This window comes from Cololabis saira, chromosome 1, assembly GCF_033807715.1.
Source record: "Cololabis saira isolate AMF1-May2022 chromosome 1, fColSai1.1, whole genome shotgun sequence".
Classification (NCBI taxonomy): Eukaryota; Metazoa; Chordata; class Actinopteri; order Beloniformes; family Belonidae; genus Cololabis; species Cololabis saira.
Genome location: NC_084587.1, coordinates 37,242,661 through 37,364,989, shown reverse-complemented (window position 1 = coordinate 37,364,989; position 122,329 = coordinate 37,242,661). Strand labels below are relative to the sequence as shown.

The 122,329-nt window shown below is 40.6% G+C and overlaps 7 protein-coding genes across 8 annotated transcripts in view; 4 read left to right on the top strand and 3 right to left on the bottom strand.

Moving 5' to 3' along the window:
• Positions 1–81, top strand: part of LOC133452768 (erythroblast NAD(P)(+)--arginine ADP-ribosyltransferase-like) — a 5,753-nt gene extending 5,672 nt beyond the window's left edge. Inside the window, exon 3 of the mRNA XM_061732382.1 lies at positions 1–81. This exon is cut by the window's left edge and continues 2,262 nt beyond it. The gene's annotated coding sequence lies outside the window, so the exon portion shown is untranslated.
• A 1,549-nt stretch (positions 82–1,630) lies between these two features.
• Positions 1,631–20,605, bottom strand: LOC133429234 (von Willebrand factor A domain-containing protein 7-like). Its single transcript, XM_061716656.1, has 17 exons — positions 20,578–20,605; positions 19,063–19,259; positions 15,211–15,418; positions 14,477–14,562; positions 14,295–14,388; positions 13,958–14,081; positions 11,426–11,595; positions 11,212–11,324; positions 10,870–10,986; positions 10,533–10,736; positions 10,311–10,446; positions 10,064–10,216; positions 9,867–9,959; positions 7,591–7,700; positions 6,928–7,092; positions 6,011–6,334; positions 1,631–2,422 (listed from the first exon to the last, which is right to left on the bottom strand). Exons 1-17 carry the CDS (start codon positions 20,600–20,602, stop codon positions 1,943–1,945), a joined length of 2,799 nt encoding a protein of 932 aa, XP_061572640.1. The 5' UTR covers positions 20,603–20,605; the 3' UTR covers positions 1,631–1,942.
• A 6,959-nt stretch (positions 20,606–27,564) lies between these two features.
• On the bottom strand, positions 27,565–41,876 carry LOC133452753 (uncharacterized). 2 transcript variants are annotated; one of them, XM_061732371.1, is made up of 6 exons: positions 41,131–41,876; positions 31,473–31,683; positions 30,950–31,164; positions 30,655–30,840; positions 30,487–30,577; positions 27,565–28,831 (listed from the first exon to the last, which is right to left on the bottom strand). In XM_061732371.1, the coding sequence occupies exons 1-5, from the start codon at positions 41,860–41,862 to the stop codon at positions 30,557–30,559; spliced, it is 1,365 nt and encodes a 454-aa protein (XP_061588355.1). In that variant the 5' UTR covers positions 41,863–41,876; the 3' UTR covers positions 27,565–28,831; positions 30,487–30,556. The 2 variants fall into 2 exon arrangements, with proteins under 2 accessions (XP_061588355.1, XP_061588346.1); XM_061732362.1 differs by having other exon boundaries at positions 30,491–30,577.
• On the top strand, positions 36,950–40,340 carry LOC133449220 (uncharacterized). Its single transcript, XM_061728356.1, has 9 exons — positions 36,950–37,421; positions 37,543–37,874; positions 38,011–38,095; positions 38,184–38,318; positions 38,415–38,572; positions 38,696–38,804; positions 39,081–39,324; positions 39,440–39,596; positions 39,702–40,340. The coding sequence occupies exons 1-9, from the start codon at positions 37,202–37,204 to the stop codon at positions 39,978–39,980; spliced, it is 1,719 nt and encodes a 572-aa protein (XP_061584340.1). The 5' UTR covers positions 36,950–37,201; the 3' UTR covers positions 39,981–40,340.
• Positions 41,877–47,630: 5,754 nt separating the features above from the next.
• LOC133452744 (erythroblast NAD(P)(+)--arginine ADP-ribosyltransferase-like) lies at positions 47,631–48,926 on the top strand. The gene is made up of 2 exons (XM_061732350.1): positions 47,631–47,690; positions 48,120–48,926. The coding sequence occupies exon 2, from the start codon at positions 48,141–48,143 to the stop codon at positions 48,855–48,857; it is 717 nt and encodes a 238-aa protein (XP_061588334.1). The 5' UTR covers positions 47,631–47,690; positions 48,120–48,140; the 3' UTR covers positions 48,858–48,926.
• A 9,359-nt stretch (positions 48,927–58,285) lies between these two features.
• Positions 58,286–63,545, bottom strand: ftr84 (finTRIM family, member 84). Its single transcript, XM_061722155.1, has 7 exons — positions 62,818–63,545; positions 61,910–62,005; positions 61,539–61,772; positions 61,115–61,271; positions 60,976–61,032; positions 60,835–60,888; positions 58,286–60,685 (listed from the first exon to the last, which is right to left on the bottom strand). Exons 1-7 carry the CDS (start codon positions 63,385–63,387, stop codon positions 60,141–60,143), a joined length of 1,713 nt encoding a protein of 570 aa, XP_061578139.1. The 5' UTR covers positions 63,388–63,545; the 3' UTR covers positions 58,286–60,140.
• Positions 63,546–69,093: 5,548 nt separating this feature from the next.
• Positions 69,094–75,125, top strand: tppp2 (tubulin polymerization-promoting protein family member 2). The gene is made up of 4 exons (XM_061732337.1): positions 69,094–69,265; positions 70,229–70,420; positions 71,234–71,387; positions 73,596–75,125. The coding sequence occupies exons 2-4, from the start codon at positions 70,230–70,232 to the stop codon at positions 73,785–73,787; spliced, it is 537 nt and encodes a 178-aa protein (XP_061588321.1). The 5' UTR covers positions 69,094–69,265; position 70,229; the 3' UTR covers positions 73,788–75,125.
• Positions 75,126–122,329: the final 47,204 nt, after the last annotated feature.

The following is a 122,329-nucleotide window of genomic DNA, read 5'->3' as shown; positions in this document are numbered from 1 at the left end:
ACCTTGCGTTGAATTGTGCTATACAAATAAAGTTGCCTTGCCTTCTATGCTCCGGGTGTCTGGAACAAACTCCCAGAAAGCCTCAGATCAGCTGAAACACTCCAGGATGAAGACACCTGTTCTCCTCTGCATTTGAATAAAGTTCCACATCTGAACTGGCACTGTTAATCTTGAGTTCTTTCTTTTTGTTTAAACTGTAAATGATGCTTTTTAGTTATACTATGTGATGTTTTAGTGTCTCTGTACAGCACTTTGAATCAACTTGTTGTTGAATTGTGCTGTACAAATAAATCAGCCGTTGTTTTTATCCATGCCCTGCAACAGGTCTTACAATTTACCATTTACCATTTGTATGAAACACCCAGTTATTCCCATGATTCTCAACTGGTGGCTGACAGACCCGTTTTCAGTGTGTTGTGGGCCTTTGCCTCAGACTCCAAGCACTCTTTGGGAGTACTTCTCAGTTGTTGCACCTTATTTCAAGTATGTGCATTAATGCGCTGTTAATTCTGCACATTCTGAGGTTCCAGCTGCATCATGTTTTCATTAAAAAAAGTTCAAAAGTTCAAAAATGTCCTTGACCTGAGTCATGTCTTGTCATTTAGGAGTGACAGTGGGTCCTGAAGCTGGACCAGATGAAAACCACTGAGTTATTTAACTTCTTTCATAATAAAAACTGGAATTCACAAAATAAGTCAATCTGTCACAGTAACAGCAACAGCATCATAAAACACTGCTAAACACCAAGCCACCATGCTGCCCGAGCCTTAATGCTAATCTGTTATATTGAGTTTATGCCAAAAGATAAAGTCTCTAGGCTACTCGTAATCCAAACAAAACACAAAACAGAGCTAAATGTCTGTTTTGGATTAAGCTGCCAACCCAACATCCAGACAATCAACCAGGACGTCAAGGTGACATTAGCAGTTATAAGCATTGTTACTTTGATTTACTCAAGAATGAATATGGGCATCTTATTGATTGATCTTATTGATTCATGTGGACGTTAATTGGAGGAAAAAGTATTTGGACAAAGAGTCGTAAATATAATGATACATTTTGATACTTGGATGAAAACCCTTTGCATTAGTGTCTGGCTCAAGTCTGGCATCTATGGTTTCACATCACCAGTTTCTGAGCGTCCTCCCTGAAGGTGCGTTTCCAGGCCCTTTTCTTGGTGTGTTTGAGTCATTATCCATCTTCACTGTGAAGCACTGTCCTATACATTTTGAAACATTTGTATAATCTTAAACACATCTGAATTCAGTAGTTACATCATCAATAAACACCAGTGAAGCTGTTTCATTAACAGGCTAACATTTTCATGCCCCTTCATGGAAACTTCTTGAATGTTACCAGTGGCTTTTCATTTTGTAAACTCTTTTTTTTTTTTTTTTACCATAATTAGAACTGCTTTAACGTTAAAGTAATTAAAGACTTTGTATATACCAAATACAGGCTGCTGAGTGAATAAAAGCAGACGGAGAGGAAGCCTGGCTGCTTGTAGTAGTAAATCAGGAGTAGTAAATCACAACATGAAATACAAAAATATATTCTTCATGACGCCAGACTTCATACAGCAATAATTTATTCTTAATGCCAAGTCTTCACTCAGGAAATCACAAGTCAATCAAAAAACATCCCTTTAATTTGAACACCCTTTATATTCCGCGATCTTTCCTTCATTTTTCACCCAGAGGTCGTTTAACAAGACGAACATTTAATGTAGAAAAACATTACTTTTGGTAAGAAGAAAGAGCTCGTAAAAGTGACACCAGTAAATTTGTGCATGAACATTAGCTCCAGTTATATACAGTATATTTGCAAATGTAGACACCAGGATTCAATATAGAGGGAAAAAAAAACCAAAGATAAAAACATGCAGTATAACATTTCTATCTTGGAATCCTTTTTAATTTTTTATTTCTCCACAGTTCCAGGTTTACATTTTAATTAAGCTCATGAAGACAGAAACTATGACACTGATAAAAGCAGCATGATCTGAGCTCAACTTGCGCCCCCTACTGCAAACTGTTGCAGCTGTAGTGGCAGGAACTGACTGCTGCGCGGGCTGCTGCTGCGTGGGCTGCTGCGCTGTGCTGGACGGCCCTGCCTGCCTGGCCTGTCCTGCACATTTCCTCACGTTCCCTACTCTATCAACAGCAGCCAGCTCCACATTCTGTGAAAAGCAGGAAGCCCTGTAGGTGACGACTGTGATGTTTTCGCCACCAGGTCCGAGTTGTGTGCTTGTATTCAGCGTACCATTACCTTGACGAATGGTGACCCTTTCAATGCCAGTTCCATTGATGCCATCAGTGAGGTTAGCAACAAACTCCCACTGGGAGGAAGCACGGAGTGACGAAGAGGAGGGACAGATATCTGATGTGACTTCCTGACACATTGGGCGGTTCGTATCTGTAACCTGGAAAGACCGGAAAATGCAGCGTGGTTTTACAGTGATCGGGTATAATGAAAGCTCAAAACAAACATGGAAAAAAAAGTGCACGCTTTATGAGTGCAGTTATAATAAACACACACACACACACACACACACACACACACACACACACACACACACACACACACACACACACACACACACACACACACACACACATTTTTTTTAATTTTTTTTATGTCACCATAACAGGCCATCATGATTTGCATATTCAAAGTCTAAATAAAAAGTGTGTCTATTATATAAAAAAATTACCAAGTAATAAAAAAAGTATTGCTTTGCATAAATGCTTTGAGATCCCTTTGCAATACATACACTTTAAGTTTGATTTACAAATCAATAAACACTTACACAAAAACATCACCATTTGACAGTTGATCATTAAATATAATGTTCCATTTATATCTAAATAATTCTTACATACCTACCGTTTACATTCCACTGACCATTCTGCAAGATATTTGCTCATGTTCTGATGTCATGAAAATGAATCAAACTTTTTATAGAAGCTTACAGACACATCAATGAGTCATCTCCAGCACCAGACAGAAATCTAAGCTCTTGGGGAGTATTAACCAGAACCATGGTGGAATTTTTCATTGTGATGTCGATGATACGCAGCTGTGTTCATCTATGCAGCCAGAAAGAGAACAGTTATCCAAACTTTAGGCACGTCGTAACGACATTAAGGCCTGTATGTCCACAAACTATTGGCTTTTAAATTTCTGATAAAATGGAGGATGACATTTTTGGTCCCAAAACACCTTAAAAAGGGGTTAAATTGTATTGTGATGGCCTCCAGTACTACTGTGCAAATCCATGGAGTTATATTTGATCAGAATTCATAGTTTAAACTAGGGATGCCCCGATACCGATACTGGTATCAGCATCGGGCCGATACTGCCCTCATATACTCGTACTCGTACTCGCAAAAATTCTCTGATACCACACACCGATACTTCATTGTTGTTGTAGTTACTGGTTAGCGCCGCTATGGGTAGATGTTGAGCCGCCCCGCGGCTCCCCGGGTCAGTCTGCAGCCTGGCTGAGCAGCAACTCTGTGGCTGTTCCATGTTTCAGTAAATTCTATCTTCCTCAATTATACAAACTGGACGGTTGAGTATTACCCTTACTCACAGGGAACTTTATTAAACACTCCACGTAACTCACAGTACAACATAAACAATCCCATTGTTACATTCCGGTTAGCCGCGTTAGCCGGTTAGCCGCGGCGACAGCCCGCAGTCTGTCTTGCTTCTGTCGTCGTCCCTTATTTTGAAATATGTCCACCCTGCTGACATCCCGCTTACATTAATTGTCGCTATCTTGCCTGAAACGGTACTGCCAGCCCCACTCTAACCGGACTGTAAGAATGGTATAGTTTATGTTCTTCTTATTCTTCTCTGTTTTGTTGGCGGATCGCAACCAACTTTAAGGTGCATACCGCCACCTACTGTACAAGAGTGTGTAACATCATTTCATTTAGCCTGTTTTTTAAATCATATTTGATTGTTTATGTTGTTTCACACGGGCACCTTCAGGTGAAGCACCGCACATGCTCAGTTGATGTACCTGCGATGAGACTAAAGCGCGGAGGAAAGACCGGCCGGCTGAGTTTTGTTTAAAATTGAATTTCTGTTGCAAATAAAACCAGTCTTCCAATTCATTGCATTTTTCATTGCATTTTTAGCCTAGTTATTTTTGTGGTAGAAGTATCGGATCGGTACTCGGTATCGGCGAGTACACCAATTAAAATACTCGTACTCGTACTCAGTGTGAATAAAATGGTATCGGGGCTAGTTTAAACTGCATATTAATCAAGTTTGTAAGACAACGTTTTTCCATCTCTGTAATATCCCAAAGATTAGGAACATCCTCACCTGGAGTGATGCTGAAAAACTAATTTACGCGTTTGTATCTTCTAGGCTAGATTACTGTAATGTATTATTAGCAGGACATCTAATTCATTCTCTGAATATCCTCCAGCTGATCCAAAATGCAGCAGCGTGAGTGCTGACAGGAATCAGCAAGAGAGACCACGTCTCTCCAGTGTTAGCTTCGCTCCATTGGCTCTCCGAAAATTTTGAATTGCATATTAATTCCCTTATGGCCAAGCTCTGATCTACATGACCTGATAGTCCCTTATATACAGTTGTAGTGCCTAGACCATCCAAATTTGTAGGACGGGTCTTCTGCTATCAGCCACCGTCACTATGGAACCAACTTCCAGTTTGGGTTAAGGAGTCTGACACCACCTCCACCTTTAAAACCAAACTTAAAACATTTATGTTTAGTAAAGCCTGTAGTTAGTGTAAACTCTAGTCTGCTAGGGCCAGTAGTCATAGCTGCAGCAACAGGACAAGACTAGAGGAGCTGGTCTGAAACAGAGCTTGGTTGTGGATATGATTCTATAGGCCCACGCTGCAGGGGGACTCCAACATGACTGGTGCTCACACTTTTTCTCTCCCCTCTTTTCCTCTTCATTTGTTTTCTTCCTTCAGCTCACCGTACAAGAAGTACCCTATAAGCATAATTGCAGTCCATTGTTCTTGTAGTTTGTTGTGCTGGTCTTCTTCCTCTTTTTCTCTTCTGTGCATGTTTGTAGGTCAGAGCTTCAGAAGCTGCATGCTGGTAAACACCTCAGTGTTTACCTCCATCTGTCTATATTGATGTCTGTAGGATATCTACTAACATGCTGACCTGCAGCCCCACACTCTGACCACCTCAGTGTTTCCTGCCTTCACCTGAATCTATATTTGTATCTATGTAATATTGGCAATACATTTGTGCCTCTCCTCTCTTTTTCCTATCTCCCTCCTCTTTTCTTCCTCGACCTTGCTGGCCTTCGGCAGCAGGTTCTCTCCTTCCTTTCCACTGTTTGGCTTTATAGTTTTTCACCCACTGGGAGAGTTTTCACCTGCCATTATTTTTTTTTTTACATTTTCTCAGGGAGTCATGTTCTGGGTGTCTGAAAAAGGCCTAGAGACAATTTGTATTGTAATAAACGCTATATATATATTAAAAAAAAAAAAAAAAAAATATATATATATATGTATCGGATCGGTACTCGGTATCGGCGAGTACACCAATTAAAATACTCGTACTCGTACTCAGTGTGAAATCGGGGCATCCCTAGTTTAAACAGCATATTAATCAAGTTTGTAAGACACTTTCCACGTTGGTCAGAGTGTGGGGCTGCAGGTCAGCATGTTAGTAGACATCAAGAAAGATGGAGGTAAACACTGAGGTGTTTACCAGCATGCAGCTTCTGAAGCTCTGACCTACAAACATGCACAGAAGAGAACCAGATATATATATATATATATATATATATATATATATATATATATATATATATATATATATATGTATATAAAAAATTTAATTGAACTGAATAGTGCCAACACCACAACAACTTCAAGACGCTTGATTACAACAGAGGACGTTACATAGTCCAAGCAGCATAGCGATTTACCAGTGTTGAATGTAACCTAGTGTGAAAACAGCCGTTATCTGAAATTTCACCAAAACGGCTTTGTCTGTTTTTCTTACCTTGGCAGGAACAGAAAACCTGAAGACAGCGAAGTTGATGTCATCGGAGGCTGCATCTTCTACTTCAATGGTAAGCGTCACATCCGTTCCTGGTGCAGCGCTGGCTGGAACTGTTAAGGTTACTGTGCCGTTAGCTTTACCCTCACTGCCTGCTGCCATGGTGATGCTGCTCGGGGAAGTGGAATTATATCCGCAGTCGTTTCGTGCTCGAACAGTTAAAGGACCAGCTGCAGAGGCCCTTCCAACCCCGTTGGTGGTTGTTGCAACCGTGAAAGGGATGGAGATGGTGGAACCAGGCTCTATATCTGTAGTATTGACATCTGCCTAGAATTATTAAAAACACATTTTTTTTTAAGTAAATTTTGACAAATTACATTCAAAACATGAAGGGAAAGGTATTCTCATTAGGGTGGGGGGTGGGGGGGCTCCCGTTACTTGGTCAGTAATTTTGATGTCAAACCCAGTGCACTTAAGCGCACTTCAATACTGTCATTTAACATAATTAATCATTGTATTCACAAATGCAAGTTGGTTACACTTTAAAGGTATGGAAAAGACCAATATCTTTTCAGTTAATCGTTAAAACATAAAAAAAAACTTCATTTCTATGTATGTATGTATGTATGTACTATATATATATAAATACATACATATTTAAAAAATGCATGCTTTATGAGTGCAGTGGTTGTTATAATAGACACACGCACGCACGCACGCACGCACGCACGCACGCACGCACGCACACACACACACACACAGGTGGATGTGCTGAACTGTGTGGTAGTGAAGTGAATGAGAAATATGTATCTTGCAAAATTTAAACTACGAATTGACCAAAGTACAGATGTTGCAAATGTTTTCTTCATAGAGAAAACAATGCGTCACTGAGACGGAGTGTACAGTGTGACTATTCTTACAGTCAAAGTGATGTTGGAGGTCTTGATCCGAGTGGGGGCCTGCCTCTGGAAGCTGCTTGGTGTGGACATGGATGGGGAGTTGCTGGTCTCTCCTTTCAGGACAAGTACAAAATCACCTGCTGGGACTCCACTAAATGTAAACAGGTAACGATCGCCTCCGTTGGACTGTGTAGGACAAGAACGAGACTGATGTATTGACTGAAAAAAACTATGAAAAAATGATTCTAACAAAATATAAATTCAGCACAATCCTGGAAAACATGTTAACATTTTCCTTCTCTGGATATGAAAATATCATGTGCAAGTTGTATATATACACACATTAGCCTTATGCATTCTACCTGCATGTCTTATTTTCTGGTGAAAATCAACACATTACATAGGGTTGTGCAAACATTCAAAGCATCTACAACCCGAGCCTAATAAGGCCTATTTTGTGAGCTCAACCAAAATGTTTAAGGGTAAGTGATTCTACAGGATTTCTAACCTTTCTAACCAGTATGATGAAAACATAACCAGACTTCAAACACAGTTCTCTCTCCATAACTATCTTAAAGAAACCAGCTATGTTTGCCTGTGTGTAAAACCTTAAAGTGCAATGTAAAAAAGTATACATAAATTATGTGCTGGCATAAAAGTTTATCAAACGCAAATGAGACATGCCTGCAATGATCCATCGACCTCTGTTGATCCCGAGCTGTCTAGAAGAGTGACATCGGTGATATTAACTGTTTCACTTTCTGTCACACAGATCAAGAGGCTGAAATTACCACCTGAAGGGGAGAACAAGAGCAGAAATATCATGATGAGTATCATGTCTACATCTTTTTATGTGAACATAATATACATATCTAAAGAAGTAGTTTGATGATTGTGGATGTTTGGAGAGCCAGGATGGAGATCCAGGATGAAGTTGAGTAGCTTTTCCATTATGGGAGAATAAGTGGAGGTGGTGGAGGACAGTGGGGAGAACAAGTATTTGATACACTGCCGATTTTGCAGGTTTTCCCACTTGCAAAGCATGTAGAAGTCTGTAATTTTTATCATTGGTACTCTTCAACTGTGAGTGACAGAATCTAAAAAAAAAAATCCACATTGTATGATTTTTAAGTAATTAATTTGCATTTTATTGCATGACATAAGTATTTGATACATCAGAAAAACAGAACTTAATATTTGGTACAGAAACCTTTGTTTGCAATTACAGAGATCAGACGTTTCCTGTAGTTCTTGACCAGGTTTGCACACACTGCAGCAGGGATTTTGGCCCACTCCTCCATACAGATCTTCTCCAGATCCTTCAGGTTTCGGGGCTGTCGCTGGGCAATACGGACTTTCAGCTCCCTCCAAAGATTTTCTATTGGGTTCAGGTCTGGAGACTGGCTAGGCCACTCCAGGACCTTGAAATGCTTCTTACGGAGCCACTGCTTAGTTGCCCTGGCTGTGTGTTTCGGGTCGTTGTCATGCTGGAAGACCCAGCCACGACCCATCTTCAATGCTCTTACTGAGGGAAGGAGGTTGTTGGCCAAGATCTCGCGATACATGGCCCCATCCATCCTCCCCTCAATACGGTGAAGTCGTCCTGTCCCCTTTGCAGAAAAGCATCCCCAAAGAATGATGTTTCCACCTCCATGCTTCACGGTTGGGATGGTGTTCTTGGGGTTGTACTCATCCTTCTTCTTCCTCCAAACACGGCGAATGGAGTTTAGACCAAAAAGCTCTATTTTAGTCTCATCAGACCACATGACCTTCTCCCATTCCTCCTCTGGATCATCCAGATGGTCATTGGCAAACTTCAGACGGGCCTTGACATGCACTGGCTTGAGCAGGGGGACCTTGCGTGCGCTGCAGGATTTTAATCCATGACGGCGTAGTGTGTTACTAATGGTTTTCTTTGAGACTGTGGTCCCAGCTCTCTTCAGGTCATTGACCAGGTCCTGCCGTGTAGTTCTGGGCTGATCCCTCACCTTCCTCATGATCATTGATGCCCCACCAGGTGAGATTTTGCATGGAGCCCCAGACCGAGGGAGATTGACCGTCATCTTGAACTTCTTCCATTTTCTAATAATTGCGCCAACAGTTGTTGTCTTCTCACCAAGCTGCTTGCCTATTGTCCTGTAGCCCATCCCAGCCTTGTGCAGGTCTACAATTTTATCCCTGATGTCCTTACACAGCTCTCTGGTCTTGGCCATTGTGGAGAGGTTGGAGTTTGTTTGATTGAGTGTGTGAACAGGTGTCTTTTATACAGGTAACGAGTTCAAACAGGTGCAGTTAATACAGGTAATGAGTGGAGAACAGGAGGGCTTCTTAAAGAAGAACTAACAGGTCTGTGAGAGCCGGAAGTCTTACTGGTTGACAGGTGATCAAATACTTATGTCATGCAATAAAATGCAAATTAATTACTTAAAAATCATACAATGTGATTTTCTGGATTTTTTTTAGATTCTGTCACTCACAGTTGAAGAGTACCTATGATAAAAATTACAGACTTTTACATGCTTTTCAAGTGGGAAAACCTGCAAAATCGGCAGTGTATCAAATACTTGTTCTCCCCACTGTACATCTTAAAGAAGCTTTGGTCCTTCAGCTTTTGCAGCAAGATGTTGTATATCTTCCATAGGTCTGCTCTAGAAAGTGCAATCACTTCTTCAGTCATATGTTGGGGTAGCAGCCTCAGAGCCAGGGACGTAAAGAAACTGAACAAACTGATAAAGAAGGCTGGCTCTGTTGTGGGCTTCTTTCTGGAGACCCTCCCTGCCTGCAGCAATAAACGTCTACAACGACTCTGAAGAGATTAAATGTTGCAGTAGTCAGGATTTTATGTGCTTTCAGGTATACATAAGTATTTTGAATTGAATTGACTTGAATAATGAATAAAGAGACGAGTAATTCAATGAAAAGAATGAGAATGAAGCTGACAGTTATAAGAGCGGTCTCACCTGAAAGAGGGCGTCCCTCCTTTAGACGAAGGTCTTTATGGCCTCCTTCAAGTGCTTCCACAAGAGTATGAATGAAGTTCACTAAACTCTGACCTGAGACAACATAAAATGATGAAGGGCAAACGTAGAGAGAAGTAAAAAAATGATAATTGATATAAACAAATACTCAGTTGTTAAATGTGTTTAATATTACTGACCTATGACCTTAACAGAGTAAGGATTGTTGGAGTTAACGCTGATTTGCCATATTCCTGTGTTATTGTCTGTGTTGAGGCTTAAACGAAACAAGTTTCCTACTGTCGTGAGGGACGCCAAAGGACCACTGGCCTGGGTGGAACTCTGAGAAACACCTGGGAGGATAGAAAAACATTGCTGTCATCTGCTAACACAAACCTTTCTAAAGATCTGTTCTATGGGTGTTGAAGGAGGGAGTGAAGATAAGACCTTTGGAGCTCGTCAGAGTGAAGGTGAGAGATGAGGCTCCAGTGATGTAGGTAGTTACGTTCGTTAATGAGCCATCAAGGGCAAAAGTAAAATGATCAGGTCTTCCAGGATCTCTGATCTCCTGACAAACTGTCACCTGAGAGAGAGAGGACGGAATACTTTAGTTTGTACTCATACAGTATCATCTTAAGCTAGATAGGATTTTGGTGTTCAATGTCCTACCACAGCACCGGCTAATGAGTCCTCTATAATGCTTGTGGCGTGAGGTAGGTCTGACTTAGTGACCTCAATTGCTTGTCCTCCAGAGAGTTGAGCAAGGTCACGATACAGCTGGGCGTCCGATTGACTGATCACACGTGGAAACACGCTTTGAGAGCTTCTGCGGCGCCGGCGACTCGGTAGGACGTCTGTCAACATGAAAGTAACCTAAAGCATTGAAGGAAAAATAAATAAATGAGGTCGTATATGAATTGGACACATGATACAAACACGTAGGTTCTTATTAATTAATTTAATGTGTTGAAATAAGATGCAAAAAGATTTAGAAGTCAACTTGTACCACAGATTTGGTGCTCTCAATAAGAGCAGTGATGGTGTTTTTCAAGTCGGCATCTTTCGCTGGCGCATCGGTGAAGACGAAAATCTCAGATGAGGGTGGGGCTGCTGTCAAAGCAAGCTGTTAATGATATACAAAAAAAAAGGACAAATAATTATCATTAAAAAAATAATCAAGAACTAAATCTAAGAAAGCTTGAAGATAAAGTGACATGTCTAGCCATTTAGTGCAAGCAGTATGACAAGATGAGAAGTGGGAAAATAATTGCATTCTATAGCAAGTCTAAGTGGAGTAATGAAATAATAGAAACTACATGTTGATGTCAGTTTTCAGTTGTATCAACACCTGCAGTCCAGACAAACACATCTCTGGTAGGTCTCCTCCCCCTTTTGCAGACAACTTGTTGATTTGATCTTTAAAGACCTTTGCATTGGTAGTCGTAATCACTGGTCCAAAATCTGCACAGTCAATGCATAACTTTCATTAATCACAATAACAGCTTTGATTGATTTGTAAACAAGAATAATTAATATCATTATGATAAAAATTAATGATTTACCTGGGTCATTGAAAGGCACCAATATGTAAGCAGAGGGTTTCTGTTGGGTCCCCCTTTTGCTGTCGATGATGGCAAAGGAAACCCTCTTAGCTTCAGCGATATCGTCGCGCATACTGCCTGTGGTGTCAATGACGAAACACAGCGCAGATGACTGCGAGACACCCATCAATCTGTACAAGTAAGAGGGGAGGGGAGAAAACCTGATTACTTTATCTTTTAACCATCTTTACTTTGACTGATTTCAAATAACAATGTTGCTGTGTAGACCACACTTCATGAAAAGCAGTGCATTGAACATGTTTGTGTCTTGCATGATATAAGATTTATACTTTTGTGTGGCAGCTGTTTTTTTTTTCTTCCCAAAAACCTTCCCTCTTTCTGATCTACCTTTTCCTGCTCTGCCCAGCTGGCCTTCGGCAGGAGGGTCCCCCCTTATGATCCAGGTCCTGCTCAAGGTTTCTTCCCTCCTAAAGGGGAGTTTTCCTTGCCACTGTTTGGTGGTTTTTCTCCCACTAAAGGGAATTTTTAACTGCATTATTTATGTAATAATGGCCTGGGGGTCATGTTCTGGGTCTCTGGAAAGTGCCTAGATTGTAATAGATGCTATAAAAATAAAATTGAATTTAGTAGTAAATCCAGCATCTTCTTCTTTTCCTTTCCCCTCCCTTCAGTCACCACAGCAAGTCATCCTCTTCGTCTGCATCCTCTTCTCCCACACCAACCAAACTCATGTCTTCCTTCACTACACCCGTATGTCTCCTCTTTGGTCTTCCTCTAGGCCTCCTGGCAGTTCCCACTTTATCATCCCTTTCCCAATAATTCAGTTAAATTCAATTTTGCTGATATAGCAATACATATTTGTGTCTCTAGGTGCTTTCCAGAGACCCAGCACATGACCCCAGAGCAATAAACTCCCTACCCCTTCTCTGTACATGACCAAACCATCATGGCCTCTATGACTTTGGGCCAATCCTAATACACCCCCTACTTTCTACCACTAGCCCTCACTCACTACCACTAGCCCTAAAAATGAAGCCACAAGGCGTAGGGCCCTTGTAATCTTCCCTTGGGATTGGGACACCACTTGCTACGTCACTGCGTGGTTTACGTTCGGGTACGTAAGCGACTGCGTAGTTACGTTTGCACATACGTCACACCAGATCAGGAAGCTGAGAGCTAAAAGCAAGCTAAAAGATGTTTTAATTTCCACTGTAGCGCTGTTAATATGCCACTTTATTAAGTTTTAATATTTTTTCAGGCGTAAAAGTAAACGTTAAGATCCCCAACCTGGGCTCAGTTTATCCAAATAACGCCTGTTAAGAAATTTTCTCCGTGTTTTCGGAGATGAGAAGAGCCGCCGACGATTTATGGTTCCGCGTTAAATCGACGCAGAGCCTACGGCGACACGCACGTACGGCGCGCATCGCTGCGTAACCTACGCCGTAGGCTCTGCGTTGGTGTTACGGAGAACCATAAATCAGCCTTTATTCTGGCGAGATCTGAAGATACAATGTAACCAAGACCAAGCAAGTGATTATCAACATTCACTGAGTGAATATTATGAAAGTAAAATATATATTTCTCGTTAGAAATGTAATCAAAATTTTTATGCAGAAACTAACTCAAAATATTGATTTTATTCATTAAAAATTAGAAATGTCCGCCATGTTTTTTTTGTTTGATTCAGTCTGCAAATGATGACGTAAACCATTCTGGGAAATTTTTCTGGCCCTCCGTCGCGAAGTCAGCATCTGAAATCCCTCACTCTGAAGGGCTAGATTCATACCCACTACCCCTCGATATGCACTCTACCCCTAGATGCAAAGAGGAATTGGGACACCACTACCCTCACAGGAACGCGCAAAATTAAGGGCCAGTCCCAATACACCCCCTAGCCCTACTTTTCAGCCCTATAAAACATCTAACATGTACCACCCCTCTGATGTAGTAATTCTTGTCACTCCCAAAGAGAACATCAACACTTTCATTTCTGCTACCTCTAGTTCTGCCTCCTGTCCTTTCCTTAGCGCTACTGTCTCCAAACCATACAGCATCGCTGGTCCCACCACTGTCTTGTAGACCTTTCTTTTCTTTCTTGTTGATACAATGAATTAGGATCCTAAACTGAACAAGAGTTTTAATGAGCTACGCTGCACGAGCCCTATTGCATTTGTCCTGATTGTTTCTATTTTTTCCTTTACCCATATGCATGGTTTTGCAACAAAATATAGAAAAACGCATTAACATGACTCTTCATAATATGTAAGGTGTACCAAAAAAACATAGAAGATTGGTTCCCCCATCCTTGTGCTATTTACAGTAAATGTTAGCCAAATGTTTGATCAAACCCCAGAAAATGATTGAATATCATCATACTGTTTCTCTCTATCCCTCTTTAAAAAGAAAAAAAAAATACCTGTACATATTTGGCTGTTTTCAACAATTTAAACTTGAATGTACAAGATGCCCTTTTGAACGTTATTTCACACATTCTGCCTTGATTCTTCTCGTATTTTTTATTATTTTTTTTACCGTAGAAAGCTGTTGTCTCCTACAGCTACTCTGATGTCCTCCAGTAGCTCCATGGTAGCCAGCTCAGCCAGCTCAGCCAGGTCAGCTGCTTTGTGATGCAGAAGGTGTTGATGTTTAAATTGTTCTGCATGAAAATGTTACTTAATTTGGATTATACATTGTTGTCCTTTTTGTGTTATTGTTTTTGTGCATTTTTATGTTGATGTGTGTGAAGTCATGCAGAGCAAGAATTTTTCGTTGGAAAGGTGACAGGACAGTTGGCAATGTTCCATCAGTATCACTGATACTGAAACACATACCATTGGTGTAACCAAGCAGAACTTAAGGACTGCCCTACCTGCCAGGTTTGTAAGAGGCTGGTCTGGTTGGATTAGCGTGCTGTATGGAGCATTGTTTGTGAGCTCCACCCAGTTACTGTGGCTGTAAAAGTCCTAAATAAAAGAATGAACACATAAATATCACAATCTCTTTAACCACCCCCCAAAATAAAAATGGTTACAAAGCAATTATCAGTATCACCTGCAGGGTGTGACAGATCCTTCCTAGAGTCAACCTCCCGTTGACAAAGTCTTCCCTTCTCACAGCGGCCTTCACAGCAAGCACACCTCATCATCAGAACACAACAGTTAGGTTGTTCCGAACTTGATATTAAAAAAAAAAAATATATATATATATATAATTTTTTTCCCCAAACTGGCAGAAAATCTAATCTGTATTATCAAAGTCAGCTCGGCAGCAGGCTACAACCCTTAGCTACAACCATGACAGCGTTGTATTTATTTGGCATTAATTTGCTCCAAAATTAGACGATTAATTCAAAATTACCGACTTCCTGTTCGGTTTCGGCCATGGCGCCAGGAGACTTTTCTTTAAATTGCGACATGATACAGGTGTGTACCGATTTTTCTGCATGTACGTCAAACCGTATTGTGGGGCTTGAGGCACAAAGTTTTCTAGGGGGCGCTGTTGAGCCATTAGGCCACGCCCATTAATGCAAACCATTAAATATCAAATTTTTCACCAGGCCTGGCTTGCGTGCAAAATTTGGTGACTTTTGGGGCACGTTTAGAGGGGCAAAAATTTTAATTTAAATAAAAAAAAAAATTCCTACAGATACAATCACTAGTAAAGTGATTTAAAACCCCATTTTTACAATGGAAGTGGACGGGAGAGATGACAATTTTTTTCCAACCTAGCAACAGGGGCGGGGCTGGACAAAGACCTCATGCTTTCTGCCCTTTTTTGATGTTTACCTGCTGTGATGATATCCCGTCCTGCTTGGAAGGTTTCACTATTAAAGTGGTGTTCCTCACTTTGTTCAAACATAACATTCACATTTGCATTGCTCAGACACATACTGCAAATGGAGATTTGGAACCTGTGCGTGGAAACGAGAGATGTGGCCGTGCCTGGAGAAAAACAGGCCCTTTGCACTTTAGCAGCTGACAAACTCTCGTTAATCTGGAGAGAAAGAAAAACAACTTTAATTTAAACACTTCACAGTGATGTTTTTCTCAGGTATTTGTAAATATATAGAAATGGGCAGCTAATTATATGTGTATGTATACATGTGTATATGTATGTGTATGTGTAGGTATGTATGGGTGTTTTTGCGTATGTATAAGTATATATATATATATATATATATATATATATATATATATATATATATATATATATATATATATATATATATATATATATATATATATATACTGTGCGTGTGCGTGTGCGTGTGTGTGTGTGTGTGTGTGTGTGTGAATATGTGTGTGAATATGTGTGTAAGTAGATATAGAGCAGGTGCAGTTAATAGCAACCCAGTCTCACAGGAAAACGTGGTACAGGCTACGTTGGTCCACATTGCAAAACGTGGCCAATGTTACGATTTGCCCTCCTAAAACGTGAGATGTGAACGCGTTCCGTGGCCCATTCATTTTAATAGGTTTCGTTAGGTTTCGTTTCTGTCACGTGACTTTCAAGTTTTCGGCTGTGGAGGAAAAATGAAATTGCTGCCATATTTTAAGATAGTTTCGCCATGAAAAGCAGGTTTTATCATATTCATAGCAAGAAATATATTTCGGTTATTTTACCCTCATTTAATGGATCTTATTGACGGAAATGTATGAACCATGTGCTTGTTTTACTTCCTTTGAGTAATAAAACCACCAATTCTCTTGCATGGCCCCGTTATTAAAATATATGCCAGGCCCAGTGCTTAATTTGTAAAGTGGGAGGTCCCGGAGCTCAGACGATGAGTGGCTCCGGTGCGAGAGAAAAAAAACACACACACACACACACACACACACACACACACACACACACACACTGTTGAACTGTCCGTTTTGACGTTAACAGCGATTTTCACAATATCTGCAACATTTCTTAAAGGCAGAAACACCACTGTATCCTTGTTAATCACACAACATTAGTGGGTTAATTTCCTGCACATCAATTTTCATGTTTTTCCCTTCCCTGATTGTGAGAAAGAAAGAGTTGTTTTAAGCTGAGAGCACCATGCCAGCCAATCAGAATCCTGGAAAAACATCAACAAATGACACGTGTAACTTCCAGGCTGATTTATGGTTCCGCGTTACACCAACGCAGAGCCTACGGCGGGAGTGATACTAGTAGCTGATTGGCCGATATGTGATCGTCATCATCATCATCATCATCATCATCATCATCATCATCATCATCATCATCATCATCACCTTCATCATCATCACCTTGATCACCTTCATCATCACCATCATCACCACCATCATCATCATCACCTTGATCACCTTCATCATCATCATCATCACCTTGATCACCTTCATCATCACCATCACCTCATCACCACCATAACCATCATCATCACCTTCATCATCATGATCACCATCACCTTCATCATCATCTTCATCATCATCATCACCATCACCATCATCATCATCATCACCATCATAATCATAATCATCATCATCATCATCATCCTCATCATCATCACCTTCATCATCTTCATCATCACCATCACCTTCATCATCATCATCACCATCACCTTCATCATCACCATCATCTTCATCATCATCATCACCTTCATCACCACCATCACCTTCATCATCATCATCATCATCATCACCATCATCATCATCGTCATCATCACCATCATAATCATAATCATCATCACCTTCATCATCATCACCACCATCACCTTCATCATCATCATCATCACCACCATCATCATCACCACCATCACCTTCATCATCATCATCGTCATCACCTTCATCATCATCGTCATCACCACCATAATCATCATCATCACCTTCATCATCATCATCACCATCACCTTCATCATCATCACCATCATCATCATCACCATCACCTTCACCTTCATCATCATCATCATCATCACCTTCATCATCATCACCTTCATCATCATCATCATCATCATCACCTTCACCACCATCATCATCACCACCACCATCATCATCATCATCATCGTCATCATCATCACCTTCATCATCATCGTCATCGTCATCACCACCATAATCATCATCATCACCTTCATCATCATCATCCTCATCATCACCACCATCATCATCATAATCATCATCATCATCATCCTCATCATCACCACCATCATCATCATAATCATCATCATCATCATCATCATCATCATCATCATCATCACCACCATAATCATCATCATCACCTTCATCATCATCATCATCACCATCATCATCATCACCATCACCTTCACCTTCATCATCATCATCATCATCACCATCACCTTCATCATCATCACCTTCATCATCATCATCATCACCTTCACCACCATCATCATCACCACCACCATCATCATCATCATCATCGTCATCATCATCACCTTCATCATCATCGTCATCGTCATCACCACCATAATCATCATCATCACCTTCATCATCATCATCCTCATCATCACCACCATCATCATCATCATCATAATCATCATCATCATCATCATCATCATCATCATCACCACCATAATCATCATCATCACCTTCATCATCATCATCATCACCATCACCATCGTCGTCGTCGTCGTCGTCGTCGTCGTCGTCGTCGTCGTCGTCGTCGTCGTCGTCGTCGTCGTCGTCGTCGTCGTCATCATCAGTCAAGTCAAATTGCACGCGCGAGGTCCCGTTCATCGCTGCTTGCAGCTTTAATTTATATTTATATTTATATATAACTATTTTAACATTTCTAAACACAAAAACACGAAAGTGTCCTTGATAATTCAATAATACAATAGGTTCATGTTAAGGACATCCGTTTTAATTAGTTCTCCTTTGATTATGAGATGTTATTAATGCTCAGTAGGCACAGGAGGTTTGTTATGTATTGTTATGAGGCCTATTTCGTGTCTATTTTTGAACAGTTTACTTTGAGCTAGGAGGCTGAAATTCTAGACTCTGTATCAGGAGGTGACTGTCATCCACTGTGCCGAGGTCCAGACCCATGGGACCTTCGGAAGTGCCAAAGGTCACCGTGTGCGGTGCCTTTTTCGGGCCTTTTTTGTGTGTTTTTTGAATAATTCACTAACGCTTTGAGCTGGCAGACTGATTTTTGACTATGTTGCTATGCAGAAGGCCCTTTGCTAGGATCTTCTGGTCCCGTGGCTGTACGACTTCCACAGAGCTAGTTGGCATTGCAGAGGGTTCACAGAGTTGAGACTTGGCAAGCCCAATCTAAGCCCCATATGGAGGCCACAGGTCGAGTTTTACTTGGTTTGGTCAAATATTGTGGCAACGTTGTCCGTTCGAATGTTGGAAAAGGTGACGTTTCAAAGCCCCGCCCATCGAAAAGTACAGGTCTGATCTGCACCAAACTAGTTTACACTTCTTCCTACTCCTTTTTGCACATGTAAATTAAGATATCAAGTGTTAAAGGATGAAATTATTTTTGTTGTTTTGTTTTCTTCTCTTCTCTTGAATTGTTGTTTTTTACATGTACAAAATTAATCAAATCAAATAAAAAAAAAATATTTATATAAGTTATCATTATTCATTTTAACTCTTATTTAACCAGATTTAACCATATAAGTCACATATTTTAATGAATTACTATTTCCTGTTTTTCTAACTCACCATCAGAGTGAAGTCCCGTCCCTCAGAAGCAGCTATGTCTCTGCAGACCTCAGCCGTCTTCCGGAGGATCGCCCTCTGTGTAATGTCACAGTGGGTGCTGGAGTTCCCAGCAGATGAAAAGGTTGGGTTGAAGCTGTCTGTGAGATCTGACATCACTGCCACGAGCAAGAACAGGATTGTCCGTGTGGCAGTCATGACTGAAAATTAAAAAAAGAAAAAAATTGGATGAATGTGGTCGTTTAATCAGGGAACAGAAAGAACAGAAAACAATGCAGCTAAACACAGAAGTTACTGTGAACTTCTGTGAACCAGTTTGACCAAGCAATGGTGCCAAGTGGAAACACCTGAGGAAGAAGGAGAGACTAAATTCCAAACACTGCCCAGAAAGAGGAGACACGCTGCTGGATGAAAGTTTAAATGAAACATTAAATACAGTACAACTTTATGAGATTGTTACAAAATATGAAATAGATTTGACTTGCTTGAGAAGAGTTAAAGTTGGCATAGACATAATATGTTCTGCTGCGTTAAATTAAATCCACCTGACAACTGTATGATTAAACTTTTGCTATTTATTTATGCTACTGTTATTTTTTCCTATCGTCAGATCAGAGATTAATCTACCCTTTTTCATTTAATTTGCTGATTCCTTTTTGCTGATGTGCAATCTGACAGGTGAGTCACGTCTCCTTTTAAGATCAGCTGATAAATGGCATCTTGTGATTCTGATGAAGGCGAAAGGACTCGCCGATTGTCAGGTATTTAAAAAAAAAAAATATTCTTGTCCAACAAAAAGAATCAGCTAATTAAATTGTAAAGCCATGGACAAAATGAACTTTATTAAATCAATAATCTACCCTATTACAAAGATGGTAAGCAGAAAATCTCAGCAGGTCAATTATAACAGTTTTGGCTATTATCCTTACCTTTTGAACTGCTAGAGGTAATCAATAATCTTGGAAACTGTAAATCTGGTCAGTTCTTTATAAAAGTGCTCACTTGATTAATGTCTCAATTTACCTTAAATTCGTTAAAAATGTTATTAGTCATATTCACATGGATTTACCCACTACCTACCTATAAAACAAGGTCAATATAATGTTTAACTTTAATGGGATTAACTGAAGAAATAAAAAAAATAAAAAATGTTTTTCATTATATATGTTTTTCATATATATAATATATAAATGAAAAACATTTTATTTTTTTTATTTCTTCAGTTAATCCCATTAACTGATTTACATGTAAATGATTTAAAAATTTTTTTTCATATATATATATATATATATATATATATATATATATATATATATATATATATATATATATATATATATATATATATATATATATATATATATATATATATATATATATATATATATATATATAAATGAAAAACATTTTTTTATTTTTTTATTTCTTCAGTTATAAGTTAAACATTATATTGACCTCGAACAGAAACAATTGCAGATATTACAATAGATGTTCATATGTCATATTATTCACTCTTACCTCCTAGCTGTCCAGTGTCAAGCATCAAGATTTAAAGTCTGGTAGGTTATGGCTTGTATGTGGCTTATGTTCTGTCTTATCTGATGGATGTGTGTGTGTGTGTGTGTGTGCGCTTGCTCATTCATTCCTCCTGTTTCCTCGATTGAGCAATCAACATGAAAGAAGATATGGAGCACAGTACATGAACTGTGTTTCTATAGTGTTCTTAGTTGTTGTGCTTTAAAAGGAAAGCGGGTATGAGGGTGCTTTGTCATTCTGATTGCAGGAATGGTGATAAATTTAATCAGAATCAAGAGCTGGGGCTTTTTAGTTTGGAAAGGAATGAGACGCCTAGCCTGGACCTTTCACTGTTATTACTTACTTATTTATATTACTATTATTCAAAACTGCCAACACATCTGTAAAATGAGAAATGTCAACACATCACAGGGTATCTTGTTTCCTGTCAAGCTACATATCTATTTACAAATCACAGGAGAGGTAACGAGCATCTCGAAAAAATAAAAATCATAACAGACTTTAATTCTGCAGCAAATACAAAAACTGCACCACACAAGTCGGGTTTAAAGTTATTCTCTCTAATGAAGCACATTTCCAGCTATTGTGAATTCTTCAAATCGTGCCATTGGTCATGGTAAGGAAACTATAAAGATATTAACACCATTAAAAACATGTCATCAGACCTGAGAGACGACGATAACAGTTAGAAATTGAGATCAACTCAGGATACTAACACAGCAGTAATGGATCTCCATCAGTTAGAACATTTAAATTCAACATGCCAGTGTGTGAACTGCAGAAATATCAAAGAGGAGTCACTGAATAATGACGCTTCCTTGAATGGAATTTTCCATTAAAAGGTTTATGGAGCTCATAAAATTCTTACAAACACTCTTCAGTATCCATTAGCAGAAATTAGTATACTTTTATTCTATTAAGTATGCTTGAGTGTAAGCATAGGTATAGCAAGTATACTATGCAGGGCCCCCCTGACCAAATTGGGGCCCGAAGTGAAATGTTATTTGGAGACGCCCCGCCCCACACCTTCACACCTCTCCCCATCCCAAATGTATCATAGGTAGAAAATGATAGTATAACAACATGCCATTTAACTTGACAACCTTTATCAATAATAGAAAATGTGCTGTAGTATATATACAAAGTATACAGTCAAATAAAATGAAAAAAAAAAATCAACCTGAAATAAATAAATAAATAAATAAATATTAAATTAAAACCTTAAAACTGAAATAAACAAATCCGAGTCACAAATAGCCATCATCATACTCAACAAAAGAAAGTTACTTCCACCACCTCAATCCCCCACAAAAAACTGAAAGACATAAATGGATATAAAACTAAAGCCAATACATAATATATTGGCTAAAATGTATAGCTTATATACAGTACTCGAGTTGTAAAAAAAAAAATCAGGGGGGATGGTGGATTTTATCATATGGGGACAGATAATTTGTGCTAATTACAAATAATATATATTATAAATAATAGCACTGACCAAAACACCTGCAGGAATACTGCAGGAATGACATAGCAGCAGTTAAATGCAGCCTTCTAAGCTTTAAATATCCACTGGGCTTACATCAAATACATCAAAACACAAAAATAAAAAACTATTTTCTGAACTTATCAATATGCCTCTGTCCTTCACAGGATAAGTAAAATGGATCACTGCAAAAACTCAAAATCTTAACAAGAATATTTGTCTTATTTCTAGTTAAAATGTTTCATTTTAGTAAAAAAAAATCTCATTACACTTAAAACAAGACTCATCACTGGAAAAAACAACTATTTCACCTGTTTCAAGTAGATTTTCACTTAAAATTAGAAAAATCTGCCAGTGGAACAAGATTTTTTTGCTTGTAACGAGAAGATAAATCTTGTCCCACTGGCAGATCTTTCTACTTATTTCAAGTGAAAATTTACTCAAAACAGGTGAAAATTGTCAAATAAGTTATTTTTCTGCTGTTATTTTTCTGGTGATGACTCTAAATGTTGAAATAGCAGTAAAACCATATTCATTGATGAAATGACATAAGGGATGGAAAGGGGGGATGGAAGTTTTACAGGGGGGATGATTGGGACCGTTTTTATTTCAGGGGGGGATGCCATCCCCCCTCAACTCCAGTACTGCTTATATATGACCAACTGGTCATTTTACCAACCGAGGTGAAGCCATATGGCATTAACAAGGCGTTCAATAAATGTTCATCAGGGCGTCTGGAAAAACACAACTCTCCAGTCCGGACAGAGACTGGAGACAGATTCCTATCTAATGAGTAGCAGCTTAGGTATTTGGTACTATTGTTCTTCTTATTATCAACATTGCATTACTCCATAAACTGTATATTTAGTGAGCATACTATTTGTTTATTTAAGTATATGGCGAAGGGGTGGGATTAGATAAATGTAGTCTTCTCCCCGCCCACCTTTAGAACAAGGATACGGTGTTTCTTTGAATTTTCCTTGGTTTATTCTCTTGTTGTCCTTATGTTCAAATAAACTTTCAACTCAATCAAGAAAAAATCTATGGCGGGAGGCAGCAGGGCAGTGACATTTCATGTTCACGTCACCTGTGTTATTGTGTGAGTGAAATGTAAACCACCGATGTATTCTTGGTCAGCATGCTTTTTGATCACATTTAAAGTCTGACCAAAGATAATCTTGTATCTAAAACTGAAACACGTTGAATAAAGTAAAAGAAAAAAAGGACTTTGTATTTCTTATTCTTTATGCACTTTTTTCAGAAGAGGGTATTGATATAGTGAGTCAAAAAAAATCTGGTATATATATATATATATATATATATATATATATATATATATATATATATATATATATATTTGTTTCTTTTTAACCTCACGCAAAATTAATTGGTCAACTTTCGATTAAGCAATATTTAAGCAAGAAATATTTTAATAAATTGACTTCTGACTACCTTAAACCAATTTCAGTACTCACAAGAATATATCACCAGAAGAGCGGTTGGTGTTACAATTTATACACCTTTTTGATTGTAATTGACAATTTTTCAACTTCTTTCACATAAGAATGAAATATAAACTTAACTATCATCATGATAGCATCAGCAATGCCAAAGGAATTAAAAAAAAAAAAAACAATAAACAACAACCTTCAAAATATTTTTTTATGTTCATCATTTAACAAGTCAACTCTTTAAAATGCAAGTTAAACCTTCCATAAGGGGGAAAAAAAAGAAACAAACAAAAATCCTCATTAGAGCCTTTTTGATGGTCACGTGGTCTGATATCCTGGTTGTGCCACCACATATGGTCAAGGTCAAAGGTCCGGGTCAGATTGATTTATCTAGCACATTCGAAAACTACAAAGGCTGTCCAACATGTTTTGCAGTAAAAAATCAAACAATAAATAATGCATACAAAGACAAATAAGGAAAAACAATAAATATATTAAGTGACAAGGCATCAATGTTCGAACTGAAAGCCAGCGAGTAGAGATGGGTCTTGATTAATACTTTCAACAGAACCTGTTTTTGATTTTGACAAAGTGGGCAAGCACACCGGGACACTCTGTATAAGGCCCCAGGAGCAGAAGAAAAAGGAAAAAACAACTATAATTTTCCCCAACCTGTTTTCCAGAAAAACACAAATTCCCTTGTCAAGTTAGAGGAGGGGGCTCCCCCGCATCAGTGTAATACTGAGAAGGTTTTGTGTGTCCTTGGTGAATCAGTGGCTGTAAGATCCGATTCTAAGAGCCGACTCCCATCGGATAGAGCTGAACCTTCAGCCGCTTTGCTGAGAGTCAGGCAAGGCTGAGACTTGTTTATGTGAGCACACAATACAACAGGGCTCTCAAGTTTTGAATTTGGGGACGGGGGTCTCCCTCTCTGAGTTTCCATTCGACCCAGCTTCTTCAGAAAGAACAAATTTGAATATATAAAATGTTTTATTTATTCTATAACAAAGCAAAACACTGTAATGGCTATTGTCCAGTGTACAAAATACCCATCCATATTCGGGGGGGTCCCTAACTCGCGTATTTATTTATTTTTTAAACAATAAACAATAAACCAATACAATCAGCCTACTATAGCCTATGACAAATACACGCACACTTTTAACCATTAAACTAACAGGAGGCAAAATTGTGCATTACAATGCAGAATGTTATTTACAAATTAAATCCGATAATTAAAATAAATACAATACATTAATTGGCACCACACTGGTGCACTTAATTAATAAATGCCAGGTATAGGACACTGGCGCACGACCAGTGCATTGTAGAAACGAATAAACAAATAAAATAGGCTAATATACAGTATTTTTTTAGATAAATAAAAAAAAATACAATGAAAATTGTGCATTCAAATAACAGTAATAACAACAAATGCCACTATCGGAGACGTGCAATCAGTGCACTTAAACAGATCATCAGACTGCACAATGATGACTGATTATTTAAAGGAGCCGTCCGTAAGAAATGGCCAAAACTGGTACTGCAGTCACTTTCAAAATATTGTTGAGCGGCGTGTACCATTCCCCCTCCTCCCCCCGACCAGAGGTTGCCAGGTAGGCTGCAGAATGCAGCAGGAACGTAGGCTGCCATGGCTGCGATAATTAGAGCCGAGCTGGCAACCCGGATGCCGAAACAATACTGACTTGGTGATTGGGAGATAGGTGGAGGGTGGAGCTTCAGAAACAATACTGACTTGGTGATTGGGAGATAGGTGGAGGGTGGAGCTTCAGAAACAATACTGACTTGGTGATTGGGAGATAGGTGGAGGGTGGAGCTTCAGAAACAATACTGACTTGGTGATTGGGAGATAGGTGGAGGGTGGAGCTTCAGGCCAAAACAAAAAATGACAACATAAACATCAGTTGAGGGCTGCAACTCCTCTTTTTAAACTGGAATATCCTGGCTTGAATGCTGTTGTCAGTGACATAAGTATTTGAAATGAACATGATTTTTAAATGTCTGTTGACATATCGGCGTCATTTTAATATTCGTTTTATTATTGCTCTTACATACAGCTCCTTTAATGTTATGTAACCATCCAGGAAATTATGTTTTAACACAGCTGTGTGGACACATTCTCAAATTCCACTCATAACAGGTCATCACGCAAAATTAAAAAAAAAAACATGATGGCTCTCAACAGGTGGGTTCACGCAGTTTACACATCCACAAATCACACTCATAACAGTCCATAACGCAAAATAATAACAATAATTAAAAAAAAACATTAGCTCTCAGTTGGGTTCAGGCCATATTAAGCAGGCTGGTCTCTTACCTTAAGTTAAAATAGACCAAATGTGCCTTTTCTCGACTTCTATAGCTTTCCGTCCTGGTTTCCAGGAAGAAGAGAGGCGATGTCCTGCTTTAATCCAGTTTCTGACAAATGGAACCGGGTGGAATTTGTCCAGAGGAGGTCCGTTCAGGTCCACAAACAGGAGTGCAGACAGGCTTTCTTCGCACAACCTGTTGCGCGCCTGGCTGTCTGTGTTGTTAACTGCGGAAAAGCCTCGTTCGCACTCAGCTGAAGTGGTGTTTTTCCCGGTGCAGTGCCCTGTAATTTCCAAACTCGAAACTGCTCCGCACATGGCTAATTTGCATACATAAAGTTGCAGGACTTGTTAAAGGACTTGTTGGGGCGGCAGTAGCTCAAGTGGTAGAGCGGGTCGTCCAATGATCAGAAGGTCGGCGGTTCGAATCCCGCTCTGTCCCAGTTTGCTGTCGTAGTGTCCTTGGGCAAGACACCTTACCCTGCTTGCCCCGTGTGAATGTGTTTGAATGTCTATGAATGTTGGTTGTGGTCGGAGGGGCCGTTAGGCGCGATATGGCAGCCACGCTTCCGTCAGTCTGCCCCAGGGCAGCTGTGGCTACAGATGTAGCTACCACCACCGGAGAGAATGTGTATGAATGAATAATGATTTCTGTAAAGCGCTCTGGGTGCCTAGAAGGGCGCTATATAAATCCAAGTCATTATTAAACCAATACAAGTTTTGAATTGTGAATACTTGATATGCTGATCTCTTAAACATATTTAATTGACCATTAGTGACAATCAAATTATCATATTATATTATATAGCCTAATTTATTTAATTTTTTGATAACATTGAGACCCCCCCCCTAAATTTGGCTTTTGAGTCCTTCAGGGGGGCTCAAGGGTTAACCGAACCCACCCGTATTTCGCACTCTGCTATTGTCTCTTCACAATATTCATGCTACTGTATATCAAATAATTTGTCTTAGAGTTGAATAATAAGAAAAAATAACAACAAAACCAAACGGGCCCCTTGAACAGCAGTAATCTCATTCTGCTCTAAACAAACAAACAAAAATTTTAAGAAAGAAAACACATTTAGCCTCAAATGGGCCCCTTGAACGGTGGTGGTTATTCTGTCCCTGAGTGTGTGTGTGTGTGTGTGTGTGTGTGTGTGTGTGTGTGTGTGTGTGTGTGTGTGTGTGTTGTAACTTCCTGGAGCGCTTGAAGCTGAAACTCACCTGGCAACAAAAGATTGTTTTTTCTGATTGGCTGATCGGTAACTCCAGACTCCAGACAGCTGCTCTCAGCTGAGAGCTCAGAGTTAGGAAATGTCCACTATTGTACTGTACAGTGTACATGAATGGTAGTCCCAGCAGAAGTCGCTAAGCAGAGTTGTCTTAAAGTTCTGCAGTTCCTTTCTAATGGATACTTAAAGGATTAGGCTCTTTACACCCTGGTACAAATATCAATGTATGCTATTTGAAGTGATTAGAAGTGGATGCTATTTGTACCCTGGTGTATCAATGTGTGCTATTTACACCCGGGTGCAAGTACTGATGCGTAGGCTATTTACACCCTGCTACCAATATCAATGTATGCTATTTGCACCCATGTATTATTAGAGAAAAAATTGTAAAAAAAATATTTATAAAAAAAGAAAATCCATCAGCTCAACAGTGATTGACAGGTATTCACACCACTTTTGATAAACTTCATTTAATCTCTTCAAAATATCTTACAATGACATAAGAACAAAAATTGTTCATACAAAAGCGTGAGAGCAGACGTTTGCCTGGCTCTATTGTTTGACATGGTTCCAATTTTAGATTTAAGCATAACCTTCACTTGACACAGGACACTTTTTGTGTTAAGTGTAGGCCAGATTCAGGACCGCCATACTGCATATAACAATCCTGCATCACTATCTCCCAGAACTGATATGTCTGTCACTGAGCTTATAAACTTGTTACAGGAGGAACGTAACAAATACGTTATCACTTAATGGTAGGGATTCTTCTAATTGATCTGTTGGTCATCAGTGCACCTTTGCACCAAGAAAGGTCTCTTCCATTACAAGCAATCCAAAAAGAACAGCACAGATGTCTTCCTCATTCACCAACTGACATACTTAAGATCCTTTGGATTAGTATGTAGCATACATAGCTATAGTTTGTAAGGACAGTAATGGAAGAGACCTTTGTTGTTATGTTACAGTATGTTTGTTTTGTTACCTTTGTAACATTGTTCTTTTTCCTCCGTCTCATGGGTCAATAAGAAGATTTGCCACAGAGTGAATTCTCACGTTATATATTCCTATTAGGGATATCAACAGTTAACCGTCAGTTGACTGCCAAGGATATTTTTGACCGGTTGAGCCTCTCGGTCTATGGGTTAATTTAACCTCCTTATGCCTAAACCTAACCAACCCAACAAAGGCAACTGACAAATTTTAATAACTGCTCAGTGAGTGACATGTCTGTGTTCAAGGAGATGAAAAAATACAACCATGACATGTGGCCTGGGTGAAGGCTGTGTACAGTGTTGAGCTTTGATTGATGTCCCAGAATTCAAAAGAATTTCCAACCAGCCCAGTACCAGACAGAAAAGACGAATTTCAGGAATAAGGCAAATCTCAATCACATGGGGAGGGGAACTAAAAACTATTACAGCTAAGGGGGAATTAAAGGACATCCAGTAGATAAATGCAGTTATCACACTGAATCCAGCCTCACAGAGCTCCGCCATATGATGCAGAACGTAGTTAACTGTAGCAGGAATAAATAGGAAAACAACAACACAAAGTGCTTTGAGTGAAATTCACTGAATTCCTCACTCTTTTTACTCATTCAGGGCTCTTGTCCAAATGGATTTGGAGATGTTGTCCTGCTGCTATTAAGCGGTCCTCAAGGTACCTTCTGATGCTGTTCACCTGTCTTTGAGTCACAACATCTGGTTTGGCGTCCCTGACCAAAGCTTCAGCATTCTGAAAAGAATACAAATATCAGAATGAAAACAAGTGAAAAAGGTCTACAAACAAGATTGTTATGCTTGAAAACAACAGCTCTAGTCTTATTGATTTAATTATAGACAACAAAACAAGAAAATGGTATGGATGCAAAAACCTCTAGACCTGGGGTAACAGGGCCTTCTCAGTTGGTGAACCTCCCCCCTAAAATACCCTTCCCTATGACATTAGACTATCAATCACCCAATCACCTTTGAAGCAGGCTCTCAAAGTACTATAGACATTTAAATACCGTATTTTCACGACCATTCAGCGCACCGTGTGGAAAGGTGCACCCTCAGTTTTGTGTGTAATTTTTGGATTTAAAACACACATACGGCGCACCGTCCCAAAAGGCGCCATCTACAGACACGGAGCGCGCACACACACACGCCGGAAAAAACACGCGCCGCAAAACACACGCGCCGCAAAACACACCCGCGCGCTACAGAACACGCACACAGGCACACAAGTGTGCTTATTTAAAAATAGAGCGGGAGCAAAACTTAGTTTGATTGTATTTTATTTCAGTTGTTACATTAATCAAACCCTTCAAAGTCCTCATCCTCTGTTTCTGCATTAAAGAGCTCTGCTAATTCAGCTGTGCCAGTCCAAATTCCCTCGCTGTCAGAGTCACTTTCCGTGCCGTGCGGCGCCTCGGAATGCCGGCTTTTGCAAAAGCCCGAACAACAGTCCCAGCAGACACGTTAGCCCACGCATGATGTGTGAAAAGAACCACCGGGTCGCCGTACATAGACCTGCCTCAGCCACTCGATCATCTCTTCATCCAGCCAGCCCTTTTCATTTGCCTTTATAATGACTCCGGCTGGAAAAGTCTCTTTAGGCAAAGTTTTTCTTTTAAAAATCACCATAGGCGGCCGTTTCTGTCCATCAGCGTGGCAGGCAAGCACAACAGTAAATGATGACTTTTCATACCCCGTTGTGCGGATCCCCACCGTGCTGTTCCCGTCCTCTCCGTCGCGCTAGCCTACAGCGTAGGGTACGGCGGCGACGCGCACCCCCGTCCTCTCCACCGTGTGATTAATCGGGATGTCGAACGTGAGCGGCACCTCGTCCATGTTGGTTATGTGGCTGCGCTGGATGCGTTTGTCCGTGATGTGTCGGCTGCAGAATGAGTGGAAGCTCTCCATCTTTTCCATATAATCCGCCGGGCGCTGCTGCTGCGCTGGCATCGTGAAGCGATAGCGAAAGCACCAAGACAGACCTCCATGAAAATGTTCAATTTTCATTTCTTCCGCCAGCGCTACTGCTTTCAGTCGAATGGTGGCCGTTGAAACGCTCCTTCCACCCGCTCTGTGCTTCACACCCCCTCCTTCCCCCTTTAACGTCTGTGGATGGTCTCTATCACGTCCGCAACTCACGGGTGCTTCACCCGCCCCCTTCTCCCTTTACCGTTCTCATGTTGGCCGTCCGCCTTACATTACCGTAATACAGGTAATAGAAACGGCGCAACGTTTCATTGGGCACATTCTTTAAAAAAAAATAAAAAATGTATGTGCGCCTAATGGTCGCGAAAATACGATAATGTGTATTTTTATTGTCCTCAATGTAATAATGATAATAATAATAATACAATAATAATTTACTGTATGTGAACCTTTTCAAAGTCTTACTTGCCATCAAAGTAAATACCCCACAGCTTGAACCATCAGTTTGAATTGTTGTGGGTCCCCGCACACCTCATTACGCTGTGTCATGAAATTTCTATTAAAAAAAGTAAAATATTAGTACCTGAATTTTCATGTACATTTTTAAAGTCAACTACGTTAAATACTTCATACCTCCAGTGATTCAGGAACTATGTCTGCCTGGTGAGACTGAGCAGGGACATGGACAATCTGATCTGCATCTGTGAGGTTATTTTGCTTGGCCTTTTTCACTTGCTGCCGTATATTGTGTAAATCTTTTAATGTCATTTGCTTTCCAAATCTGTCATTAACAAACCCTTTCAAGGTGGCTGCACTGACCTGGAAATGTCAAATTAAAAGAATTAGTGACAAGGGCATGAACTTATAGAAACACGTTCTACACCTTAACCTACATCTTAACCTAATTTCACATTAATATGATACCTACCTTCAACTCTAGCAGTTTCTCAATTTCTTGCCTTTCCTGTGCATTTGGACGTCTGTTCTGGGCATATTTCTGGAACAGCTGAGCAGATACGGGATGATTATGTTCTTCCACCACTTTGGAAACAACAAGCTTGTTCACTGTTCTGTCATACCGAATCTTAATGATCACAGGGCACCCCATCCGCAAACTATGTTGGAAAGGTCTTTCATGATTGCCTGCAACAACATGAGAATGTGGTTTAGTTATAACTGATCAATAAGAGATTTTTTTCTAAACTAAAACATTTTTATATCACACAAGGATTCAGCATTGCACATAAAAGGCCCATCAATAGTGTAAGTGTAGCTAGATACATGGCAAAAAGAAGAAAGAAGGACCGAAGAAAGAGAGAGAGAAGCTGCTTCGATGGTTAGATAGGCATAGATTTCCTCTAGCCGATGTTGAAAGAGACAGACAGACAGACAGACAGACACTGTGCAAAGAAAATATAAGAGTCACACATGCATAATTTGATCTCACTAACTTTGGTATGTTCTCCTAGCACCATAGTGGACACAGGATAAAGTCAATCTGGAGTACTTGATTGTACTAAGGAGAGTTTCATCCTGAATCTTTTCAGATCTCTCCTTATGAACCGGATGATATCCCTCTTCACTCCATCCTTTCAGTACTTTGCTGAAGTGATCAAAGCTGTCAAAAGACTGTCCAGGGTACATTTTCCTCAGGTGTTGTTCCTTTAAGGAGAAACACATTGTTTATCACCACACGCAAATGCCATTTGCTAAATTTTCTTAAATGATGAAAATGATTTGCCATACAAACATTTCTCAGGGCCTTTTTTGGAGTACCAACAAGCAAAGAGACACTAGGTCTAAATTCATGAAACGTGAGCAGAACGAATTTGTGTGTAAACCGTTCACAATAGCTCCGATCTTTTCGTAGCTACTAACAAAATCTACACATGCTGCTGACCACACGTAGTGCTTGTGTAAATCTAAGAATGCACATAAATAATGCTTGTCAGTTTTGGAAATTACAATTTTAATTCATATTGCGCCCTGTTATGTACAAAATATGCAGATGTCTTTGAAACACGTGATATAAAAAAACATTTTATTAAAAATATTACATATTTATTTAAATTAGTTGGCAGTTTTAAGATCCAGATTAGGTCCTGAATGGTATAATAAAACTAATGCCAGAGGTATATAAACTTTCCCTTTGGTGCACAACGGCAGGTAGAAGTGATGCAGGAATTCGGTGCATTTGCAAACATGCCAGGTGTCATCGGTGCCATTGAGTGCACACAAGGCTCCATCTGGTGCATTTACTTACATAAACCGGAAAAACTTTCATTCCGTGAATGTGCAACTGATCTGTGATGCAAAGTGTGTGTTGTTAAACGTTGTGGCACGGTGGGCTGGTGGGACGCATGACGCATTCATCCTGATGGCTGATGGCTTGAGGTGAAGGACACACTCTCAAACTCACTCTTGTTGTAATGCTTATGTGTGTTCCTGGCTGTACTTCTATTGTGTGTACCAGTTTAACTATGTTTAGGTCAAGGCATGCTCTCAGACCCAAGACAGGGGGGGCGTTTTTAACATCTGGTATGTCAAAAAATAACATGGCTGTTTCTTCTCTGTATCTGCATGTTAGTTTGCAAGCTCCTTTAACTTTAAGCCTCTATCCTCTGTATCCTGATATAGTACTGGTTGCAGGGCCTGGCACTACACTTCCAAACATTTTGTGGAACATGTCTGCTGGTATCACATTAGCTTGGGCACCTGTTTCAGCTTTAAACTTTACTTTGTGCCTTGCTTTGCCTATTTCTACTTCTGCAAATGCCTGTTCTCTGGCTGTGTTTGCGTGTAGTCTTGTTATAGTATCAATATATACAGCTCAGGCGCTGACTGCTCTGTGCAGTCCCAGACAGCGTGCACCTTGTTGAGCCGCATTTTGTAATAACGGTGCATTTTGTAATAAACGTCCAAAATGTAATAACTTTCTCATTTCATTTTGTAATAAAGCCACATTTTGTAATAAACTGCTGCATTTTGTAATAAACTACCCCAACGCATTTTATAATAAATTTTGCCGCATTATGTAATAAGTTATTACATTTTGAGAAGATTATTACAAAATGCACTTGCAACTTTTTTATTCTCTAGAAAATGTGATAACATGGTGTGTTCCGCCCTCTGGCGTTTTTGTTTTAGTTCCTAGCCGGACCCGTTTTAGTGACGGACCAAAATAACGGCAACAGCTGGCAGTTAGGAAGTCTAACTAACGGGTCTAACCAGCCCCCGGGTCTCCCACTCAGAAGGCGCGCCGATTTCTTCCAGTGTCCAGCCGCGGTACTGCAACCAAAAATCCCATGCGGCCCAGAAAGCTTTTTTCCCATAGACCGCAATAGTAAAAGAGAAGCCTCTAAAACTGTTCACAGGACACCTCCAGCTGTAATCACCGGCAATTACTAATCTTTGTATTCTATATTTTTAAGTCATGGACTTTATATCTGTCAAAAATGTTTTATAACGGCCAGAAAAGTAAAAGAAAAGTCTCTTTCTGGGCGTGACGTCACGGCTGACGTCACAGCCGTGTCCGTGCATTCCACGGATGTTTATATTAATATATATTATGTAATTATATTATATTAATACATTAATAATATATGTAATACTATACATGTAATAATATACATTAATTAAGATATTATATTAATACATATTATATTAATACTCGCGTCATTGCCCCGGGGCATGATGGGAGGCCCCAGAGCATCATGGGAGGTGACTCAACTGCGCATGCTCTATGGGCCCGTGTAGGCGGAAGTAAACCCGGAAGTCAGAGATTTTTTCGGTTTATGCGCTGTGTCACTACCTGATGTGAGTCCGCTACCCGATTTGAGTCACGCATGCGCAGTCGCGTCCAACATGTGCATTTCAGTGGAGAAGTAGTGTTGTCATTACCCAATTATTGATTAAAATGAGCGACTTTAATGTTTTCCATCATCTCCATGCCTACATGGAATCCGGAAAGTTTCATCCTAGTTTGGGAAAAGCTGACAAATGGAAGATTACTCGTTCTATGAGTAATTACATCTTGAAAGGTAATTTGGCTCATGCTTAGCTGTGCTTGCTAAAAATAATATAAATATTTTTTGCTAAAAATAATATAAAGATTTTTTGCATCAATACCCTTACAAAGCTCTCAAGTCTCACGCATTGAGCGTGAGACACACGCATTTCAACCAGTTCACACGCTCACACGCCACACCTGATATTTCTCACGCTGAGAAGTCATAAAGCCGAGCGCACAGAAATTAATACTGAACGGGCAGGGCGGAGGAGGATTTCTCTGCTGAGTTTACAGCGGTCCCGCGTCAGCGACCTACCAGCCAATCAGAAAATAGTATGTCTTGTTGCTGGGCAGTTTTTTTTTCCCGCTGCGCGCTTGTTCCGTGGATGCGCGTGCACGCACAGGTTGCAGACGAGTTGGAAAAGCAAAGCAAGGTAAATGGTAGGTAACTACTTCATTTATTATCATTCACTAGGTTAGTCATTGGCAAACTGTAAGTCTTCACTTATTGTATGTCCTAATGTTGGTTTTATTAATTCAGCGGCGGTTTTGTAGTCTGGCCTTCACTGATGCTTCGTTTATTGAGCAAAAAAAGAATAGGGGAAGCTAGTGCACCTGTTTTGTATGGAAATCTAATAATGCAAATCAAATTAAAATGAGTCACACTACCAAATAAACCACAATTTATGTGTGTTCTATTCGAAATAAATCCAAAAGTTGAGTTCATAAAGTAACTTTCTTTGCATTCATTTGATTCCCAATCAACATACACTGGTAAGAGTTGCTTTACATTGTTAATATGGTCTTAAAAACTGTTGTGAAATGCAAAATAATAAAATTTTATACATGCAAATATGTGATTAATTACTGAAATTCAGCCATTAATCACGATTAAAGAAAAATTCATCACTTGACAGCCCTAGAAAAAAGTAATCATGTATTCTTCCAATCCTCATATGTGAGTTTGTCTACCCAAATAGCCCACAATAACGTTATTTGAGCTTGGAGAGTAGCTCTCCCCTATTCTAAGCCAGTGCTTTCTCCACAAACCATAAGGAAACAGAGCTACATGTCTGTGGATTAAGCCACAGCCACACAGTCAACTAAATGTAAAGTAAATAAACAGGTGCTTATACTTGTTCTAATGCAAGCCGGCAATATGTATAAACTCAGATAAGTCTAACAATAGGTAAACTAAAGTATTATTAAAGACACCATATTTTTTTATTATTTTGATAATAGTTAGGCCTTCAGAGAAGGTCTAGACGGCCCTGACGGTCCGCCACTGGATTATAGTTTTAGTCTGAAGAGTAAAGAGTAAACGATGAACAGAAAGTGTGCCTATTTTTTACTGTTTGCCTTTGTCTATTTCAAAGATGTCAGGGAAGAAGCAAAAGAGCATTCTTGCATTCTGGGCAGCAAAGAGTCAGCCCCCTAAAAAGGTTGCCAGGTCAGAGGAGATGGTGGAAGAGACAATGGAGAAGACGGAAAGGGAGACTGTAGGGGAGATGGTGACAGCGGAGACTACAGAGGAGGAGAGAGTGGAGAAGACAGTTGAGGAGACAGAGGAGGAGAGAGTGGAGGAGACGGCGGAGGAGACAGCAGAGGAGACAGCAGAGGAGACAGCAGAAATGGTGAAAAAGCGGCCATTAAAGGTGACCTATTATGAAAAACACGTTTTTTCTTGTTTTAACATATATAAAGTGGTCTCCCCTCACTTGTCAGGGGAGACAAAATACCATGAATTTCTGCAAGCTCTAGTCCCCAGTGTCACGTGGCCTTTTTTTGAGCCATTCTGAATCTGCGCCTAGGGTGACGTCACCATAGGCGCTCATTTCCATAGGTTCAGCCTCCGCTGCTGAAACCACGCCCACAACCAGCTCTCTGGCTCTGGCTGGAGCGGTCCATCCTTCAGCCAGTCGGACGCGGCGCCGCAGCGCCGCGGATCCAGGTTAAATCATGCAGGTTCCCGGGTGATTTGGGAGCTGGGTCCTCGGGGGTCTGTCCCAGGTCGGACCAGCTTCACCCTTCGAGATTTTCAGCGAAATCTGTCGGTTTGATCCCCGATAACGGGCGATGCGCCGCGGATGCGCTCCGGAGCCGATCTGTGCGCCCGCCGTGGAGTTGCGGCGCCCGTCGCGCAGCATCCGCCGGACAGATCCGGCTGAAATTCCGCTGGTCGGTCCCCGGGAGTCCCTGCTACCAGTCCAGGCGGGTTCCTGTGGTCCCGGCCGGTGGGAACCGGTCATATTTCCCGGTTAAAGCCGCGGTGATGCGCGCTGATCCAGCAGCGCTGCTCCCGGGCGCCTGGCTTGGCTCCGCGGCCAGCGTTCAGACTCCGCCGGGCAGATCCGGCTTAAATAGTGCATAAATGTTATTTATATACAACTCATATTTTATTTTTTTAACAATAAAGTTGCCATTTGTGAAAATTCAGTGTTGTATTTATTTACAGGCTCGGGCTGTTCTGGCGGAGCAGGTTTATTCTCCTCCCCTGTTACACGTCATTCAGGGAGCCAATCAGCACAGAGCCTCATTATCATACCCCCCCTTCCCTTAGAATGAGGCGCAGAAAAAGAGGTTAGAAGCGGTAAAACTAGTGACAGGGCCCACAGGCTGGATTTATGATTTATGTAGAAAAAACAAGCTTTAGATTGTTTTTAAGACATTCAAGGCCTGTTTAAAATACACATTAAATGCCATAATAGGTCTCCTTTAAGTGGAGCTGCCACCTATAGGTGCTCTTTTAAAAGTGAGTGGTCAGCAAAATGGCCATTCATCACCGTAGGCACCACCAGCTCCTACTACTGGTGCTCTGTCTGCAGACAGGAAAACTCCTGTGCCCATCAAGGTGTAACAGACGTGCACAGACATATTAAAAGCAAAGGACATCAGGCTAAAGAGCAGGCTATCCAGTCCACAAGTGGCATTACTACTTTTTTTGCCCCAGCTTCTGTGTGTGGCATAACAGCACAAGAGGCCAAGGTACATATGAAAAGTAAAAAGCTTGTGATAACGTTTGTTTGCATTTTGCGTAACATTGTAGGTTATTATAATAATAAAAAAGTAACAAAACACTTAATACTGCATGGAATGTTTATATGATTTGGTGCTTAAATTCATCCCTTTCTGTTGCAGACAAGGAGAGCTGAAGTAAAAGTGGCTGTGGCAATGGTGCAGCATAATGTACCATTTGCTGTCTCTGACCATTTCAGCCCATTATTAAAGGAGTGCTTCAGAGATTCCACCACAGCACAAAATTTCAAATGTGCCAGCACGAAAACAACGTGCATAATAAATGAAGCAGTGGCACCTCATTTTAGGAACAAATTGGTCATGAAGATGAGGGACAATCCATTCACCTTGATCACTGATGGGTCAAATGATACAGGTATTGTTTTGATAGCCATTGTATACATTTGTTTGTTTTCCACACCTTCCAGTACCTATTTCTTCACAGAACATTTCAGTGTGGTGTGTAATCTTGTAAAACATGTAACTCATCATTGCAGGACAAGAGAAGATGAACCCGCTCACTGTGCGAGTTTTTGACAGTGATTCTGGAAAAGTTGTCCATAGATTTTTGGATATGTGCACAACAAGTGGGCGTAGCTGTGGCACAGCGGAAGTAATCTTCCAAAAAATGAACGAGGTCTTACAGAAACACGCCATACCTTGGGGAAATTGTGTTAGCTTATCAATTGACAACGCACCTGTGAATACAGGAGCAAGAAATTCCATTGCATCCAGGATTCTGAATGAAAATGCCAACACATACATCCATGGGTGCCCCTGCCACATTATCCACAATACCGCCAAAAAAGCTGGACTGAGGTTTTTGGAAGTAAGTTTGATCATGTATGCTTTCAGTGACCTATCAGTTGAGCTTAATCCCAGGTTAAATAGTTTGTTAAGCTGTGGTGTAATGAATCTGTGATGTGATTGAATGTAATGTCATTATAAAACATCATGTATTGCAGGTGACTGGATTTGATCCAGAGGATCTGGCTGTGGATGTTGGATACTGGTTTAAGGGTAGCACCAACCGTAAGGGTTACCTGTCAGGTTTGTGATTTAAACAGCACCAGTGTAGTACAAATGACATGAAGACTTTCATTAGACTGAAATTTAGGATGTTACATTCTTGTCAAAGAATTCTGTGAGTTCCATGGAAGCGAGTACATGGAAATACTTCAACACATTTCCATTCGTTGGCTGAGCCTGGAGAGGTGTTTGACTCGCCTTCTGCAGCAGTATGAGCCACTCACCAGCTACTTCAAGTCATTAAGTAAGCTGCATATTTCACTGACACAAATGCAAGATTACTACAAGACTGAAATGTAAACATATTTGGTATGCACAACCTATACTTTTGTATTTACAGATGAGAAACAACCAAGGTTTAGAAGGCTGGTGGGTGCATTTTCTAACCCATTAACAGAGGTGTACCTCCTCTTCTACCAAGCAACATTGCCACCCTTCTCCACCTTAAACCTCCTACTCCAGAGAGAGAAGTCCTCAATCTTCCTTCTACATGAAGAGGTAAAATGGAAGGGTTGAGCTATGCTTCTGCAAATAATGTTCTGTACTTGGTCATTTTTTCATTTGCTCATACATATTGTTCAAATGTCATTTGAAAATCTTTTCTGAATTACAACTTTGTAGATGACAAAGTTAATCCGCAAGTTGTGTGCAAAGTTTCTGAAGCTAGCAGCACTGCAGAACCAAGGAGTTCATGACATCCAATACAAGGACCCATCAAACCAACTGCCAGGTAATATTCCCAAGTTTCTCATAGGCAGATACTCATACAATGTCCACCCACTGACCACAAATAGACTGTTTGTGAGAGGACTGCTCATTCAGTTATATGAGACTGATGTCCCTGATGTCATGGGATATAAATGTACGAGGGTTATGCAAATTAGCAGTTGTGGTTGTTCTTGGTTGCTAATGAACTCTGTTAAGGAAACGTATAGAAAACAACTATTATTGTGAACTTACCTGTTCCTAAGTGTAAAGTCTCTTGTTTACTCTATTTCTCTGGTAGGAGAAAAGCTGAACATTGGCTTCATTACTCGAGCTACCCTCAACAGGCTCCTTGATGCGGGAGACATTACCCCACAGCAGGTGGAGAGGTTCCAGCAGGCTGCGCTGGCATTTCTGTTAAGGGCTGTGGAGTATGCCATGAATAAGCTACCCCTGAGAGAGACCCTGCTCAAACATGCTAAGTTTGTTGATGTCCAGCAGAGGACAGAGTGTGGAGTGGAAGATGCTCTGTACTTTGTTGAAAGGTAAGGGTTTCACATTTTGAATAGATTGTGAAGTTTGATGATCACATCTGAAAAACAAACCTTGTTGTTTCTCCTACTGTAGCTTTATCAATTCCGTACACATTGTGTTCTTTAGGTTTCCTGAACTGCTTCCATTCCACGGACCCCAAGAGCACGATCAGCTCAGTGAGGAGTTCCTGGACTATCAACTGATGGACATCCCTATGCCCCAAGACCCAGCCACGTTTGACACTGAGGCTTTCTGGGGGAATATGTCATCACTGAAGAACAGGGTAAGAAATATTCTGCACCATCTGACATACACATTTACTTTATCAACTTTATAAATGCAAATATTTAAGAGTGTAATAAAGCCTCCTTGGTACATTTTTTCAAAGGTGACTGGTTTGAGCAGATTTGGACGGCTGTCTGAGATTGCCAAACTGGTGTTAGTGCTTCCACACTCCAATGCAGATGCGGAGAGAGTGTTCTCCATGGTGGGACTGAACAAAACCAAAACAAGGAACAGTTTGGCCCTGGATGGAACGCTCTCATCCATCATGACTGTGAAAATGGCTGGCCTTGAGCCACAGTGCTTTAAATGGGAGCCCCCTAGCTCTGTCATCAAGGCATCAAAATCTGCTGCAAACACTTACAACACAAAACACCATTCATAAACTGAAATCCACACACACACACACACACACACACACACACACACAAATGTTGAGCACTGCTGTTGTGAAAAGTGTCTTACTTATTATCCATTTGTTGTTGGGTTTTTTTCTTAAATGTATTAATAAAACAATTTATTTTATTTAGCTGGATTTGTCTTATTGGATTAACCCATTCTTTTCATTTTTATTTATGCTGGTCAATTATAAAACAGTATGTAAACTTGAACTGGTTTTTAAGTAGCAAAAATAATTGGGAGTCTAGATTGGGCCGAGGGGCCGCTGCGGCCAAAACACACAGAATTTCAAATCGCACCAGCCCTAATAGATGTAATCTCACTCCAAACTTTTCATGAAACTTGAGAGCCCTGCCCTTATATAGCATAACATTCCCTGTTGTTGGACGCGACTGCGCATGTGTGACTCAAATTGGGTAGCGACTCACATCAGGTAGTGACACGCTGGCTGAGCAGAATGCATTGAAATGAATGGGCGGCCATTTTTGACGCCCCATCCAGTTTTATAATACATCCATGGGTCTAACGGGTCTGCTTCATAACAGCGCTGGTGAAATCTTTGTCTTCTTACTATTCTGCCCTCGCTATGTTCTGAATAACTAGACAGATAGTCAACAGCCAAGAAAAGATTGTAATTGAAGAATTAAGAAATAAAACTGAGGAAAGCAACATGGTGCATTATGTAATAACAATTCTAAAGCATAGTTTATTTGTTTGTTATTGGCCTATATAATTCCAAACTTCAAATAGGCAACTAAAGTTATATTTGGAGTATTATACATAGATTTATTGGGCTACATAGCTCTAAGGGAAATTGCATAAAAAACAACAAAAGTCAGTCTTATGTGTATAAATTAATTGTTAAACAAACAACAATAATAGGTATTATTACATAATGCACCATGTTATTACATTTCCTAGAAAATAAAAAAGTTGCAAGTGCATTTTATAATAATCTTCTCAAAATGCAATAACAAAATGTATTACAAAATGAGGCAGTTTATTACAAAATGAGATGAAAAAGTTATTACATTTTGGACTTTATTACAAAATGCACCGTTATTACAAAATACGGCTCAACACACCTTATTGGGCTTCTATTTTTCCTGTCTCTGTGGTGTTTGTGACCTACAAACCTTAGCAAAGTGGTTAGATTTCTTGCATTTGTTGCATTGTCGTCCTTTAGCTGGCCAGTCGTGTGTGCGGCAGAGCCCTCGCCCTGCAGCACCCTCTCTGCACCCAAGGGTGCTGTCACCCTCCGTCCCGGGGGTCGGTTTGCTTGTTTGCTCTGGTTTCATTGTCCTGCTCTCTGCATGCACAGACTGATCAGCCATATTAGGCTCGAGTTGCAGCTGTGACAGCTCATGTGAGCGTGCAATCTCCACAGCTTTCTCCAGCGTGAGGTCTGGGCCGTGGCAAAGCAGCTGTTCACGAACTCTCGGTGAATGTATGGCAAAAACAACGCGGTCTCTGATCATCTCCTCGCTATTGGGGTAGTTGCAGTCTTTCACCAGCAGCCTTAGCTCACTCACAAACTGGTCAAAACTCTCATTTTGCCCTTGTGTCTTTTCGTGAAACTTATATCGTGCAAGAATGGGGTTTGCCTTGGGCGTCACATGAGCCTCAAACCTGTCATAATAAGTCCTGAGGAGTTTCCTCTGCTCCGCTGTCAGAGTCCATGTGTTGAACACGTCGCGGCCTTTCTCACCGACCCAAAGTAGGAAATAACTGCACTTTTCCTCCTCCTTTTTAGCCTGCAGGGGACCGGAAAACATCAGCTCAACATGCTGGCGAAACTTTCTCCAGGTATCGGGAAGGTTGGAAGACTCCCAGTCCATCCGTGGCGGGGAGACGCCAGGACTCTCCATCTTCACCGTTAATGTTCTGACACCATGAATAGAGGGGGGGCATGACGTCACTTCCGCCCTGGACCACGCCCCCTTACTCGCACTGAGTGGCAAAAACCATAGACATGATAAATTATTATATTATGTCTATGGCAAAAACAGCTGTCAGGGAAACTGACTGAAATTATTCAATCAAAAAATATATTTTCAATTAAAAAAAAATTCACTTCAATCAAAAAAAAAATTTCAATCAAAGAAAAAAAGTGTTTGAATGCAAAAATATATTTTAGGCTCAAAAAAATGCATTTGAACACTGTTTTTCTTTGATTGGAAATGTTTTCTTTGATAGAAGTGACGTTTTTTTGTTTGAATCAACGTTTTTGATTTAAGTAGTGTTTTTTTGTGTTTGGGCCATATTATGGGTAGGACATTTGTGTCTTTATCATTTAATCAAAAAAGAAGTTGCTTAAAAAAGAAAAAAATACTTTCAATGAAAAAAAATTACTTCAATAAAAAAGTAAAAAGTGTTTGAATGCAAAAAAAATATTTGAGAACCAAAAAATTGCATTTGAACACTTTTTTTTGGATTGAAAATATTTTTTTTTGATTTGAAGTGAACCCGTGATATCTTAAAAACTAAAGCAGCACAAACGAAATGTCTTTCTGCACAAACCTGCACAAACGATTGAGAATATTTTTACTGAGTTTTGCACGGGGTGGGGGACCAGCTTCACGCAGGTCTTGCTGGGGACCATAACTTGCTTGTCAGAAAGACGTCGTTGGTAGACACTCAAACATGTCTGACCCTGGTCTGACCAATGGGGAAGCATATTTGGGGAAGGATATTTGTGTCAAAATGATTCAATAATAAAAAAAAAGACTTCAACATTTTTTTCACTTCAATCAAAAAAAAAATCACTTCAAATCGGAATAAAATATTTTAAATTAAAAAAAAATTGTTCAAATGCAATTTCTTGGGTCTCAAATATTTTTTTTCATTTAAACACTTTTTTTCTTTGATTGAAATTTTTTTTTTTTATTGAAGTGATTTTCTTTTATTGAAAATATGTTTTCTTTTTGAAGCAACTTCTTTTTGATTAAAAGATAAAGACACAAATGTCCCATAATATGGCCCAAACACAAAAAAACACTACTTCAATCAAGAAAGTTGCTTCAAACAAAAAAAACTTCACTTCTATCAAAGAAAACATTTCCAATAAGAAAAAACAGTGTTCAAATGCATTTTTTTGAGTCTCAAATATTTCTTTGCATTCAAACACTTTTTTTCTCAGATTATAATATTTTTTTGATTGAAGTGAATTTTTTGAAAATTGAAAATATATTTTTTGATTGAAGCAATCTTTGTTTTGATTGAATAATTAAGACACAAATCTACCTCCATACATACATCCTGGCGGTCATCAAGGGACGGAATAGAACAGCGGATTATCGACTTAAAGGGGACCTATTATGAAAAACAAGTTTTTTCTTGCTTTAACATATATAAAGTGGTCTCAGCCTGCCAACTCAGAGAAGGAGGAAAGCAACCAAATTCTGGAGTGTCTGTACAGCCCCCCGGATGAGCCATCCAGTCTGAGTTGGCTTCTACGAGCCGTTCAGATTCTGCTCCCTTTCGTTACGTAACGACGGGCGCGATTTACAGTACATCGGTTGGCCTCTGATGCGTGAAACCACGCCCACAACTAGCTCCGCCGACCGGAGCATCTGCCATTTTTTCGTAGCGTTGTATCACGTCATTCAGGCAGCCAATCAGCACAGAGCCTCATTATCATAGCCTCCCCACCCACTCAGAATCCCGCATAGATAATGAGGTTAGAGAATGGGAAGATAAAGACACGGCTCAGAGGCTGAATTTCTAATTTATTTAGCAAAAAAAATCAAAAGCTTGTTTTTAAGACATTCAAGGCCTGTTTAAAATAGGTATTAGATGCCATAATAGGTCCCCTTTAAATTAAAGGCAGTTGGACTTGACAGTGACCCGTACAGTTACCCGAAGAACCAGTGGTCCATGGACGTTAATATTTGGCCACGAATCAAATTTCCTGATATTTATATGTACTTAATTTCTACGCCGGGGAAATACACAAAACAAAGCTTGAAGGAACACAAAAGTCTTGATGCTTGGTTCTACTTCAAGGCATCCTTAATCTACTTCTGGTAGCTTTGCTCTGACCCTTGGGCAACGCATTTGTTTACATATGTCAACAGGGTGTGAATAGCTCAGCTGGTGGGGGCTTGCTATTTGTACCCTGGTGCAAATAGTCACACACATAAGAGCAAAAATTGTTCATACAAAAGTGTGAGAGCAGACGTTTGCCTGGCTCTATTGTTTGACATCATCGTTGCATCTGAAATGCCACACTAAACAGTATATAATCAAAAAGTATACTTAAATTCGGCACACTTTTGAATAAATATCAGTAGTATGCATTCATTTGGACGTACTACTCAGAGCCACACGGCACTTCCTGCCGTTGGGAGGGGGAGTTGTTACCATGGTAACAACTCCTGTCACAGCAGCAGTAGCAGCGCACCGCTCCGCTCTTTCCCGTTTATCCAGGCCCAAACAAGATGACATTATACAATATTATTATATATGAATATTATAATATTAATATTATATAATAATATTATTATACTTAATATTATATTTATGACACATACGTATCTGTGCAGCAACCAAACACTGCTGCATTGCATTGTGGGAAGTTTCTGCTTAGCTAGTGTCCATCAATCCATACTAATACATTTCTCTGGAATGAGTATGGATAGTGCATACTATTGTGTACGTACTAATGTTTCGGACGCACTAAAAAATCTCACATACTGTTTTTGCTACTCATTAGGGTGGAAGTATGGAATTTCAGACGCTATGATGGTTCCAATTTTAGAGTGCTGCACATACGCATGGGCAAAGCATCTGTTTTCCAATGTCAACAGGCTGTGAATAGCTCAGCTGTTCCCTGGTGCAAATAGTCACTCCATACTTTTTAAAAGAGCAAACAAGAACGGGTTTCCTGACTCTTATTTCACACAAACACTCTACCTTGGGGTCGTTTGTAAGATGTGCTGTTGGAATTACTGTGCGGTTAAAAGTTAATTTCTCAGCGTAAGGAATGCCATGTGTGGCGTGAGAGCTTGTGAATTTATTGAAATGAGTGAGTCTCACTCAATGCTAATAAAGCCGACATTTATTCCGATACATTTTTTAGATTTTGTGAAATTGTGAAAAAAAGAAAAAAGGATCATAAATAAATAATTGCACATCGGCATACCAACTTGAATGTTACTAGTTCTGACAATGGGTTTATGCTGTTGGTGGTGGGGGCTGTGAAGGGGTGTGTTCATCTGTGGCTAAAACAATCCAGGATCACCACTGGCTTTGAATGTACTGTCCCCTTCCTGACCTGGCTGGAATCAGGGGGCTGCGGTGATACATCTGGTTAGCATAAAACAGAGAGCCTAAACACCCGAGCAACTAACTGCAGGATTTATTCTGCTTTAACAAATATTCACAAACAACATTACATTTCTGAGGTGTCTTCCAAACTCCATTTATATTTCACAGTCCTTTCTCATGACTTTTGATCACTGCATTTTACTGCAGTTGTTAACATGGATGTTAAAGTTTCCCACAATCACTAAACACTTGTAAAACTCAAGACACTGCAAGATTTATTCTCCAGTGTCTGCCTCCAGTGACTCAAGTGTACTACCTGAACGCACTGCACCCTCCAGTGGCAACTTTGAGTAACACACGTGTTATATAGTACTCATTAAAATGTATTTCATCCTGCTTTTTAGACACAGTAAAGGAATAATAACATAATGAAAAAAACACAGGGAGGAGTCGCTTTTAACTTTTTTTTAACTTGCTTAATTAACCCATGAACTGTGTGAACATCAACGTTACTTTTAACTATTTATACTCCTTTACATGTTTTAAACCCTTTTATTGTTTACTGTTTTTAACCCCAAAGCAAATATTTGAATATTGAGATGCTTTAAAGATCTACAAAAGCCTCCAGATCCTCCTGTGACCCTGAACAAAATGAAGCAAGGTTGGAAATTGTTCAATTTTTAATAACTTACCAGCACTATGAGAGTACTCCTTAAATAAAATGTTCTCCAGTTTCATCTTTTCCATCTGAATGACTTAACTGTGTTTGTATTTTCACAAGCTTGCTACCAAACAGGTTTTACTGTATCAACACAAGTAGAAACTTGTGTAAACATACATATGGAGCGCAGCTTTCATTTACAAATGACATATACAAACAGCATACAGTCAGTTTCAAACAAACAAAAAGAAGGAATTAGTATAAATAAAAAATAAAAAATATAAGACTGACGGAAAAGGTCTTGTTTGAGTCAACCGGCTGACACAGTGTCCCATGTGAATTGAAGACTCGGTTAACCTGGATGTTATGCAACAAAGAATATTTAGACTGACATGGTAGAGCAATATTTTTATGACCGCCACACAAAGGTAGCAGACTGAGCAAAAATTAAAGGTTTGTAGTTATGGCTTCTCCCTATGTTTTTAGCAACAAAGCTAAACTTGTCAAAGTTGCACAACTTGCAAGTGAACAGAGATTTCAAACATTGGCTTCTGACGCAACATTAAAATATTTACATAGTCTGGAGATGACATTTATACAGGGATGAATACAAACCCTTAGCAAAAAGCAGTTTAGTGTACTACAAGGATACTTATTTTATACTAAAACTGAGGCAGTATACTTGAAGTTGACTTTTTATATACTATATTTCATATTGGCTACTTAAGAATAGTGTAGTGGACTTGGTTTGGTAGGTGTGTCTGTTGCCATGGCGACTCACCTGAGATGTGCTGTGGTTGCTGTGAGAGACTCTAAATAAAATCTACAACTGTTGTTCTAGCCAGACTAACTGCTTGCAAGACAGAAGACACCTGTGATTAATCAATCCATCAATGAATGAATGAATGAATAAATCAATCAATCGATCGATCGATCAATCAATCAATCAATCAATCAATCAATCAATCAATCAATCAATCAATCAATCAATCAATCAATCAATCAATCAATCAATCAATCAATCAATCAATCAATCAATCAATCAATCAATCAATCAATCAATCAATCAATCAATCAATCAATCAATCAATCAATCAATCAATCAATCAATCAATCAATCAATCAATCAATCAATCAATCAATCAATCAATCAACCAATCAATCAATCAATCAATCAATCAATCAATCAATCAATCAATCAATCAATCAATCAATCAATCAATCAATCAATCAACTTTATATTAAAAACCACAGGGGTAGCCAAAGTGCTGTACATTATGACAAAAGTAGGTTAAAAAAAACAAGTTAAAAAAGACATAAAAATAAAAACAGATTTACAGCAGGTGCTGTGATTCTAACTAGAACTAACGAATGTGTTCGGTCAGTTTAAGCAATTCAAAATACAACAAAAGATCTTAAGGCACTGTCAACGACTTCAAATCAAGTGAATCATTTTATAAAACCAGCATGTCACCACATGTGCATGAATTTACATTAGGTTGAGGTTGGAGTTTGAGGTGACTGTGTACCTCACAATAAATAAAACAGACCTTATACTTTGTAAAGTTGTACAAATCTAACAAAATAAACACTGAGTGTCAGTACATGTAGTAGAATCATGACAGGACGTGACCTCGGCCTGTAAGCAGCCGCCAGCATGTCTGTGAACTCCCTCCCTGATTGCTATAAGTTACAGCTGGTTCAAGGTAACCAGCAATAGCAGTCCTCTCTGAAGTTGACGCCACCGAGTAGGAGTTCTGAACTCTGGTAAATGTATAACAAGTTATGATTTCCTCCATTTCCAGGTTTAAAACAGGCACGGAGCAACAGATGACTGTTTAAATTCAGAGGTAGTGAAAATGTGAAGGGGCTGAAACCGATTTGCTACTGAATCAAACTGAGTGTGTGTGAAATCTACGTTCCAGAAATGTGGAATCAAATGAGATGATAATTTGTGCCAGAAAAGCTTAAGTGTGTTTATTGTGCTGAAACAGATGTTTTGTGTGCTGTTTGGAAGATGGCTACAGCGGTGATTAGGGCAGCTGTGTTCCTGATGCTTGGGGTCTTTGCTGGGACTGAAAAGGTAACGAGTAATAATGAGATGAGAGGTTTAGTTTAATTTAACTCTGTGTGGATATCTGTAGGTTATGCAAGTGTTTATTTCCCCATCTAACCCATTATGCATGTTTCTTTCAGCAGAATGTCATCCCACTGGATATGGCTCCAAACTCTGTCGACGACATGTATGCTGGCTGTAAAGACAAGATGGAGCAAAAGGTGAAGACTGAGTTTCTGCTGAATGAAAGGAACAAGAACAAAAATTACTCTCTGGCCTGGAATGAGGCAGAAAAGTATTACAACAAGAAATGGAACCGTAAACATGGAAAGAAACAGTTTGGCACCTTGGGAAAGGAACAGATCATGGCCATCTACATGTACACCCTTGACAAACCTGCAATCTATGCTGAGTTCAACGAAGCGGTTCGAACACAGAGATCCCAGTACAAGAGCACATTTGGGTATCATACACTGCACTTTTTCCTCTCAAGTGCCCTCCAAGCTCTCAACTCTCTCAAACCTCAAGCGCAAAGATGCATCACAGGATTCCGCAGAGTCAACAAGTACTTCAGCCAAGATGTTCTCAACAAGGAGGTTCGCTTTGGCTCGTTTACCTCCAGCTCAATGGGTTGGTACCCTCGTCCTGACAAATTTGGTGATAAAACCTGCTATGAGATTTACACATGCTTCGGAGCAGACATTTCTCTGTACTCCAAGCTTGGCGAGTCGGAGAGAGAAGTCTTGATTCCCCCTTATGAGGTCTTTAAAGTCACAAAGTTGGAACGGCAATCTGAGAAGAAAAACCTCAAATGTGACTTTGTTTATAAAGTGAAGAGCACACGAACTCTGTCCAACTCAAATTGTGCATTTTTCTGAATTCTTGTCACTTGATGCTGTCTTATGCTGATGAACAGATTAATTCTCTGTTCTATTAAACATAAAGTATGTCTGCCCCCCCCCGATGTTTTAGCAACATTAACCTGTTTGCCTCAATGAAATTTAGTTAGTTTGTGTGTTTTGAATTTAAGTCTAACTAAAGATGCTCCTGGATGTTGAGCTAAAATGACTTTTGAAAGGAACTATACAAATAAATGCAAGTGAGTATTTTCTGAATATTTCTTTTCCGAGGTCAACATTAAGACTTTCAGTTAATCTGAAATACATACATATATTAAACAATAGTTGGTGTTTAAGAAAAAGTGCATCTATAAAATACTTATGGCAACCTTCAGTGAAATATGTGTGCCATTTAAATCCCAGATGTAGTGGGTGGAGATACACCAGCTTTATATTTGTTTAATTATTCAACTCAGAAGTGCAAAAACGAAATGGGATGCACGCTGGAGATGCAAAATAAAGGTAACATTGCCATCTACTGGCAAGGGAGATGCACAAGAAGTATTCTGTGTGTGACATTAAAATTACACAAAATATTACTTCCGACTAGATTGGGTTAATTTAATTCTGTAACCACTAGCATTATATTAGCATGTTGCAGGTGCAGTCTTCCAATGTTTAAATCTATGGTTGTGTCAAAGTAGGCTATTTGGACAATGACAGCAATTTTATGAATTTTCTTCAATACACCAGAGTGTTTTGAAATAAGATGAGGAATGTATATCCTTTTTGTTACTTTAAAATGAGAGGTTTTACACAAAATGACATCACTTCAGAATTATGGATTTTTAAAGGGAAATGCCTCCATTCTTGGGGACTTAAGTTATGTACCTGTAAATATATCCATAATTCCTAATACTTTGCAAAAGTGTTTTCCAGTCAATAAGTTCATGAAGATTTTTTTTGGTACCTGAAAATCCTGCTCTATTGCAGTGTTTTTCAAACTTTTTAGAGGAACAGCACATTTCTTGGAAAATAAAACTCCCATGACCCAAAAATATGCTTAGTCACTTCCACCTCTTGCACTATTTAAGACACTATAGTCTTAAATTATTTAATTCCTCTGCTAATCACTAAAGTTTAGGCATATGCACTCAATGGCAAATTATTTGTAGAAATGAAATAATATAAATCAAAATACTATTTTTATTTTTTAACAGGCTTCTTTCAAACCTTCTTAAGGAGCCTGTGAAAGAAAAACACGTTTCCCAGAGTTGCTCTTAGCTTAAGAATCTCTTTCATTAAGAAGGAAATGAAAGATGCTGCTGACCCAGTCTTTACAACCATCTTAGTGAACAATGACTCACAGATCCAGGCGCGTCAGGCAAATCAATATTACACCAAGCAATGAGATATTAAAACAATACAACCCGCACAAATTTTGATCTATTTTATACTTTAGATTTATGTGTTCCTGTATATGTTTTATGCATTACGTACAAATAAAACGATCAAACGATCATCATGACTATCATTTATCATAATTTTGTCTGCACACATCCCACATCTGCGTGCACATATGAGATAATGTACCACACTCAAAAATGCTTCAGGGCACATCAAAAACACATCCACCCTCCAAACCTGCCACATTTAACACATCAGGCAACTGACAGGTGTAATTGAGTTCAGCTGGAACCTCATTAAGGGAGACTTCATCCACTGCTCTATATAAAGGTGTTGCAAAATCACACGTGTGAGATACCATGGCTGCTATACAGCATATTCTCGCCGAAAATCAACCGCGTCGCTGTGCGCGAAGCAGAACGGTTTATATGAACGCATTTGTGCGTCAGCACTTCAATCCCCTGGACGTGCTGTCGGACCGGGCTGTCCAGATGAGGTACCGGCTTCCACGGGCTGAGATACAACGCCTCATCACGTTGGTGTCTCCACATATCCGGAGGGCAACCCGGTGCAATTTCTCCCTGAGCCCGGAGGTCCAATTACTGGCTGCACTGCGTTTTTACGCAGTGAGCTTCCTGGAGGTGGTGGGGGACGGCACCGGACTGAGCAAGGCGTCGGTGTCACGGAGTGCGGCAGCCGTGACACCGACCCTCCTGCGCCATGCCCGAGCGTACATCAAGATGCCCAGCACAAGGGAGGACATCCGCCAGGTCCACCAAGGATTCCACGCCATGGCTGGGATCCCCCGGGTGATTGGTGTTGAGGAGCAGCGCTGCGTGTCTCCACACACCCGCAAATACAACCTTGATGAATGCAAGATTCTGCTTCATAGTGAAAAAGGTCAAGCAGCTAAATAAACTTCAGAATATTTTTTTGAGGTGAAGGATTCTGTTTTACTAGTCAGGAGGATACAATGTGGTCCTATATGCTGATCGGTAAGTTAATTTGTCCTTCCATCTTTCACATTTAATAAAAACAATACATTTCTTCATTATTCTCTCACCAAGACTACTTCTTATTTAGTTGCAGTCTTGTTTTCATCATGAAAAAGGGTCATTAAAGTATATTTATCATCTTAGTTTTTCATTATAACACATAACGCACAGGCAGCAGGGAATTAGTGCGTTAGGTAGCAGTGCTGCGTGTGAAAATGTGCTGATAGTGATCGGTGATCGATTTGCCTGGCATCGATTGATATGGTTTCAGAACAGCTCCTCCAAAGAGCTTCTAAAAGAGCAAAACTAAAGAGCGGTCCTGAGAACGGTGTTAAGAAGTCATCTGGGAAACACCCGTATCTTAGGGTCCCTTCTTAGTTGAAACCTTCTTTGGAACCTTCTTAAATCCTTAAGAGAGGTCGGATCTGGGAAACCCGGCCAATATACGTGACTGTCAGTTATTTCATGACTTTCATTATTACATTTCGTTAGTAGTCCATGTCATCAAAAAAGCATGACAAGTAAAGTTTTGTCATCAGTTTATTTTAACAAGTCAGCTGTCTTAACAACAAAAATAACATCATTCATATTCAAAGCCTATGAATAGAGCAAGAAGGTTTCTGGTTTGAATCCCAGCTGGGTCTTTCTGCCTGGACTTTGTATGTTCTCCTGGAGTCTGCTCGGGTTTTCTCTTTCCAGCTCCAGCTTTCTCTCCAGCTTCCCCTCACAGTCCAAACATGTGCATGTTCAGCTGATTGGTGTTTCTCAAGTGTCAAGTTGGAGTGTGTTTGGTTGTTTTTCCACCTCTCTACGTATAGAAAATGTCTTTCAAAGACAAAAAGTACTATTTTGTCAGAGTTATAAATTATAGAATTTTAAATAAGCAAAGATGAATGTTGGATGGTCATATAAGATGTGATGTCTGCATGTTTGATTTGCATCATCTGCACAATCTGCAAATGTATCACGCAAATAATCCTCAAATACATGCCGTCTCATAGTCGTGTGTTAGCGCGCATTCAAATCACGATGTAAAGCACTGTCCACACTGTTAGTGCATTGAAATTAGGTGATTAAGTTCAAAATATCAAGTGGATCCTTCATCATCTAAAGATTAAAACAAAGATATATTATATTCAATAATGACAATTTACCTAAAAGAAGAAGAAAGCTAACAATCAAATGTAGCAATGAAATAATTCAGACTCCTGTTTGAGTTACACTTCTAGTAGTTTAAGCCAATTAAGAATGTTGACTTACACTGTAGCAGTTATAACCCCATGGAAAAGGAACAACGTGTCAAAACTGTACAAACACATTAGAGACTTTTTATGCAGGGGAACTTTCTATTCCTCCAGAGGTAGAGGAGTGGCTGTGTAAATCCACTAATTAAAGCTAAGCTCATGGACATATTCATGATTCCAGTATAATGTATTGGTTTCAAGCAACATTGAAGCGGAATAGTAGCTACATATAATAAAAAACTAATGCCCATTGAAATCATAACCAGCATAATTATTTTAAAGGCCTTTCTCTTCATTTTGTTGCTCTTCTTCCTCTCCGGGGCTTTTGCTCCAGGTCCTGGGCGTTTAAGAGCAATAACAACCGCAAGGCAGCAGAAGAGCATTACAAAAAAGAACAACAGAATTTGGATAAAATATCCATAAAGATACAGAGGCTGTGAGTAAGTGTGCTTACAATAGAAACAGGAGGCCAAGGTTATCAGCGCGGCAACAGAACAAATGGGCACTTTGTACCTCAGGTGTTTGTACCGCAGAAAAAACACAGGGTGGACAACCCCAAAATAACACTCAACACAGATGCAGCACTGCAAGAGAGGGCGGTGCGTCAAAATTAAACCCATTGAAAAGATAAATACTTCAAAAAGAAGCAATATTTCTGTTCTCATGTAAAGAGCATAGAAAATGACACACAAAGAGGAAATAAGTTCAGACATAGCCAGGTTCAAAGAAAAGAAGTCTGACGCCAACGTCCCACTGGCTCCTCTTAAAATTAACCACAAGACATAACTATTCAAGGGTAGACTCAGGATGCTGTTCAGTGACATGGAGACCACAGTTAAAAGCATGCTATGGTGTGCAGCAATACCAGGCAGGCTTGACAGATTGTGCGCTGCATTGCTCATTTTGTGACTGAAATGAAGACGACAGTTATCCAAATCTGAAATGTGGAGTTGAAAAAAGTCAGGAAAGCACTGGAAATGTATATAAATTATATAATAATAAAATATATAATAAAATATATAAGTTACACCTTGATTCCGAAGCACAATCCAAGATACTAACCTGTTACAAAAGAACGGAGCTCATCTAAATAAGCAGTGGGGGGAAGATTTGAGTCGTTGAGCAGAAGGTCTTGCTGCCTCTTCTGAGAAGAGAACGAACAGGAGTGGTGGAATAATTCACACGTTTCTCTGTTGTCCAGCCTCTCATGCATCCCATCAAATATTCATCATCTCACTGTTTGTTCAAAGAGGCTGTTGTGGTATACCTCACTCTACAAACAGAGAGTTTACCAAGTGAACACATTAAATAAAGATTGAATTTTTGGAGTGAATTTTCACGTTTTTATATGACTGTCATAATTTCAATACTTAATTCACTCTTAATTTTATAACTCATAATATTAATTAAGTCATTGTTTTATTATAAGTGCATAATTAACTGAGAAGACGCTTTAAAAATCCAAACAGGATTTCCACTACAGGTTTCCACTACATCATATGTTGTGTGTAATAAATACCTTAAGAACAAATAAATGCAAAATGCAACCTTAGTCTAATGATATTTATACTGGAAGTTATACATATACACAATGGCATTGATTGAAGCAGTAGAAATATCCTGCTTCTAAATGTTTCCGCTTGTTGAATAATTGTTGTACTTGTGACGGTGTAAATCAGTAGTGTCCTATGAAACCTCTGGAAGGCTAAACAGTGACCCAGTGACATCCCAGATTATTTAATTAATCAGGCCAAAATGCTACAAGCTAACTTAAAGGAGCATGAGGCAGGATTGAGGCAGGATTTATGAAAAAAATTCGTATACGTTTTAAGTTTTCTAGTAATAATGTCAGATGAAGCATCCCAAACCAAAATGAATGAGCCCTCTAGCGTATCTCTCCGCTGCCTTGAACAGGCTGTGTGCTGCAAAATGTTCCCGCGCTGGGCTGCGGATGTGACGTCAAATGACGCTGCATGCGCGTTCTCCCCGTTCCCCCGTGCCGGCTTCACTGTTGGCTGCAGTACCCCTGACGGCCGTCGTGGTGAAGGGTGGCGCTATAGAGTCTCATTTCTTAAAAGGAGCCTCATGCTCTTTTAAAGGGTGGCTCAACTGGAAGAGCTGGATGGTGTGACTGTCACCAGGGCATCAATGAGCTGGAGCCGCTGTCTGCTGGTGAGCCGGGTAGCAGTAGGCGAGGTAGCTGCTGCCTGCTGCTTAGCATAGTCCGCTGACCCTTCAATACCTTATCAGTGTTGGTCTGTTAGTACAACTGATAGTACAACGAAAATGTGATATTTGAAATAAGAATCATTATATACTGTTAAGTCTTTATTCACAATTCAGAAGTCAAGCCAAGAGACTGCTAAGCAGTAATTGATCATAGGTATTGACTGACCATAGTGCAAAAAATGTGTGGCTTTATATAATTTTACCTGTTGAGGTTACATTCACCCACCATACTCTTGTCTTGGATGTCAAATCTAGCTATGGACACTAAAATAGTTTTTTGAACTAGACTGTTAAAGGAGCATGAGGCCGGATTGAGGCAGGATTTATGAAAAAAATTCATATACATTTTAAGTTTTCTAGTAATAATGTAAGATGAAGCGTTCCAAACCAAAAAGAATGAGCCCTCTAGCGTATCTCTCCTTTGCCTTGAACAGGCTGTGTGCTGCAAAATGTGCTGCAATTCCGGGCCGGCTGCAAACATGGACAATTTTACATGGGGATCAAAGGAGATCGACTCCCTAGTGGTAAGTTGATGAACTGCAGTTTATTTTACTTCCACTTGACAGTTCCTAAAACTAAATGTTTTCCTCAGACCTTGAAAAAAAAGGCTAGGTGGTGCAGCTTATTCTTGTCTACAAAGCACTGAATGGTCTTGGACCAAAATACATGCTTGATCTGTTAGTTCCTATGAAGCTCCCAGACCCCTGAGGTTCATCTGGATCTGGTTTGTTGTGGTTCCCAAGAACCAGAACCAAGCAAGGAGAGGCAGTTCAGTTATTCTGCTCCTCACCGGTGGAACAAACTTCCTGTAGACCTGAGGTCTGCTCCAACTGTCAGCTCCTTTAAATCAGGCCTAAAAACATTACTGTTTACTGAAGCGTATTCTTAAATTAAATACTTACCTGCTGTACTCTACTGCCCTTTAACAACTTGTGCTTTTTATTATTTTTTCCTCTTTTCTTATCATTTTATTTAATTTTATTTGTTATTTACTGCTTAATTGTGTCTTGCTGCTTTGAATGTTGATGTAAAGCACTTTAAATTACCTTGTGTTGAATTGTGCTATACAAATAAACTTGCCTTGCCTTGTTGTCTGATTGATTCCTGAAAGTTTAAATATAGGCCACTCGCTTTTTCCAGCTACGTGGTACATATGTAAAGCAGTTTTATCTCGTGTTGATCATTTGTCTCTCAAATTATGTGGTCAGATAGAAGAGAAATATTTGCCTTCGTATCAGTCCCGGTGAACGCTGCTGCGAATAACTAAAATATGCCATGAAAAGAAAACATCAGATAGATTTATAAAAGTTAAGATTAGTATCGGGTCTTGCCAAAAGAGACAAGAACAGTTTCCTGAAAATCATTGCATGGAAATGGTTCAGGTTTTTCACTTCTTCATACAAGAAAATGAATCATCCTTTGATGATAAAATCAACTTTTATTCACTGTATACTAGAGATATAGCTACTGGTACTCAGAATTCTGTACTAATACATTACATGTAATCTGAAAAATAAAACGTTTCGTCATAAATATTTCAAAACAGAAATGTGTTATAGGACAGTTACATGCTTTGGAGGAGCCATCATGGAAGAAGCCGCTGTGCTGCATGTACCGGCAGCAGGCTGAACAAAGCCGGTGCCAGAAGTCAGGATCTACCACACAAACAAAATCCCCTGTGAAGGCTTCGGAAAGACGGATAAACGGGTGATGGCTTAACAACTGAACCTTGTGATAGTTGATGAAGATCTAGAAGTAAGAAGTGGTGACAGATGTACCAATCCCAAGCAATAGTGAAGCGTGGTGCAAAAGGAAACTGTCGTCCACTGCACATTTAATTTAAAGTTTTTTATTTGGTCTTTAAAGAGCAAATACATATATTGTACTGACCATTACAGTTCGCTACAAAAACGGTAACTTTTCCACTCGAGTGCATACTCTTCCCCTCTGGAGTCTTTACGCCAGACTTCTCTTGTCCCTCCACGCACCGTGTAGCGACTGCACCCACTGCTGCTGAGACTCAGACATGGCGCACTGCCGGACAAAACTACATTTTGAAACAAATAAACAGAACCTCTTACTTTAAAGGTATTGTTACATGAAAAACACATTTTTCTTGATTTTCTGTGTTTTGTTGGGTGTCTTGACATCAATTACACCCAAAAAACAACGAACTTTTAACATTCAGTGTATTGTGTGCTTTCTGGGATTTTCCGCATAACTGTGCAAAAACGTCGCACCTGGTTTGGTGGCGGGCCGTGACGTCAGGGCCCGCTAAATCACCGCCACCCCTCCACCCAGCTCCCTGCCTCCTCTCCAGCGCACCATAAAGGCTGATTTATGGTTCCGCGTTACACCAACGCAGAGCCTTCGGCGTAGGGTTACGCGGCGACGCGCACCGTACTCTGCGTCGATTTAACGCGGAACCATAAATCAGGCTTAACACGGAGCTGTTTAGAGCCTCTTCTGTTCTAATCACCGGAGGAAAACTGCTAAGAAGACCCGCGGCCACTGACTGGACTTAAGATAAGGGGACACTGCTGCTTGCATGCCTTTATTTTTATGATTGTTTGCTGTGGACTGTCTGCTTCGCCCTGCTGCTTTTCCGTGCATGCTTCGCCTGTCGCTCCCGGCTTAACTCTCCGACGCCGCTGTGAGCGTATTGCTCGCGGGGAGCTGCGGTCCCGGTCCTCTGGTCCCGGTTGGACTTCATCCCCGGGCTGTAGTCGCCCTGTCTGGGCTGTGTGTCAGTGTTTGTGGTTTGGTGTGCGCGCGTGTGTGTGGAGACGCCGGCAGAAGTGTGTAGCGGTTGGTTGGAGGAGGTTTGGAGGAGGAGCGGGGCAATGATTGACAGGAAAGGGGGAAAAGGACCCGTTTTTCACGGCGCAAAAAAACACTGTAATAAAAAGCCAGGAATGGAGTACTAGAGTGAAGTTTTTCTTGTTACACTCTTTTAGACACATTTGAGGGATATTGGCCAAGACTTTTAATAGTGTTAAAAGCATGTTAAAAATGATGTCACAATACCTTTAACAGAAAAATCCCAGAAAACATCACCTGAACTGGACCTGAGCTGCTCCAAACAAAGTGCAAATGAAACATGCAAATAACATAAATGTAGGCATATCCTCCCACTGATGACTCTGTGTGCCACAATAGCAATGTTATAAAGAAGGAACACAAGAACCTTATAAACATGTTGAAAGAGGAAGTAGAAAAGATGTGAAAAGTGAAGGAAATACTGGTGCCAGAGGTAAAAGGAGCACTCAGGGCTCCCCATCTGGGAGAGTGGCATAAACTGGTTCCTGGAACAACATCGGAGATCTTTGTTCAGAGGAGCACCTTCCTAGAAGGAGCTGCTGAGATTCTCCTAGCTCCTAGGCCTTCAGCAGAATATCAAGCTTGAAGAGGGCAGAATCATTTAAGAAAGCAGACATTGACAAGGAACTTACACTGTCTTTTAAGCCATAAATGTTTCAAACTTAATGTCACAACATTGTAACAAAAGAGACACTTGTCAGTCATATTACACAAAAGACATTTATTGTATTACTGTACTGCATGAACCAAAAATTAAATTGAACCCAGCATCTCGATGTTGATTACGGTTTTTATTATGGATCTACTGGAAGAATATAAACAGTTGCACTTTCATTCATACAACTAGCTTTATTGTAAAGAAAGTGTCAGCTTAAAAAAAACAACATGAGCATAGAGTGAGTAAGAGTTAGGCAGAATACACCATAATGCACTGAAACCTTATCATTGGTTTAATCATTTTAAGTTATTTCTATCTTTAATTTCTGCTTTTAGAAGCTTTACTTTTTAATGCATTTTAAAAATCTTTTCATGTAAAGCATGTTGAGGTGTCTTGTATGTGGAATGTGCTATATGAATAACATGCATTGCCTTCCCTTGCCAAAGTCAGAGGTACTTTACAAAGTAAGGGCTATGTAAATGGTTAAATTACTACTACAATCAGTAGGTTTACATGCACTAACGGAAAGTGGAATTGTTGCCTTAATCCGATCGATTTTGAATTTCTAAAAGCCAAGTATACACCTTAGCCGGGCCAAACTGGAGCTCTTGAGATCGAGCTATTAGAGCCACATAATGTGTCCTAATCCGAATTATTTAGGCATGTATATGGAACCCATGCTTAGCCGAACTACTGACTGCACCGAGGCTCCCCCTTCCGGAAGTTGGAATAATAACAGTCATGACATCACGACAACACGTAACAGAAGAAGAAGAGGGAGACCTTGCATCCATCTTACATGCACCATGATCAGGCTTAGTATGTACAAAATTTACAGAGCTGCTGCATCATTAGCTTCCATTTTTTCGCATGCTGTTGTCCTCCTTCGTGCTTGTTTACTAATTGTACCGAAAAAATGCCAGCATGAAAGCATGAATGAAAGCGTGAAAGTGTGGCGCCACCTAGTGTCGCGGAGTCGAACGCACTTCACTCAATAGTTAATTTGTCTTCTCACGCATGTATACTTGGATTTCTCTGAACCTCCAATTTCATCCTTAGATAGATTGATACCAATAGCTTAATTTAGATGTGCATGTAAACGCACTGAGTGACTCATTATCAGGATATCGTAATACTTTTTTTTCAACCTCCCCCCTTTTTTTTCCCACTTTTTTCCTTTTTTCAATACTCGGTGTAGAGTTCCTTCTTATGTAAAGCCCAGCACCGACCGAAACTGAGAAAATTCTCTAAAAAATAAATATTTTCCAGTTGAATTGGAAGATTCATTAAACATCTGTGGTCTTCTAGGTAATAATCCTTGAGAATTTGATGGAGTCGCTCCTCACGCTAGCGTGGAGCTATTCCTTTTAATAACAAAGTTGAAACATGCACAAGAACAACACTTGAATTAAAATCATATTTCATGATTGGCTGAAAGTATTTACTTCAAAGGAGCTTGAGGCCGGATTGTGGCAAGATTTATGAAAAAAATCCGTATACATTTTAAATTTTCTAGTAATAATGTCAGATGAAGCGTTCCAAACCCAAAAGAATGAGCCCTCTAGTGTATCTCTCCTTTGCCTTGAACAGGCTGTGTGCTGCAAAATGTGCTGCAATTTGGTCCCGAATTTCCCGCGCTGGGCTGCGGATGTGACGTGACGCTGCATGCACGTTCTCCCCGTTCTCTCGTGCCGGCTTCACTGTTGGCTGCAGTACCCCCAACGGCCGTCGTGGTGAAGGGTGGCGCTAGAGAGTCTCATTTCTTAAAAGGAGCCTCAAGCTCCTTTAACATTGTATGTTAGACTACGAAAAAAAGTTGATGAAATGAGTCAAAATAAACAATATTTGTTCTGATAAATCATTATATATGAAGAAAAATTGTTCATATTCATTCCTTTAACCCATGAACTGTGTGCCAATGATCAAAGTGTGTGAGTTGTGTATCAAACTGGGTTATTGTCTTGTTTTCTTAAGAGTAAGGCATGGTGTTCTGCCTCAGCTGACAGAGGCTTACTGAGGAGCCAACACCAAAACCAGCATACAATGGCTCCGTGAACTGAGCCTTGAATCTGTGTATGAGCTGCATTGCTTCTGACGCAGAATAAAAGCTTATAGTGTTGCCGGCAAAGTCCAAGTACACGCCTATGCGCGTTGTCCTGGGAGCCTCGGGGAGGTCTACGTCCACCGTGTTGTGCCAGGCCGAGTAGCCTGATTCCGAGCAGAGGACGCTCCACGACTTGTCATTGTAGCCGAGTAGGCTGCGTGAGTTCTTGCCCTTGCGGCTGATACTCTTGTAGGCCACCCCTACGGAGAACTCCCCGCTCCACTCTGCCTCCCAGTAAAATCTGAACCCAGACAGAGGCTCCTTGCACAGCACTTGGGAGAAGCCATCAAAGCGCTCTGGATGATCCGGGTAAAACTGGATCGTCTTCTTCCGCGTGACCCTCTGATTCCCGTCAGACAAGACCAGCTCTTTGTAGGCTGTGTTTGGATCAAAGGACATCTTGCTGGAATCTGAGTGAAACATCCATAAAATTATTTTTTTTTTTTTCAGTAATGGTATTGAGTAGATTTGTAATTACTGAAAAGGGCTTTTTTGATGTTGTAAAATGAAGAAAAAGATACAGTTTGTTGTAGTGGACTGAAATTAGAACTTAACTCACATCTCAAGAAGTCTGCTCTAGTTCTTGGCTCCTGAAAATCCTTCCTGGAGGGGACTGCTCGGACATAAAAACATGGGCATTATTGTCTGGTAAAAAATATGTTTATAACATAAAGTAATGATACAGTTGATAAACACTCACCTTTGAGCCGTTTGTCTCCATTTCTTGGCAAAAGTATGTAGACAGGAGTTTCACTAACTGTAACGATGTTAAGCATTCAGTTGGCCTCTCAGTGGATCATTTTTAGGTATGTACATTTTTATTACGCACTTAAACATACCTGTTTTGGAGATTTTGCTCAGTTCCTTTTTGCAGATGTCGTCCAGATTTTCTTTCATATCTGTGGCTGTTTTGCTTATCTCTCCAAAGGAGAACTGAGGGTTGATGAGCACTTTGGGTACCATGGCTTCAGGTGGGACACAGAGGGTTGGAAAATTCTGTTCAAACACCAATCGAAAACATTTGGTCAAATATAGTAGTAACATAAAGTCAAGTTAATTATTTTGAAAAAATAATTCATGATGTCTTTCTCAAAATCAAGCTGTACAATATACACAAAAATTTTAACCAAAAGTAATCACAGATTTGACGGGAATCATATGAAAAAACTTGTATATGTTGAATGTGATATAAATTCTTTCGCCTAAATAAAAAAAAAGGTGCATGGGACAGAATTATTGCAGTCCTGTGTGATCCTTGAGCACCTGCAGAAAGTGAATGTTGTCCTCCGTCTCAAGGATCTGTCTTAGCTCGGCGTCCCGCCGCTGCAGCTCCATTATCTCCTGCTCCAGGCGCTCTACGTAGCCCTCAGCCTGTGACATTGCTGCTTGCATGTTGGCCATTATCATCTGACTGATTTCAGCTTTCCAGCGCTCAACTGCCTGAAGCATTTCATGGAACGTCTTATCGCTTTCTGTTTGCGCTCGGTGTGCAGCATTCTGGAAAGTAAAAGTCAGACTGTCAAGAGCGTTTAAACATGACAGAATCAGTACGGATCCTTTTTATAAGATACCAAACAGACCATGTCCCATTAAACCCAACCATGCAGTAGAAAGCAGGTTTTGTCAGATCTTACTTTCAGTACGTCTACATTGTGCTTGAGTTCCTGCAGCTCCTTCATCCTCTCTGAAATGATGTGCTGGACCTCAGACTGTGTGACCACCAGCACTTTCTGATAGAAAAGCATAAAGAAGAGTTATGCATTTAGTTTCCATCAATATTCTGCGCGGGATACTCCCGAAGTTAGTAAGATACTAAAAAGAAAAAAGCTAAAAATGAATTAATTCCCTCCTGTAGCCACCACAATGTAAAGAAGATAAGAAGATAATTAGTAGAAAACGATATAGAGATCCAACAAATCCATTATTACTTCAGTTAAATTTGTTGAAATTTCATGAACTAGTAGACCATAGTATTCTGCAAATTATGTTTAAAGCTCATAAAAAAACTTTACCAATCAACATTCAGAAAAGATTTGAAAAAAGAAAAAGCAAGTATAACTTAAAAGGAACAGAGATTTTTATAAAACCAAGATGCAGGACAAAATTGATGGAAGGTTTTGTTTCTGTGAAAGGAATCAATTTATGGAACAATCTGAACAAAGAAAACAAAGAATCCAAATCAAACATTACATTCAAAAGAACAATTAAAACCTGTATGTTAAGGAAATATAACAAAAAATGTTGAGTTTGATTGACATACCCGTAGGCGGTGGTAATTTTATTTCATGTTATTTTAATTTTATTTTAGTTGTTTTTATTCACTTCGTTTTTTTTTATTTTATTATTATTAATTTATGTTATTTGTGAAAGGGGCAGATCAGATAAGATTCTTCTTCTTTCTGCTCCCTTTTCATTCATAAGTTAGGAACATTTGTATTTGTGTTTGTATTAAATTGTTTTGTTTTTTGAATGAAATAAAGAATAAAATGAAAATGAAATGAAATGAAGAAGCGTATCCCTCATGTGCAAACAGGAGACTCACTTGTTTCTCAATGCGCTCTTCTTCAGCGGAGGTAATGTTGTGGCTGCGGTGTTCCCTAACTGTACACAACACGCAGATGCACATCTGGTCAGAGCGACAGAACAGCTCCAGGCCTTTCTCGTGTTGGGGGCAGATCTTCCTGTCCAGGTGCCCCGTCTCATCCACAAGCTTGTGCCTCTTGAACGTAGATGACTCATAATGAGGCTTGACGTGAGTTTCACAGTAGTAAGCCAAGCACATAAGACAAGACTTGACGGCCTTGTTGCGACGGCCGACGCAGAAATCACAGTAGGAGTCGCGGTGCATATAGGGAAAGGGAGTGAGCTCTGGAAGCTGGCGCGGCTGATGCTGAACATCTGGCAGGTTACGTCTCAGGACTGGCCGTGGCGTGAAGGTTGCACGGCACTGAGGGCAGCTGTACACACCCATGTGGTCAAATTGATCCCAGTAGATTTTGATACACTCAAGGCAGTAAATGTCGCCGCAGGGAATGGTCACCGGGTCTCTCAGCGCATCCATACACAGTGGACAGAAAGACTCTGGTGGGGAAGGGAAGCTAGAATCAGCCATGACGTCGAATGAAGCAAAAATGGGAAATAAATAATTGCCTTTAAGTTTGCGAAGTCCAATATTCCTGATCGAATTCCACCAAATAATAATAATAACTCAAGTGCTGCCAGTCCAAGAAATCCAAGTATATGTTCATACAGGATGCCCTCGGATCGTACTGCTGCTTTATTTGCCTGCACAATGCTGTTTTATGCTGACATTTAAAGGTAAGGCTTTGTTTCTACTGTAATCAGAAAGGTGTTGTCTTCCCACATAACCTGTTTTCCAGAGTCTGAGTGAAAGCACAGAGGTTTTGCATCCATGATGGAATGTGCTTATGAGGTGGAAAAAAGGTGGATTCAAGGTCAAGTCACCAGAAAAATAAATAATTGCAGTATATATATCAGGAGGAAAAATGGGGTGCTTTGTCAAATGTGATGATCGGCGTTAACAGACAACATACGTAAGTATTTTTAAGTATCAGCATGCATTTCACACAGCTCTATTAAATTCATTTATGTCTGATAATAAAGAAAAGATTAATGCTGTAAAAAGTGCAAAAGCTGAAGGATGTATTGATTTTGATGTCTGCTCTTTTTAATTTACAAACTAGATTTCTTCATATATGATGTCAGCAAAAAATACTTTTTTAACTATCATTTCATGAAATGCAGGATACAGCATCAAATCTTTCCTCCTCAACTATTAATTATTGGAGATTAAGTGACTGCACTTGTGACTTGAAGACGGATTCCTTCTCACCTCTGAGCTTTCCAGGTGAGCGAGCGTTGGGTTTCATGGTGGTGTTTCATGGTGGTGCTTCATGTCAAAACAGCCCGCTATCTTTGTTATGTGAACAAAACTCAGACCATGTAGATTCCCACAGAAGTATAGCAGACCGCCTGAAAGCAATACAAGGTCAAGAAGGGATAAAAAAAGAATTGTTTTTAATGATAAAATTAATATTTCACTTTATCTTGCACAATAAAAATGTAGTAATTGTGAAATTTCTGAGAAAGGAAAATAAACCCTGTCACAGAAAAATTATGGAGGTACATTGATTGCTGAAGACCAAAATAAACTAACACACAGCGGCAATAAAAAAATAGTGAATCCCTTAGAACGGTGTCTCTGGGAGGGGGGCGAAACTTTTTATTTGCGAATGAGTCATTCATAAGACATTGTTAGGAATAATTTATGAATGCCTTGAATATTTTTTGTGTTTTTTATACACTGGTGACAAACACAGGAAATGATTTCATTCCTTATTATATCATTACTCAACATTTAATCTACTCCGACAGGTTGTTAAAGGAAAAATGTTAAAAAATGTTGGTCTCATATTAAAAGAGACATTTTTCAGAAATATTTGTATGTCCTTTTATGTCCTTTTGTGCGTATTTTATACATTGGTGACATTGGAGAAAAACAAAGTCATATGTATACAGAGTAAACCAAAGAGAAATGTATAAAAAAAAAACATAATTAATGTTAATTTTTTTAAATTAAAGACTATTTTGGTGCTGGTACATACGGGTCGGGGGGCCTGGCTGGTCTTAGACACAAGTAGGGGGGCTCCAAGGAAAAAAGGTTGGGAACCGCTGCCTTAGAATATATGATTTTGTGTGTTAAATGTCCCAAGATTGTGATGTGATCATTAGCTAAATCACAATCACACAAAACGAAATTTAAACTGATAACATACTGTAGATAAGTAGAATTTCTCATTTCTTTATCAAATACACATATTAAACATCTACAGTACCTATTGGAGGAAAAAGGAAGTGAACCCTCAGAGAAAAGAACTCTTTGAACTGCTTTTTTGGTAGTAGTAACTTCAGGCTTACACTTTTTCTGCACAACGTTCAGGAGATTTTACTTTATTTCATTTCATTCCTCTTGAAAGAATTGCTACTGCTCAGAAATGTTTGTTGCAAGTGTGGTGGGAACGACTCTCCTGAGGTCGTCCCAGCACGTCTCTGTGGGGTTGAAGGTCTGGGTTCTGATCAGTCCTTTTCTGGAATCAACCTGCTGCATATTTCTTTTGATGCTCATGGGGTCATTGCACTGCTGCATCACTTTGCTTCACTTCTGCTATCGTGGGATAGCCATCCCTCCATCCTCCGATCAGTATCTTTGTCTACATGGTGTTCTGCTCTGGGCTCCTTAAGCTCCTCAAGCCCAACTGTTCGCATAGGTTCTGCTTTACCTCTGTGACTTCTTTGTTGTGCCTTTTGAATCATCTTTGCTGGGTGTTCACATCGACAAAGAGTAGCCACAGTACTAAACTGTCTCAATTTATGGATCGTTTTTTCCAAATGCGGACTGATGGATGCCAGAGTACTTTGTCAAATATTAATCTACATCCCTTTTCAGTCTTACGCAGCTAAGGTAAACTTGATTGTGTGTCTTTGCGTGAGCCATTGTTGACATCAGTAGATGCATCATATGAATAGCAAACTTGTGAAATTACAATTCTATTTGTGTTATCAGTTTAAGCATCTGCTGTGTGTCTGTTACTGTGCGTGAGATAATGATTAGATCACAGTTTAAGCACCTGCTGTCGGCAAGTTTTAATGATCAATTTGGATATTTTCCTCAGATCCGATTTTTTTGTTTGGCTGTTCAATTCAATTTCAATTCAATTTTATTTATATAGCATCTAATACAACAGAGTTGTCTCTAGACGCTTTCCAGAGACCCATACCCAGAACATGACCCCCGAGCAGTTATTACATAAACAATGGCAGGTAAAAACTCCCCTAGTGGGAGAAAAACCTTAAGCCAAACAGTGGCAAGGTTCACATTACCTTTTCATATGTGGCCTACTGTATATCAGACTCGTAAACTGTTTGCGGTTTAGAACTGACCTGCATGGGCAGAAGAAGGTGAATTGGGGCTGCGGGGCCGTTCTCGTATCGCTTTCATACAGTGTCTTGATAATTTGCAATTTAAGGCTGAGCCTACCGTTAGTTTTTAAACTGTAAAAAGTAAGGGGAAAATAAACATGATTTCGAAAAGACGGGGGGGGGGAACTCACGGTTGCGCCGGGGAACTCACGGCGTTCCGCGCAGCAACGGCGTGCTGCCACTCACTCGCTTTATTTTATACTATTTATTTTTCTTTTACTGTGACCACAAAACAATGTGGCTTTCCTGTCCTCCTCCTCATCAACAACATCTAGATCTCAGATCTCAGTGAAATTCAGTGGCACGGTGGCTCGACACGTTCATTCATTCATTCATTCTGAAGCCAAACAGGTTGCAGGAAGCCACTGCGCATGCTCAGCAGGCTCATTCATATGCAAAATGATTCCATTTTTGGTAGAAAGTGGGCGTGTAGAGGGCGGGATACCAGGCGGATTCACGTGCGCAGCCTTCCAGCTGGACTGTGATTTAAAGAGAACCTTACGTGGAAGTCTGCGTGCACGCGGTTTTATAGATCCGGATTTTTTTTTGCGCCCGCCATTTTCGGCTTTTGAGCGTACGTGCACTTTTAGTATGACTCCTACGCAGTCCATTTTAAATGAGGCCCCTGGTCACTATGGTCCCCGATTGTGGAACAGCCTCCCGGAGAACCTCAGGGCCGCAGAGACTGTTGATGTTTTTAAAAAGAGGCTCAAGACCCATCTCTTTAATCAGGCTTTTAACTGACTAATTTAACTCTTTTAAATTTCTTATGCTCACCCTTATTTTTATTGGATCTTACTGCTCTGTTTTATATTTAGTTTATCCTTTTTTATCATATTTTATTTTTGTTTAATCTCATGTTTTATCTAAATGTTTTAGTCGTTATTTATGGTCTATTTTATACATTCTACTGTCTTATTCTTTTAGTTTTTAATGTCTTGCTTTCTAGACATACTTTTAGGATTTTATGTTATGTTATACTCTTTTAAACTCCTTTAGTGTATTTTATCCTGCTTTCTTGTAGCTTTTATCTCCAGTGTTTCCTCATGGGGAGCCTCCATGCTGGGAGTGACTCTGGCCTGCAGGGGGTCGTCCTGGGGGTGGTTCTGGCCTGGATGGTTGTGGAGCTCTGCACCACGGCTTCACCGCTGTGGTGGTGACTCCTCTATTGCCGCTTTTGCACTAGGACTTACTTGGCCCGACTCGGCTCGGCACGGCTTTACACGGTTCCACTGTGTGTTTTCGCACTGCCAGGGGAGAAGCGGGCAGGTTTGGGTGAAGCTGCTGTGACGTACTCGATTGCGCAACACCTTTGTTCATGTCAGCGCTGATCAGAAATCGGCTGGAGCCGGAGCGGCTGAGAGTAAAACAGCCCGTCTACATCGCTTTTTTAATTTTTTCTCGACAGCCACCAGGTTTATGAACATCTGCACCTCAGAGTTGGATCACCAAACAGACGTTTTGTGCTTTATAATAAAATCGCCGCGAGCCGCGGGTCGCCTCGCTCTGACTCCCGCTTCCTGATTCAAACGTCTGACGGCCCCGCCCCCCGACCAATCAGAGGCGCGGAGGGTGGTGACGTCCCCGCCCCCCGACCAATCAGTGGCGAGGAGGGTGGTGACCTCAGAAATAGTCCCTTCTCAGCCCGCTAAGAACCTGGCTGAAATGGTTACAGAAAAAAGTACCGACTTGGAGCGGCTTTACCGTCTCAGCCCTAGTGCGAAAGCGCAAAACGGGGCCATAGCGGGTAGAACCGGGGAGAAGTGAGACTAATGCAAAAGCGCCATATCCGTCCGGGCCGGGATGGTCTCTGTGGGCCCCCCCCCCTTGTAGCTGCGGGCTATGAGACCTCCTGGCCTGGACGGCTCCCTGTTACCATTTCCTCACCTGGATCCTCTGTGCCTAGCCATGTCTGCACCGTGTGTCTGTGTGTATAACCTCAATTGTAAGTCAATTGTAGTGTGCTTGTGTCTGCGGGGAGGGGGAGGGGGGCAGGGCATTAATACGTTTTATGTTAAGCACTTTGTGTTGCATTATTTGTATGAGAAGTGCTATATAAATAAAGTTTGATTTGATTTGATTTGATTTGACTTGAACCCCAGAAGATCAGGTTTGGGCCACTTTTGCCTGCAGTCTGAACAGGCCCTTACTGTGCATTAAATCATATTTAGATCACAGTTTATAGCAAATAAATGCAGAAAACAGGACAAATTGAGGGTATTGAAATGCTTTATCATGCTGCTTTAGTTCTTCATGGCCAGATTCTGTTAGAGGCTGTTAATGTCATGCAGCATGAAATTTTCAGTTTTAATTATGTGAAGCAGAGAGGCAAAGTAAAATTTCCTGTAATGTGTGAAGTCCATGTCATCAGTGCTATTTGTCCTATAAAGAACTGCTGTCATTTTTAACAAAACAAGGGGGCTCTTGTAACAATGACAGTTGGTGGATGGTTGAGAGCGAACAAGAGGATGGTTGAGAGATGGATAATGGCATGAAAGATAGCCTTGACTTGAGTTTTGGAGAGGGGGAAAAGAGTGTTTCTGTAAAGAAAGTAGTGAAAAAAGAACAACCTTTGTTTGTGTCCAACATGTCCCCAAAACAGATGAAGGATAAATGAATGGAACAAAATTAATAGTACAGAGAGGCGAATGTAATTATATGTCAAAAAACATGATGAATCCCTCTAAAGCAGCGAGTCTGCAGAGAGAGAGTGAGGTAATGAGGCAGAGCAGACACACGAGGGGCCGAGGACCCATGATGTCATTGACTGTGCTAGTCGGTACTTTCTCCCTCCTCCCCTCTCATCCCCTTCTCTCCCCTCTTGCCTCTCTGCATCTCTCCATCTTTTTCATCTCTCTAAAAAAAGACTGGGCGTGGCAGGAAGCGGGAGAGCCAAAGGACAGAAAGGAACACAGAAGAGGGAGAAGTCAGGCAGCTCCTAAAGGCTTTTCCTGAACATTTCCAGAGCATCCTTCTGATTACGATAGCAGGTACGTCTTATGTTCTGCAGATTTGATCACAGCGGTTGTGTAGACTGGCTCCTTGCAGTAGTGGCAGAGGGACGGACAGTAGAAATTCTTTTAACAGCAGAAAACAAGGTTGAGGGGTGATTGCTTTATTGTATGTTTTCACTCATTTGAGGAATATAGGCATGTATTTTCAGAACTTGGGTATTAGATTTTTTTTTAAAGACTTTTAGCATTATTTCTTAAATGCAATGCTCAGTATACGCTTTGTTTTTCTATTTCTCTGTCACTGCTTTTTTAGTGAATGGTTCTCTCAGTGGCTTCACAAATATACGAAAACTAATAAAATTAAGATTTATAGCGGAGCCATATTAATCACCTGATGAGATATTTTGAAATGAGTGTCCACCTTAACCCAGTGACATCTTTAAATGCTATTGTGTGATACCTGGGCTTACCAAATGTTTCGTATAATTAAACTGATAATGTAAGTGATGGACAGATATGTGTGTACCCTGTGAATGAGAGAGGCTGAGTAAAAAGGAACAAGAGAAATTGAAAGTACTCTGCTCCATCAGAGACTGAGGACCAGATCAGCCATTTGGAAATTGAAGTTGATTGAATGAAATTGCCTTCGCTAACACTTAACTTAATGATGGATGTATCCGGATTCTTCTTTGAAAGTGGGAGCGAAAGTTGGCTGGCCATTATTGCAGTCATTGCTTGGCAGCCGCGCAGTCAATTTACTAATGGCATCATTCTGGCTTTGAATGAAGTCAGTAATCTCACAAATTAAAAAAGAAAAGTAAATCACAAGCTGTCTTTACAAGAAGAGACAATCAAATGGATATTAGTCTACTTCTGCTCTACTGCTCTAAAATATGTGTATCTAATACAGGCTATGTACAGCTACTCATACATGATTGTTCAACTGTGGGTTTAGCATTCAATTTTCTGCTAACCTGGAGTTTTATGTGCCTTTACTAGCATGGCTGAGGGCTCTGTGTCGATCGCAGAGGTGGAGAGCTCCTTCCAGAAGTTTGCCATCCACGGAGATACCAAAGCCAGAGGGAAGGAACTAAACGGCAAGAACTTTGCAAAGCTCTGCAAAGATTGTCACATCACTGACGGCAAGAATGTCACCACCACGGATGTTGACATTGTTTTCAGTAAAGTCAAGTAAGATTTTTTTCCCCAGGATTTCTCTTCTACAAGATCCAAATCCCGGTAGTTGGATAGTTTTTTAAAAAGATGCAAAAAAAAAAAAAAAAACTAAAATCTGCATATTGCGATTGTCTTCAATAGTTAATTGCACTGTATTAAAAAAAGAACAAAACAATACTATGAATGCAAAATTAGATTCCAGCAACACTCACAAGACGTGAGGCGACATTTTTATGTATTGCCACCCAAGAAGGCCAATACTCACTATCTATCTAAATGTAAACCTTTTGCGATTTTTGCTGATAAAAGCTTGGCTGGTCTTCCAAATCCTTGGCACTTCAAATGCAACATCTGTTTTCCCCAAAAGTACAAAATGTAGACTCATCTGATTGCAGAGGAAGTGTCCACTGCTTTCTGTCTCCATTTCAGATCAACCATGAGAACCCTGAGGTGATTTTCTATGTTGAGGTTTTAATTCTTCATTCTTCTTCAGAGCGTAGCATTTTGATCATATTGGCATGAGTTTAATTGTGATGAGATTGTACCAAAGGCAGACACAGGTTCAGTAGTAATGTTGTCGCATTTATTTGTAGGACACAAACTTAATCAACTCCGAACTGAATAGCTTAAGACCAGCCTTGTTGCAGGTTGAATACTCTTGGCTAGATCCAGAATCTCTACAGAGAGTAGAAGAAGCCTCTTCTCTCCATTTCTCTAAAAGAGTTATATACTGTCTATTCTGACATCCGTGTGTAAAGCTACTGAACTGCAGATTATAGACTCATCCATTCCTCAGGAAGCTGGTGTCAATATTGTGTTTCTCCTCAGGGCAAAGTCAGCTCGTGTGATCACATTTGAGCAGTTCAACCAGGCCATAACAGAGTTGGCCCCTAAGCGCTTCAAAGGCAAGAGCAAAGAGGAAGCCCTTCAGCAGATCTATGGTCTCATTGCTGGAAAGGAACCTTCCAATGTTGGAGTGACGGTGAATATTGTTTATTCACAACATCTTAATCCTTGTTGTCGTTAAGCCTCCATTATCCACTCTATTTTTCAAATGACATATATTTTTACACTGGTTTGATAAAAAGCAACTGGATCTTTTCTTTTTTTGTTCTTGGAGAGGTTTTACCTTGTTCAGCTCTAACTGGTGGGGTGTTTCGGGCTTATAAGTTGTTGGGGTACTTCAGTGATGAAGAACCTGTAGGTCATTCAGGCCTTTTGTCCTCTATGGGCCCGATTTACTAAGATCCTAAATAAAGAGTACTAAATTGCGTGTGCACTGAAAAAGTTTGCGCGTGCTGTTGTTGTGTGTTTTGCGGGTGATCAACTAAGATTGCGTGCGCAATTGATAACAGGTGCAAACCTCAGTATTTAAATGAGGTGTTGCACGTCTTACGGTTTGCGGCGCAAACTTTGCGCCATGGAGAGTCTGGATGGAAAGCAGGATATAGTCGCAAGCGCAAAATGAAATTTGACGAGTTGGAGTTATAGATATTAGTCGAAGAGGCAAATTGTTGTGCCGTATTCAGCAGCCCTGCCGTGAAAAGCACCCCCTCTATATTCAATGATAAGTAGACCAAGAAAAAGAACAACACACTGACACTTCAATATATTTATATATACACACTCACACAAACACAAACTTAGGAGTTTATATTATATATATTGACAAATATTATGGAAGACAACACAGTAAGCAGGCTATTAATTAATGACATCAATAACCATTTACCCGATTTTTGTTATCGTGACTGTGATTGTGGGAAAGTATGACTATTGTGGAATCAATGAGCGCATTTAAACATGAATCATTAACACAAAACTGGACGCTAAACAGAACGTGACACGGAATGAGAATATAATTTTTGTCAGACGAGGGGGTGCTTTTCACGGCAGGGGTGCTGAATACGGCACAACACCGGGGTATGACTGCAGAACAAGTATAGGCGCACAATGAGAAACACTTTTTTCTCCATGAAAACACGTGATTTATTTATTATCACAAATAAAAAAATGAATGTGCCTCCTGTGGCAACCTTTTGCTGAATAATACTCGATTTAACATTCAGATAAAATATTTCTCCTTTTGCATGTGGAGATTAGCACCTTCCTTTTCGAACGTATTAAATACAGACGCAATCACAATCCCCGCAAAAACTTTCAGGCTTGGTAAATCTCATTGCAGGTGGTAAATGGAGATATTTGCATTTTCCCCTCCCAGTATTTAGCGCTTTCTGGCGGGTACGCCCCATATTGATTATTCATCAGGGCAAAAGTACTAAATGAATAGCGTGTGCTATTTTGCTCATTTGAGAGGCGCAGTCCTCTTTGCACACTGTTAGTAGATCAGCTGGCACATTGCTTTGCGGGTGCTGTCAAGTTTGCACACGTTTTTACGCACGCAAACCTTTAGTAAATCAGGCCCTATAAGTACAAAGTTTGTCTGTCAAACATAGGAAGGTTTTTCATCACATGGATCAGGGTGCCTATAGTTGTGAAACTGGAAAGATGATTTACGGCTGCAAAAGTAAAGGTGGATGGATGAAACCTGAGGCAGCCTCCTCTCTAAAAAGTGTCCTTTATCCTTGAAATGTAAGTGGACCGCTGAGTTTTGACTTGAGGAGCAACTCTCCTGTCTTGCACCCTGCATCTGAGGAGATTTTGCTTAGTTTTCCTAAAATCTGTGCTTGCTTAGTTGTATGGGACTAGGCATGCTCTAGCTGTATCGGTTAATGTCTCGAATGTTTTATCCATAAGGTGAATCAGTCAGAAAAAAGCTGTTATTTGCTGTTATTCAAGTGAACAATAATGTTGTGTTTGGAGGAGATCCTGCAAGTGTATCTGACCCTCCTGCCACATCTGAAATGACAATATTTTGTACCTCTTTATCTATCTTTGGCGACTTGACAAAGCCCCAGTTTGCATTTCCACAGGTTTGCAGGGCTCCTTTCTTTTTTAACCGGTTGAGTGGATGTAGCAGGGGTTTGGTGAAACAATGATTTACATGTGACTTCAATGGTCCAACAGCAGCTCAGAAACTCCCCACCAGTCAACTGAATACACCTTTTGCATGTCTTCAAGAACTAAGAATAGATGCCCAGTTTCCTTGTTGCTATATGAACTATCCACAAATTACGGAGGATGGAGTGGTGCTTGAATGTTTACAAATGTTACTTTCCATTACTTTCAGAAAGCGGCAAAGGCTGCAGCAGTGGACAGACTCACTGACACCACCAAGTACACAGGTTCACACAAGGAGCGCTTTGACGATTCAGGCAAAGGCAAAGGAAAGGCTGGGCGGGAGGAAATCCCCGACACCAGTGGATATGTGTCCGCTTACAAGGGCAGCGGAAGCTACGAGGATAAAGTCAAAAATGCATGATCACGCTAAAAGACCAAAGATAAAATAGTTGCTGTGTAGTGTAACTCTGCTTTGTGCTTCGTATTAACACTGTGCCTTACTATGATTATACCAGTGAGTATACATGCGCCTGCCTTCCCTTGATACCACGTTAACTGAGCTAGATTAAAATAAATGCCACCTGTTTACTTGCTAAGCTAAAGAGCAGTGATTGTTCTAACAACGCCTTACTAATCTCATCATGGAACTAATTCATAGTAAAAATGAATCAATTCTTTACATCTTTTTTCATTCTTGATAATGTAAAATAACAAATGAAGAAGTAAGAATGAAGGGTTACTGATGAAAGTAGGAAGTTAAAGCAGCAACTTTCATGGAAGCTGGAGGGTTTACAGAACCATGTCATTTCAGACACATAAAATAAAAGAAATACTATTTTAGTTTTTTGAGTCTGACATATTTATTATCCCTATAAACAGATCCCAAAAGTACATTTTTGACGATTTTCCAATTTTTTGTGTCATATTTGATATACTGGATAGTTATGACAGTTCATTGATGACACTGATGGCATATGAATCAAATATGATACATTTAACTTTATGAGGTTAAAGGAAAAATATTGATAAAGAAAAAGTAAAGTCATGATCAAAATTTTGGGGAAAATAAAGAACTGAAGATGTGTAATTTGGTGAGCTGTGCAGACTTGCAGGGTCATGCAACCTCATAGGCCCAGTTCATAGTTGTCTTTATTTAGCCACAACTGTACTTTGTCGAATTTTTATTTTTTTTACTCTCAAGTTGAGAAACGACATCTGCACCCTTATGCTAATTATAATTTTCAAGGGTTACTGAGTGACGATGACAAAATGTTGAGCAGCTAAAATCTTGTTCTTAGCAAGAATGAACAACGTCTTCTCCTGCAAAACTTCAGCTATTAGTATAATCAGTTCACAAATAATAAAAACGTGTAATGAAATGTAATTAAATTTTTTTTATTGACCCTATATATATATATATATATATATATATATATATATATATATATATATATATATATATATTATATTATATTATATTATATATAAATTCTAAAGCAATGGTGGTCAGTGAAACACTGAAAGATCATCTACTCTGTAAATTTTTTTTTTAATAAGGTTCACACGTCAACACGTTTTTTTTGTTGCTGTTTAAACTGTTTTCATCACCTGGAGATTGTACAGAGACACGCAATGTAACATTGTTATCTCCTCCTTTTCAACATTTCACATCTCTGGTCTTTACTCATGAATATGTTGTTCATTTTATCATGTTTGATTTCATTCCCAGGTTGAAGGAATAAATAATGCATTAAAAGAAGGGCTGTCGATCATTGTAACATTGCTGATGATGACAGTAGCACGGTGCTGTCGCCGTTAACTGTCCCCTCACAACTAAGAGGTTTTCTGGTTTGAGTTCAGGCTGAGGCCTTTCTGAACGGAGTTTGCATATTCTGCCCATCTTTGTCTTGGTTTTTTTTGGTTACTTTGGCCTTTACATGTTTTTGGACATTGTGCAAAAACATTAATGTTATGTTGACTGGTGAGTCTAAATTGGCCATGTGTGAGCGTGACGTGAGCATGCATGCTTGTCTGTGTGTGAACCTGAGGAGTTCAGACAGAGGTGGGAAGAGTTTCTGCACGTCGTGACCTTAAACAAGATTGAAATGGGCATGGAAAAATCCATTATTACATGTTTCATTTCACACTGACTCCTCATTCTTGATGACTGAAAGAAATAGTTACGGAGGAATATATTATATCAGTGGGAATACTAACATAAAGGAGGTGTTTCTTTGGTCTGTTGGGCCTAGTTTCCATCAGAAGGAGTTGTGGAGTGAGCTTCTTATGATTATCCTTTGTGTAAACCTGATGCCAGTGTCCCGATAACCGTGAACACGAACAGACTCTATTACATAAAATCCTAGAGATTTTGAAATACAGCAGGGAGCCCATCTGGATGGTTCCCGCTGAAACCTGCCGTCACGGCTTACCTTCAGAGTTAAGTGCAAGGAATTTGGAGGAAATGAAGTCAAGAAATGTGTCATCTCAAACACAGCTGCCTGTTCAGAGAACAAAGAGATCTCATTCTGTTTAAACAGACCACACAGACTTAAGGACATTTCTTGGATTATGATACAGAAGATTCAATTTTCACAAAACTGTACACAATCAAAACGTTTGTTTTTTTATTTTTACAGAAATATTAAGCTAATTGAAATCTGACTTTGAGACTACTACTTTGGGTGAAATTTTGTGATTTTGCAGCTTTAATAGGAATAAATTATTCAGAAGAAACAAGCAAAAACAAAACAACAACATTTGCACACCTGAAGTCACACCAGTTTCTGCATTTGCGCGCATCCCAGACACAGCTCTGTACAGCTGGAGTTCGCTACTGTTAGTTTACTGTTAGTTATTTGAAACATGTCTGAATATTTGTCAAATTCTGAGGTTGTGGACGACGACCTTGAATATGATGGACGTCCTTACCGTTTTGAGCCGGAGTATACGGCTGAAGAGCTCACTGAACGGAGGACAGAGTGCGCGCACAGAGATGACGTCATGAGTTCAGAGGTCTTGTTTACAAACTGATTTATTTGTTACACACACAGCCCCGGATGTAGACAACAGGTCCTGGAAGCAGATCTAGTGATTCATAAAAGAAATGAAGAGTTTCGCGGCAATCATGTGTTATTTAGACGCTGCATCGTCTGTGTCCCGCGGTGCCCCGTTCACTACCGTTATATGGAGAAGCGGCTCGCAAAAAACCCCCTAATATCTTCCGAAGGACTCCAAATGACACCAAACTTGCCTGGGTGAGTATACGACCATAAAAAATGCCAGAAATAAGGTCCAGGTTGTAAAAAAACGAACTTTCCCTTTAAGCTCAAATCAGTTGTTATGATCTGAAGCTGATGTAGTCATATTTTTTTCTTTTTTTAATAATATAAACATAAATGTTAAGGATTTGGTGATGGCTGGACCCAAAGGCAAACACAAGACTGTGGGATAAAGGACTTAAAGGGATTCATTTAGGTAGAGGGGGAGCGGAGGCAACAGGATGTCAATGATGTATTCTGGATCCAGAGCGAAGGGCAGAGAAGAGAGTCCAGGAGAGTCCAGGAGGACTCGAAGGGCGGCTGCTGAGTGGGTTTGGCAAAGACTGAGCGGGCAGGAGCAACCAAGCAGGCTTCTGTGTTCCACCCAAGAGAGGTAATAATCTGGCATGGGACTCCAGGATGGTGCAGACTCTAAACCGTGTCTCATTACCAACGAGCAGCAGGTTCGGGGCTGACAGACTTCCACAGACACGCCCAGCCTGAAGGTGAAGGCACAACAGCCAGCAGCCAGGGACCAAAAACCCCCCAGAAAACATAACCACCACAATAAAGGCGATAAATTCTCAACATTGTGCACTTGCACAGTAAAACAACAGTTTGTGTAGACTAGCGCAGTGAAGGGTTGATTTCCACAAGAGTATATCTATGAAATACGATCAGCATAGTAATCAAATACTCTCCAAACATCTAGGAACAGGACAACTGGAAATAATCGAAAGGACAAAAACAGACTGAAATTAATTGGTCAACTTTATATGTTTCTATATTCTGGCCTTCAGAACCTTCAAAATGAAATAATCATTAAATGATGTAAAATAAAATAAGTAAATAAAAATAAAAAACACACACAAAAAAATATTAGAGTAATAAGAGGGAACAACAACTTGTGCAAGTCAAAAAATAAAAGGATCAGTCATTTAAAGATGTGTTGTAACTGAAGAAATAAACACAACCACACCATATTTCTTGCTTAGTGTTTTCCAGCTTCCCTCCAATCCAAATCATCACTAACAGACTCATGATTTGCACTGGCATGATTCAGGGACTAATTTATGATTTCAGCCAGGTGGAGCATAATATTTAGCCCAACATAGCCAGTAACTGTGGTCACCTGGAAGATCAATACTACATTGAATGCATTTATTTGGACTAAATTGGACCCCTGCATGTCTCCCTTCCCTAGCAAGGGCTGCGTCGGTGCTTTGTGAAGTGATACGGAGCAGTAACAGTTGACAATGAAGATAAAAGCAAACTATAATGATTATGTATTACACTGCACAGAAGCATTTAGTTGTTCCCGATGAAGATTGATTGAAACCACACAAGCAAAACTCATCCCGTAGCTCAGGGGCTTGCACCTATGATAAATCAGGGAACATGAGAAGATAAGGCTCGGTGTGACACCCAAGTGCAGTAATGCGGTATAAAACAGCACGTGCATCTCTAAAGTGACTCTGTGAAAAGAACCTGAACTTAAGAGGCTGACAAAGAAAATACAGGAATCACAAGATTTATACTGAATAAATGAATAAATAAAGCAGAGATGAAAACAACTTACTTGGTTTATTTTTAAATTTATTCATAAAATATCACTGGAAAAAAACAATAATATAAACCTTTCCTTGTTGAGAATTTGTTTAAGTTGAAGAAACAGCAGTAGTTCTATTTGATCCCATCATGGACAGAAGTCCTGCTGCTCAGAACCAAATTACTGCCATCACAAATGATTGATGACGTACAGAAGCTGTACTGCAGATACTGTATATGCGGACACTGAATAAAGACAGCTTCACTTTTGGCAAACTGTATCCAAAGTGGAGGGATATTAAAAGCTCAACACAATCGTTTCTGTGCTGTAAATACATCGTGAGGCTTTATGTAGTCAATCAGTTGAGTAGGGTCAGCTTGTGAGTTTTTAGCAATACGTCATGTGGGATAAGTTGTTTTTAAGTTTTAGGACTCAACGAAACTGAAAAGGCTGAAGTTTGAGACTGCACCACAGAATGCATCACAACATAGATGTTGCAGACAGTTTCTGATAACGCATAAACAAATCTTTTACATACTTTTGTGAGTCTTGTCATTTGATCTCTTTTTGGTGATGTTTTTGATACTTCCAAGGCTTGCCTTTTTCAGAAAAATGTATGCTAACGCTAGGCAGAGCAATCAAACTGATCCATTTCCTGTCAAAAATGTCGACTTGTGAATTGGACCTGTGGTTGCTCCCTCAGTTGACTTCATGGTTACACACCTGGGTTACTTTGGTCTACATCCTGTATTCCAGTCTTAAATCTACTGTACATCGAGAAATATAGCTCACCCTTGATCCATGGAGTTCAGATGTGGCCCACTGCTCCATAGACTGATTTCTGAACATCATCCGCACAGAGCTGCATGAACAACTAGTGGGCATAAATAAATAAATAAACAAATCAATAAATCAATAAATAAATCAATAAATCAATAAATAAATGCTTTATCTGTTCTTGTGGCCCCTCTGAAACTATCCTTAATGCAGCACGTCTATCATATGTGCAACACCAATGTGTTTTGCAGATTCAGGCTCTGAAACTGAGCTGACATGATAGTGGGCTGCTGTCACGGTTTTGTTATTCAGTTCTTGTTTTATTTTGAAACCTGTGTCTTTGTTTCAGTTCTGTCTTGACTTCCCTGGTTCCCATCTGCCCTGATCGTCTGCACCTGTGTCTCGTCAACCCTTCTGTGTTTATCTTGTCTTCCCCGTGCACCCTGCTGGTCTGTACTGTTCCTTGAACTTCCTTCCTTCCATGTTTCAGGTCAGGTTTTTGGACTTTGTCATGTTCACGTTCTGGTTTTTGTATCCTGCTCGGTAGCGCTTTTTCTTTTTTTTTTTTTTTTTTAAATAAATAACTCGTTTTTTGGAACTCCTACCTCCTGGTCTCCTACATCTGGGTCTTATCCTCCATCCTGTGACAGGCTGCACTGCTTAGTAAGATGGAAGCAAATAATTCAAAAAATCTGAGCAGAGGATTTTCACATTTTTGATGGTTTTCCAGGTGGCTCCAGGTTGAATCTTCACTGATGTCTGACATTGTCGCCTAACTGAAAGCGCTTGACTGATGTTAAATAAATGCTGAAACTTTTGGGGCCATAATTTCATGTTGATTTAGACCCTGTATGATTCTCAGGTAAAATATGTTGTATATGAAATTTGTTGAGCTCTACATTGTACCACTAAATACATTTTGCAGTCTGCTAAATTTGCTTTATTTAGATGCATCCAGCTCCATGCATGCAGTTATTAATGCAGAGTGGCATTTATTTTATTAAATAACATTGTTTTGATATCCAGACAAGCCTGTAGTGGTGATATTACCTCAAACATAACGTATAGGAAACTAATTAGTCTGCATCTGAGAATATTATCCCCCGTCGTGTCTGAACGTAATTAAATTATGGGAGGTGCTAAGTGATTGTCTTGAGTTGATTTGTTGAAGCAGATGGACATCTACTTCACAAGGAGGATACAGGCCCCGAGTTTGATTTTAATGGGGGGGAAGTGCAATATGAGTGAGGTGGGCTAAATGTGTAAAAGTGTGGATTGAGGAAAACTCTGTACCAGTGAGAAAAGAAAAGGGAAGGGGAAAAAAAATGACATTCCTCCTTGTCAGCTCACTCGTGCTGTTACTGCAGTTATTGTAGTTACAGGTAACACACATTCAGAAAGGACATTTCTCACTTCAAATTTGCAGACACCAATTTGTTGAATTAAAACAGTCATCCCATTTCAGATCTAGACACCCATGCCTCAAACGTAACTGTGTCAACAGGTATGTACTACGAAGACTGCCTCACACAAACCGGAATACCTTTGCACTGAAGCATCTTTACTACCTTATCCACTTTCAGATACATGGTGTGACGAGTGTTTGTTACAAAGCTGTCAAATATTCAGTTTCTGCTATGTAACGGCTCATTTCAAGTTTATTATGTAAGATACTCACCTAACGAAAAGTGTTTCTGACTTCACCTGAGGAGATGAAGTTAGCTGCTGCCCTGTCAATGACGGTGTACGTGCTGCTGAAAATACACTTGACCAAACTCTTTCTTTCAGACGTCTGTGACAAAACGTTAACGGAAGGTGGGTGAGAAAAATAGTCCATGCGTTCATCTTTAGAAGGCTTGATTATTGTAAAAGCATCTTTACAGGTTTACCTAAAAAGTCAGCTAGACAGCTGCAGCTCATTCTGAACGTGAACCACATCAGTCCGGCCATGAGGTCTTTATACTGGCTGCCTGTCCGTCAGAGGATAGACTTTAAAGTTGATGCTGCTCTATAAAGCTCTGAATGGTCTAAAATACATCAGGTCCTTCAGACCCCTTCAGACCTCCCTCGGGGAGTGGTGGCCTAGTGGTTAAAGAGGAGGGTTGGGAGGCTGGGACCTCCAGCTTCAAGCCCCTGGATTGCAACCGAGGTCAACCACTTTGGGCCCCCTGAGCAAGGCCCTTAACCCTTACTGCTCCCCGGGCGCCGTGCAAATGGCAGCCCACTGCTACTAATCCAACTAGAAAATGGGTTAAATGCAGAGAAAGAATTTCTCCATTGTGGGATCAATAAAAGGAATCTTATTAGGTTATCTGGATCTGTTTTTTTTCAGCTCCCAGAGTCAGAACCAGACATGGAGAAGCTGCTTCTATGCTCCACATGTCTGGAACAAACTCCCAGAAATCCTACTTTTCAAAAGTTGATCATATTTTAACTACTAGTTTTATCTTATTTTTTTCTATTGTTCTTATTTCTTTTTTTGTTTACATTTTAAATCATGCTTTTTATTTATGTTTAAATGTCTTTATAAAGTACTTTGAATCACCTTGTTGTTAAATTGTGCTATAGAAATAAACTTGCCTTGACCACAATCACAATGATAGTCAATATGTAGTTTTTAAAAAAAAAAGTGAATTCAGTGTTTTATACTGAACAGACTTTTCTTTGCCCCCCATTAAGCTGTAGAAGTCTAACGTAACTTCCCCATTATTAATTTGATTATGTTTTGTAGCGCTTATTTATATTTGCAACAACCCCATTTTATGCAACACAGTTCTGCTGTGTCAAAGAATGTCCAGCAGATGGCAGCATTATCCAGGGATTTGCCTGTAAACGCCAGAGCGACCTCAGACATTTTCAACACTGGACCGTGAAACGTGGAGTTCATTTCAATAACGGGATTTGATTCTGAGATAAGGCAGCAAGCTAAGAAATTATATGAAATAACAAAAACATGAGGTTGAAAACGATGTTAGGTTTTCATGGATGAGAGAATCAGATAAGATAAGATAACGTAGTCTGAACAGTACACAGTGTGCTATTCCAGTCATGGAACAGCAGTGGTTTGTGAAAGACAGGTGGATCCAGCTATGGAGACAGTGTTAGTAGAGAGTAAAGCCAGAGAGCAAGCAAAGGGGGAACGTAAGGCTTCTGAGAAATTGAAAGGGATTGATGAGGAGCAGATACCCTGGTGCATACCCAGAAGAGCAGGGCAGGAATACAATAATATAGCAAGAGGAACAGAGGGACTAGTTCAGAGAACAGACCCTGAGGAGTTTGAACACACAAACCTAAGTAAGATTTTTTTTATATATGTGGGTAGGGAGGATGTGGTGTTAAGTGAATTACTCCAGCATTCCCAGCTGAGCAAAAAAGAAATGAACGCACACATGAAAATCAAGTGTAGATGGGGAAGAATGGAGTGTTTAACATAGACAGAAGGACAGAAAACAACTAAATGGAAGGGAAACAGAGATAACAGGAAAAGAGATGGAAATGGAAGGGAAACAGAGAGGAGGAAAGGGAAAAAATAACCAAAGGGAGAAGGAGAAAGGAGTAAGAAAATACAACAAACGAAGCCATGAAGATGATTCTTGGGAATTCCAGTAGAGAGTAGAGAGCACAGAAATAGGAAAGGGGATTTAAAATAAAAAACAAAAGGTGTGAATGGCAAAGGGGAGCATAGACAAGGAATCGTTGGAGACGGAAGAGGAGCGTAAGACAGAGAGGAATGAATAAGACAGAAATTGGATGAAAGTAGAAGACCTACTTTATTACTGAGAGCTACAGCAATGGAGACAAAGAGGGAGAAAAGCAGTAAAACGGATATTAAATGAAGACTGGAGGAGATGTAGAAGGTACATGCATATTCTTGTACTGTGGTGGACGTCTCTGTCCCAGGTTCTGTCTCCTTATTTGTGACTGCTGCAGAGGTTAAGTGTAAATACTACTACTGTCATTTAGCAGACACTTTTATCCAAAGCAACTTACATCTGAGACACACACATGGAGCAATTAGGGTTGCTCAGGGGCCCAAGGTGGTTCATCTTGGGTGCCATTCTGGGGCTTGAACCTGGGTCCTCCAGGCCCAAGCTGACCTCTGTAGCCAATAGACTACCACCCCCCAATTAGATGGTGTCAGGATTCTCCAGGATGACATGAAAGATCACTTGTTTCTGCTACAGAAAGAAACCCGCTCATAAAGCCTGCCGACATTAAACATAGCTGAAAAAAAGTCCAGAAGAGTTCATGACATTTCTCTTTTATTGTACACGATTCTACCATTTCAATAAGATTTTGTTCCTCTTCTCTTTTCTTCCCAGTAAGCTACTACTGCACCTTTACAGCTTTTACCGCCGGCCGTTGACGACACTACAGCGGCTGGTTTATTGGCTTCAAAACAGGGATAGGAAATGAGATTGATCGCATTATAGGGATACTTCAAAATGTCACTTTACTTTTTACTATACAGTTGATAGATGCACATCAGTGTAAAGTATAAATCACAATCTTGGACTCAATGGTTTGATCATTTCAATCAGCTGTGAAAATGATCCCCGAGCAATTATTAAAAGAAGCAGTGGCAAGTTAGAACGACTCCCTTGGCAGGAGAAAAACCTTTAAGCTGAACACTAGCAAGAAAAAAATCCCCTTTAAGAGGGAAGAAATGTTGAGCAGAGCCTGGGTCATGTGGGGGGACCCTCCTCCTGAAGACCAGACGGGTAGATAAAGAAAAGAGGAGAGGGATAAGAAAACTAGGATAAAAATCAGATAGAGAAGAAGCACAGATATGTTGTCAGTATTACACATCAAACTAAGAGTTCTATGTACGCGGCCTGTTCCTGGTCAGCTGGTGCTCTACAGAGACCACTATGTAAACAGGGGCAGGCAGCAGACACTTAGGTGGTCAGAGGGCGGGACTGCAGGTCAGCATGTTTATCACAGCAATTCATGTTCTTAATTTGAATCTGATGAGTCCTGGAATTGTCATCTTGAAATATGGCACTCATCAGGGAAGAAGAAAATCTATTGACCTGGTCATCCAATGTGTCAAACTGACCTCAATTTCTGGGTGCATGCACTGCTGAGGTTAGACCCAACCATCTGAACCAACCTTATATTCAGATCGTTATACATGCATGAGCCTGGACTGTAGACATTAGGCATGATAGCTGCATCCCTTCTCCTCACCCTGATGCGCCCATCACTTTGGAAATGTGTAAATCTGGACTCATTAAACCACAAACAGACCACAAAGTCTTTATGATCCTCAACAAAATGAAGCCACTTTTTTTTTTGATTAGCCTTACTGATCAGCAATGTTTTTTACGGTCCCAATACCTTGGAAATGAAAGGAAGCATAGTCTTACTTTTACTGATGACCTTTACAGATGATGCTTCACCAGAATCCTTCTTGATTTCAATAATGCATCGGGAACTTCAGTTCTTGTTTTGTTTGAATGCTACAAACACAGTAACATTTTTCTCTGCCACTAAAGGATGCGTCTTTTGACACTGCACTTTAAGGAATAAGAAGATACCCCCTGCATTGCCGCAGTACTCCTCCAGTGTGACGCTCTAACCTATTATTCCCTTTGAAGAGTTTGGACAGGCTGTGTATAGATGCTCAAAGCTACATAAGCTGGGCTTGAAAATATTCCTCACTACTTGTGTTCCTTCCGCTTCAGCTAGTCTCCCACCTTAGGAAGGGCGGGGAGATGGGTAACAGGATGTAAATTTGCTGAGGAGGGATGGAGATAATGTAGACAGTTCCGGGTAGATAAAACGGCAACACATTACAGGACTGAGTATTTGAAAGAGATATCAACGATTTGCCTCCGTCTGACATGCATGAAAATTAATATTTTTGGTGGATTTGTAGCAGCCGGGATGAAAGAGGGAAAAGGCTGGGTGAAGGCGAAAGGGAGAAGAAGAGACATCTGACAAGGCAATTTATTTTCACATTTCTAGATATACAAATGTGTTTTCATATTTAAGAAATACTGTATGTTTTACCTTAAACAAGATGTCTCATTATAGACCTATAGGTGACTGAGATTAGCCTTCATGTAACTATAAATATATGAAATAAGAGAATCTGAATACTTTCCCTCTACTTAACGCAGAAATGATAACTGAAAAAGCGATGAAGGGGCGAAGCTAAACAAAAAGATTGCAGGAGATATAAAAGGACTGGTGTTTGCAGAACTGCAGACGGGGACTGCAGAAATGAGAAAGAAAGAAAGTATTTTCCTTTATGTGAATCAAGTCTCACAGATGCACTGGGAATAGAGGGATCAGTGGAAAGAGTGAGAGAAGAGGAGCTGGAAGAAGGGAACAAAAACATTGAGGTTGAGATGTTTGGTGAGTTAGAAAGTTTCTTTTTCAAGTGGGTCACATTTTCAAACACAGATAGGCACAAAACACAGGTCTGAAAACCAGTTTTGACAGGGCCCAGATGTTGTGGCAGGTGAAGATAGACTGTACCGTGTTTTCTCCTGCTTCCTTGCCTCTACACTTTTTTGTCTTTTCTTCTTTTCATCATCTTAATCTCTCCTGCTATCTGCTAGGCTTGTCATAATATTAATCACTTTCCTTCATCTTACTTCCTTTGTCAATTCTTCTATTTTCCCCTGCATATTGATATTTCATCAACATATCGGTAAAACATTTGTGAAGGATCCTTACACCTGAACAGATCCAAATATATCATGCCACCATATTCATCCTCTTTTCCTTTTTGTCCGACAAAAACATTTTTAGGTTTTTTTAATGACCTTACATGTTTCAGGGATTCCTCATCAGATTCTTCATCAGAGACATATTGTAAATAAATAGACAAATGTACTTTATTAAATCATATTCATCCTGTCAAAAACCTTAACAACTAGTATCTATGTTATACTGCCAACTATTTTAAACAATGAGAAATACTTAACTTAATATTCATAATGCTACTGAATTATATACACAAGATTACCAGTTTATTGCTAGAATATGTTAAAACATTGATTTAACATCAATAGTATAGCCTGTGCTACAATGATCTGTACTATTTATAATGACTTCCAATATTCTTCATCCAAATGATTTGTTGGTATCATCTCGGACGATGAGAGACTGATGAGCTAAATAAGGTGTTCAGTCAAATCAACAGAATGAAAGTAATGATGAATCATTTAAGTTTGAATGTGAAACCAAAGCAGGCTTTTTCTGTGTTGGATTAAAGAATCTAGTGAAAAACTGCTTTTGACTAAAACTGCGGAGGACCAGACGTGTTGTCTTTTAACTCTCTTCATTTCTTTTCTGTTTTTCTGATGCTGACCACAAATAAAATAGTTGCTTTTAGACCATTGCTAAAATGAAAGACTAAAACTTTAGGTTACTTACATAATCCCGGTTCTCTGAGCAATATGAGTGAGATGTCTCACCTTGGACTGCATGCCCCCACTGCAGACCTCAGAAGCATTAATCTCATTATGCCAATCATGATTGGCTGGTGAAACGTGTCCGTCTGCCGCAGGTATTACCACCTACCTTAAATATCCTGTGAAGACGACAAACGTCATTCAAGATAAGCACCTCTTCTCACTCATCCAATCACGAAGGGTTGTCTGGTGAGACATCTCACTCATATTACTCAGAGAACCGGGGTTATGTAAATACCCTAAAGTTCTCTTTCATAATATTTCGCTCGATATCTCACTATGGGATATGGTTGCTCCCGTATTGCCAGACAAGCTTATCCAGTGTCCACCAACCCACAGGGAAAAATTATTCTGTTCCAATCAGGACAGCAACACCGCATGTGCCAAGCACGGAGCGGAGACGTCCAACATATAAAAACGGACAAAAGTGAGAGGCGAGGACCAACTCACCGCAGCACAGATGTCCTGAACAGAAACCCCCCTGAATAAAGCCCAGGATGCGGCCAGGCTCAGAGTCAAGTGAGCACGCAAGCCCACAGGTGGCTGCAAACCCTGACTCGTATAAGCCAAAGCAATCGCCTCCACCACCCAGTGGGAAAGGCACTGCTTTGTGACAGTTTTCCCCATATGAGGATTAGCCCAGGAGACAAACAGGTGATCGCGCCCCCTGAAACCCCTCATCATATCCATGTAAGTGCTTACCGCATGGACTGGACAGTAACACATGCAACCCCATATCACCTGGTGGGGCAGCAAAAGCCACAAGGTCAATGGGAGAACATGAACCCACCACCTTGGGTTGGGCTTCAAAATCATCCTCACATCCCCCGGAAAGAGCGGAGCGCATGATAGGTGCACTGAAAGTACATGGATGTCACTAACCCGCTTAGCCTAAGCCAGCACCAGCAACAACACTGCCTTTAGGGACAGGTGTTTCAAGTCTGTCCCCTCCAACGGCTCGAAGGCGGGGCCTTTAAGCCCCTCCAGAACCACAGCCAGATCCCATGGTGGTACCAGTGGTCTGGACACAGGGAGAAGCTGGCATGCTCCCTTCATAAAACGGCAAACCAACGGGTGCATGTGACAGGCGGCAATAGCTCCCAAGTAAACCTTGACTGTGGAGAAGAATTTCCATTTGTCAATCAGTTCCTGCAAGAATGACAATATCACTCCTACTGGACACTGAAAAGGAATGTGGCCATTTCTGTGACACCATCCCTCAAACACTCTCCACTTACAGTCATACAGGGGCCGAGTGGAGGAGGCTGAAGCACTTTGTATAGTGCTAATCACCCGCAGTGAAAGGCCCACAGCTGACAGATTAGTGGGTGTTGACACCGCGCTGTTTATTTTGATATTTTTGGCCTTTTTTATTAGCTGCACCCTCGGCACTCGGCCTGGATGTGGCAGCGGGATACACTTTATTTTCTTTGCAGAAACGTGTGATTATGCGTGCTTGTGGACATGAAGGAGGGGCAACTGCTGAACCCTTCGCCATCTAATCTCTGTCTCTCCTGGATCGTCGTGGCAACCAGGAGATGGGGGCATGGTGGGCCCCTGAAGCCACGCTTGGAAGCCAAACAGGTAGAGCTGGTGAACGGGGAACTTCCAGCTGCAACACTGATGAAGAGAGGGGGCTCAGGCTGCTCTGTTCTTTTGCCTGGCCTGGTTGTAGGCAGCCTGCGTGGGCTGTGCTGGACGAGCTGCAACCGGGCGGATGATTTCTTAGGCCAGCCGGCCCGGCTGGGTAGGGGGCCTGGGTCGAGCCAGGGTTTCGACTGTTTCGTTATTTTAAACAGCAAAGCCTGGGAGGCAGTCTGCGCGGAGGTTTTTCGCTGCACAGGTGGAGTGGGAGCCGGGGACTTCCGAGGGAGGTAAAGCAGGAGAGCTTCATCTTCCTTTTTTTTTGGCTTCGCACCGCAGTTGCATCAGGTCCAACCCGGAGCCAAAAATCCCCTGCGGGACAATGGGCATGTCCAGGACGTCGTCTCTCTCCCTGTCTGACAGGCTGGCGGGGTTAAGCCATTCCTGCAGAATAATATTCCCCAGCGCCTTTCCCGTGGCCTGGACAGCACAGTGTTGGACCGGAGACACAGGTCAGTGATTACCGGAGTCTCTCCCCATGTACTTGGGTCCTGGGTCCGCGCAAAATTCTAACACAACTCAGCTTGATAGGCTGTGAGCAGGGAGGGGACATTGAGTACTCTGTCCGAAAGCACAGCCGCCTTGTATGCCTTTTCAGTCAGGGCTGACTGAAAACGGTCAGACTTGGACGGCAGGGTGTTATGACTACTTAGTCAATAGACTATTACTCACGCTATATAGAAGTGTGCAGCCTGCAGGGAAGCACCTCAGCAAAACAGACTATCACAAGGTTTAAAGCTGTATTTGCTAGGTTTGGTTGCCCAGAGGTGCTGGTCACAGATAACTGCCCTCAATTCTCCTGTCATGAATTTGCACAGTTTGCCCAAGAATACGACTTCACACACGTGACAAGCAGCCCCCGTTATCCACGCAGCAATGGGGAGGCAGAACGGGCCGTCAGAACAGTCAAGTCGCTCTTAATAAAAGAAGGAGACTTCCACAAAGCCCTGTTAGCCTATAGGGCCACTCCACTGGCACATGGGAGCTCCCCAGCTCAACTTCTGATGGGGAGGAGAATTAGAACACCAGTTCCAGTGTCCCCGGAGCAACTTCGACCACAGTGGCCAGATCTGGAGAGATTCAAAGAAAAAGACACAACATTAAAACTACAACAACGACAGACATACAACCAGAGACACCGCACTCAGATCCTGCCACCCCTTCAGCCTGGTCAAGAGGTGTGGATCCGACCCGCACGCACTACAGGGACAGTTGTGGGTCCGGCAGCAACACCACGCTCCTACGAGGTGCAGACTCAAGATGGAGGACGGCTGCGACGTAACCGGTCCCACCTCAGGGAAGTACCAGCGCCCCCAGCACCACAGAACACTTTGACTCATGATGGAACAATAACTAGGTCAGGGAGACTGTCCAAGCCTCCTGATAGACTTAACTTATGAATGTTTGACAAATACAGTTCACACTAAGTGAAATGTTAAAAGAGAGTTAAGTAAAGAAGAACAACTGAAAATGATGATTGATGGTTAAAAGTAAAAGGTTCTAGTGATGAGTTACAATCTTACTTTGTCTGCTGTAAAATGTATTTTGTTAGTTCCCGTAATTATACTTCCTTTAAAAAGGATTCTATGAAATACATTAAGTGATGTTATGGATAAGGAATGAAGTTCATAAGTAGCTATACTGTTTAAAGCACTTGATTGTCATAGAAAGTTCTGTTAAACAGATAATCTTTTATCTAAAAGGGGGAGATGTAATGGTGGGCTATGGCCTGTAGGGGTCGCACTAATAGGAGGTCACTATCTGTAAAAAGGAGCACGAAGAAGAATAAAGTTTTGTCTTGAAGCATCCATCTTGTTGTGTCCTTGAATACAAGTTACAGAGGAACAATACAGTTCACACATGAGCTAAGGACCCTAGAGTGACGCTGCAGACACTCTGGGCTCACTGTCCATAAACTGGCCTACCGTGAGCATCACAGGGCCTACTCCAACTCCCTTAAAAATGCTTGCTTCACAGGTCAACAACATTCGCTCTTTGATGTCCAGCTCTCCATGTGTGCATCCCTCTGACACCAACACCTTGTCTACGAGTGTGCTGGCTCCTCTACATCTCACTGAAGTTCAGGAGAAGCATGTTGAGGAAATCCTCAAAAAAATTAAATCCTGTACCTGTACCCTGGACCCCATTCCCACTACTCTGCTCAAGTCACATATCCCCTCTCTCATCACCAAGGTTGTTAACCTCTCCCTTCAATCTAGCTATGTCCCACCTACTCTCAAGGTTTCTGTCATCCGCCCCCTTCTCAAGAAACCCACCCTGGACCCGGAGGTGTTAGCCAATTACAGGCCTATCTCCAACCTTGCTTTCCTGTCCAAGGTGTTAGAGAAGGTAGTTGCCTCTCAACTTCAGAATCACCTCTAACAAAACAACTTGTTTTAAAAGTTTCAGTAAGGTTTTTGTACAGTTCTGGTAGAACTGAATATGTCTCACTGGGAAGATGCAAGTCCAGACTGCTCCCTGTCTCCTGTTGTGTTCCGCAAGGTTAGGTGCTCGGCCCCATCCTATTCATTATTTACATGCTCCCCCTCAGTTGTGTCATCAGCAGACATAAGATGTCCTTCCACTGTTATGCTGACGACACGCAGCTTTACATAAAAACTGCCCCAAGCCCCTCTGCAGCCATTTCACGTCTCTTCGCTTGTCTTGGGGAGATAAAGTCATGGATGAGCAACAACTATCTCCAGCTAAACAGTAGCAAAACCTAAGCCCTCCTTGTTGGCACTGCACACCAGGTTCAGTCATCCTCCATAACCACCTTCCATGGTCAGGTCATACCCCTCTCCTCCACAGTCACTCATCTGGGAGTTAGGTTTGATCCTCAGCTGACCTTTAATGACCATATAAAACACCTGTGCAAAACCTCCTTTTATCATCTCAAAAACATCTCCGAAACTCCGCCCCACTTTAACCCTGTCAGATGCAGAGAAGCTCGTCCAAGCATGCATCTCCTCTAGACTGGACTACTGCAACTCACTCTTCACTGGGATCAATGGAAAGAACATCCACAAACTGCAATACATCAAAACAGCGCGGCTAGGATCCTGATGAGAGTCCGGAAATATGAGCAGATAACACCCGTTCTCCACTCACTCCACTGGCTCCCTGTCTCAACCCGGATTGAATACAAAGTCCTACTCCTCAACCATAAATGCATAAATGGACATACACCTCCGTACCTACAAGAACTCATTACTCCCAAACCTCTACCCGCACCCTCAGATCTACAAACTGCTCGCTCCTCCAGGTTCCCAACACCAAGCTCCGCACCATGGGCGACCGGGCCTTTTGCTCAATAGCGCGCCGCTTATGTCTCCCTGGCCATCTAAGGGCGGCACAGACACTGGACTCTTTTAAGACTGGTCAAAAAACCTTTTTATTCAGGAAGGTGTTTTTGTGAGTTTTATGACTTATTATTGTTAGTTTTAACTATGTACTGGCTCTGTGGCACTCTCAGATTATTGGGTGAAGAGTGCCTTACAAATAGAATGCATTATTAGGGCCCGAGCACTGACAGTACGAAGGCCCTATTGTATCTGTAGGAATTTTTTTCCTTGTTTTTATTTTTATTTTTCCAACGAAATGAGGGCCTTTTTGCCCCCCTAAACGTATCCCAAAAGTCACCAAATTTTGCACGCAAGCCAGGCCTGGCGAGAAAAATGTGATATTTAATGGTTTGCATTAATGGGCGTGGCCTAATGGCTCAATAGCGCCACCTAGAAAAATTTGTGCCTCAAGCCCCACAATACGGTTTGACGTACATGCACGAAAATCGGTACACACCTGTATCATGTCGCAACTTAAAGAAAAGTCTCTTGGCGCCATGGCCGAAACCGAACAGGAAGACGGCCATTTTCAATTCATCATGTAATTTTGGCGCATTTATGCCATTCCTTCGGCCCCGCCCCTTCTTCTGATTGGTCGATATTTCATAGTTCCTATTTTCTGGCATAACTTTTGAATGGTTTGACATAAAGAGTCGTGGATGGTGTCATTTCTGATATGCTTATGATGATAAGTTGAGTTTTATGTGAACAGCAAAGGCACTTTTTATAGTAATACTGACCTAGGAATGTGGGGGGAACCCGGGGCGGGGGGGGCAGTGGTCACAGGCCCGCCCCTTCCTATATGCAGAGTACGCACATTGCGTAAGGCCCCCGACGGCCAGGGGCCCCCAATTGCCTGAGCGAATTTGCGGAGTTTAGGCAAAGAACGTACGGATCCTCCCACTATCTGAGTACTACAGACAGACCCCTCGCCACAGCTGCTGCTACGGTATTTGCGCAGTGGTGCGTTGTGAATCCAAAAACGTAACTTGACGTTCAATCTCATGCGTGCACGGTGCAGCAGCCAGCAGCTGTCTGTTTACGTTTACGAGCCGGCGACCGAGCCGGCGCTAAAAAGAAAACCTAGTTCAGAGTTAACAGTAGTAACAGTAACACCAACACTGCAGACTGCAAAATGAAAAGGATATATCCTTCAGGGTGCGAAAAAAAGAAAAAGAAGCAACGGAATGATGAGCTGCGTCAGCAGTCAGGTAACCAGCCAACGTGACTTCCGTGCAACTTGCAGTGTTGCAGACTAGTAACGTCAATGTCGTGTTTTTGTTTTTAAAGAGGAATTCCACAATTTTTTTTATATTTTACTATGTCATCATGTAATTAAGATACGGTAGATATTGGCTTAGAGAATGATGTTGTGTGGTGGTGTGGAACTTTGGAAGTTGAATTGTGGAAATAATAATAAAACAGTGACATACCTCCAATCGGTGGGGGGACACCATGGAGGTATGAATGAAAATGGGTGGAATTCCCCATTGTTGTGGTGAACTTGCCACAGTGTTGTACACAAGAAAATCATGCACAATCTACAGCATGATTTTTTGTCATTTTGCTGTAACTTTGTTAGTTGTATCTGTATGACTATGACCAGAGCCTTGGGGTACCTATCCCAGTGGGCCATGTACAGTTTTTATCCTAGGCGGATATTTTTATACTTGGATTAACCTAGCTAATATATAATAATATAATATATATAATTATATTATATATTATTATATATTATATTATAGATTTCAAATTTGCATAAAATTAGCTTGCATTCTGTTACTATGCCAAGTGTGTGTGTGTGTGTGTGTGTGTGTGTGTGTGTGTGTGTGTGTGTGGGGTGGGCCCGGGGCAGAGGGGGTGGGGGTAGTGGATTTATAACAGTTCAGGTATCTTATTGTTTGTTTGTCGCTCTCTTTTTGTATCTATAATTTCCAGGAGCTATGCTTAAGTTTGTGACTGAAGCCACTTTTTATTTTATTTTAACTGTTTTTAAGGTGAGAGAAACCCTGCAAAAACACTGGCCAAAATCAGTCCAAATCGGCCCAAATCGTGCCCAAATTGGCCCAAATCGCCACGATTCCTGCTTAGGGCCCCCTGGGAGCCAGGATCGGCACTGAGTGGTCATCAGTGCCAGGGCCCGTTCATTGCTGCTTGCAGCTTTAATTATTTATTATTTTTATTATCAAATAAGTAACAAGTTCTACATGTCGTATTGTTGACTGGTCTGTGAGTGAATTTTAGTTCAAACATCATGGACACAGTAACCTTATTTGTCTCAAACTTTTGTAGTCTGTCTCACACGTCACACGCTGAGACATCACTGCGTAGTCAAAGGGCGTTTGGGAACAGCACCATTAGCCTCTCTGTTTCTTGGCAACAGACGTTTTCTCACTCAGATGTCACTTTTACTGCACTTCCCATATCTAAGGCTATTAACACAGGCGCACACAACAAAGCGTACAGACATTGACCAACTAAAAGACAACATAATCCTTGAGCTAACATAGAAGATAACCAGCATGGTATTAACTGAACAGAGACATCCAGCTGTAATCTTAGCTGTTCTGTTTACTTTCATGATCTGAGTGAGATTCTGGCCCGAATGTGTGTGGGAGGATCTGAGGTGTTGTGGTCATGTACAGGACATTTTTTAAATGTAGCACTGGTAACATGTAGATACATTAAAAATGTGATTGTGTGACTGACGACAGGAGTCTATTCAGGAGCCATCAGCTCTGCTCAAGTCTCCAGAAATCGGACTAATTAAGACACACCTAAGCCTGTCTGCTCCTTCTCAGGAACATTTTCTCCTTGTGATTTTCAGACTTTGTTGTTCGGTAATAATAACAGCAGCTGGAGCTATACTTGATCCAAAACCGCTCCTGAGGTACCAGAGATGGAATGAAATTACTGAAAATGAGCATTATACGGCCACTTTAAGGTGAGAAAAATAAACATTTTTATTTTCGTGGATGGTTGGGACTTCATGTAAATGCTTCTTTACGCAAAACATCAGCCTACAAATACATTTTAGTCTCAAAGTTCTTAGCATAAAATTGTGACTGATCTCTGGTCTACGTGTGGACAAGCACATGTGTGACACATTTTCTACATGTCGTGAGACTTGGCAGTACAGTTGGTCATGGATACATGTTTTCCCCAAATACCTGGACATCTGCTTCTCATTAGTGCACTCTACAGTATCTGTCCTTGCCTTTTTTGTCCTCTTTTTTGTCTTCACTTCTACGGTCCTTCCATTTCTCCTCCTGCTTCACTGTCATGTAGCGTACGGCATCAGTAGCAGCAGTATTAGTACCGGCTGCTGTGCCATCAATTTCACTTCCTGCAGTACTTTAAAAGTTTGAACTGCTCGGAGGGTAATAGTAGTCGGACGTCAGAAGTCACACAGACGTTTAAAAAAAAATAAGGCACTGGGGATGTCATCTGTGTTTGTGTTTGTTTGTGTGCACTTGTGTGCTGTACATGCTTTGCAAGTGACAAAAATGGACATGAGGCAGACTGCAGTCAGGTGACAAGAAACCTGGATGACTGATGGGCAGAAGAAAGGGATGGACATGGTGTGGCCTCTGAAAAATCACGCTATGCAAGGCCCTCTCGCAGAAGTGGAAGATGGATATCAAGAGAACAGTAGATCTTCAAAGGCATTTTTAGAAAGAAAAAAAACAATAGCCTTTTGTATAGTTAAAAATGTGTGATTCAGGAGCACACTGTGAGGGCTTCTCTCGAATCACAGTAAAGTCTCTCTGTGTGGGTCAGTAATGATTTACTTAAAATGAAAAATAAAGTATTGTCATCTTTTAAAAAGGTATTGTATCAAAAAATAACTGGTGGAACAGTTGCCCCTGCTCTGCTCTGCTCTGCCCTGCATATACTGCTCAAGTCGTCATTGCAGCCAACCCAAGGCAAGGCAAGGCAAATTTATTTATATAGCACAATTCAACACAAGGTAATTCAAAGTGCTTTACATTGACATTAAAAGTGGCAAGACATAATAACAAATAGGTAAGAATAAGAAAAGAAGTAAAATTAAAGCTGCAAGCAGCAATGAACGGGCCCTCGCACTCACGGCCCCATAAGCATATCAGAAATGCCACCACCCACGACTTCCTATGTCAAACCATTGAAAAGTTATAGCAGAAAAAAGGGACAACCAATCAGAAAAAGGGGCGGGGCTAATTCAGGCCAATGAAGGTCAAGGACTCCATACAGAATCTGATGACACCACCCACGACTCTCTATGTCAAACCATTCCAAAGTTATAGCAGAAAATCGGGACAACCAATCAGAAGAAGGGGCGGGGCTAATTAAGGCCAACGAAGCTTAAGGACTCATTACAGAGTCCCATGACACCACCCACGACTTCCTATGTCAAACCATTCAAAAGTTATGGCAGATAAAAGTATTCTAGGGGGCGCTGTTGAGCCGTTAGGCCACGCCCATTAATGCAAACCATGAAATATCAAATTTATCGCCAAGCCTGGCTTGCATGCAAAATTTGGTGACTTTTGGAGAACTATCAAATATGGACCAATCAGATGAAGGGGGGGCGCGCCTTTTGGCGTCTAGCGTCGCCACGGTAACACTTTTGAAAGAGAAAAGTAATGCGCGTAGTCGCAGGATGAAGACGCACATTTTGATGTATAACACACTTGGGGACACGTTACGGTTCGGGCTGAATTAACTGCCGAAGGAATGGCATACATTTCGCCAAAATGACACGATTAATTCAAAATGGCCAACATCCTGTTCGGTTTCGGGCATGACCCCAAGAGACTTTTGTTTAAGTTGCGACATGATACAGGTGTGTACCGATTTCCGTGCATGTACGTCTAACAGTATTGTAGGACTTGAGGCACAAAGTTTTCAAGGGGGCGCTGTTGAGCCATTTTGCCACGCCCATTAATGCAAACCATTAAATACCAAATTTATCGCCAGGCCTGGCTTGGGTGCAAAATTTGGTGACTTTTTGGGGACGTTTAGGGGGGCAAAAAGGCCCTCCTTTCGTCAGAAGAAATAAAGAAAGAAAAAAGAAAAATTCCTACAGATACAATAGGGCCTTCGCACTGCAAGTGCTCGGGCCCTAATAATAAAAAGCACAAGCTGTTAAAAATAAGGGCAGTACAATACTCAGGCTCAACCCCAAACTCTAAAGCTAGAGTTAGAGGTGATAAAGGCTACTAGTACAAAAACAAACAAAAAAACAAACAAACAAACAAACAAACAAACAAATTAAAGAGGAGGAGTAAAATATCCTATCAATATCAGAACAAGGCCCGTTATCAAGCAAGGAAGGGAAGGGAACCAGGAAGAAGAAGAAAAAAAAAGGATACTTAAATATATCTAAATTAAATTGAAGACGCGTCCTCATGTGGACACATCCAATGTCCAACCTAATAGCAACCCAGAGCACTTCAAACTATATTTATATTCCAGTATGAGTATGTGAGTCTCAACAATGTGTTGCCAAATCCTCCAATGTTTAAAAAAAAAAAAATTCTGAACAGTTGAGTCAGATAACTACAGCAACACGGCTAATTTATGCACATTAATCTCTGCTTCTTTTAAAATTCCCAGTACATGTTTTTTCCACTTTGTCAGTGCACCATATCTGAAGTCTGTGCTCATCTTCAAATCATTACGTATCTGTCTGTGCACGCTATGCCTCCTGTCAAACATAATATACCACATGCGCCTCTATGTATTCAATGAAACTGTTTGGTCCTACTTGCATTGAACTGGAACCTGTCCTACACGGGTGCTGTAGGCTGGTGGCCAGCAGGAGGAACATTCTGGTCATGTTCAACAGCGACAGGGCGAGACTATTTATGCTCTTCGTATTGATGTACGTTTAAATCCTCAAGTTTTACTACTGAGTGTGATTTTGGTTGTGACAAAGGCAATATTGTTTTGTCTGCAGTAAGATCTCAGTATAAGTGCTTTGGGCAGATTTATTGTGTAGAAGATTATTTTGATTTAGAGAGTTCACATTCCCACAACTTCTTGGCATTTGTGTTTAAGCCTGTAACCTCCTGCTAAACCTGGTTGAATTTAAATTTATCCTGCACTGCATTGTTATCAAGTGTTTGTGGGCATTTGATTTGGAGAAGTCGTTTGTGGTGTGGAAACCCATGGGGTTAAGGAATCACTAATACAAGTAAAATATCATCGTTCGCTCTAAATTTCATCATTTGATTACAGATGCACTTAGACAGCACACACACACACACACACACACACACACACACACACACACACACACACACACACACACACACACACACACACACACACACACACACACACACACACACAGTTCTTATAATGACTGTTAAGATGTAAGTGCTTTCAAAGAAAATTAGGTGGGTGGGGGCAAGGATGTTTGATAACCTGAAATAGAAGCTGCTGATTAAATGTACACAGCCTCACAAATGAAAGTAATATATTCCCTAATTCATCCTGTGAAGCACTTTACCTGTGAATGAAATGACCTCTATGAGCAAGTATATTATGACCATTTTTGTCATGAACCACAAACCGAATAATAATATTCTCTGATGTCTCCTTGAAAAACCTTTTAGCATTCTAATTCATTTTAATGTTCCAAATTCTTTGTTGTCAGGGTTGAGTAGAGGGGGAATATGGAGACATTTTTTGGTGGGCCTTCTCCTTTTTCTTTGCATATATACTCCACTGGATTGTGCCAAAGGCCCAGGAAAGACTGAGTTTGATGTGTAATCAGTCATATTTTCTGGCATGGATTTACGCTGGCCAGCTGTGAAAACCCAGCGGAATAAAATATCTAATAACTCTGTTTCAGTGCCATAGACAATTCCAAAACTGTCTTGTTACGCAGATTCATGCTTTAAGTTAATGTGTTTCTTTCGTTTTTCTTGTCATGATTTTATCCTTTATGCCTTGAACTTTCCGGAAATTCATAGCTTCTCCAGTAAGTCTCTGCCCCCTGCCAGTTGCAGCGAGGGGAAGAGACGTGTGAATACAAAAAGAAGTCAAGAAGATCTCCACGAAAGAGCACCACACTGGATAGCATTCCAGGCATATTCTGCATTGAATATCTTTTGAACATTTCTGTGTCCCAAAACTCTAAGCAAGTGTTATCTCTTAGGTTAGTATGTTCTGTGTTTATCTCTACCAATGGGATTGTGTGCTGTTTGTTGTGAATACCAGTCTTAATCTGCCTGTTGTCCCCGAGGAGGATGTAGGAGAGGAAAATGTTTCAGTATGTTCATTAAAAGTTATACTCAAGTCCCAACCCTGCTTATTTTGGCACATCTTGAACAAGTCAACATTAAAATGTGTTTTCTTTTGATTGTCATAAAATGCCTCCCATGTGACCCTGAAGATGGGCCTCCAGGCTGGAAGTTGGGACTAGAAGTTACGCTAGAATGTACTGACATTGTGTAAAGGGCAGAGGCTCCCAGCAAAACCACAACCATCATATTTCATTTCTCTCATCTTCACCATTGCTGGCTGAGTTTTAAACATCTTTTTTCTGCTTCACTCACTTTCTTCCTCTAATATGCTCTTTCTTTCATGCAGTTGCACTCTCTCTGGGAGAGGATGAGCCTATGTTAGGTGGGTTACTCATCCGTCAACAGCCGCAAGGATTCGAAATAAGAACAAAATAAGACTCTTACTGTTTAACTGTGACTCTATCGCTGTTTCTTTTTAATCTGTTATCAGGTTGATGACCCATATATCATGTGTTTATGATCAGAGAGATTGTTACAGATTTTTTTTTTCAAAATGATGACTTGGTAAAGCTTGGCAGGTATTTCATTTCCTGAAGTTTGGATCAAGAAATGTTGTAAAATCTTACAAGAGTCTTTTATGTTTTGATCTATCCATTTTTCCCTTTTCCTTTGATGTTTTTTTCTTCCCCTTTATTATTTTGTCCTGGATGAAGCCTTGAGTTACTTCTGAGGCACATTGGGTCTCCAGTGGATGGGAGAACTGGCGGCGGGGCTGTTACACTTTTTTAACAGATGAAGTGCTGGCTAAATAAAGCACTGAGGGAAGAGAGAGAAATAAACTGCAGGTTTTTAGCATGGGAGTCTACTGCATTTGCCCTCTTATTAAGTTTCAAGTTCAAGTTTCAAGTTTTATTGTCAGATATGCTATAGCACAAATGAAATTACAGTTCTCTCTGATCCACGGAGCAAAATAACATTACTAAAATAGAATAATTATTCTCTCTTAAACAAGTAATGGACCTCTTTTTGTCCAGATGTAAACAGTACCTGCGTGTATGCGCACGTACAATTCAAGGGTCCAGTAGTACCTAGTTTAATGATGACCGTAGCAGTCTGCATCTGCTTTTCAATGACTTCAATCACCTAACATGATATAATTACCAGATTCATAAATCCAGAGGATAAGATCACATGCAGTGTTGTGCATGTGCGTTGGATAGCCTTAAAGTCACTGTCAATGAGTGTTACAGATGTAGCTAAGCAATCACCTCATACATTTTTTTTCATTCGAATCAATGTAATTCCATTTTATTCATACAGCGTCTTGCTACAAGACAAGTTGTCTCTAGGCGCTTTCCAGAGACCCAGAACATGACCCCGGAGCAAACATAAGTGTGTGGTAATTGTAGAAAATATGAGGTGCAACTGTCGGTCTGGTGCTGTTTGGAATAGTGAAATGATCTGATAAATGGCAGTGAGGCTGAATGACAGTTTAATGAGGAGTTTACAACACAGAAGCCTTAAAGAAGCATATTAGTCAGACTTTTTATTAAAAATATACACTTTTCTTTAGTTAACAGACATCGATATTAGATATTTTTGGTGACATTTCCACAGATATTAGTCTTTCTGCAAATCCAGTGGCATTCTAGGCCTTGTTCTTAAAACAAGTGTCACCCAAAAGCAAATATATTAACTCCATTACTGGCTCCCGGGTAAACATCCACTGAGCCATGGTTGGTTAGCCTTCTTTCACAACCACAAACACATTTCTTTAGGTGACATCTTGGAAACAAAATCAAAATGTTCAGCAAGAGGTATTAGCAGATCCAGCGGCATGGAAAATGATTCAGTTTTATTTAGATAGCATCTATTATGTGTGTATGTCTCCAGTCCTACATTATTGCACTTTGTGGACTGTAAAATGACCCACTATACCCCAGTGGGACCCACTGTATTCTCTTGATTTGCTGCTATAAAAAATACTGCACAAACATGCACACATGCACACACAAACAGACACACGTACAAACATACACTGCTATTCCTTCTCTAATTTACAACTATAGATTACTGATGTAAATGATTTTTTCATTCCAGTTAAATGAATTCAGATACTGTTAAATACAATTTATAAGCTTGTACAGTCTCAAAGTAGCACAAAGGAATATTTACAGTGTGTAGCTGAGCAGGTCTCCCCATCGTATAGGTTCACTTATTTTTCTGAGCCTGTCTGATTTTTTTTTCATTAAAGGAGCTTGAGGCCGGATTGAGGCAGAATTTATGACAAAAATTTGTATATGTTTTAAAGGAGCTGTATGTAAGAGCAATAATAAAACAAATCATAAAATGACCCCGATATGTCAACAGACATTTAAAAATCATGTTCATTTCAAATACTTATGTCACTGACAACAGCACTCAAGCCAGGATATTCCAGTTTAAAAAGAGGAGTTGCAGCCCTCAACTGATGTTTATGTTGTCATTTTTTGTTTTGGCCTGAAGCTCCACCCTCCACCTATCTCCCAATCACCAAGTCAGTATTGTTTCTGAAGCTCCACCCTCCACCTATCTCCCAATCACCAAGTCAGTATTGTTTCTGAAGCTCCACCCTCCACCTATCCCCCAATCACCAAGTCAGTATTGTTTCGGCATCCTGGTTGCCAGCTCGGCTCTAATTATCGCAGCCATGGCAGCCTACGTTCCTGCTGCATTCTGCAGCCAACCTGGCAACCTCTGGTCGGGGGGAGGAGGGGGAGGGTACACGCCGCTCAACAATATTTTGAAAGTGACTGCAGTACCAGTTTTGGCCATTTCTTACAGACGGCTCCTTTAATTTTCTAGTAATAATGTCAGATGAAGCGTTCCAAACCCAAAAGAATGAGCCCTCTAGTGTATCTCTCCTTTGCCTTGAACAGGCTGTGTGCTGCAAAATGTGCTGCAATTCGGCCTCTGAATTTCCCGCGCTGGGCTGCGGATGTGACGTCACATGACGCTGCATGCACGTTCTCCCCGTTCTCCCGTGCCGGCTTCACTGTTGGCTGCAGTACCCCCGACGGCCGTCGTGGTGAAGGGTGGCGCTAGAGAGTCTCATTTCTTAAAAGTCTCCTGTTTGGTTACTCTCAATTATTTTTTTTTACATAACTATTTCCTTGACTCTCTTCGATGTTCCGTGAGCTGGCATAATCATCGTTGATGTGTTACAAATTACCGTAAAGAAATACAGTTGTAACAGTAGATGACTGACATGGGAGTCCAATGAAGCTGGTTTTTGCTGATAGTAGAAGCGAAACAGTGAGAGCAAGATTATGCTTCCTAAAAGTAAGCACATACTTCTTGAAATTAAACCGATTTTATAAAAAAAGAAAAAGAAAGTTGTCATTATGTTAAATTATCTTTTGTATTTTCTAGGGCACAAACTACTTTGTCTGCCAGCCAGGTGTCCCCCCTCTATGTATCCAGCCATGATGTTTGAGATAACTGATAAATAAAGTGATCATTTTGTTTTTAATCACACATTTTTCCATAACATGAAGTTTGAGTTCTTTAGAAAAACGTGTTTTATGAGGCCAATATGCTTTGACCATGAATTTCCAGTCAGCTCATCCTTGAGTCAGTGCCTGTTAGATCAAACAAAATTCCCTCCAGACATCTGAAAAAGTAATGGACGACGGTGCTGCTGGAACGCCATCTTAAAAATAGTTCTAACAGGCACTGAGGTACAGTAAAGATGTTAATGAAACCCTATATCTTAACGATTCAACCATTTAGCTTTGCTAGCGTAGGTCACGGAGGTAACTGCATAAATACTTAAACCAAAATACAGAAGCGGGGTGTAAAATTTTAAACCCATGTGTACTTGTTTCCATGGAGTTTAGCGGAGCCCAGGTGCCGCTAATAGAATATATTTGATGAATTGATCATTAGCAGGTGTGAGTACCTGAGCACCTGTATAAAAGCAGGTGTTTTGTCAGGTTGCTGCTCTAAATCACGGCAGGTGTGCGTTCAAACAACATCAATTAGGAAATACACATCTTTCATTCAGAACAGGAGGCAACTTTTTTGGCACAGCTTATCTTTGCAAAGTTGTATCTGAACACACCACATGACGTCAGCGATAATGTTCTTTGGACAGACAGCGAGCCGCAAATGCTTGGTCATGAAGCACAAACTGTCAGGCATGGTTGGTATAGTTGTGTATTTATTTTTTTGTTACTTCAGTTTATTACTTTAGTTTGTACATTAATACTAGATTTAGTCTTTGCAGCTATGCAAGTGCTCCACAAAGGCTTTAACTGGGTTTGCTGATACTTGTATCTTATAAGATAGAAAGTTACGAGCGCCCGTACTGATTCATTAGTATTCTTGAAATTGTTATTTTATGTATGAATATGATTTGGATCTCTCCTTCCTTTTGTGATTTAGCATGTAACCTGAAATACGAGAGCCCTCACCCCTGCATTCTTCTCAATTCAAGCACTGCCTGACTTCCTCTTCGTCTACCATTCTCCTTTCTTATTCATCTTTTTTATTCATATACTCTCCACTTCTGCCACCAGTCCTCTTTCCTCCCTTATCCCTTGCTCTCAGTTTGTGGGTGATTAGTTAGACAGCAGTTATGCAGGCAGGTGGTCTGACAATCCTTGAATCATTGACAGTGATGTGATGTGTGGAGAGACGCTGTCCTTCCATGTCTTCCATGCCTTTGTTGTGCATACGTGTGTGTTGTTTCCTGTGCATCGGTGTGTGGGTGGGCGGCAGCAGTGTGAAGTATGCTGATGGTATTGAAGACAGAAGGACTAGGGAAGAGGTGGAGGAAAGGTCAAGTAGACCACAGCGAAACAAGCGGGCTATACATGAGCACTTGTATGGTAGAAAGTAAAAAACCTGCTTGTGTGAATACATTGGCTTTCTCACATGCATATACACCTACCCACGCACACACACGCACACACAGATATATACATGTGCTGCACACCCTACTGAGGTAGAAGACAATGCATATTAATTCAAGAATGACTGATAACACTGCAAAAACACACCCTTTCTCAACATGTATGCAGATGCACATGTACTGTATGAGCACACACACCTACAAAAGTTCCCCGCATTTAATTTCTGACAAAGCAACACAAGCGTAGACCTCAGGCTCATAATAAGCAGTGTAAAAATAGAAGCACTGCGTATGCACAAAGCCCAGATGCTTGGCTTTCAGAAAATGCAAATTTTGTCCTAGACCCATGCAGTAATGCAAGCAGCGTCGCTTTTTTCTGGAATGGCACAAAATAGTCACGTGTCAAATAAAAACATTAATTGTGTATTACCAGTGTTATTAAGAAAAATATTAAGAAAAAAAACATATTCAAATGTATTTTTTAAAACATAGTGTATTAATGTTTATTTCATTTATTCCAATTTGTCATGCATGACAGAAAGCTTTTTGTTATCTTGGCAGTAGTCCAGATTGTTTAAGAAAAAAATTAATCACCTGTTGTTTAGTGTCTGATAAGCAGCAATGGAAATTCTCAGGCTAGTGTGAATTGATAATAACATTCCTGTCACTGTTTAAGGGTGATCCTAAAATATAACGTCACAGTGCCTTGATTACCAGAAAGGCTTAAAGTAAAGCTGCTCTATAAGTGCTAGAAGTATGTTGAGGCTAAAACTGAGCTGTGGGTGGGAATACACAAACAAAATAATTATTTTTCAGCTGCTTTATAGGGTATTCAAAACAATATGACTTGTTAAAGAACCCATGAAATAAAGACTGGAGCTGAATTTATGACACGTGGACCTGCTAAAAAGGAAATAAAGAGTTCTGAAAATTGATGAGTAGCGATGCACAACACATCAGAAGTTTCCACTGAAGTGTTGAAATTGTTTTTCTATTGGGAGATCGTTTGTAAAATGTTCAGCCTGCTTCAACTCCTCAGCAAAGCTCAGCATCGGGTGTACTGTACTGTTAAACACCCCGAGGACTCATCGCATCACAGTATGGACTATTTATAAGTCAGTATTCATCATATTATAATGACATTACAGTTACAGTTTCCTTTGCCCCACTTTTGCATGTGGTGCGCAACCTTCTAAAGAAGATTCTCAAGCACATAACGAAGCACCTGCCCATTAACACCAAATGAGAACATTAAGCCATGTAAAATTCTCAAATGCGCCGAAGAAACACACACATTTAAATACACTCAATCGGTGTTCAGCATCCCCTGTTCCTTTACCTTCCCATCAGTACTCTCATCTTTAAGTTAATTACTTTGTGCATGTGCAACTGCTAAGCAGAGTTCATCATTCACAGCTTTTGTTTTGCCTGAGTGTAAAATGCTTGATTATCTTACCTCCCTGGGATGGATTGTTTAGCGAGAAGTGATTTTAGAAAACATTACATTTACGTTTTGTTATCTTGATACCATTAGGCTGTGATTTATTTTTGCCATGGATCTAAAACTATAACAGCGTTAATCAGTACTTAATAGGGTAGGTACTCAAGTACTTGGGAAATTAGACTATAAATAGGAAATTGGAGTATAATTACACAATAAAATCGATGTTGTGACCAACAGGAGGCTGTATAAGTGCACTCATACAATACTTTATGATTATTATGATTTGGTGTCAATGACTCCTGAGCAACACTTAAACTGCACTCTTCATTCTGTTTTTCTGTCACTATACCTCTCGCTCTGTTGTGTGAATGGTCAAGCTCAGAGTTGCTAAAAGTCAGGTTATGTCATATGTCAACGTACAACAATTACAAGGGCAAACATTGCAATAATATTAATTTGATTGATCTGATTGTGGAATTGAGTGATTGATCTTATCCTATGGTTTCTATGCCATGATTTTCAACCACCATCACATTTGTTGATTCTGTGAGCTAAGATTGCCAGGTTACTCAACTCATTTTCTGCAGGTGTATGAAATATGCAACAGTGAATATTACATGAATGCCCCCTAAGCCCAGTATTACAGCTTTTTCAATGCAGCTGCTGAAACTGAAACATGCTGCTAAAAGATAAAAATGGTTATTAAACTTTAATAAAGGCAGATACTTCATATACAATCTGAACATTTTGGGTGTAAGTATTATACTTTGTTCTAAAATGAATTGTTTCAAGGTTTTTGTTACTATGGAAACTGATCTTGGAGTTTCACTTTTGGGATATGGTGTCTCATCTTCATCTGCCTCACCTGCTGATTTTTATTTTCCTTTTCCCTTCATCTGTTCTCTTGTTTTTAATTTCTTTCTCTTTGCTCTTACAGACCATTCAGCTCCATTACCTTATCCCATCCTGCACAATCTTTTGCAGTCCCTACTTCCACAAATTCATACAGTTAATATCATAGACCCATATCACTTTACAACATCATCTTATGAAAATGAACTTGGGGGAGTTGGGGGAAATGCAATCAGCTAAGATATCTCTCTCCGGGATGGACGGGGGTTAGCAGGTGGGTCAGTGGACATTTTGGCCCGTCTGCTACCAGGACCTAGGGAGGGCTCCAGGTGCATGGGCTATCTGGTACACATCCCTGCTATTAGGGACTGGCCCTGTGGCATGGACGTTGTGGGTGTCCAGCCGTTCCGGGATACACCTTGGCTGGTGGGTCTGAGGCATGGGCTGGCCTCCGGGGGGGCCTTCTGGAGAGGGTGGTGTGTTGACTAGTGGCTGGCTGGGCGTGCCATGGCACATTGGTGGGTTGGCCAGAGGTAGTGGCCGTCAGTCGTTCTGGGGTTGGTCGTGTTACCTGCGTTTCTCTGTCCTCTTTCTGGCAGCAGGAGTGTTGGTGTTGTGGCTGTGGCTGCCGGGCTGCATGGGGCAGGGGTCTGCTGCGTTGGTAGGCCTCGCTGGGGGATGGGGTGACCTCAATTCAATTCAATTTTATTTATATAGCGTCAATTGCAACAGAAATTGTCTCTAGGCGCTTTCCAGAGACCCAGAATATGACCCCTGCGCAATTGTTACATAAACATAAACAATGGCAGGTAAAAACTCCCCTAGAGGGAGAAAAACCTTAAAGGGGACCTATTATGGCATCTAATACCTATTTTAAACTGATTCTGAGTGGGCGGGGCGGCTATGATAATGAGGCACCGTGCTGATTGGCTGCCTGAATGACGCGTAGAAAATGGCGGAAGCTCCGGCCGGCAGATTTGTTGTTGTTCCGGCCAGAGTTAGTTGTGGGCGTGGTTTTCACGGGAGCAGAATCTGAACGGCTCGTAGAAGCCACATCACACACTGGATGGCTCATCCGGGCGGCTGTACAGACCCTGCAGAATTTGGTTGCTTTCCTCCTTCTCTGAGTTGGCAGGCTGAGGGGAGACCACTTTATATATGTTAAAGCAAGAGAAAACGTGTTTTTCATAATAGGCCCCCTTTAAGCCAAACAGTGGCAAGGAAAACTCCCCTTTAGGAGAGAAGAAACCTTGAGCAGGACCTGGATCATAAGGGGGGACCCTCCTAATTATTATTATTAAAAAGACAATATTTCTAACTTTTTAATGCATTATATTTGTTTTGGGGGTTTTCTGAATAAAGAGCACAAATAATTACATATAATACAACTGATTCTGATAAATAATTTTTATATTGACACTGATGAACATTTACAATTTGAACATATGAACACACTTTTTGCCACATCCAAGATGGCGGCAACATCCGACGTGTGATTCAGTGCTAAATGAGGCATCTATTGGCGCTTTTACACTAGTACCTACTCAGCGCGACTCGCCTCGTCTCGCCTCCCCTCGCCTCCACTCGCCTTCTCTTCGTTTGTTTCCAGACCTCCAGATGAGAAGTGGGCGGGTTGGAGCGAAGCTGCTGTGACGTATTTGATTGTGTGATCTAAACGAAGAAAACAACAATAAAGATGTAGAACCTGGAGAAGATGATAAATGTGCTGCTGGGTCTGTGACTTGTGTTCGATATCAAGTTAAAAAATGAGAGTGAAAGAAGCTTCAAGCGGCAATGCTTTTTTTTTTGTTTGTGTCGGCGCTGCTGAAAAGTCAGCTGAGATCCGCGAGCGGCTGAGAAGTGACTGAGCGCCTGGTGGATCTGGGAGCGCGAATGTCTGTTTGGTGATCCAACTCTGAGGTGCAGATGTTCATAAACCTGGTGGCTGAGGAGAGAATTAAAAAGGGATCTAGACGGGCGATAAGGAACGACCAGATCCACCAGGCGCTTGGTCACTTCTCAGCCGCTCGCGGTTACTGGCTGACTTTTCATTAGCGCCGACCCAAACAAAGAAAAAAAAGCGTTGCCGCTTCAAGCTTCTTTCACTCTCATTTTTAGGGCCCGAGCACTTACAGTGCAAAGGCCCTATTATATCTGTAGGAATTTTTATTATTATCCTTCTGACGAAAGGAGGGCCTTTTTGCCCCCCTAAACGTGCCCCAAAAGTCACCAAATTTTGCACGCAAGCCAGGCCTGGCGAAAAATTTGATATTTAATGGTTTGCATTAATGGACGTGGCAAAATGGCTCAACAGCGCCCCCTAGAAAAATCTGTGCCTCAAGCCCCACAATACGGTTTGACGTACATGCACAAAAATCAGTACCCACCTGTATTATGTCGCATCTTAAAGAAAAGTCTCTTGGCGCCATGGCCTAAACGAACAGGAAGTCAGGCATTTTGAATTAATCGTGTCATTTTGGCGAAATTTATGCCATTTCTTCAGCCGCTTCAGAGCCCGAACCGTAACGTGCACCCAGGTGTGTTATACATCAAAATGTGCGTCTCCATCCTACGACGACGTGTATTACTTTTCTCAGTCAAAAGTGTTACTGTGGCGACGATAGACGCCAAAAAGCGCGCCCCCCCTTCATCTGATTGGTCCATATTTGATAGTTCCTACTTTCTGCTTTTCAATGAGTTGTGGGTGGTTTCATCGGACTCGGTTTTGAGTCCTTGACCATAATTGGTGAAAATTAGCCCCGCCACTTCTTCTGATTGGTTGATATTTCATAGTTCCTATTTACTGCCATAACTTTTGAATGGTTTGACATAAAGAGTCGTGGGTGGTGTCATCGGACTTAGTTTTGAGTCCTTGGCCTTAAGTGGTGCAAATTGCACGCGCAAGGGCCCGTTCATCGCTGCTTGCAGCTTTAATTGTTTTTGTAATTGCATTACAGATAAATCACAATATTCAAATTTTCTGAGACAGTCCTGTATATATATAATACCCACACTCAAAATCAAAGATGGGAAGAGGTTCGCTAATCTGTGGAAAAACTGTTTTCAGATTGTGAAGCATTTGAGAATATTGTAAATACAGTGTAAGTTTGTAGAGATTTTTAATATTTCATTATCTGCAGTATATAAAACATTAAAATGATTTGAAGAATCTGGAGAAATTTCTGTGTACAAGTAACAAGGTAGAAAACCAATTTTAGATGGTCATAATCTTCAGGCCCTCAGGCTGCACCACATTAAAAAGAGGCATCAATCTGTAATAGAAATCACTGCATGGGTTCAGAAACAGTTCTCTGTACCATGTGATTAAGTTGCTAAAGTGAAAAGAATAAAATTCGACCACAATAAAGAAACACATGGCCTTTTCTGGACCAAAGCTTGTCTAAAATGGACTGAGCAGAACACTTTACTGAGGGAAGATCTGAAATGAGAAATTATTTTTGGAATCCATGAATTCCACATCCCCCAGACAAAACAAGGGGCAGATGCTAACATAAACTGATCAAGACAATGTTTTTTTTCAGGGAAAACGGTGCATCTTTCAGAAAAGCAAAACTAAATACCGCATTCATTACTATATCATGGCTTTTTAGTGAAAACATCATGGTGATAAACCAGCCAGGCTGTCATCCACACTGCTCATCAGTTGAAAATTTTGATGCGTAGCTAAATAAAATATATGACATAGAAGACCCAGGGCTGCTGAGCAGATCACATCCTATATATTAGATAAAGGACGCAATTCCTGTACGCAACCTCCAACAAAGGGCTCGCTGGTTCACATATGTTGACTATATTGTAAAAAGAAGAGGGCAAGAACTCATTGGGCTGTATACTGTATAATCCCATCTTATCAAACAATTGAGTTTTTCATTTACATGTTACACCATAAACCAACTTTTTTGTAATTGTGGCCGTATTTCAAGTTTAAATGTCTTGTTTGCATTAAAGCAGCACAACGTAACTTTCAGCTTTTGTTGAGTGTGGCGGCTCCTTTGGACAAAAGCGGTAGTGCTTTACCAGAAAGAACACTACATTTCCCATGAGCACCAGCGCGTACTGCCGGAAAGATCCTGTCCCCGTCGCGTGCATTTGTTTTGATAGTGAATGAACGGGACAGACTTTCAAAACCACTTTTCTGTTTTCAGTGGTCATTTGCAGGATGGATAGCGAAGAGGTAATGTATCTATTTTTGGCTAAACAATATAATATGACGATGTTGAAAATCACTAAGTTCAACTTGGTTTTATTAGTGAAGTCACCCCCGCCCCCCTTTCCTGTTTCAGCGAGATAATGCGCCCTACAAACTCATACGCTAGTCTAACATACTTACTGACAAAATAAAAAAATACTTTATAACCTGTCAATAACTGAATGCTCATTCCTTATATTTTGCAGATCAGCCCTGCACAATTTTACAGTTCTTAGGAAAAATACTAGAAATGTTCTATACATTTTCTTTGCATTCCATTCTTTCCTCTAGTGCTGTAATTCTATTCAATTGTATTATTATTTTATAAAGCTTCCTCATTGCGAATTACACAATTTTATGATCATTATTATTATTCTATGTGTCTGTTGTTGATATTGTCAGTAATTTTAAAATTACCAAAACCATGCCAGCGAGTGAACGCCAGGCCAATTTTTATTCTTGTCCGGGCATTTAGCTTGTTACTCTCCCGCTTTCTTTTTTCGCCTCTTCCGATAAAACTTTTATTTTCTTCGTTTTTTTCGCTGCTTCGGCCATGATACCAACTCCACGTTTAGCTCACCACCAGCTTCTCCTGAGCTCTGCGCTCCACGCCCCGCCCAGCTTTTGTCTCGACTACAAATCGTGAAGGAGGGGGAAGTGACGTATGCTGTAAAGCAGTCAAAGCCGTAAAAAATTGTAGTTTTTTAGTGTGGAAGGGTTCCTACCATGCACCTCAAAGTTACATAGTGCCAGTGAAGGCGATACAGACCCCTCAGATCATGACAGAGGTGTCATTAAACCTGTTGGAAGTTGATGTACCATCACAGAAATATGATATTAAGGTGGAAAAGTAACATAGTGCTGCTTTAAGGGAATAGAAAAAAACCTCTTATTTCCTCTTATTTTAATTTCAACTGATCTGAAATGGACCTCTTATTAACGGTTCTATGTGAGGTTTTATGGAGCGCAGCGGATCGCTTAATATCTGGGTATTTTCCTTTAGTAAAAAAGGTTCCAGCATTGCCAGTGGCTCCTTCCCTTGCCCCTGTACTATTTTGTTAGTATGATGAAATTTAGCTTGGTAGTTTTTCTGTAAATGTAAAGACAAATAAACAGCTGCTATAACTATTTGTCCTCTCCTCTGTATGCATGTGAGAGGGAGAACGGTTGACTGAGTGTGTGTGAGCTGAGACAGGTGGGCGTAAGAGGGCGAAAAGCCTCCTGTGATTTGAGAAGCTGCCTTTTTGAACCATCATCTGCCACTCCCAAATCTGCCACTGCCTTCTTTCTTCTTTTTTTTTATTGCGTGGTTGTCTGCTTCATTTTAATTTTTGTAAGTTAGTAACACTGCAGAGCGCACTTTTTTTTTAAACTTTATTTAAAACTTTATTTAAAAGTTCCAATTACAGTCAGAACATTGACCGTGGACAGTCAGGCATCAAGGAATTAAATAAACAAATACAGTATGAAACATAAAGTGGATGAAGTGCATAAGTCATTACATAAGTAACATAAATATAATAAAATAAATCAATTTAAATAAAAAGAAAGAAAATGGCAGGACATATATTATATCTGCAGAGCGCACTAAAAACGAGATTGATAGCTACCACTGTCGTCAGGGACGCTGGGACATTTCAAGATATGAGGGGGGTACAAGTGTTGGGAAAGATAATACCTACTGAAATCCAACATGTTGTTCTGATATGCATTTGTAGTTATTTTATATGTATGAAGTAATAGAATACATCAATACAAATAGATACAGAGTAATTCCATAAATGTAGGCTATTTAAAAAAAAACATTTACATTCTCCCCTGAAGCCGAGGTGTGGCAGCTGCCGTACCCAATTGACGGCCCTGATCTAATTGACAATAAAATTTCTTTTTTTTTTTTCAAAATATGCTCTCATACTTACGGAGCCCCTAAAGGGACACAGATTTTTTTTATTTTTTATAATGAGTTTTAAGTGTGCGCGTGAAACCTTTACGCGTGCGCGTAAAACCTTTAAGTGAGAACGTTTATGCACTCACTAGAAAGTTTCACGCGCTCTCGCAAAACTTATAAGTGAGCGCCTAAAAGTTGTTCTACGTGAGCGCGTAAAAACAATTACATGGGAGTTTTGCTGGAACAGGAGACCGTCCAGTTGCGCCCTGCTCTGTTCATGAATGGAAATGACATTACAGGATTTAGCTGAGCTATATTTTAACCTGGGACTCCATTATAAGGACATTACCACTTTGCTGGCAAGTAAACAACTTTACGTGCTCACTTAAAGGTTTTACGCGCGCGTGTAAAGGTTTCACGCGCACGCTTAAAACTCATTATAAAAAATAAAAAAATCCGTGTCCCTTTAGGGGCTCCGTACATACTCGCCATATGCACGTATTAACGCTTCTAACTCCAGTGGCGTGAAGTATGTGGATCTTCAGATGCAAACTAACGTTTCCTCAAAGGGATTTTGTAAATTGAAAAGATAAATAAAGTTAAAACGAAAAAAAAGAAAATGTATGTCGCTCTTTTGTGTCGCCGGTTGCCATGGTGAATCCTTGTATCAGCGCTCTACTGATGATGGCTTTTGATTTCCCTCACGCTCGCGCTTAACTTCAGGTGAAACTACTTAGAGTTGAGTAAATTACCTCAAATCCGCTGTTCTGGAACCGAAAACTCAGAGTTTCCGATCTCAGAGTAGATCAACTAAGAGTTCAGGATTAGACTCAGTGTTTGTTGAACCTGCTTTGTGAAACGGACCCCAGGAAAGTAACACAGCCAAAATAATAGTAATTTACTAATAATAAACTGCAAACTGAGCCTTAGTCACTGCCTTTGTTCCTATGGACTGTAAACTACATTTCTGAACTGAATGGGTGAGCTCTCCATGTTTTAAAGATTATAAATTCATTGCAGTGACAGGGTGCATCACAACCCACTGCTTTGCCAAAAACATTATCCTCTAGCCTCTTGTTTTGGCTCAGTTATGAAATTATAAGTCTATTATAATTTCCCCCAAAACAACCAGCCATGTGTCACAATGGCAAGGGATTTTAGCTGTTGCGGAGTGATAATAACAATTAACTATTTGATGCAGAATTTCTGCTTATTGAATCAAAATCTTCCTAATTATCCTTCCCAGTTATATGAAATTCAATATTACATAATAACATCATACGCCATCAACCCATCTCCACTTTGGTCTTATTCAGAGTCACAGGTGTTGTGCCACAAAGGCGGGTGCTGTTTCAGTTATCAAAAGAGTTATTAATGACTATTGGAAGACAGTCCTTAATAATTATTAAAGTAGATTATTTATCAAATTGAATCATCAAAATTACTTAATCAAAACGGGGCACCACCTGATGTAATCAGGAAAATGATAACTAACAGCAAAAATCAGTCTCAAAGTACATTATTCTACAGAAAAATAGTGAAGGAAGAAAAGATCGAACACAAGCCCTGGCAAACCAGCATTTGTAACAAATATATGCAAAATAAACACAAACAACTTCTCTCATTCAAATCAGATCAGAATTTATTTACACATGTGTCAAGAGAATGGTAAAATCTGATGGCTAAAATAACATTAACTAAACATAACACAAAACTTGATTACATCGTGTGTGTGTGTGTGTGTGTGTGTGTGTGTGTGTGTGTGTGTGTGTGTGTGTGTGTGTGTGTGTGTGTGTGTGTGTGTGTGTGTGTGTGTGTGTGTGTGTGTGTGTGTGTGTGTCTCAGGACACGTCACGTCACGTGGACATATAGCCAAGATGGCGGACCACGTCACGTGACCCGAAGGGAAAACGGCGGACACGTTACTCAGACCACGGGTAAAATGGCGAAACAACGCCACGCGAGTCTAACAAAGGAATGGTTAGATGATGTCACGTGGATCTACCATTCACGTGATCGGCTGAAACCAGAAATGATGGTGACTGGGTCGCCCGCTATTTGACTATGGGGAAAGTTTCCCCCCTCGCCCAGGTTACTGATGCGGGGAGGCCTCGTGGTCTAAGCGGTAACGTGCCCGTGTGGTTAGTGAAAAGGAAGGGAAACAAAGGACGGTCACCTCAAAATTCACACGTAACGGCCGCCGAGTGGCGGAAGAAGCCGTCGGCGCGTTACATAGTAATATGCAAAACAGAATAACAGTAAACACAGATCAACGTTATTCGTTTCAAACTAATTAACTGCCCAGACACAGAGCCTCACGTCTCTCCGGTTCTCCTGGTTCTGGGGTGTCGGCGGCGTCGTGAGGGTTTTGGAAGCTCTCGGCTCAGTTCAGGTCCACTGAATGCTGATGAACGCTTCTGCCGGAGGGTTCAGTCTGAGGGGCCTCCCGGTTCCCTTCTCCTTCTGACTCTGAAACGAAAAAGATAGTGGTGCAGCGTGCAGCAGCCGCGCGACCCTTCTTTCTCAGTGGACTACTGTCAGTAGATATTTCTACATTAATGATGTGATGCAATTGTTAGTTTTCTATTGCAAAATTTCTCTTAAGAGTGCAAACATGTACATAAACACAAACGTGCATGCATGCAAATACACAAGCATGGGATTTGATGACGGGGTCACTAACTGGCTCAGCGAAATACACTATCATGTTCTCACAGGTTGTACAGGGCATATTGTATATAACATCTCATACACCCTTGCTTGTAATTTATGTATTCACAGCTGTGATACGCAGGGGGGGTCCCATCGATCTAGCTTCTTCAGAAAGAACAAATTAGACTATGTCAAATACACTGTTTTATTTATTGTATAACAAAGGAAAACACTATAATGGCCATTGTCTCTTCACAATATTCATGCTATATTAAATTTGTCTTAGTGATGCATAATAATGATAAAAAATTTAAATAATAATAAAACCAAATGGGCTTCTTGAATAGCAGTGGTCTCATTCTGCTCTAAAGAAACAAACAGTAAAATGAAATAAAGAAAAAAACATTTAGCCCCAAATGGGCCCCTTATACAGTGGGGGTTATTCTTTTCCTTTGCGTGTGTGTGTGTGTGTGTGTGTGTGTGTGTGTGTGTGTGTGTGTGTGTGTGTGTGTGTGTGTGTGTGTGTGTGTGTGTGTGTGTGTGTGTGTGTGCGTGTGTGTGTGTGTGTGTGTGTGCACGTGTGTGTGTGTGTGTGTGTGTGTGTGTGCGTGTCTGTGTGTGTTTGTGTGTGTTGTAACTTATTCGTGGAACGCTTGAAGCTGGAACTCAGACCTTACCTGGCAACAAAAAATCCTATTTTCTGATAGGTTGGTTGGTAACTCAAGACAGCTGCTCTAAGCTGAGAGCTCAGCCCACAGTAGTTCAGTGCACCTTGGACTCGTTTGAAAGATGGACTATTGGGAATACCGTGCAGTGAAGTGAATTTCTCAGCATGAGAAATGCCATGTGTGGCATGAGAGCATGTGAACTTGTTGAAATGCAAGTGTCTCTTGCTCAATGCGTGAGACTTGAGAGCCCTACTTTGTAGTATCATGAAATGATCCTCTATGGTTCCCAACCACCAAATCATGTTGGAGGGTCTGGAAAGGTGTATTTGTAGTCTCTTTCAAATGTTGTTTCACTGGTGGCATCATGCATGACTGCTGCTTTAAGGTGATATACGGTTAGCACAAGCTGCCTGGTGCTTAGCTAAGCTTTGTCCTCAGAGCCACAATCAGTTGATTTTCTTTAAAAAATGAATGACTACACTCTATGAAGTCTTTATTCTCAGCTCAGAAGCTATGCTCACAACTTAAAGGAGCTTGAGGCAGGATTGTGGCAGGATTTATGAAAAAAATCCGTATACATTTTAAGTTTTCTAGTAATAATGTCAGATGAAGCGTTCCAAACCCAAAAGAATGAGCCCTCTAGTGTATCTCTCCTTTGCCTTGAACAGGCTGTGTGCTGCAAAATGTGCTGCAATTCGGTCCCGAATTTCCCGCGCTGTCCTGCGGATGTGACGTCACATGACGCTGCATGCACGTTCTCCCCGTTCTCCCGTGCCGGCTTCACTGTTGGCTGCAGTACCCGATATACATTATATATATATATATATATATATATATATATATATATATATATATATATATATATATATATATATATATATATATATATATATATATATATAAAAAATCTTTCTTTTTTTAATTAGTGACATCTGATTAGTGAAATAAGTATTCTGTGTGTTGTTCCACAGAGAAAAGTGGGCTAAAGCCTATTAGATGGTCCAGTTTGTGTGAAATAGCACACGGATTTACAAAGCTCAGAAAATGGAGTTGCATTGATTTTCAAGAGTGGCTGTATGTTGCTTGACTCTCCTTGTGGGTAAAAGCTTTCAGTAGAGCACAAAGAAACCAGTCTGAAGAGATAATTTTCTTCAAAGCTGAAGATATTTGATAAGAAACTACAAAGCCAAAGCCAGTATACTGGCTTGTGTACCCCATATGGCTCAAATCCATTCACATGGTCACATTCATATTCTAGTTAATTCATAGTAACAAAGACACAATAATGTACAGTGACCAACATTAATGCACAGGCCAGAGCACAGATTGACTTCTTCTAATTGTCTTTCATCTGATTCTGTGAGTCTATGCTCAAGTCTCAGGGTGACTGAATGATGATTATGGGCTTGCACATCATCACTTCTAAAAAGGGACACTCACACTCGAGTGCATTTGCTCAGGCACACTCACCAGCAATGCCCCTACACAGTCATATCCACACAAAAAGCTATTCTCATAAGGCATTGCCACACAAGCATTCAAAAACTGCAATGCAGATTTATGCTCTTCATAGAAGGAATGCTGATTAATATTGGTGAAGTGAAATCACAGAGCTTTGGATTTATTTATTTTTTTATTCTTTGTGCAAACACGGGAGGGCCTGAAAAATATTCAGTGGCAGAAAAAAGAAAAGAAAAAAAACATAATGGATAACCTCCAATAAATCAATGCAGCTAACTAGAGAATATACTAACTACTGGAGTCTTCATACACCACAGAAACCAGCAGTCAAAGACATTAACTGTGAAGGCAGGACAGAGTAGAGAAACAACATCACAAAGACACACACAAAAAATCCTCCTCCATCTCAATACAGTGTGAAGATAATATAACGTTTATCCCAAAACCTTGCACCTATTTATCTTAAGTCATGTAGGTTTTTTTAAAAGGAAGCCAAAGTACTATTATGAAACTATGGAGACTTAGACCTTCTTCCAGGTTTACTTCCTTTTCAACAAGCGTTGTGCTTCAACTTCTATTTTCAACTGACCAGGCTCAAAGGATGAATTCTTAGTTTCTTGTAACAAAGAAGCATAGCTAGAAAAATCAGGTGGAATTTTTTTTTAAATCAGTCACTACGAGGAAAATCTCAAGTTTGGCTTGGAAATGTGTACATCTTTTCAAACTATGGTGACCCACAAAGCCGTCCAGCTTAAACTCCCAACATGAAGATGAAGAACAACAAGAGAATAATAGAAGCATAAAGACATTAAGCGCCAATGAGCACTTTCAGTGATTAAGAGATTCAATTGTCCACTGTCTCTATCTTGAAAGTATGGCACAATTAGGGCTTTAACAAATGTAAATCAAATTTAATTTCTCAACACCACAATTTACCATTGACACAAATACCATAAAAGAGAAAGTCTGTTGTGGAAAAAGTCCCACAATCCACATCTGGCAACCATGTAATAAGTGCAACCAAAGCAGGGCGCGCCGTCTTTTATCTAAGACAACTCATTGAGGCCATCACAATGAAAGATGAGACTAACCCCCAAATATGTTAAAGTTCCTAAATCAGGCAATGGCTCAAGGAACACATAACAAATAAAAGTGCACCGAAGCGGTGATTGTTCAAAGAAATGTTGATATAACACATTGATTTAAAAACATGGGCATTAAAGGGAGGAGGGAGACTAGGGCCAAAACAAATAAAAGAAGGAGAAGGCTTCAAATCAGGCACACAAAGGGATGTTGGATTCGAGCCACTCCACTGAACACAAGCCTGACAAACTAAAGAAAAAAAGAAAAAAGAAATGAAAAGAGAACTTCCAGTGACTAATAATCACAAAAGTGCAAATGTGTCACTGGAACTGATTGTTTGTGAGCAGCCTAATCTGATATGTGTAACAGTGTTTTCAGTTAGGACACGGAAGGACCCACAACAACAACAAGGGGATGGCTTGATTTGAAGTAATTACTTGTCAAAATAATGCTCAAGTAGATAGTGTCATTCATTGCGGTTACATGCGCATCTAATCAAGCTATTGGCAAAAATCTATCTAAGGATTAAATTGGAGGTTCAGAGAAATCCAAGTATCCATGTGCGAGAAGACTATCAAATTATTGAGTGAGGTGCGTTTGACTCCATGCGCTAGGTGGTGCCACACACACTTTCTCTTTGGTGTTCTTCCGGTACAATTAGTAAACAAGCGCAAAGGAGGACAACAACATGAGAAAAAATGGACGTTAATGATGCAGCAGCTCTGTAAATTTTGTACAGACTAAGCATGATCATGTTGCAGGTAAGATGCACACAAAATTTCCCTCTTCTTCTTCTGTTACGTGTTGTCGTGATGCCGTGAGTGTTATTATTCCCGCTCCCGCGGCTCGTCACTTCCTGAAGGGGGAGTCCCGGGACAGTCAGTAGCTCGGCTATTATATTACTATTTATATATTTTTATATTTATTATTATATTATATTACAATTTAGTGTTGGGCCACAGTCCTAAGTGAACGTCGGAAGCCTTAATTTCAACTTTAAGACCCAGCTCTGAGGACTAATTCTGAGATTAGCCTCGATTTTTTACAGCTAACCGTTTTACAGCTGGTCTTAAAACAAAGGAAGTTAAGGAATGTCTCCAAAGCCCAGCGGGCTTTGCATTTATTTCCCTTAGAAACAATAACGGGACAGGATGGAGGTAACGCACGGACAGTGCGGACAGTGCTGACAGTGTGGTCAGTGAATTGGTTAGCGATCCCGGTTTACATCAGACAGCTGGATGTTAAATAGCTGCAGCATTCCGAACCTCTTTCTCTTTTCTTCCAAGCTTCCAAGCTCTTTCACGGAGCTCTCTGTGGGCTACAAATGCTACAGGCTCGTCAACCCGGAGACGAGGAGAGCAAGGAAAAGAGCCGCTCTTTACAAGGACCCCCTGCGGAGCGTAACCATAGAGGTGTTCACCAAGGTATGCTGGTCTGCTTCCCAAATCTCACTCTCTTCGACTTTCTTCACTGCAAGGGAAACGCCCACGAACCATATGTTTTGTAAGGTGTAAGACTACACCTCATCTCCAATCAGCGTGACTGGCATCAGCCGAGGAGCCATCCAGCCATCTGCGCTCGTGAAAGCCTACTGGTTAGTAAGAACCAGTGAACGCATCCTTCGTTCACCCGCATCACAACGGTGTGACTCGCGAATGTACTGACGCTTTCACAAGCAAAACGGGGACCCATGCACAACGAGATGATGTGCCCAGGCTACGACAACCAGGAAAAGGGGGATTCAATTCAATTACATGGAGGGGGTCAGGCCAGGATGTCAGCGACCATGTAGCAGACATCCACACAGACAGGTGGAAGCAAGCAGTGGGATGATCTGAGGGGGGGACCGCCGGCCAGCGCGCAGCTCCCGCAGCTCCGGCCTGCAAACATGCACAAAAGAGAAAAAGAAGGGGTGGTGGGGTGGTGCAGAGCAGCACAACAAACCACAAGAACGATGGACCACAATGATGGCTATGAGATACTTATTAATAAAAGAAAATGGAAGAGAAAAAGAGAAGAGAAGTCCACTCAGTGGATCATGTCGGTGTCCCCCTGCAGACTAAGCCTATAGCAGCATTTCTACAACCAAGCTGGTTTGAGACCATTATAGTCTTGTTCTATAGCTGCAGCTATGACTACTGCTCCTAACACACTAGAGTTTACATCATCTAGAGGTTTACTAAACACTAACTATAGGCTTTACTTAACAGAAACGTTTTAAGTTTGGTTTTAAAAGTGGAGGTGGTGTCAGCCTCCTTAATCCATATTGGAAGTTGGTTCCATAGTAATGGTGCCTAATAGCAGAAGACCCGTCCTACAAATCTACATTTGGATACTCTATGAACTACGAGTCAACCTGCCCTCTGAGAACGGAAAATCTCTATGAGGAACATATCTACTATCAGGTCTTGCAAATATCAGAGAGCTTAGCCGTTTTAGGCTTTATACGCAAGCCGTTCGTGCTCCTGTTTCCCCCGTCTAAACCAAAAGCGAGTGTGGTGGATTTTGGTCCACACACTGGCTCCTGAGTGGGAAACAGCAGAACAATAAAGGTACTGGTGGTGAAAGATCACGCTAGTTTTCCTCCCCTCCTTACTAACTCACACAGACAAGTTAGTATCCCGGCCATCGGGCCTCCGATACTTTCAGTTACCACTGGGTGGAGGAAACCTCCCCTCGCAGTTTTTAAAAAGCTTGGGTCTGCTTTCTCTCTTTGAGGTCTTACATGACGTGACGTTGCTAGCCATTTTCTTTTTGGGTCCATGTTATGTGAAGTTGTCCTGACACCCACACACACACACACACACACACATACTGATGCGCACACACACACATATGCACTGGCACCCACACATACAGGTACACACACATAAATGATCTGAAGTTTGTGTTTAATGTTTAGTTAGTTGTTGTTTATGTGTAGTTTAGCCATTGTAATTAGGGCCCGAGCACTGACAGTGCGAAGGCCCTATTGTATCTGTAGGAAAACTTCGTGCCTCAAGCCCCACAATACGGTTTGACGTAAATGCACGAAAATCGGTACACACCTGTATCATGTCACAACTTAAAGAAAAGTCTCTTGGCGCCATGGCCGAAACCGAACAGGAAGTAGGCCATTTTGAATTAATCGTGTAATTTTGGCGCAATTTATCCCATTTCTTCGGCCGCTTCTTCGCCCGAACCGTAACATGCACACAGGTGAGTTATACATCAAAATGTGTTTCTCAATCCTGTGATGATGGGCATTACTTTTCTCAGTCAAAAGCGTTACCGTGGCGAAGATAGACGCCTTCATCAGATTGGTCCATATTTGATAGTTCCTATTTTCTGCAATAACTTTTGAATGGTTTGACATAAAGACTCGTGGGTGGTGTCATCGGACATGGTTTGACTCCTTCACCTTAATTGGTGCAAATTAGCCCTGCCCCATCTTCTGATTGGTCCATATCTGATAGTTCCTACTTTCTGCCATAACTTTTGAATGTTTTGATATAGAGTCGTGGGTGGTGTCATCCGCTAAATGTCCAGGTCTGAAGACATCTACATGGGAGTCATACAAGCGCTTCCACTGCAGCATGCCTAAACGTGCACAAGGGTGCGAGGGCCCGTTCATCGCTGCTTGCAGCTTTAATTTATGATTATCTTTTAACACTTGTGTAAATAAATTCTGATTAATTTGAATGAGAGAAGTTGTTTGTGCTTATTTTACACATATTTGTCACAACTGCTTGTTGCAAAGGTCTGTGCTCGGACTCCTTCCTTCCCTATTATTCTGAAGAATAACTTACCTTGAGACTGATTTTGCTGTTTAGTTATCATTTTCCTGATTACATCAGGTGGTGCCCCGTTTTGATTAATTCATTTTGATAATTCAATTTGATAAATAATCTACTTTATTAATTATTAATGATTGTCAAAGGACAATCATGAATAACTCTTTGATAACTGAACCAGCACCCCCTCTGTGGCACAACAACTGACAATCAGAGGAGCGAAAGATCCTATACATACGCACACAATCAAAGTCACATGAACACATGAACATACAAAGGAAAAATAGATGGGAATAAAAGTGTCAAAATGTGACAAGATATAAAGAAATGCAGGCTAAACACAAACAAGAGTTTTGATAGAAAAAGAACAAATGTAAACTAAGACTAAAACTTGTCAGAACAGTTGAAACTAAAGAACACCCAAATTTAATCAAATATTAAAACCTCCACACTATGGCGATTACACTGGTGATGTTTGTTTTTGGTTTTAAATGTTTGATATAGATATGGATAGACACTTCCTTTAGCATGATGCTGTTTGGTAAATTGTATATATCAATACTTCTTTAGTTATTGTTTTTAAGTGCTAAAGAATGCAGCTGTCATGAAACCTAGCCGCTGCCTCCTTTTCACCGGGCTCAACTTCAGTGGTAGAGTAGCGGGTGTACATTGGTAGAAACTCATAAAATTATGGTTGAATCAAGAAAGAGAGAAAAGAGTTATGTTAAGTGGGGAGTGTGTATGTGTTTGTGTGTGCTGGTTTGAGTCGGAGCGTAATAAACAAAGGATGAATGAGCTTTTC

Excerpts from the sequence above, each read along its gene's own strand:
- tppp2 (XM_061732337.1), top strand. The coding sequence starts at position 70,230 with ATGGCTGAGGGCTCTGTGTCGATCGCAGAGGTGGAGAGCTCCTTCCAG. Across the intron at positions 70,421-71,233 it reads ATTGTTTTCAGTAAAGTCAA|GGCAAAGTCAGCTCGTGTGA; the intron begins GTAAGATTTTTT and ends GTTTCTCCTCAG. Across the intron at positions 71,388-73,595 it reads CTTCCAATGTTGGAGTGACG|AAAGCGGCAAAGGCTGCAGC; the intron begins GTGAATATTGTT and ends CATTACTTTCAG.
- LOC133429234 (XM_061716656.1), bottom strand. The coding sequence starts at position 20,602 with ATGCTTGACACTGGACAGCTAGGAG. Across the intron at positions 11,325-11,425 it reads GGTGCCTTTCAATGACCCAG|ATTTTGGACCAGTGATTACG; the intron begins GTAAATCATTAA and ends TTGACTGTGCAG. Across the intron at positions 2,423-6,010 it reads GGTTTTCTGTTCCTGCCAAG|GTTACAGATACGAACCGCCC; the intron begins GTAAGAAAAACA and ends CGGTCTTTCCAG.
- LOC133452744 (XM_061732350.1), top strand. The coding sequence starts at position 48,141 with ATGGCTCCAAACTCTGTCGACGACATGTATGCTGGCTGTAAAGACAAG.
- LOC133452753 (XM_061732371.1), bottom strand. The coding sequence starts at position 41,862 with ATGGAGAGTCCTGGCGTCTCCCCGCCACGGATGGACTGGGAGTCTTCC. Across the intron at positions 31,684-41,130 it reads AATCTAACCACTTTGCTAAG|GAACAACACCTGAGGAAAAT; the intron begins GTTTGTAGGTCA and ends TTCTCCTTAAAG. Across the intron at positions 30,578-30,654 it reads TAGTTCCTGAATCACTGGAG|AAATTTCATGACACAGCGTA; the intron begins GTATGAAGTATT and ends TTTTTTTAATAG.
- ftr84 (XM_061722155.1), bottom strand. The coding sequence starts at position 63,387 with ATGGCTGATTCTAGCTTCCCTTCCCCACCAGAGTCTTTCTGTCCACTG. Across the intron at positions 62,006-62,817 it reads AAGAGCGCATTGAGAAACAA|AAAGTGCTGGTGGTCACACA; the intron begins GTGAGTCTCCTG and ends CTTTTCTATCAG. Across the intron at positions 61,033-61,114 it reads GAGCAAAATCTCCAAAACAG|TTAGTGAAACTCCTGTCTAC; the intron begins GTATGTTTAAGT and ends ACATCGTTACAG.
- LOC133449220 (XM_061728356.1), top strand. The coding sequence starts at position 37,202 with ATGGTGCAGCATAATGTACCATTTGCTGTCTCTGACCATTTCAGCCCA. Across the intron at positions 38,319-38,414 it reads CAGCTACTTCAAGTCATTAA|ATGAGAAACAACCAAGGTTT; the intron begins GTAAGCTGCATA and ends TTGTATTTACAG. Across the intron at positions 39,597-39,701 it reads TGTCATCACTGAAGAACAGG|GTGACTGGTTTGAGCAGATT; the intron begins GTAAGAAATATT and ends ATTTTTTCAAAG.